The sequence below is a fragment of the Crotalus tigris genome, unplaced genomic scaffold (assembly GCF_016545835.1).
Source record: "Crotalus tigris isolate CLP2741 ecotype Arizona unplaced genomic scaffold, ASM1654583v1 scf7180000017800.2534000, whole genome shotgun sequence".
Classification (NCBI taxonomy): domain Eukaryota; kingdom Metazoa; phylum Chordata; class Lepidosauria; order Squamata; family Viperidae; genus Crotalus; species Crotalus tigris.
The window spans coordinates 560,787-704,965 of record NW_024096645.1 but is presented as its reverse complement, the minus strand read 5'-3'; the positions used below and the strand labels follow the sequence as shown (position 1 = coordinate 704,965).

The 144,179-nt window shown below is 38.2% G+C and overlaps 3 protein-coding genes and 1 long non-coding RNA gene across 11 annotated transcripts; 2 read left to right on the top strand and 2 right to left on the bottom strand.

Moving 5' to 3' along the window:
* The first annotated feature begins 48,745 nt into the window (after positions 1–48,745).
* Positions 48,746–58,817, top strand: LOC120307648. The gene is made up of 4 exons (XR_005556594.1): positions 48,746–48,787; positions 54,942–55,070; positions 55,861–56,000; positions 56,897–58,817. It is a non-coding gene; the product is annotated as an uncharacterized LOC120307648 (long non-coding RNA).
* A 136-nt stretch (positions 58,818–58,953) lies between these two features.
* On the bottom strand, positions 58,954–92,852 carry GLYCTK (glycerate kinase). 7 transcript variants are annotated; one of them, XM_039342594.1, is made up of 6 exons: positions 92,567–92,639; positions 84,346–84,449; positions 75,103–75,516; positions 74,572–74,723; positions 65,016–65,191; positions 58,954–60,998 (listed from the first exon to the last, which is right to left on the bottom strand). In XM_039342594.1, exons 3-6 carry the CDS (start codon positions 75,477–75,479, stop codon positions 60,093–60,095), a joined length of 1,611 nt encoding a protein of 536 aa, XP_039198528.1. In that variant the 5' UTR covers positions 75,480–75,516; positions 84,346–84,449; positions 92,567–92,639; the 3' UTR covers positions 58,954–60,092. The 7 variants fall into 7 exon arrangements, with proteins under 7 accessions (XP_039198528.1, XP_039198527.1, XP_039198529.1 ...); XM_039342593.1 differs by having other exon boundaries at positions 92,563–92,579; XM_039342595.1 differs by lacking the exon at positions 92,567–92,639 and adding an exon at positions 86,595–86,911.
* On the top strand, positions 92,769–116,892 carry WDR82 (WD repeat domain 82). Its single transcript, XM_039342597.1, has 9 exons — positions 92,769–93,086; positions 99,003–99,100; positions 103,770–103,836; positions 105,849–105,948; positions 106,389–106,505; positions 106,809–106,964; positions 108,756–108,825; positions 109,065–109,207; positions 112,091–116,892. Exons 1-9 carry the CDS (start codon positions 92,926–92,928, stop codon positions 112,118–112,120), a joined length of 942 nt encoding a protein of 313 aa, XP_039198531.1. The 5' UTR covers positions 92,769–92,925; the 3' UTR covers positions 112,121–116,892.
* Positions 116,893–119,195: 2,303 nt separating this feature from the next.
* Positions 119,196–137,834, bottom strand: PPM1M (protein phosphatase, Mg2+/Mn2+ dependent 1M). 2 transcript variants are annotated; one of them, XM_039342588.1, is made up of 10 exons: positions 136,735–137,834; positions 129,975–130,104; positions 128,337–128,591; positions 127,615–127,727; positions 126,871–126,955; positions 126,200–126,318; positions 125,277–125,340; positions 123,006–123,113; positions 121,829–121,977; positions 119,196–119,582 (listed from the first exon to the last, which is right to left on the bottom strand). In XM_039342588.1, exons 1-10 carry the CDS (start codon positions 137,007–137,009, stop codon positions 119,438–119,440), a joined length of 1,443 nt encoding a protein of 480 aa, XP_039198522.1. In that variant the 5' UTR covers positions 137,010–137,834; the 3' UTR covers positions 119,196–119,437. The 2 variants fall into 2 exon arrangements, with proteins under 2 accessions (XP_039198522.1, XP_039198523.1); XM_039342589.1 differs by lacking the exon at positions 136,735–137,834 and adding an exon at positions 135,055–136,672.
* Between the last annotated feature and the right edge of the window lie 6,345 nt (positions 137,835–144,179).

Genomic DNA, 144,179 nt, shown 5'->3' with positions numbered 1-144,179 from the left:
GTCTTCTAGTCCAACCCCCTGCTCAGGCAGGAAACCCTATACCATTTCAGACAAATGTCTGTCCAGTCTCTTCTTAAAGGCTTCCAGTGTTGGAGCATTCACAACTTCTGGAGGCAGGTTGTTCCACTGATTAATTGTTCTAACTGTCAGGAAGTTTCTCCTTAGTTCTAGTTCTCTTTGATTAGTTTCTCATTCCTTTTTTAATATAATTGTTATTAAAACTTTTAAAAGAGAAGGTAAAAGCGAATATAAATTAAAGCTTTTTAAGCTAAATTTAACTTCTACTCCCAGTATGTATATGGAAACTTGCTTCCTGCATTTGTATTATGAAAAGTTCAAATATACTGAAAGTCATAGCCAATTTTAAAATTATATATCAGTGACAATTAAGTACATTCTGGTTATTACAGCAAGTATTTAAAACTGATTGTGCATTTTGTTTTTAATAATTTGATTTTAATTTCATTACAAGTTAATAAAACATCAGGATACACCTGTTTTGATTTTAGTGTGCATGTATATATGTGTTTGTGTAGGAGGGGTATCTCCTTCCTTCCTTCCTTCCTTCCTTCCTTCCTTCCTTCCTTCCTTCCTTCCTTCCTTCCTTCCTTCCTTCCTTCCTTCGAAATATAAAATTGTGACCTTTGAGCAAAAGCTATGGGAAGGGAAATTAAGGAACATGAGTTGGATGCTCATGATAACTTACTTACATCATTAGAAACCATACAGCATCTTTGACAAGCAGTATCTTTATGCCTCAGTCTCATGGTCTATGTAGGCATCTTTCTTTTTTCCTTACAACACTGCCAGTATTTGTGGCAAGATTATGTTTCTCTAACATCTTTTATCTGGAACAAATAATAGCAAATTGCGTATTCCTATTGATAATTATTTTTGTAGAGAAAAAAATAAAGTACTTTTTTTCTAATTTATCTCACTCTGTATTAAAAAAAAAAAAAAATCTTGATCCTCCAACCTTGGTTTAAGCAGAAAGAGTACCTCATTCCTCAGGCCAGCTTGCTCGCAATATGGTCCATGCATAATGAACAGATTATTATAAATCCTGTTGCTCCTGTATTTTATAGCTTTGATGTGGGGTTTTTTAACTATGTTCTGTGAAATTTCAACATTTCCGGTGTTCCAAATAAGAGTTTGTTCAATAAAAGAACAAAGTTAAGTATAAATTTCAAATTGAAAAAAATCAGAGTAAACTATATTATCTTTCTTTGTTTATAATGTAAATATACATTTTTATCAGCCTCATTATTTCTGGCATGGAGAACTTGAATTTCAACACCTTCAGTTATATCTGTATTTTATGCCTTGTTTCAAATCTAATCTCTGAAACATCTCAAAGCCCTCCAACTTCCTTAACAGTCTTGTTCTCTTTCATTCTCCTTAGACTGCATACATTTCTTCCAATAAATAAGAATATTATATTTATGTATTTATTCATCTGATTTTTATCCCTTTATTATTGTTTGTAAGTAACCCAAGGCGTGGTGATACCTCACTATATAGTGATTGATTAATTAATTCATTACAGCTGCACATAAACCAATGTACATAAATTTTTCCAAAACCTGGCAATTTAGTAGTGTGCTTTATAGATCCTGGCATGCTATCTAGCCAAAATAATTGGCTGAAGGAGAGCAGAAGCATTCTGACTTGGAGAGACAAGAGGTTCTGGAGGGCCCAGATAAAAAGGTTTCAGATGCCCCTAATCATTTTCCTTTTCTTCTTCTTTACCACCTACCATTTTCACACTCATATTGAGACAGAACAGCAGCTCTGGGCTAGTCCCCTTTTGCGTATCAGCCTAATTGATGGTGTTCAGCCCTTGCTTTTTCTCCAATTCAATAGAAATGCCACTGACACTGGCATTAAAAGATAGACCCCTGGCCACACAAGATGTAGCACGAATTTTGCTGTCTGGCATCCTCTTTTACCTCTGTTGAATAGAAACAGAGTGTTGTCTTATTAATAGGTTTTCTGATTAAGGTGATTATGAATTAAATCTGTGCAATAGTGGCTAGATGAAAGATAGAAATTATCCTTTCCTATTCCTAAATCATTAGAACTTCAGTCATCCATGATCTTGGATGAATCTGGGAAAGATTGATCAGGCTAAAAATTCAATTCTGTTTACAACAGTAAGAAGCCAGAATCCATATAGAAAGTAGCCCGCTGACATCCAGGATTCAAACATTTCTGAAAATTAAGAATCCATTGGGTTGCAATGACCAATACTATAGCAACTGACAGATCTTGCTAATTCCTCTTTAAAGGTCAACATAACATTCTGTGGCAATAAAATACTTACATTAAATTTGAAGATGTATAAAAATTGCCAACAAAATTCTATGTACATTCACTGTGTTTAACTGACCGTATTCATTACTGAATATATTTATAATTGCAGACTTTGTCTGCCCTCTGTTTTTAACAATAATTTTATAAAGCTTTATCCTTCTTTCATTGTCAGTTCTTCAAGTTTCTCAAATAGATCTTGAACAAAAACTGATCCGGTCTCTGATTACATCAGTTGCCCTTTCCTGCACTTATCTCTTTTGTATGGAAGATTTAGCAATTACAGCTTTTGTCATATGTTACATTGTACTGTACAGTATAGATGCTATGCTACCAATAGCATTACTTTCCATTTCTTTTTCAATAATTTCCAAAATGGAAATTATACTAAATTTGCTTTATACTAAATTTGTTTTTCTTTGTAAACTGCTCGCTTCCCTCAAGTCTTTTTTTCCCCTAAACAGTCTAAGCCAATTCAGCTCCCCTCATCAATTATGTAAAATTGTAATTTGTTTTGCTCAACAGGCAAACCGTACTGAATTTAATTTTCAGTTTGTTGTCCACTCAGCCTTCACAGTCTGCCTTGGATGTCTCACCTAAGTGCTTCATAAACTTCCTATTTTACTGTTTATGCCTGAATCCAGATAATTGAAAGCTCTTTCCAGATACTGTACTTCCCTAGACGGCACTAAATTGTTTCCATTCTTTAATCTGTTACCAGAAAAAGAGATTGGTCTTTATTCCAAGACAGCTGTTTATTTAGGCTTTTCTGATGATAGGTTTTTGTTAAAAAAACTTTGACAAGTCCAAGTCTGAAATTTTAACAATTTTACTTAATTTATAAAGCTTCAACACAGTTTTTGCGGATGGACAAGATGTTGGAATGGAAGGTTGATAATTTTTTGATTCTTGCACTGAGATTGCATTGGGGGAGAGGAAAATAATACAATAGCTATTTTATAAAAATGTTGGTTTCAGAAACTGGAGATGTATGATCAACAAAATCATATGGGAGCTCTGGGTCTATTATTGCTAAGTTGAAATTTCTTTGTTTAGTTTTGTTGCAATCTGCTTTTTTTTCAGTAATCCTATCACATTTTTCTATCTTCCCCTATTTCTCTGTGGTTATTATGATGGATACCATTTGAAGGAAAGTAGCTGGAGAAATTGGTAGAGAAAATTCAAAATAAAAGGAAAGAATAGGGCAAAGACCATCTCCTTTGGAATTTTCTCTTAATTCAAGATATGCTTCTACAAATCATATTGTGTCAGGCAATGATAGCTTCCTATGCCAATTGTATCTCCCTAAACCCAGTCCTATGCCCATGAATACAGATCTCGGAGGAATGATTCTAATTATGCTATGAATATCACCCAACACTTGAGAAGGTTTGACTTTCCTAATGGACTATCTAGTTCTACTCCTTGTCCCACATTTTGGGAACTTTCCATGTTGGCATGGAATTGTCATTGGATTGGATTTTCTGACAAATTTTTCATAATGAATCTGATAACCGAGTGGTTTTGCTTCTGGGAAAGTCAACCTTGAATTAAATAAAATATTTCTTGCTGGTAAAGTTTTGTTGTGACCTAGAGCTTGGACCCATTCCTTATGCCTCGGAAAAGGGTTTGAGGGTAGGACATACCCTCCTTCAGGGACATACTTATCCCCCAAGAATATGCAAATATTAGAAATGTGCAAAACGTTTCTCTTGTAATTGTTTCAAATGTAAACTTTTGCAAAAAAAAAAAAACCCACCCTTGTTTGCATGCAAAACATTGCCTCAAGTTCAAAATCAGTTGTTCTGAACTCAGATTGCTTTATTGTTCATTGCCCATTGACTGGAGAAGTTTACAATTATTTTAAATAAGTAAATCTTACATGTCCCTAGCTCATATTGTCACTGTCTTCTCTATGAGGAGAGAACATAGAGCTAAGTAGCCTCTCATGTTGCAGCCTACCTAGCCCCCAACTAATTTCAAACTGTTGCAGGAGTAATATCCTAGTCCACTTTTATAATTGTGTTTCAAAAAAGGAAAAAGTGGAAGTAACAGGCATGAAAGGAACCAAGGCAAGAACTTGTCAACAGAGATGGCAAAATCAAGGAAAATAATGACTGACAACAAAGCTAACTAATGACTAAAGGGGGAGGCAATATGCCCATATCTCTCAACCCTCCCAAAATACATGCTAATCACAACCCTGTAAGAGCATCTCTTTAGATCCTTACAAGATCGTGGGTGACAAAATGTTAACATATTTTACATACTTTGAAGCATCATCTTAAGGGGGCTACAATACTATTTCACTTAATGAAAACTTAAGGCCATTTCACACCTGGTCTGAGGATGAGAACAAGGAAATGTTGTGCATCCAAAGGAGGAAGACTTGGATTGTCAGAGGAAACTGCAAACGGGAACAAGATCTGCCTTCTGCTTGTTTCCACCTCCACCACCCCCCCAACTTTATCTAAAGGTGTCCATGGTCATTTGCAGTCGCATGGACCTTTGTCCCATTTTCTTAGCCTCCATGCTGACTTCTTGATTGTTCCATAATTAGCTGGTCTAAGGCACAGTCATGTCTCTCATATATAATAAAATTGAGTCTTTATTGAGACCTGAGTATAAATCTATGCAATCAGTATGGGAGTAATTGAAGTCACCCAAGATTATAACATTTCTTCTTTGGCTAGCTGCCTGCCTTCCTGATTATGTTTTTCCTGCCTGCATTTCTCCCCCCCCCCCCTCTTTTTTGGCTGAGGAGAAATGCAGGCAGAAAAGAGAGAACGCTACTCTGTTCCCTGGTCACTTCTAAACCAATTCTCTCTCACTTCTTTCATTAATCTTCCTTTCTCTGAAAAGAGCTGTAAGCAAAAAGCCTACTCCATGTATCTAATAAAGTGCACTATGATCCATGGAAGCTTATACAATAATAAATGTCGGTATTTAAATTGCCGCAAGATTCTCAGCTATTTTTGTTGCAAAACATTAACGTGAAAATGCTTCTAGTGAATTAATATACAGTGAGCCTTCAACTGAGCAGAACTTCATGCAACAGACTTGCAGGGAAAAAAACAATTTTCTGCATTGATTCATATCATTTGTGTAACGATATCATTAAATAAATCACATACATATATGTGTCATCATGATGCAAATTATCACAGATGTTAATTTGTTAACAATGGGACCCTCTCCTCCCAATTACCCCATGAAAATAAGCTTTTACTGCATTAGTAGATTAATTTGGGGGACCACTATTCTGATAACAAATATAGTTTATTCCTCTCATTTATTGGCCTCATTTAATTATATAAAGGGACATCTAGTCCTTATTTTCCCATGTTTTCGGTAAATTATTCATACTGTCATTGTTATTAACTGTTCTGACACTGTAACTGTATCTTGCTTTGGCATTAAATATTTCCGTTCCCTACATCTGAAGCATATATATTGTTTTATACCAGGGATGTTCAGCCTTAGCATTTTTAAGACTTGTGGACTTCAACTCCCAGAATTCCCCAGCCAGCATGAAGTCCGCAAGTCTTAAAGTTGCCAAGATTTATTTATACCCTGCATTTGAGGCTGAAAGGGTATAGCTGGCACTCCATCCTCTAATTTCCCCCCATTCACTAGCCTGTGAGGCAGGTTAGGCTGAGTATTCTTGGGCCATGGTTTCTCAGTGACCTGCCCCAGCCCCAGTCTAATACTTTAAGCATAGACCACACAATATTTGTCTCTGAGGTTCCTTTGGAGGAGGACTTTTCCTATTTTTGCTTTCATTTTTAAAAAATGAGTTTCTATATTTTTGTAATGATTATTTTATATATTTGGATTTTTACTGACTGTTTTACACCATTCAGAGTCACTTCTTGTGAGATGGAGACTATATAAATGTGATTAATAAATAAATAAGAGCCCATGGGCAGATTTTATTTTATTTTCCTCAGTCAGAGGCTCAGGAATATTTATACAATTTTATTTATACATATAATTTCCATTTCTAAGTCAGCCCACTCACCAACAAATCTGGGCATCTTCGAGAATATTAAAAAAAAAGTTAATAGCAAACAAATAATCAGTTTCATCTTAAATAGCAGATTCACATATTGTCCTCACCCCATGCCTGGGGGAAAATGCTGCCTTCATTGTTAAAATGTCATAACCCATTGCTGAAAATACTTAATTACACAGCCCATCATTACATGCATAGGAATCATTACCATTGCTCTACATTTATTTATAGAACTTTTAACCAAGATAAAGCTGATGAAACTTCAGTATTTAATGACAGATCACTGTTTCAGCAACAGATACGTAGAGCTATTAGAAGAGAAGGAGGAACAACCACACTAGCAACAACACGCAAGCCATCTATTACCTATTCTAACCAGGAGGGGGCAGGTTTTAAAGCCTTATTTAAATAGTATCAGGGTGGGGGCTGTAGACGTTTTAGGGGGAACAGTCTTCCAGAGGGCCTCTGCCATGACAGAGAAATCCTAGTTTTATATGGCAAGAAGGGGCAGCCTGCATTCTTGATATACTGTACATCACCTGAAATACAACTTTGAAATACAACTTGGCAAACTGAAAAGAAAATCTCAGTTCTCTCATATATGTGACATATTTTTACTATGTATTTATTCATTATATATTCTGTTTTTTTAACAGGAGCTCAAAGTAGCTCCCATGGGAGTCTCTCTTCATTTTATTCTCAACCCTGTGAAGGTGTTGAGCTAACTGTGCTGCAGCTGCCAAAAAAGCCAACACAGTGTTAGGCTGCACTAATAGAGGGATAGAGTCAAGATCACGTGAAGTATTAATACCACTTTACAATGCCTTGGTAAGGCCACACTTGGAATACTGCATCCAGTTTTGGTCACCACAATGCAAAAAAGATGTTGAGACTCTAGAAAGAATACAGAGAAGAGCAACAAAGATGATTAGGGGACTGGAGGCTAAAATATATAAGGAACGGTTGCTGGAATTGGGTATGTCTAGTTTAACAAAGAGAAAGACGAGGAGGGACATGATAGCAGTGTTCCAATATCTCAGGGGGTGCCACAAAGAAGAGGGAGTCAAGCTATTTTCCAAGGCGCATGAAGGCAGGACAAGAAGCAACGGGTGGAAACTAATCAAAGAGAGAAGCAACCTAGAACTAAGGAGAAACTTCCTGACAGTTAGAACATTTAATCAGTGGAACAACCTGCCTCCAGAAGCAGCGAATGCTCCAACACTGGAAGTTCTTAAGAAGAGACTGGACAGCCATTTGTCTGTAATGTATAGGGTTTCTTGCCTGTGCAGGGGGTTGGACTAGATGACCTCCAAAGTCCCTTCCAACTTTATTATTATTAGTAGTAGTAGTAGTAGTAGTGGTGGTAGTAGTAGTAGTAATAGTAGTAGTAGTGAGTGACTGGCTCAGAATTGCTCCATGAGCTTCTGTGGCCACAGGTTAACCTGACCTGGGGTGTCCCCACTCCTAGTCTAAACCCTGGGTTGCTGAGCCATTGCCATGGCCACCTCTGCCTACTGCAGCCCCCAGTCAGTCTCAGTCAGGTTTTGATGCACAGGCTTAACAGTGCAAATATTGTCCAATCACAATTTTTGATGTTGGATTTACCTACACTTCAGTCAATTTCCCTATTTAGAAATGAAACGAGGAGCAGAACCATATTGATGTTAGTCTCTCATTAGCATGTCCTCAAGCTCTGTGGGTTTTTGTCACCAGGATTCTTCTTCTGCTTCCTGAGAAAATGGCACCACACTTCAGTGTGTGTTTTCCTAACAGTTTGTCACCACTTTGGAAAAGGAATCCTGCAGTCAGCAACATTTGTCTTGTTTTTGCTCCAGATTTCAGAACCGACCACAAATATAAACAAAACAAGCACAGGTGGCAAATTAATCTTGGGTTTGAAAGTGCAGGTCTCTGATTTTGAAAAATGATCTCAATTTTACAACGCAGACATAAAGGGCTGGCCAATTTTGTTAATATCAATTCAGCCTGCAGCTCTTGATATGGTCTGTCCGCTGGTTCTCCTCCCTATAAAAATATTGAATGTTTTTGCAAGAGTAAAGAAAAGAAAATGCTCAAGAATATAGAAAGGAACAGAAGAAGAAAAAAAAATAGCTTTGGTATACTGTGAAAGTGTTACTGGGTAGCAGCACTTAGCCAAACTATCAAGGATTGATTATGTGCCATTAAATCATTGTTGACTCTTAGTGACCACATAAATAAAAGTTTCTCCATGTGGCTAAACTTGGTTAATACTGAAAAATTAAGCAAGGAACTAGTTGATGGGGGGAGCATGAAGATACAAGTGGTGAACCATCATGAATTTGGGGACTGGAGATTAGCTGGAAAGATAAAAAAGCATCATGAAAGAAGACAACACTTTGTTGCCAACAGGATTACTTGGTTGTGTTTACATATAATGATTGCAAATCAATCTTGATTTGATGGAAAATTTACCTTTTTTACTGTGAAAATCCAAACATCCTCAAATGCTGAGTTTTGTGCTTAATACTAACTTTGTGCATGCATGTGAAATGGCAGAATCATCTGTATTCTCTAACATGATTGAATAGTGAAATCTTATTCTGGACCTGCAAGTGAAGAAAAAAAAATTAGAAATATTTTTATTTAAAGAGTTCTTGCTAATACTCATCAAAATAAAAATGTTCAGGTGGACTAAACTGGTGATGGGGAAAGGTATTTTCAGAAAAGACAAATTCTAGTTCTTTCATACAGCCTCACTTTTCTTTTCCCTTCCTTTCAGTTCAGTTCTCCACTTTCCATATCTATTCACGAGTTCCAGGCCCTTTCCCCAATTACTGATCAGAACATTTGAATGCAGCATCTACTACTATTTTTTTTTTAAAAAAAATGCTCATTTGTGTTAATTTTAGGTTGGCTGTAAAAAGCAGATTTGCTCTCATTGTTGCAACGTCTTGTTGAAAAAATTAGAATTCATGTTTGGGGGGGGAATCTGATTCATATTCTTGATGGGGAGGCAGTGTATGCTTTGCCAAATAACAGAGAAGGACAGGTTTAATTAGGGGCTTCTGTGGCTCTCAAACACTTTTCATGCTTAGATGGTTTGTTAGACCCTAGACACTAAACATGATTAACTTTTTTCTAATTAATTTTCTTAATTACTACTTTTTATTCCAAAAGCCAGGAAAAAGAGCCAATTTGCATCTTATTGGCTTGGAAGTCATAGCAGGGCAAAGAAACAAAGAAAGGGAACAGCTTGGTAGGAAGAACTGGAAATCATCATGACTCATTTTTTTTTAGAATACCTTTTTTTAACTGCAGAATCACACAGAGGTGGTACACAACCATGATGAATTCTTCTGTAATTGCCAATAGCATATTGCAATGACACCTGATGGCCTTGTTGAGAAAGGAACTTTGCTTCCTCACATGGACAATTCTTTTTTCAGAAAACTTGAAATATAAAACTTGAAATATTGATGAATTAAGGATCTTTTTTCTCAGGTAGAGAAACTGTTTATATTACTTTCATTAAATTTAGTCTCTGATCTCACATTGCACAAATTTACATCATCTATATGACTTTGAGGCATCTTGCCTTCTTATGCTTGTTGAACACCAAGAATTTGACTCAAAACTGATTACTACTACTATTATACAGTGTATTCAGCCCTGTGTTTACATGTTGTGAACTAGCCATTTTTGTTTTAGATGCTATGATTTATGGTTTATTGTAACTGAATCTAGCCAATAGTATCTTATTTAAATATACATGGCTGAACAAACCATAGCTTAGAAAAATATTTTAATCTCATTATTTGTTTTTTGCGACAACTTGCAGTTTGCTTTAAATAAATTCCTCAGTGATTACTTATGAACTGTTTGACTTTCTGGAATAAGCTGCACAGCATTTTAATAATGAATTAACAAAGGATCTCAATTCATACATCATTATATTAATTTTTAAAGTAGTTTGCATACAGAAATTATAATATTCTGGGAAATATGTACATATTAAAACCTTGTCCCAAAGAATAAGCCTTAAAGATCTCCATCTATCAAGATCTTAAAGAGAACTCCATATACATTTTATTCATATCTTAAATGGCATTCTGTGAAATATAATATGAGGTAATAACTCCAAGGTTTGTCACATTACTTAAGTCAATTAGATGAAGTCCTGAACTCTGAGCAACTAACAAGAATTTCCTTCATCTATATAACAACTCTTCAGTTATTTGAGCTATGCTATCAGCCTCTTTTCAATCTTCTGTTCTTTAGGCTAGGCACATAGATTTGCTTCCATTTCTCCTCCAAGAACTATTTATTTAATAGTTTTGGTTAGTTGTTGCTTTTGTTGGCATCACAGAAAGCAGATTCTCCATGTGTAGTATTAATTGCAAAAATTAATAAAACATAACACAATAAAGTCTAATGTACAAATCTTGTTTGAAATCTGAAACCCAGTTTATAAACTTGCACAACAGTTAACAAACAAGCCACAGGTGCTAAAACCATAGAAACAATTAACAGTAGCACTAAAACTATCAGTGGCAGGACTAAACTTTTATGACATAAATATTCACTTAGTAAATATTAAAACACTTAACTTGACATTACAGAAATGATTTCTTTAAAACCTTAACCTGTTGCCAAACTGACAATATGGTATCAAGAAGCCTTTCTAGAAGGCTTTATTTATTTATTTGTTCAATCAATTAATATCCAGTCTTTGTATTTTTCTAGCATTTAATGTTGCTAACTAGAATTTGTAAAATATGAAGACACAAGATTACATTAAGATAGTTAAGACTACAGTTGCTGAAATGCTTAATATGCTATTACTGGGATGAAGAGTGACTTCTCAAAAGAAATGTATCATCACCTTAAAGACACCCTCCACAATTGAAGAAATACACAGAGAAGTCAAAGAGAAGTATCTGTAAACTTAATTTTAACACATATGAGAAGAGGTACTGAAATCTTACTCCTCATGGAATTTTACTGGTGCAAAACAGCACCTTTAATTGGCTGTGAAAATAAATTAGTAGCTCGTGACAGTGACAGACGGCCTATTACATATGGTTCCAGTTTCGATATTCAAAGGCAACCCACATACAACAGATTATATTCAGGTAAGGCCTTCTGTTCAATTGACCACTTATATTAATCTCATTACAAGATAATAATAGCAGGCACATACAGAAAGAAGCCTTATATCCTGGCAATCCCATAGCTATAAACTTTAGATGCTTCAGTCAAAGATGCCTGTTGTGTCACAGACCCAGACAGGACAGCATTAAAGAATACTGGTCATTAGGACTCAGGTTGTGGGTTCCCGCTGTTATGATGAAAACTAATGATGTTTATTTAGAAATAGTCCCTGGATTCTGAAGAGCTAGCTTGAAAAGGTATTGTCCTAGCAACCTGCATAAGATTTAGTGATGAATGCCTTTGTTTGCCATCAGTAATCTGAAGATGAGAAAGGAGATGTGGGAATGATCTGCCATAGCAGAGCTGTTGTGAACATTTGTCAGATGCTTTCACAAAGGCCATTCAACTCTGCACAGGTGTCCTGGATGAATGCTTACTTCAACCAGCTCTGATTTCATTAAGAAAGGTGTCTTGTTGCCAGCATATCTCAGTTTTTTGGCAGTCAAAACTGTATTTCAGAAACAAACTCACCTTAATTAAAGAATGTAGGAGCTTTCTTCTTGTATCAAGAAGATGCAGCCCTACTTATGTTGTCTCCAGAGGAAAGTAGGAAAGGCGGGATGTAAGGGGGAGCTTTATGTAAACTACCGTACTGAAGTCTGAAGTTGGAAGGATGGTTCTTTTTGCTACAATTCCCTACTTTAAATATCACATTCTAATTAATTAATTTCACCGTCACTGAAAAATCCCTTCACAAAAAAGGGAGATAAAACCTATCCAAGAGCGTTGGGCTATCACTGATCACAAAAAACACCAGAACTATTTTGGATAAGAATTTCATTAAAACTCCTTCATTGAAACATTGTCAGGTTGCTTATTGCACAATTAAAATTAAGGAAATGATATATTATCTTCAGAAAGATTTATTTCTGAAGCTTTATTTATTTATCAATTTTGTATAGCCACCCTTCTTGCATAGTGACTGTACACAATAAAATGGAATATACAAAAACATTAAAAACCACAATTTAAAATAAAAACAATATAAAAACTTTTCCATGGGATAGCTCCATTAGGGAGCATCCATCCATCCATCTTGCTATTCCTAGTTGCGCAGAAAAGGTTATGCAAAGTGCAGAAAAGGACTAAATCTTAACAAGAAATTAAAGACATTAAATAAGAAAAAGAAAAGGTAATATAGCTAAATCTTTGTACTGTGCAATTCAGTGTATCTGTCTTTGCAAAGCATCCTTACCTCCTTCGTAGCTGTGCAACATTTCATGCATTGCATTTTGTTTTTTAAATATTCTCATCTTCCTCTTTTTGTGGATCTCATCAACGTATCCAACCACAACTTTCTTACTGTATCATAACTGTGAGAGGGATCTTGGAGTCCTAGAGGACAATCATTTAAATATGAGCCAGCAATGTGCTGCAGCTGCCAAAAAAGCCAACACAGTGCTAGGCTGCATTAACAGAGGGATAGAATCAAGATCACGTGAAGTGTTAATACCACTTTACAATGCCTTGGTAAGGCCACACTTGGAATACTGCATCCAGTTTGGTCACCACGATGTAAAAAAAAATGTTGAGACTCTAGAACAGTGGTTCTCAACCTTTTTAATGCCGCGACCCCCAACCGGTTGTAAGTCAAGGACTACTCAACCGGTCGTAAATCGAGGACTACTCAACTGGTGCAGCACCGTTTGCAGAATGGGACTTTTGGCGGGCTCAGCAGGGCAGAGACAGTCTGGACAATTCCTATTGGCTTTTGAAAGCCAATAGAATTAGACTCTATTCAAGAGAGTCTATTCTATTGGCTTCCAAAAGCCAATAGAATAAAAGGAAGTAGCACAGCTAAGGAAAAGGGGGAAAAATGGTGGACTGCATTGTTTGGCGACCCCCGTGAAATGGTCATTCGACCCCAAATGGGGTCCCGACCCACAGGTTGAGAGCCACTGCTCTAGAAAGATTACAGAGAAGAGCAACAAAGATGATTAGGGCACTGGAGGCTAAAACATATAAGGAACGGTTGCTGGAATTGGATATGTCTAGTTTAATGAAGAGAAGGACAAGGGAGGACATGATAGCAGTGTTCCAATATCTCAGGGGTTGCCACAAAGAAGAGGGAGTCAAGCTATTTTCCAAAGCGCTTGAAGGCAGGACAAGAAGCAACGGAGGGAAACTAATCAAGGAAAGAAGCAACCCAGAACTAAGGAGAAACTTCCTGACAGTGAGAACAATTAATCAGTGGAATTATTATTATTATTATTATTATTATTATTATTATTATTATTATTATATAATATGTCTATATTTGTATGAGTATTAGGCACAGATGCATTCTTCATACATGTTAATTCAAACACATCTGTATTTAAATATTTCTTATCACATCATCTACACTTGCTGCCATATTATTTCTCAATGTTGAGACAATTATGACTTCCATCTTATCTTTTTATCTTTCAACATTAACATTTATTTCATTTTATTTCAATTCAATTACCTTATTCAACATATCTATACATATCATTCCTATACAAATCATAAATACGCCTTCCAGCATTCTTCTAGCTCTATGTAATCCCAAATCATTATTTTTATTTTTAATTCCACTCATCTGCTTGATGCCTTTTCAGTCACTTCCAAAATACTTTTTTTTAATTTATAACAAAAAATTTTTACATTTTGTTTGCCTTTTTGAACTTTAATTATGTTCTTAATTATATTATTTGCAATTATTTTTTTCTCTAGTCACACATCATTTTTCAATCAGTCTTATTGTTTGCAGAAATAATTCTTTTATGCTCATTTTATTCCTATCCATAGTCTCTTTCAATGCATCATTCCATCAAGCATCCTTGTTCAAAAATAAACATACTGTACAGACATTTTCTAAAAACACCCCCAAGACCATCACCCCTCCTCAAGAGCTCTCTAGAAATTGTTAGGCACATCCCAGCTTAATAACTTAAGTGCAAAATGGAAGCTCTTCGGATGCAAAATCTATTTCTAATTCAAATTATATTAGAACAACAACTATTTTGATGCTCAAATTTAGAAGATTGGTAAGAAAGCAGTGCAAATTCAAAAATTAAGAGACACACAATGGTTGATAAATAGTTATCACATCAGAAAATTTAGCAAATAATAAGGCATGAATCCATCATATAACTCCAAATCTATAGCGGCTACTGCATGATAAGATAAGGGCAGATAGAAAGAGAAAATGGAAGCTGGTATCAGGGCTGCAGAGAGAACCCAGGGCAAAACATCCTCCAATGTTGTCAATAAATTTGATATATTTCAGAATATCAGAATTCAGTTTCATCAATGGATTATATAGAGGACCAGTCAAGATAAATGGCTTCCAAGTTCCCTCATTCAGTCTTAAGACAAAGAAGCAATATACTGCTCCTACTTCCACACAAATATGGAACAGAGCTGGAATGATTATACCAAGCCCAAGAATTTTACACAGAATGAACCAATCATTCCATTGCAGCAAGATTCATGGCAAAATTTCAGATGTACTTTGCTCTTGCTTGCTTCTTCCTAGGCCTGAGAGAAAATGGCCTGCCCAAAGTTTACCCAGTGGTCTTGTGCCAAAGGTGGGACAAGATTTCACAGTCTCCTGGTTTCTGGCCTAGTGCCTTAATCACAAATCGGCTCTTTTCCCATGCATAGCTCTCCCGTATTTACCTACCAATTCTTGACAGAGATCACACAACACTCTAGCCCTAAATTCGGGTTAAGAAAACAAAACTGTGGTGTTCGTCCAATGGCTGACTTTGTCCAATGTGCTGAAACCCCACCATTCCACTCTATTTTAGTTCAATCTAGCAAAGTTGGCCTTTGTCTTTTTTCTTATCAAATATATGTTAAGCAGCAAAAGGTGGAATTGCTCCCAAGTGAGTTTTGATTCATAACACTACAAGCTTTCCCTGTCTGAACATGTCCATCTCCCTCTCCCTCCCTCCCTCCCTCCCTCCCCCCTCCTCTCTCTGCAACCACTGCCAATTCCTACAGTTGCAGACCTAGGATTTACAATATCTATTCTACAGTATAACCAGGCAGAAAAAGACTTTCACACAGACCAACTTGGGCCATTTGCATTTCTCTTCTCTACATTCCAATCAGCTCAGAAAAAGAAAGGAAGTGCAATAGGTGGGGATTGCCTAAGGCCCCAAATCACCTATGACAATGAATTGCCTGATTGGTAGCTAGGATGAACAGAGAGGCTGCACTTGTGATGGGGATGCTCAAGGCAAAACAATCCCCACGGGGAGAGATGGATCTGAACTACATTAATTGGAGCTAGGATTTTGCTGGGCTGCATTAAATCATTAGTTGTTTACCTAAGAGCAGTGGACAAACGATGGGAAAGTAGACTCTATCTAAAGCAACTACTTTTGTCAGTTATAGGATGTGTCTTCCTCATGTTCCCTACTCCCTTTGTGTAATCCACACAATTTCTGCCCTTCATTTTTTACCCAAACATTGGTTCCCAAAAGCTGGAAAACTTTCTGGGAAAGGGATGACTAGACTACAGGTGAAAGGTGGAATTGTTTGGTTTCCAAGCATTGACTGCAATGAGGATCATATCTAAGAAAAGTGCAGATTATATAGTGTGCATGTATGTTTTCTTTCTTGTGGTTAGGTTATTATGTGCAGGCAACTCAAAACGGGCAAGATGTGAATTGCACCTTTCCACTCCCATCCCCACATACATGCATAAATGTTATAGCATAGCAACTGCCAACTAACCTGTTTGACACACATACACACACCCTGTGTGCATAGTTAATTCTAACTCTTTAATATGCCATTATTGACCACATTTGAGAGAAAGAAACCTGAGTTAGGTACAGTGTTTTTGGACCACCACAGACAAAAATTGCAGTTTTCATACAAAATATTACAAAACTGTCTTGGTGTGCATTTCATTAACCAAAGGCTGGAGGTCATGATATTACAGCATCAGGGAGAGGAACAGAGTCTGTGCTTTTTGTCTGGGGTGGGTATATTTAAATCATAATAAGCCTCCCACTTTTTCCCCATTGGAGCCTGGTGGTGCAGTGGTTAGAATACAACTCTGCTCATAGCCTGGAGTTTGATCCTAATGGGGTTCAAGGTTGACTCAGCCTTCCATATTTCTAAGGTTGGTAAAATGAAGACCCAGATTGTTGGGGACAAATATGGTGACATTGTAAACCACTCAGAGAGTGCTGTAAAGCAATATCGGGCAGTATACATAAGTCTATTGCTATTGTTAAAGCGGCATAAAAATACTAATCAACTTCAACAAGATTGTGGTTTGTTCTGAGCACCAAACAAACCCAGGTGTTCACTTCCCTGTTGCCATTTTTTGAATATAGATATTCCCAGAATGGTCCTCGTGCAAATACTGGAAAGATTCCAGCAACCTCAATAATGAAGAGGGAAAGAAACAGATTTTGCCAACTACACACTGCAGATTCCTGTAGTGCCTCCCATGGTATTCTGTTCGCCCATGCCCTAATCCTCCAAAACAGATTGGGGGGAGTGCAGAAAAAAAAAACAGAATATTTCCATCCACCCCAATTAACAGAGGCATACTATATGTGAAACTTCACCATATTGTGAAATTGTATTTTTTTTATACAACCATCTGTTCTATGGATACAACACAGTTTGATAAGAGAACTTGCCTTGTCTAACTATTGATGAAGAAAACTGTAAGCTTTGAAATGATTTTCCTGTTAATTAGTGTGTGTTAATCATTCTGTGGTTTATTTACCAATAAAAATTGACCAAATCAACATTCCATTTGCTGAGACCACCAAAGTAACAGCCAATCAATAGTAATGCTGCATGAGAATCTATCTCCTAAAGTAGGGACAGAAATTGTCAGAAATATTGCAGTGATAGCTGGATGCTATCACTTTTTAGAATTTATGTCTCCATCAGTTGTCTTAAACTTCTGAGATAAAGAATAAAATATGTACTTGTAACTCAAACTGCTCCCCTTATTTTTCATCATTCCATGAAGATTCTTCCACAGATTGTAATTTGGGCTTTCTTAAATTAGTCATTAGGGGACGTTAGGGGATAATTTCTGATATCTTATTGATTATATGTCTTTAAATATGTGAAAGATGAGGAATTTCCAAAATGTCAAAAATGTCCTTTTACCCTAGAGTCAATTAGCTATTGCTATATTTTGTATGAATACAGAAGAGATATCGAAGAACTAAGCGGAAAAGGATTAGTTGCAACCAGGGAGTACAGTATAGATAGTGAATTTAAGAAACGAGAATAGAAATTCATAAAGCCTGAGGGGCATTACTAGAGATACAGAAACAGATATAATTCTGTGAAGTATGTATCTGAATAATAAGAAAAAATGTTTCAACTGTTGAAAATGGATTAATTCCATGAAAATATGTGGGCAGAAAATATGTGGGAATTATAGAGAATATATTTTATGAAACTCAATAAAAATATATTCAGCCATCATTTTAATTCTAATATTTTTCCAGATTTCACAATCTGAAACTGAAAGAAAATATACAAGTCAGACAAAGTTAGATTCACACATTTAATCTACTTAATCTGTGGTAAAATTCAAGAGCCACAGATAATGCCACGTTCTGCTAATTTACCATAGCTGGAAACTATAGCTTCATACATGGCATTAGAAGAAACTGAATAAACTTAAGTAGCCTCATTTATGCTTTACTCATATAAATACTTTGCAAATCAACAGAGTAATCATTTTTCCTCCTGGAGTGTACTAGATGTGGTTTAAAGCAGGCTGCTTGTGACTGCCTTCATCCGTGATATCCAAGGGGCTTCTGAATTGATTGTGACACCAGTCCATATATCAATATTAACTATATGTGCTAAAGAAGGCAGAACACCACTGAATGACACTGGAGTTCTTTAAAGGCTATGTCTGCGGATGAAGGATGATTTTACTTATTTTGCAAGCTGCTCTCCATGTCTAAAAGATGTACCAAGCAGATTTGAAAAACCTCACAAGTGTTCTAAATAGTGTGGCATAGTTTTAAAAAACTGAGCTTTATGTACAGAATGTTGCTGATAATTGGGAATTAATTGAAGTCTATTGAAAGGATATGCTATGAACCCTCTTTCTTAGCCTAAAGTCCTGCTGATTATTACAATTAGAGAAGAAACAATAGGAAATCTTTGATATTGGGCTTCCCCTGGTTGACGTCCAGCTGCACAAAACAATAAAACAAAAATATTGTACAGCATTTGCATAGTTGTAGTTTCTTACCTAGGTGAAAGGAGGAAATCCTATTAATTATTTATTAGTTTTCAGTAGCCATTCCCCATCACGCTGAAATCATTTGAAGTTGGTTGATATTTGGGAGCTATCTTGAATCAACAAAAAGTTTTTATTTTTAGGTCTCTAGTCCTTGAAATCCTGAGCCACTTATTCACATCCTTCCTTCAGTCCTCAATTAATCCACCAGATTTTCCAGGTTTTAACATAAATCAAGCCTCTAAAAGGCCAGCAAATAGAGGAAGATATTTGATGGTAATCCTGTCATTCCCAAGGGCTAGTCTTCTGCTATTACAAGTTATTAAAAATAAAATCCAAGCAGGAAAAAATCCCACAGTAATACTAAGAATGATTTAAGATCCTCAGTTTTCACTTGGCACAGGAACTCCCCAGATGGACCTGGCTAGGTGAATTAAAATAGAAAAACTTTTCATAAAGTTAAGAGATTTTTGCTTGGCCATATGTATGTACTGAATATCAAAGAATTCAAACCATGAAAATCCATGTCCTATGAGATGAAAAAAAGGTGGGTTTGGGAATGTTATTTTTACTTAAGGTTCTTAAGTTGGCATGTTAGATATTGGCCTTAACCTACATATAAATCTTTATTTCTCATGCAGATGTATTAAGAGACACAAAAGAAATTACGTATAGAATCTTATAAATAAATTATAAATAAGTTAATTGGTTGAGGAAAATGCCTTTTAGGGTTCTTTTTTAAAAAAAATAGTTTTGAACTCTGTACTTCCCTTTTATATCAACTTTAAACATGTCAAAGAGTGGGGGCTACTGTGATGCATATTCAAAAACCTGAGAACAAAGTCACTTACAGGATGCCCTATCTTGAAAAATGTACTCTTTGGGAACCTGGATATGTATTTATTGGACTTATATGTCAGGGAAGTTGATTTCACTGATCCAAGGCCTTCTGAAAATGAGCATTGTAAATTCACTGGATCGTAGTAATCCCAGTTGATCTTTTTTTTAACAAAATTTTATTAAGTTTATATAAATGGGGAAAAATAGGAACAATACAGGTGTAGTAAAGGGAGGGGTAGAAGGAAAGGGGAAGGGGAAGGGAATAAGGAATTAGGGTAAAATAAGGATAGGTACAGTCACATATTTCAACAAACAAGCTACCGTCCAGATCATAATAATGAGTAAATAATGAGTAAATATCAACCATTTTCACCAAAGCTTAGACTATAACATATTGAAAACAATTAGTAAACAAATACATTGATCTATTAAGTAAACACTAGTGATAAAATCTCAAAAAATCCTAACAATCAAAAGTAACAAATGAAAATCAGTAAATCAGGAAAATTAATCATATCATCAAAATGTTAATTAGAACTCGGTTAAAAATCAGTCATCTGTTCTAAAATATTGAATCCTTCAAGTTCTAACGTGTCTCTAACCATTGATAAAAATTTTCCCAAGTTGTAAAATAAATTGAATCATCTTTTTCTTTCATTTCTAATGTTAGTCTATCCATTTCTGCACACTCTAAAATTTTAGCAATTATAATCTGGTCAGATGGTAAATTCTCATTTTTCCAAAATTGGACAAATACTATCCTTGCAGCAGTTAAAACATGCACTATCAAGTAGTCATTTTCTTTACCATAATCAGGTCTTAATATTCCTAACAAAAAAAATTTCTGGTTTAAATTCTATCTGTAGTTTCATCATCTTTTCCAACCATCTATGGATCTTAGACCAATATTTCTTAGCGATAGGGCATATCCACCAGGCATGGTAATAAGTGCCTGGCTGTTGTTTACATTTCCAGCAGATATCCGAGAGATTTTTAAACATTTTCACTAAGTGAACAATCCCAGTTGATCTTAATAGACTGAATTTCCCTCACTTGATTCAATTTAATTTATACAGAAGTCAGTTTAATTTGGTACTTCTCAGGATTAGTTAGAGAGGACACACAGATTTTCATGATCAGAGAAATAACCGTTGAAAAGGTCATAATAATAGTTTTTAAAGGATTGGATTTATATTGTATGGTAGATTTAGAAAGTAACAGGCAGGTGTAGCTACATTGATGTCAACTTTGGAAAAAGTACTGAAAAGGCTGTTGGGAACACCAGACACTTCCTGGCTTCCAGCATGGAGTTACAGCTCAAAACAGACATTTGCTTCTGTATTCATAACAGCTGCCTGCTTTTAATTTACATGTTGCAAAAATCGACTTAACAAGAATCCACAGTGCAGATGTCTTGCTCTATTGTAGAAAAGGTAACTTTTCCTGACTGGTCAATAGAAATGGTTGCATCCACAAAAAAAATTCAAAATGTCTTCATCCAATACTTTTAGTCCCTATATTGCTATAATATGAATGCAATCAAATTTACTCTGAGAATAATTTTAGATTTTGCCTAGGACTGTTTTAGTTACTTGTCATTTATCCTGCTATCCTGGCTACTGTATTTGTTCCCAAAGAATTCTCTTTCACTGCAGTACAAAACAGAAAATCTACTAAAATTAGTAAGCAAAATAAATTAAAAATAGCTAGGATCGGGGCTTTTTTTCTCATAGAACGCCCAGAACGGAGTTCTGGCACCTTTTTTGGATGGAACCTTGTAGGGTAGGCAAGGCAGGTTGTATGACGTGTGAGTTCCGGCACCTTTTTTTTTTTTTTTTTCAAAAAAAGCACTGGCTAGGATGCTATCATTGTGTAAGGTGGGGGTGAATGCTCCACATTGATTTTATTACCTTTGAAGAGTTCTGTTTCTTGGATTATTTTTGAAAATAGGTAATTACTAGTATTGGTATTTTTGAAAAAGAACTGGAAAGCAAGCTAATGGAGGCTTTCATCCATTTGAAAAAGAATCAATGCTAAGCATTTCTACAGCCCTAGTAAACATCACAGATAATTATGCTTTAGTTCTTTAGAAAAATTGATTTTAAATCAATTTGAATCAATAAAAAAACTGTAAGGAAAACTCGGTTGACCAAGAAAAGATTTTAAAGTGTGATCGCCTCCTCTGCAGAGCAAAGATTGATGATGCCAACAAGAAGGGATAGTTAATACCAGACTAATTTTTTTAGCATTTAAATGTATGCCATACCGTTTACTTGCAGATATGGAACAATTTGGCTGATTTGCAGTTGTTAATTTTGTCGGAAATCAGGAGGTGCTGCTTCAGTTCTATTATATTCTCTAAAAAGCTTGCAAGTATCTTCCTTAAGGGGTACAGTATAAATCCAATTACTCCCAAATGACTGGCTGTCAGAGAATAGAGAATAAATCCTATTAATGTCTCCAAAGATTGTGCACGGATTCCCATGAGACAGGCAGCAACTATCCTACCATAACTTTGGTTTAGTGAGAGTGTTTATACAGTGTGTATATCCCATTATTTATAGAGACAGTATAGACTTAACAGCAAAATCGAAGACATAAATTCCAGCCCCAAAGGATTGAGCTTCTGTAAGGTGCAGTAAATGACTATTACAAATTTGTTTCTGAGCCTGATTTTTGGATTTTGTAAAATATTCCTCAGCAGACTACAAATATAATTGAATGGAGTTACTTTTTAAAACATAATTCGGAAACCTTTACCCATTTACCATTTTTTCTGAAATACATTTCAAGACAATATATTTTATTACAGAGAAGGGACACGATTTTTTTTTTAATTAACACATACATCTACAAAACACAGTCCATATGGTCATGCTTTACCAGTGTTTGATTTGGCTATTTGCAACTCTTGTCCAGGATCAGAAGCAATTATTTCATGCATGGATGTCACTAAATCAGTGTTTGTGATCTAGGATTTGAAAATGTAAAATGAAAAGGAGGGGTGAACATCAAGTAACTACATGAGAAAGCTGGCAGAATAACAGAGTTAGAAGAGACATTGGAGGCCTTCTAGTTTCCTGCTCAAGCAGGAGATCCTATGTTGTTTCAGATAAATCTGTTGTCCAACCTCGTTTTAAAAACCTCCAGTGATTGAGGACCAACAACTTCTGGAGACAAGCTATTCCACTGATGAATTGTTCTCACTGTCAGGAAATTCCTTGTTAATTCTAGGTTGGTTCTCCCACTAATTAGTTTCCATCCATTGTTTCTTGTCCTGCCTTCAGCTGCTTTGGAGAATAAGTTGACTCCCTCTTTTTTGTGGTAACTCCTGAGATATTGGAACACAGCTATCATGTCACCCTAGTACTTTTTTTCATTAAACTGGACATACCCAATTCCTGTAACTATTCTTCATATATCTTAGCCTTCAGTCCCCTAATCATCTTTGTTGCTCTTCTCTGCACTCTTTCTAGAGCCTCAACATCTTTTTTACATCATGGAGACCAAACTGCATGTAATATTCCAGGTGTGGTCTTACCAAGGCTTTATAAAATGGTACTAAGAGTCCACGTGATCTTGATTCTATCCCTCTGTTAATGCAGCCCAGGACTACATTAGCTTTTTTGGTGGTTGCAGCATGTTGCTGGCCTTTATTTATTTAAGTCCTCTAGGATTCCAAGATCCTCCACACAGTTACTGCTATTGAGCCAGATACAACCTATTTTGTACCTTTGCATTTGTGTTTCTTGCCTAAGTGTTGAACTCTAATTTTTTCACCACTGAATTTCATTTTGTTAGTTAGGGCCCAGTGTTCAAGACTGTCAAGATCCTTCTGCATCTTGAGCTTATCTTCTGGAGTTTTGGCTAGCCAATTTAGTGTTGTCTGCAAATCTGATGCATTCTCCTTCTATTTCCTCATCTAAATTGTTTATGAATATAATGAAAAGTACTGGGTCTAAGACAAACCCTTTAGGTTTCCCACTATATACGTCCCTCCATGTAGATGCAGCTCCATTAAGAATTACATGTTTAGTGTGGTTGGTCAGCCAGTTAATAAATCATCTGGTGGTGATACTATCTAATCCACATTTTTCTATCTTAAAGTAAACCTAGTCTACTTTCATTTTCCTGCTAAGTAATACAAATGTGTATGATTTTTGTGTACTTATAAGCATGGGGTTAAAATGTGTAATTGTGTTACATTTCTCTAGATTTATGTATGTGTTATCATTAGGCATTCATTTTAAAAATGTCTCAGGTAAGTCCATCTTGTTTTCTGGGCTTCCTGCTTGCCATCAAAAACTGTGCCTGGTCTGTAACCTCTTCATGAACTGTTTTCTCAGATTTACTTTGAACGGGCTGTGATAGAAAATAGGAAAGCTGTAATTTATATTGTATAGATATGGTTCCCTGAGCATTGATAAGACAGAACTTCTATGTGATTTCTAAAGATGTCCTGTGTAGCATTTCTGCTTATATCCTGGGGCTTTTAGATGGACCATATATCATCAACAAATGATCCCTTAGCCCTCTTAGAGCCTGAAAACAGGAGGAGTATAGTTGTTCATCCATCAGTGAAGACCTCAGTAGCATCAATCATTTAAAATTAAATTTGGTGTGTCTGAAGATGAGATCAGTTTGGGCATAGAATGTCCTGGCACATGTTGGGGAAATGTGTAGGTATTGCAGTTGTTGCACTGATAGCTCTAGAGTTGTGCAGCTTGTGCTTAAATGTTACTAGACTTGCATAATATAAATTGTGTGAATCTAGAAAACTTTTTCAAACTTTTCCAATTGTATTTAAAAGCACAAGCTTTCATAACTACAGCTCACTTCATCACTTGTGATATTTGGTTGCTGTTTTCTCTTAACAATGTCTAGTACTTTCATTATTGATGCCTAGTGGCTATAAAACAAAATAATAAACATGATCTGGAATTTCTTGAAGCATCTTTCCATTTTTTCCTCTTTTTTCCTAGTACATTTTCAAAGTTACAATTTAAATGTAATTTTGGGGGTTCTCTCTCCATTTTTTTAGTTGTAATTAAGTTATTGAACCAATATTTTCTCCTCAAAATAGTCATCTATGAGGAGTTAATCTTTTTTTGGACTTTATTGCAGAATACATTTGATGTATTTCTTTGGAAGAATCCAGGGCACCTGCTTCAAAGTCCTCTTTTACATCTTTAATAATGCCTAGAATCAGCTTTCATTGCTGCATCAGAACCAATAGGCCGTAACTACAGGATGTTAATTCAGTCATTACTCATTGTACTCTTCTTCCACCATAATTGCGATCACTGTCGCCCTGCTAAAACTGAAGTAAACAGGTAGTCAAAAGGAAATGACTGAGTGCTTTTTAAAACCTAGCACTGAAACTTCAGCATACAGAGTACAGTATTCCTTTGAACTAAGTTTTGAATCTCTTTGTTGAGGAGTAACTTGAAGTGAGTTGCCTATGTGGGTGTGTTCATGTGATCATTAGTATCAATAAGGGTTTTTCACAGCTTGGTGTTTTGCATTTGTAGAGAAAAAGCACTTAGGCACTAGGTGGACATATTTTTAAATGCATGCAGTTTTATAGCAGAAAAACCTCATTTGCATTTTTCAAAGAACCACTTTCTGAAGAAGCAAGATCAATTAAGATGTTGGTTTCTTTAATGGTCGAAGTGATCCACTGATATATAGGAATGCAGCAGCTGAATTATTAAACCGCGGTAGAAAAGATTAATGACTTTCTTCACAAAACAGTTTCAGGATGAACAACTGTTTGAGTATAGACATTCAGAGATTGGGCAGGATTATTAAAATTACAGTTTCGTAGCCATCAATCTCATTGCTCTTTCCTCTTACATCATCTAAATTTGGGAAGGGTCATTTTTCAACATTTGGGGATATTCCCCATGCAGTCCACCTGCATCATATTTCTCATTTTGATGATAACAACTATTCATTGCAAGGTTTTACACACCATCCCAGCTGGCTCATGGTTTAGCGCCATTGTAACTTAGGGGGGGAGGGCTTTGTGTGTGTATGTCTGTGCATGTGTTTGTTTATTTTCAGGAAATAGCAGCTATTCTTACTCTGCAATACTATCATTTACTCTGAATTCTGTTTCCATATTTGATGGCTTGATTACATCACTTTTCCCCAGAAATGGGGAAAATAAAAAATGTGACTTTGAAGCTCTACCCAGCAGGGAACAGGCAATAGAAACAAACTGTCATAAAAAAAGATACAGTTTAGAAAAGGAAATTGGACACTCTAGAAGTTTCTTTTTTTGCACCAGAAATATTTGCTGAAGAACATTAAATTTAATCTGAGTGATAAACAATATGACAAAAATTGTGGGTAAATGACAAACAAAACTATACATTGCAGAAAAGAGCCTTAGGCAAAATAGGTATGCCTCTATGTGCCAAAATAATCCTTTCTGTATTATCAAAACCTGACAGAGCCCATTTCTTCCATTTTTTCCCCCAAATCCACAGGACATGGCTTTACATCTTAAATGTGTCAATAGCGAAAGGAAAATATTAATTTTATTCTCAATGTCTCCTTTTGTCTTCCTTTGTTGTGATGATTAATAATTCTACTTGCAACCTGAGGTGTGTCTGATTGCATGTAAATATTAGTATGGTAATCCCTTTGCCTAACCCTGAGTAGCAGAACATTTTCCAAGTGCCATTCACTAAATCTCTGACAACAGAGAGCAAAGGTGGGATGTAAGGTGGGATTTTTGTGCGTGAAGACCCTGTAGCGTTAAGCTAGGAGTTTTTAAATTATTCAGTATAAACAATACTGAAATTGCTTTATAGCCTTATATTTTCTTATTCAGTATTGCATTTTTTTCTCAGATTCCTCCCTCTTCTTTTTATTTAATAAAATCTTTTAAAATAGGATTTTACTGTCAGCTGCCTTCCGTATGCATCCAAAAAAGTAATCTTCCCTGCTAAATTGCTTGATGTATATAGTGTATGCATCAATCCAGGACAAAATAAAGGAAAATAGGCTGAAGCTTAGCCAGAAGCTTTGTTGTTGGCAGCCCCCTCCCCTTCATTTCCATGTTATAATCCATAGGCTGTGAGGTTTCCTGAACCTTATGTCCAAAGAGGAATGGGTAAGGCTGCGGCAGCAGACTGGGTAAAAATGGAATTGCCTGTGACAGAGAAAATTAGATCTAATAGCTGAAGGGAATTAAGCTACCAGCCCTAGGCTAATTCATTGGGTGTTTTGTTTTTTCTTTTTGCATCTGCCTTTGGCATAAATTATTTGTATTTGTCTTGGTCTAGATCAATGGCAGCAATGGGTTCGCTATGAAAATCTAAGTTTCTGATAAGTAAGGGTACATGGATGACCCTGAGTGGGATGATTGATGTGATTATGCTCCTTACTAATCAGGAGCTGGGTCATATTTGAATGAGAAATTACCAGCTCAGAAGACCCTCAGAGTATTAGAGAAGCACATACTTCAAACCCACATTTGTATTAGCTAAGAATGTTTATGGAAACAGTAAGTGTCCTTGGAAGCATTTTTGTGTTTTTATATATAAGTCTGATGCTGAAGTCTAGTGCTTTGCCATACAGTATGCCAACTTCCCATTTAATTATTTTTAAATTAAGAACCAAGCCAAATGAAGTCAGATGGTGCAAGGAAACTGTCGGAAAGTACAATTGGCTGCAAAAATGTCGATGGCCATAAAATCATGCCTTCTTGACAGGGTTTTTTTATAGTTTTTCATAGTATAATGGATTTGGCCTTTCTGTTCACTCTAGTTTTCTTTTTCATGCAGGCTGTGCTTCTTTTTGTGAATCCATCTGTCAGATTCTTTGGAACTCCATGATCTACCTCAATTGCTCAATTGCTCCTCTCATTTACCCTCAGTTACAGCTCTGCAGGTCATAAAGTAAGAGATCCCATCTGCTTTGATTCATGTGGGCCAAGATGATGCTGATCATTTAGAAATATATGAAATTATATGTGTGTGTGTGTGTGTGTGTGTGTGTGTGTGTGTGTGTACATGTGTGTGTGTGTATGTGTATATATGTGTGTGTGTGTGTGTGTGTGTTGTCTGAGGTTTTTGCGGGTGTTTGTATGTAGGTCTTTGGTTATTCGGGTTTTCTCCCGCGTAAAATTGGAAGTGTCTTGGCGACGTTTCGACGAAGTCCCATTCGTCATCTTCAGGCTGGTGTTTTCAGCTTCGTGCTCCTAGAAGCACGAAGCCAAAAACACCAGCCTGAAGATGACGAATGGGACTTCGTCGAAACGTCGCCAAGACACTTCCAATTTTACGCGGGAGAAAACCCGAATAACCAAAGACCTACATATATATAGCCTCACCCTGAGCCTCACTCTGAAGATGCTGGCAGAGGACCAGCAAAAGCTAAATTGTTTTTTAACTTTGTATATAACTGTTTTTATTGTTTTAAGTATTGTTTTAACAATAAACAACTAGTTTATACTTTTCCCGGAGATCGAGGACTGCATTATTGAACAAATATGCCCGGGATTCGCATTTTTGCAACCATTAAGGATAGATAGATAGATAGATAGATAGATAGATAGATAGATAGATAGATAGATAGATAGATAGATAGATATAGAGATAGAGATAGAGATAGATATATATATACATATACATACATACATACATACATACATACATACATACATACATACATACATATAAATTTAACAGCTCAAGTAGAAAGCAAAGGTGTCCATCATTTCCAAATGTTGCATGAAGATGTCATTTCATAAATTATGCAAATCATGTCACTTGCATCATTTTACATAACTTGCATGATGGTGTTATTATGCAATTGATGTAAATTGCTTTGGTTCACTACATGTGCAGTTTATTGTACTTACTGAGCAGTGGTGGGATTCAGCTGGTTCGCACCACTTCGGCAGAACCGATAGCTAATTTTTTGTTGCCCAGGCCCAGAATGGACTTCCAGAGGTGGCATCCACACAGAGAACCGGTTGCTCACATATCTGAATCCCACCACTGTTATTGAGACCCAGTAAATGAAGATTTATTAGGAAATAATTTTCTTATGCTAGATCTCAAGTGCCAAAGTGATGGAATTATGTTCAAACATTGTTTTAATCACATGGGAGAGTATCCTACCCTGTGTTTTCTCCATCCTGTGATATACTGTACAGATTCTTGCCCTGGTCATTCCATCTCTTAGAAGCCTTAGCATACTGTTTCTCAACCTTGGAAATTTGAAGCTCAATTCCCAGAATTCCCCAACCAGCATGTTCTACACATCTTCTAGTTGCCAAGATTTGAGAAACATTGCCTTGTCATCTAGCAAGAGACAAATGTGTTGGAAATTCCATCCCTTAAAAGAACAAGACTTGGATTGTAATGCGACATTACTTATTTCATCATTGTAGTTAAGAAATTTATGAGAATTTACTTAGAGAAGTAAATATTTGTGATTGTCTAAAGGAGAGCAGTCCTAAACCACTGTATTCTGGTACCATTAAAAAAAAATCACCTCTCATTCACATGTATTCTGATGTGTTTCCATGTAGTTGTAAAGTCACTATACAAATTGTGCTCTCAGAAAACCAAAACCACAGGAAACAGTTTGAAAATGTAGAGCAAATGTCATACCAGCCTCTTAAATCTGCAATAGTACAATTATAGCTAGTATATACTTTTGTACTTTATCCTGATTAATAACACTAATCATACATTTCTGTAATACTTTTCATTGAGCACAATCACAACATGGTTTTTTCCCTAAAAGGTCATTGACTTTTTTCCCAAACCACGTCCCATTGCATGCAAAGGTAGCTTTTCACAGATCAATGCAACAGCATCACACAGTAATTGTGTTTTGGTTTTAAAAGATCTAATCTGCCTTTCTTATTCCAACCTATATTTTTCTTTAATTGACTCCCCATTCTTTTGCAGCAGCCAGACTTGCTATGTTATTCTCTCTTGATATTTCAGTCTGAAAATTATTAATGCAATAATTATACTTAATGGGTTATATAATTATCAAGCATGGCTATTAAAAATGGTGCAAAATTGAAGTGTGCAGTATAAAGGAAATGGGTATCTGTTTTAATAAAGGAATTATTCAGCGGCTTTCTGGGTTCAACCAAAACTTTAAAACAATGGCAAAAATCACATCAATTACTTTACCATCTAATCCAATAGACTCAGTTATCCATACCTGCTCCAATGAAATTTCAGTCTAAGTATTTAAAGAGATTTCACATGTACTTGGATGAATCTTTTAAGAAATATAAAAGATTAGTAACCACTGCAGGATGAACTTCCCCCTTTGTGACTTGATAACTATATTGGTAAGTGGGAAAGAGATTTCATAAAAATGATGGTGTAGGAGAAAACAGTTAAACTGTGTGATATTGCTATTTCCCAATAGCTCTAGGACAATAAGTAGTTAATTCAAATCCAGTTTTCCCACTGACATTTGACGATTTGTGAACTCAGTAACCACCCCTCCCACACCGTTTCCTCTTATATGAGTTATGATGCTTTGATCATGTACAATATCAGAATGAATAGTTACTATTTTTATTATGGCATCATGAGTAAAATAAATCTTATGCCAATTCAAGAATTTGAGAATTAAATCATGTTTTGTCTCTTTGTCTTTTCACATATTAGACTCTTCTTCTGAAGATGTTTACCATGTTTTTTCCCTAAGAATTGACCCACCATTGTATTCATTCATTGATTAAATTAATATTTAAATTGTGACTGAAATCTCCCCCGGTGTCATCTTTGTTATAATACTTCTTATTGCCTTAGTGCCTGTATAATAAGTGACTCTCCTAAAGAACATATCCTAAATAATATGGGGTTTTGTGCCATTTCCTTAACCTTCTGTAATCTGTTATGTAATGTAATCACCTGTTATGTAATCACCAGTCTTAACCTGAAGATGTTCTGAGAACTATAGAATATTCTATATTTCAGATCCTAGAGAAGGGATTTTGGAGCAGGCTCAATTACTCTTTATTTCCACATTCCACAACATGACAAGGAGTTTGAAAGACCGTCACTAGGCTAATCTACCCAAACATTCAAGAATCCTTGAATTCTGTAAATCCAGTGGCAGACTATCAGTTTTTAGGAAGGATCTGTCACTGCCATTTAAAACTTTATGAGGAATTGTTCTATCCACAATAAAGATATAATTAAAACTCCAAGGTCCAAACAGGGACTGTAGACCATTATTTCTACCTAATTACAAAAAACAACTGTTCAAGATATGATATATTGATTGATATAATGAACTCAAAGAACTCCATGGTTATTATAATGACCATAAAATCCTGAACCATGGACACTGAAGTCTCTCGAGGGTACTAGACTATGGTTCCCAACGCCATATCTGAGATCATTTCAGCCAGTTTCACCATGGAGATTGCAGTTGCCATATATGTTATGCCATTATAATCCCTGTCCTATCATCTGGACCATCACCAAGTCCAAACCCTCAAACTTGGGGCTGATTGTTTTGGCATTTTAGTATTCAAGTATTCTGGTAAAAGTCTTGTGCATTACAATGTGCATCTTCTTCCTTGTTTCCTTTGCCATGTTGAAGACCAGCCATTGCCAAATGGGAAACATTTTCTACATGAAATCATGACAGTGTAGACATTTTACAGTATTGGATGGATTCTTTGTTTCTTCTAACTTGCCTATGAATGTTTTCCAGTTTCACCCTTATAATTCTTATTGTCTTCAGGGTCCAAACTTGAGTGTCTAAATCCATAAGGTTACTTCATGAACTTGGTTTCAATTAAATGCACATTTACTTTGGAATAAATTAATCAGGACTTGATTAGGTGCTCTTCAAACTGAGCTCATTTCCCAATAATTGGGCAAATGTTTACATCTTGTCTTGTCTTTAGTAATACCTTGTAATTCTTACAAGGATATTTTAGTAATCTTTGATTCCACCCCTCCACCTTTTCTATTCTCTTTTCCCTTTATATGCTCCCCTCAACCTTGCCAAGCATATTTTTTCTCATTCAACATCCACCCATATTGTATGATTAAAGTATGTGAGTTTCTGCTCGTTGTCTCAACAGAACAGCAAACTTTATCTGATCCAAAACTGAATCACAGATTCTTTTAGCAGTCCATGATACCCTTAGTAACATCTCCATATTCATTACTCAAAGCATCTATATCTTTTTTGTTGTTTCAATCCAACAATGCATTTATTTCTTTATATTACTTTTATACTCCTTCAGTCCAACAGGGATGCATTTGTTTAGTTAATAAGGTTTAACTAGTCTGATAGTCGTTGTTACTAAATGTCTTTAGCCATCATAGTCTTATTTACATTTGTCATAAACTTACTCCATGAGATTAGTAACTTCATCAAAATAATGGCCACCCTTGTTCTTGAACCCAAGAAAAGTAAACTATCTTATATTTCTTCTCCATTTAGATCTCCTGAGTTAATTGTGTTGCAATGTGATACTTGTTCCTTTGTATCTGAGCTTTGGGGATCAGGTATAAAAGTTTTAAACTCTGTTCCAAGATTTGTTCAGATTGTTTGCCTTCGTGACATGTGAAAACAGATGAAACCTTGTTCTGACTGTAGCTTTCATTTATTCTGAGGAGGAACTGGCCTCACTAGATGGATTGACTTTCCCTCTTCTATTTTAAAGTTTAAATCTTATGCCTTCAGTAAAATATTGACAATATGATTCCCAAACTGCATCTGGAAAAGATTTGTTGCATTTTATCATTTCCTTATAGATACGGATTTTTTAAAAAAGATGAACCCTATTCCCTCAAAGCGCTAGAAATCTGTGTGGAAAATGGTGCTTCTGTTTGATCAATCTGTAAATGTAGCAGCATTTAAGAAAGGAATGTTTGTGTCATAAGGGTATATATATATGCATGCTCATTGCCATGTTTTTTTTGCCTAGTAGGCAGATGTGCAATTATGTTTAGCTATTAATACCTTTGCCTGATGCATCATAACATTCCCAGAACTAATGTCAAATATGTATGAAAACTGAATGTTGAACAGACTACAGTGTCAGTGTTCGTCTCCACGCTTTTATAAATGCTAGCAATGTGACTGCTTTTTGAGGAAGCATCTTTTTCCTACGATATTAATCAGCACAAAGAAAATAAAATAGAGGGAGGAGCAGCTTAGCAAATAATAATGCCTTCATTCTGAGATTGGAACGGTTTAATAACATATATAAGTATGTTCCCTTACTGTTGAATTTCATGTATTGGCTTTAAAAATCTGCAGTAACGTAAGATATGGAGCAAAATGATTCAACTATAAAGAATATGATTGTGTTAGGAGGTATTCACCAATGTGTATCCCTTTTCAGCTGCATTCCTCACCCAGCATAGAGGAAGAATATGGAACATGTCCCATATTTTATTCATATATATTTCAGATGTATAAAGAGAGAAAACAATGCTAGAAATAGGATTAATCTTTGGGGCTGCCAAATTTGGTGATATATAGTTCTTGTCAATTTTCCATAGTTAAAGATTTAGATATCTGGCTTCTGCTTATACCTGAAGCTGTTGGCCTTTGATGTGTCTTTGACAAGGAGGCTGCCTCTCCTTTTACAATCTCTGTTTTATTGCTCTGCACAGAAAAGTAGGGTTACTGGGGGGGGGGGGGATTTCTTAGTCTCCAAACTTTTCCCTCTCTCTCTGTGCCACTCTCCTTCCATCTCCCCTCTCACCTCACACACATGGAGGAACTGAGTCCAGAATAGGATGTCCAGAGCAATCAATGGATCTGGGGCGTGCCTGGCTTTTAGCAAATCTGAAGAGTTTATGTATCTTCAACTTCTCAGAAAACAATTTTGCATTTGCTTTGAATGCAGTTGAAGTCAGACAAACCCTATGGAAGAATTATAGTTTTCAACCTGCAAGATCTGCTGCTCATAACTGTCAGGGTCATAACTGCTATTTGTCAGCAGCTAACTTTATGGTCTCTCTGGTTACATAAGTATAGTGGATTTGACAAGTATGTGTGGTTTGTGAAGCACTGATGAACATTTGTTCTATGTCTTGTGACCAAATCTGAAAAGAACTAATGCAATAGGGCAGTTTAAATGCCTGAGTTGCATAGTAGAAAGTTTCTCTTTTTTTATTGTCACCACCTTCGTGTGCTTACTAAGTCACCAAAGACAAGCTACCACTCTCTTTTCTCCTTTTTCACAATCCCCACCATCTGTAAAGTGGAAAATAATTACTGACTTAAGCTATTGTTGTAAGATGGCCTTTTTCATCCGGACATCCTCCAGACACAAGGAATTCAGTATGCAGAAATCCTTAGTAGCAAGGTCATTTTAAAAATTATGGGAACTGAATATTCGAAGAAGTCCCTTTTTAGCTCTGAGGATAACATAACTTGCTGGATCAGAGTGGTATAAATATTCACATTTATTCACACAGACAGGAACCCATCTCACATACATACACACACAATTTTCTCTCTTCCTCCCACACATTCTCTTCTCTGTCCTTTATTCGGGGATCAGCCTGGCGTCATTTTGTTAATGGTAACTGATAACTAGTAGTCCAATTTCTGCAATTCTAAGTTCTGCCCTTGAGGGTGAAAGCTGCATAGAATTCCAAACTGCAGATTGACCTGTGAATTTTGTAAGAAGAACAAGCACAACAGACAGTATCTGCCAAATAAATAATGTCTTCCGATGCTTTTAAGTACTGTTGCAGGTATAATTTCCATTTATGTTTAAGACACATGAATAAATCTGAAAATTAAAATAAATTAAATTATCCCCATTTAAAGTGATTACCTCCGTTAAAATATGGGTGGGATACAGATTGCATAACTTTTAGTGAGCAGCCAAGTATTTTGTAGATTGGTTTTAATACCTTAAGATGGGGGTTCTGCTAAGCAAATACATTTGGTGAAAATAGAGAGTGTAATCCATCCCAAAAGGTTTGTTAAAACACTCCTAGAAATTTCCCAATGATTCCCAAGGTGCACAGTCTACATTTTTTTATAGGTATACACTATAATGATGGAGGGGATATAGTATATTCTGAGGATATTCTACCTACATTGCTAGAGGTCATAAATAACTAGGAAACGAAAAATGCAGGCAGGTGAACTAAAATATGCTTTGCACACAGACTGAAATATTTTGTTGATGTTTACCAAAAGAACAGATGCAATTGAAAACACTTACGCCTTGTGGATGCAGTTACTTCGGTAAATTTTTTATATTGGATCCTTGAAATTATACTCTTGTTATTTAAGTACTATAAAAAGACTTGATTATCTCAACTTTCTTTTCTTGAATGCTATAAGCACATATCTTCTTAACATTAATAATAGGGCAAATTTCCCAGGGTCATAACAGCAGAAGTGACAGAACTTATTTTCACCTTTTCATTGTTTTCCTGCTCCTGAGTCACTCACAGAAGAGATTAAAGCCAGGTCTATACAAGCAATTGAATGGGGGAAGAAAGCTGATGCAGCAGACTGTATTTGGCGATGTCATTTTTCAGTGCTTCCTGTGTAATGTGTAGTATGGTTGATGTAATGCATACATGTGTTCTGTGCAAGAACAAATTAGTACAAATTACACAATTTTTACTCATCTCAGTGACTGTACCAAAAAGATATGGATGATCACGGTCCTAAAGTTCTGGGGGAGATCATTTCCTTTTTTGAATCTGTGGCATCTGAGAGTACTTTTGAAGGACTCCTTCATGTCCTCAATATCTTCTTTTCTTGGCAACTAGCTCACCTTTATGGACATTTGCAGCATCCCACAGTCATATGAACTTGATTCATGATGGTTTTTGTCAGTTTCCATGGTTTACTTCTAGTTTCTGGCAAAAAAACACCTATTAGGGAAAAATGGACTCATTGAACAACCATAGAACTTGCTTAATGGCTATTGTGTTCACTTAATAACTGTCATAAAATGGACATGATTTCAAGTTCCAGGGTCCCAGGTCCAATGACTTAGGACCATAATTCCAGGCTCAGTTACAACCCTAAATCAAAGGCTACCTATAATCTTTAGAGATGCCACTGTCTACACGAGGAAACTATTCCATTCCAACAAACATTTTAAATGTATTTATGATGGGCCAGAGTGAAAGAATGATGCATTATTTGCCTTATTCCCCAGAGACACCCTTGGGAGCTCAGAAATGGTATTGGAAAACTCCCGACTAGTGCTCTTGGGAACAGCTCTGAACTTTGTGATCCTCAAGATAACCATAGGGCTCATAACTGTCAGACTGATGCATAAGGAAAATCATATTTAGGACCTTAGGACAAAAACATTTTATTAATTTTCTAATTTTACAATCATGAGTACTTAATAAGCAGCGTGTTGTCTGGGTCCATTAGTAATTCAGTGGTACATATTAACTTTCTCAATCTAGTTCCAATACTACACCATCCAGTGCTTTCTTGGTCTTCTCTTTTTCCGGTGGTATGCATTTTTCTACACTAGGCAAATACAATTCTTGTTACTGTTAATAAATATACAATTAAATATAGACATCTTCATCATATTTTTCTGGAATTATATATAATATCGATAGTGTCAGTTTATAATATCTTTTCTAGCCAGAACACATCTCAATTGCATTTGCACTTAAAATCTATTTGTTCAATCAATATTCTGTTTTTCCCGCTTTTTAAAAATTTTAATTTCCCACCAATGTTCAAAATATCTCTATCGCTTATAATTTTCTCATAATAAATTATATTTGGGTAACCAAAAGCTTCTCTTATTCAAACCCTTTTAGAATTTTCATATTTCTCTTCTCATAACAAAGTATGATATTCTAGTTACAAATCCTATCCTTCTAATTATAATAATACTTTTATTTCTAACAATTATCTATTTTCTCAACCATATTCAGACATCTGTTTAATAATATAATATCCCATCTAATAGGTCAAAACCTCTATTTTCTTCAGTCTTACTCTAGCTTTCTTTCTTTGCCAAATAATTTTCCAAGTCTGTGCATTTGAATCATCAAGTAATTCTTCCTATGTTTTTGTATATATTATTTGGAATGAGGAAGAGGATTTGATTGCAGTATTTTTGGAAGAATGCTCAACAAGTTTATATTGATTAAACAGCCTCCTTCCCTCTCCTTCAGTTTTTCTTTTCACGTTTGTCAATATTTAACATTTCTCCTAACAGTTTTATCACCCGTTCAATCAGCTCTTCTTCCTTATCCTTATCCTCAAATGTGTTCTGAGATCTTGACAAGTAAGATATCTTTTCCATTTCCAGTGTTATCACTGCATCTTCTAATTTTCCATTTGTCTGTATCTAGGACAGAAACATTTTCTACCTTAGTTCTCCTTCTCTCTCTCTCTCTCTCTCTCTCTCTCTCTCTCTCTCCCTCCCTCCCTCCCTCCCTCCATGTTTGTGTGTGTGTGTGTGAGAGAGAGAGAGGGGGGGGAGAGAGAGAGAGAGAGGGAGGGAGAACACTAAGAGAAATTGTTTCTGTGATAGAGCTTCTGTGACTCCTTTATCATGGACAGTCCATTTCCTAATAAGATTTAGAATGGGGGTGGCAGAATTTCCCTATAGGGTAAATGACCTATTACAATGGTCTGTCCTGGAGACATATAAGATCCAAAGGTTCTTAAAAGGTTGGAAGGTTTCCAGAATGACAGGGGTGTTGTTCTTCTTGAGCCTTGTCACCCTATTGAATGATGAGATGGAAAGGCAATTGGAAAGGCTATCCATGGATCCCATGCAGGTGAAGCCAGAATGCCCCCTTGGTTTTTGGAGCATCTTATGATGCTGAAATAGTCTGTCAAGTGGCATATTTTAAAGATGAAGGCCACCGAGCTTAAGTGAGAACACGAGCTGTGCCTATTATGGAGCTGTGAAAGAGGCAAAATAATTTATTTTATCTTTTTTATTGCATTCTTGAGATCTATCCATCAGAATCATTTTAATTGGTTAAGGGACTCCTGGGCAGTGAGCCAGTAATGATAGCTCCTGAACATTTAGATGTTCATCGTTTTTAACATGTTAAGTGCTTTGGATGAAACCAGGCGTGTCTGCGGGGAAGATTTTTAAAAAGTCAAGATAGTGATTGCAACTGCTAAATCAAAGCCCCACCTTTTTTTACATGCATGCAAAATGTGCCATTCATATTAAAAAGGGGCAGTTTAAACCCAACTGCCTACACCCCCCTGGGTGAAGCTGCTCATTTGTAAGTGGAACTTCACATCACAATTGCAACAATATCTGGGCAGATCATTCTTTGGGATTTATTTTTAGTTTCCATGGCTTCAGATAGTTGCATCTCTTTGGTCTTCAACTGTAATATTAATCCTAGCCTGCTTGGAAGTTAACATATAGCTAATCCTTATTTAGTGACTCCAGTTGGGACTGGCAACTTGAACATTTTGCAAAGCTGTCATTAAGTGAAACCCTGACTGTGCTCATGATCTTCCTTCAGCTTTACGTTACTTTGCAAATCTGCAAAGGTCATAAATTTGAGGATTGGTTGCAAAGTTACTTTTTCACCAACGTTGTAACTGAATTATTGCTAAATGAGGCAGACGCTAAATTAGAACTGCCAGTATAATAGGAGAAAGTGATAGACTAGAAACAGGGAATTGTTGATGGCTTATTAAATCAATACGCTCTGCTTTTGCACCACTTAGTAAAGAGGACATCCCTGGAAAACAGTTTCTCTGTTGTAAAGAACACCTTTGGGGGCACAGTACTTAAAAGGCTTCTAATTTATCAGCTTTATGTGTTTTAAGAAATTACATATTATATGTGTCTTCCATTTGGATTTCAAGTCTGGTTGCTTAACAGTTCTCTTGTCTTTCCCCGAAGGCAGCTCAATACACTCCTGTTGATCTTCCTAAATCTCTCAACAACTGTTGATAATGCAAACCTGCTTTATGAACTCTCTGTTACGGGAAAAGGAGGCAATGTTCTTCTCCCTCAACACCAGAGAATGGGTTTAAGTATTTTTTGTTAGTCTCTGGCCTGCTAGGCAGTGGGTTCCCACAAAGGCCCATTCTGTTTCCCTTGGTCTTTAACCTCTATTTGAAGCCACTGAGTTACGGACAGTACATGGGGTGGGAGAATCCAGCCAGCATGCTGATTAAATTAAGCTATATATTTCTTGTCCCTCGTATCAGATGAGTCAGTACAGGGATTCAATCAGAGTTTGAATGCTGTAAAGAGCTGAGGGTGATTGACAACTCATAGGTCCAGAAATTAATCCTGAAAAAATTGAGGACCGGGTGGGCCTAAGTGACCTGAAAAGCATTCAGCCAACTATCCCTGATGCACCAGCTGCAATTCTTATTGGTTAAGGATGGCCAGGTGACAGTATCTGTACTGTGGTAAAATCCCAATTGAGTTAATGTAGTACATACTATGTAGTCTGCCCATGAATATGACCAAGAAGAGTCTATCATCATTATCAGCATATTAGTAATTTCATTGGAAGTTAGGATCATATTAGACATTATAATTGAAGTGGCAGATGCTGGTATGAAACCACATATTCTGAAAAAGTTTGTATGAAGGCTTTGAAAGATATGTGTAAATATAGGGGCCCTTTGCATTTTATTAATTGATTTGTTACAGAAAACAGTGGAATATCCTCACAGGGCAACTTGCTTCCCTACCACTGAATGGTGGGTAAGAATGGGGAGACGTGGTAAAAGAGAAGGAAAGACAATCCACGCTTGTCAGCATTTGCACTCAGGCAGATAGGGAGAGATGAGCATTAGCCTGCACAAATCAAGCTGGGTAAATTTGCAAAATGAGCAAAAGCACACTTACGAACAGCTCAGCTCGCTTTACAAAGAGGCCAGCACAAAAGCTATGAATGCCTAGGAAAGAAAAGACCAACTCGTGATGTTTCTGCTGAGAAAAGAAGGTCCATCGCATGTTTTCAGGCTGCATGGGACTACTTGCCCTTGGGCATGTATTGCATGGATTTCTGCATGACACATCCATGCTTTTACGTAAGCTTCTCCTTCTCAAAATAAGCAGTCCTGTAAGTAATCATCAAACAAAGGCTAACAGAGCAATAGACCCTGTATTTCATTCCTCCCACACTCCTTCTTAACAGAATATCTCTGTTTGCTCTGTTGTCTGGCTTCCTGTCAAGATATCCTGCAGTCAGCCTAGAGCATCCTCTAATGGGCTGCCAAGGGATTTAGTCTGTTAGGCATGTAGACCAGGTGCTGACAGCTTGCTGGAACAGTTCGCTCTACTTGCCTGATTGGAAATTGGTCTCTCATTTTCACCCTGTCATAGTGGTAGAGAGCAGACGGAAGGAAGGGATGCTCTCTTTCTGCAGTCTTTCACTGCTGCAAGAGGTGGGGCACCCACCGCTTCTTCTGCCTGAAGATGCCCGGCTGGAGCCAGTTTTGACACCACCTTCTCTCTTGTCATAATGGCCAGGCTCTGGTTAGCGTTATCAGCATGCGCCACATGAAGTGATGTTCCCTTTGGCAGCAGATCCACCTGCAGATGCTATTCCCCCCTCCCAATCCATTGTCTGTCCTTGTCATTAAAAAACAAAGGAGGGGGGGGGGGAGTTCCTTTGTATGCACAAGTGTGATTTCCACATTTCTGGATATGAAGAAGAGCAGCAGGAGAAGGACTGTGAAATGAAAACATAGCTGAGAAGTATTTGCATCGGCTTCTAATGGTCAACAGAAGAATAAAATTGACAGAAACTTTTTGACCCAGACCAGTGTATTGTTTTATTTTGTTAGCCTATTTTAATATATTTATTGCATTTCTATATTTTTCAATAGAGCAGAGCTGTTCTCTGGATGGTTTACAATTTAAAATGTTAGCATAATAAAAAAATAAATCCTAAAAGTGACGTAGAATAAAATTTAAAACTATCTATCTATCAATCAGTCAGAACAGAGCTGGAAGTGACCTTGGGGGTCATCTAGTCCAACCCCCTGCTCAAGCAATCTAAAAATATAGCTATTTTTTTTTAACTTGGAAGGACTTTTTTAAAAAGTCTGTCAGAGGGAAAAAAATGTTTCACCAGCCTCCGAAGACTAATTGATATGAGGCACTTTTTCCATGGAGGGCATTCTATGACTGCTGGACAAACTTTCCTCTCTTTTTTTGTAATATTTTATTTATTTTCTAATTTTACATTTAAGTATTTAAAAAGCAACGTGGCAGCTGGGTTAGTCAATAATTCAATAACATACAAAAATCTTTAGTACAAATCTCAAACTGCCACACTGAATATTTCCTCTCCTTTTCCCTTAATATCTACTGTCTCATATTTAAACTAATACAATTCTTATTCTATCCATTAAGTAAAGATAGCATTGTTACATTTATCAATAAATTTTAGCTTATCCATATCCTAGTTACATTACCATTCAATCTTTATAAACAATCAATGTCCTGTAGTTAGTTTTTCCCAATTTTTAGTTTCCCATCAATATTTAAATTTAACATTTGATATTTATAATTTCAAAATTTTGGGTATCCAAAGTTTCCTTTATCACAATTCTTAACAAAGTCCAATATTCAAGATACACATCTTATCTATTTGAGTATATTCTATTTCCCACCATCTTACATCATCTAATTAATAATACAATATAACATTTCTTATTTTCAACTAGTTTCCAAATGTCTTAAATTTAATGACCAAAATTCCCCCTATTTCAACATCAAATATTTCCTCTCTTTTTCTCTTGATATCTACTATCTCATATTTAAGCTAATGGAGTTCTTATTATCTCAATTAAATAAAAACATATTTGTTACATTTGTCAATAAAATTTTAGCTTATTACATATCTTAATTACTTTTATATTCAATCTTTATAAACAATCAATATCCTATTTATTTGTTTTCCCCAATTTTTAATTTCCCATCAATATTCAAATTCAACTTTTAGTATTTATACTTCCAAGTTTTAAATGATGAAAGTTTTTTTATCTCAATTCCTAACAAAATCTGGTATTCAAAGTACACATCTTGTCTATTTAAGTATCTTCTATTTTAATTAGTAATATAAAATCCTCGCCAATAAATCAAAACCCCAATCTTCTTCAGCCTTATTCTAGCTTTCTTTCTTTGCCATCTCGCCCTCCATGTCAGTGCTTTTAGGTCATCTCTCTGTATTATTATATATATTATTTGAAATAAAAGAGACCATCCAGTCGCCATTTTTTGGAAGGGCTAGTATATCGTCTCTCTATTATTCCAGATCCCCATAATTGTCCTGGGGCTACGCTTGAAGAGCATTTGGAGGCTGCAGTTGGTTCAGAATGCAGCCGCAAGAGCGATTGTGGGTGCACCAAGGTACACCCACGTGTCACCTATCCTCCGTGAGCTGCACTGGCTTCCTGTGGGTCTCTGGACGCAATTCAAGGTGTTGGTTATCACCTTTAAAGCCCTTCATGGCTTAGAACCAGGTTACTTACAGGACCGCATACTGCCGCATAGTTCCCAGAGACCGGTGAGGTCCCACAGATTGGGCCTCCTTCAGGTCCCATCGGCCAGATAATGTCAGCTGGTGGGCCCTCAGGGAAGGGCCTTTTCAGTGGTGGCTCTGACCTGGTGGAATCAACTTCCCCCTGAGATTCGAACTACTCCCACCTTGCCGGCCTTTAAGAAAGCCATTAAAACTCTCCTGTTCTGGCAGGCCTGGGGTTGATGTCCCCGGGGGGGGGGCGGGATATGATTGGACATGCTGTATGAATGTACTTATTTATTGTTTTATTGTTATATTGTTTTAATTTTGTACACCGCCCTGAGTCCCTAGGGATAGGGCGGCATATAAATTTTATTAATAAAATAAATAAATAAATAAATAAATGTTTGTCTTCCCTTCAGTCTGTTCTTCTTCTTGCTCCTCAAGTTTCTTCTGGTTTATATAGAAAGTCTTTTCCATTTTCAGTGTTGTCAGTCCCTTTTCTGGATTTTCCATTGACTATATTTGTTGGTCAGTTGAATCCTCCATTGTAGTATTTAATTGTTCCACTTCTTCTATTATAGTTTGTGTGGTTGATTCTTTAGTTGTAGTCAAAATTTGAGTTTGTATATCTAGGCTGACATCTTGTTCTTTTTTTATTTCATCGCAAGCTAAAAGAATGATTTTATGTATTGCTTTTAACATAAGAAGAATCTGTTCCTGGTCTTCATCCATATTCTCTTAGTAGTGTGTTAAATTAAGAGCTTTAAAGTCAGAGAATGAAAATAATTCTATAACTGAGTATAGAGCACAGCTGAGCTTCTCACAGCTGATAATTGTCAAAGTTGAAAAAGTCTTATCTGTAGTCTGGGCTTCCAGCCAAGTCTCCTTTAAACAATAACAAGTTGTAATATCAAACATAGCCACAAGATGTCACCAATGCCATTTAAGTTTTTTTAAGTCCAAAATTTTTATAATCTTTTTTCCAATGTTATTTCTTTTTTGTAAATAAAAACCAAGGTCTTCAATAAGGATAAGAAATCTTTTGATCCCCAAATTTTAGAAGCATATAAATCCAGTTAGATTAAGGTTATTCTTTCAGTGTTTTAAGTCCCCTAGATAGTCAGTCGCCGCTATTCTTAGAGGGTGGGATAAAAGTTCCCTTCCCTTTCTCCTCACAGGGGGGAAGATACTTTGGGCAGCTTTTGCAGGAGAAAAAAAGTACTTGGGATTAAAGAGAGGTTCAGATCTCACCCAATCTCATCCGCACTGCTTTGGAGTGCCTGGTGGTAGGTTTGACTTCGGCTGTCTGCAGCCTAGTGATGAGCCATATTTCTATGGCCGGTCTTTCATCCGCCAATTTGGAGGGCTACCCCGGATTGAGATTGAGCAATCAAGCGGGGATCCCCTCCTTGCTAGTCACCCCTACAGGGCGATTTTCGACCCTTTCCAGGGTCCCCCAGCGGTGCGAAACTGAACATGGAAGACGGAGCTTGCCTTCCAGCGTCTGTGGTGTCTGCGATGGCAAACCGGAAGTCCTGGACAAACTTTCCCCTTAATAGCCTCTTGCTCCAACTCATTTTGGCCAGTGCACTCAAGGGACACTCTTGAAAGATGATCTTCAAATTCAGGCAGGCCAATATAATATACAGAATCCTTCAGACAATCTCACCCCAACCTCTTGAGGGTTTTAAAGTTTCATACTATTTCTTTTATTTGGGTCTTGAAAAGCAATGCAGATTACAAAGGAGCAACATTATAAGGTTTATTGACATATCACTGTTACCAATCTTGCAGCTCTGTTTTTTAAAAAAATTAAGGTCCTGAAACAATTTGAAGGCTGCCCCACACTCAACATAAGCAATTAATTATTCAAACAACAGGCTATCAAACGTGTATAACTGTAACTTTCTGCCTCTATGCAGAAAGGACACTAACTGTAACAGATTAATTGATAAGAACTTCTCCATATCTCAGAGATCCCTCATCTGCTCAGTTCCAGTGCTTCATTTAAGAGCAAACCTGGAATATAAACTTGATTCTTAGAATATGATCTTCTCCTAAACTGATTGAACCTGTATCTCAGCTGAGTTTCCATCTTTGTTCCTCAGTGCATTGCATCCACTGCCTTGTCTTTGTTTAATGAAAAGAAGAGAAAGAATTAAATGCATTTGACCTTTTTAAGATAGCTGATCTGGCCTATGGATATCAACAGTATGATTGCCAAGAGCAAAGCAGTTGTACTATAGCACCACCTTCTGGTATCAAACACCCAACCAGAACTGGATTTGTACAATACAGTCCTTCAATACCCAATCCAGATGGCAAAAAGAGGTTTGTAGGGTACAAAGAGGAAGCATTCTGCGGTCCAGAAGAAGAGCCTTCTTTGCTGTGGCTTCTGCCCTTTGGAACATCATGCCCCCCCTCCCCAGAGGGAGATCTACTCCCATCATCCTAACTTTCTTGTAAGGGCTCTGCCAGTTGGCTTGGGGCCCCAATGGGGGAGTGCCACACTGGAAGTGGTTGATGGACTAATAGCAGATCCTACCTCAACCCTGCACACCATGTTCTCTTCATCTTTTTATCGTAACTTATAATATTATATATATATATATATGTTTTCTGAGGTTTTCGCAGGTGTTTTATGTAGGTCTTTGGTTATTCGGGTTTTCTCCCGTGTAAAATTGGAAGTGTCTTGGTGACATTTCGATGAAGATGACGAATGGGACTTCGTCGAAACGTCGCCAAGATACTTCCAATTTTACGCGGAGAAAACCCGAATAACCAAAGACCTATATATATCTTGTAGATTTTCATGGGTACAGGTATGCAGGTCTTGGCGTTCGGGTCTTTTCCCGTGTAAGATTGAGAATATTGTCGAAAGGTCACCAAGATAATCTCAATCTTACATGGGAAAAGACTCGAATACGCCAAGACTTGCATACATATATATATATATATATATATATATATATATATATATATATATATATATATATATATATATATATAAAATTATATTATTCTACTATTAATCTTCTAAGCCACCCAGAGTCTCCTTATGGTGAGATGGGCAGCAAATACATTTAATAAATTGATAAAAATAAATAAAATAAATAAATCATAGTTAAAATCACAAATGGTTCCAAGAGAATCAATAGGATCGTGACCATTCAATGCATGCTTGTAAAGAGTCCTCCTATGGCTAGCTGTGTCAATTTGCAGCCTCACAACATATTGTGAAGGATAGACCCAAAATGCTTTTTTTTAAAAAATTAGAGGCTCGAGGTTCAAAGAGTGAAATGGGTTTCTGAAGTCAGACCCATACTTAAGGCATATCTTTCATTTCTTAAACCCATTTAATTTCAAATCGGTCCAAATAATATAATACAGAGTTTCCTGCTTGAGTAGGGGGTTGAACTAGAAGACCTCCAAGGTCCCTTCCAACTCTATTGTTCTGTTAATCCCTTATGTGGTGTCATCATCATCAATCATGTCCCTGCTGCTCAGATGCAAAATATCAACTGCTGATCTAGCTTATTGCCTTGTACCTGTATTTTCTTTCTCAGCAAGACATTTTCAACCTCTAGTATCCAGCAAGACTCCTTCTCCATATTAGCTATAATACACCATGTAGCACAAACATCATAGATGGACTACAAGTTGTCCTAAATTTGCAATCATTTGTTTAGTGACCGTTCGAAGTTACAGCGACACTGAAAAAGTGACTTATGACCATTTTTCATACTTGGTTGCCATGTGGTCAAAATTTGGATGCTTGTCAACAGACTCATATTAATGACGGTTGCTGTGTCCTGGGGTCATGTGATCACCTTTTGCAACTTTGACAAGCAAAGTGAATAGGGAAGCCTGATTCACTTAACAACTGTGTTATTAACTTAAAAACTGTAATGATTCACTGACAGTTAGAACAATTGGCAATTACTGACAATTAGAACAATTAATCAGTGGAACAACTTGCCTCCAGAAGTTGTGAATGTGCCAACACTGGAAGTTTTTAAGAAGAGACTGGACAGCCATTTGTCTGAAATGGTAAAGGGTTTCCTGCCTGAGCAGGGGGTTGGACTAGATGATCTCTAAGGTCCCTTCCAACTTTTTTTATTTTTATTATTATGATGATGATGATCATCATCATTATCATCATCATCATCACACAGTCAGCCAGATGTTCAGACTGGATTTGGCATTTTGTCTACCTATTGAGTTGTATTACAGATATTGTCGCAGGATGGAAGCAGTTCCTAGTAAGGCCGCCTTTTGCAATTGACTAATGGCAAATTTGTCAATGCCAATGGTGTTTAAGTGGTGCTCCAGTTGTTTTGGAATTGCACCCAAGATCCCTATACTATCGGTACTACCCTTGCTTGCTTTTGCCACAGTCTTTCTATTTCTATTTGTAGGTCTTTATATTTTGTTATTTTCTCCAGTTCTTTCTCATCTATTCTGCTGTCTCCAGGCACTGCCACGTCTACTATCCAGACTTTTTTGTCTTTTTTATTGACAATTGTTAAGTCTGGGATGTTATGTTGCAGGTGCTTGTCTGTTTGAATTCTGAAGTCCCAGTTTAATTTTATCATTTTCTATGACTTTCTCTATTTTATGATCCCACCAGTTTTTGCTTACAGGCAAAATAATAATAATAACAATTATTATTATTATTATTATTTAAAAAAGGTCTTTAAAAGGGTCAAAATTTACTTAACCACTGTCTTGCTTAACAAAAATTTCAGGCTCAATTGTGGTCATATGGCGACAACTAACTGTACTAAATTATTCCTTGTTGAAGCCTGCATCCTTAAGACTTTAACAGTCAAAAGTTGTCTAATAAGACTAGAGTCATCCCTGTTTTTCCTATTACTGCTCATAGATTTATGAATTGGTTTATATGATTTATAGAGCCACCCAATTCACACAAGTGACTTTTGGCAGATTATAAAGATTAAAACGCAGAAAAACACACAATACATAACTCCAAGCACCCAAGGACAAACCATAACCCTACTCACAGGGGGGGAAAAACACATCCATAAGAGCAGAATGTATCTAATGGTTTGATCCAAGTGCCTGTGGAAACAATCAGACTTTCAATACCTGTCAGCCCTATCAGGTAGACAAGACATAGAAACAGACACCATACAGACCTAAAGCTACTTTTATTAGTACAGATATAGAAACAGCTTCTTGCAAGTCTGAATGTGTTACATAGCAGATCTTCCCTCTACCCTTCAAGGCCATCTTGTTTATTTATTACATTGGGACCATCCAAATCTTGGGTGAGGTGGTAAATCCTGTTCTATAGGGCAGGCGATGCCACTGAGATTTGGGGATCCGACAGGATGACATTGTTTAAGAGAAATCACCTTGACCTGGTGGGATAAACAGAAACAATCTGCACTCACTCTGCGGCCCAAATCACATGGTGACAATATATTTAAACCATTTCACAAATTTCTTACAGCCATCTACGAAGCCATTTGTTGTTGTTTTAAATCATCTCTTTCTTTAGTTCAGATTGCAGCACACCTAGACTGCTAGAAATTGAGAAAATGGAATAACAATGAAAAGTAAAGCTCTTTCTGCTGGCATCATGATTAAAGAGCTTAATGATTAATTGAAACAGACCAGTTTTGATTCAATTTTTTCACCAGTGTCTTCCCTCTCTCTCCATTGCCCCAGGCTCAGGTATATTTTAAAAAGCTGCCTGAATTCTCTTTCAGAGAAACAGGTTTTTGAGTGTGATAATATTAACTGTCTGAGTCTTTCAGCATTCAAAATTGTTTATTTACATTCAGTTAGTATCCACTGATCAATTCATACCAAACCATAGTTATTCACAAACAGTCATCTAAGGATCTACTCAGCAGGAACAACAACCACAAAAAACAAAATAGTTCTATAAATTCATTTTTCTACAATGCAAATATATCACATATTGCTCACATATACTGGAAATGAGATAACAAAGTATGTGCGCGCGTACACACAAACACACACAAACTGTTGACCTTTCGTAAAACTGAAGCCAAAATTATGCCCTTTTTAATTCTCAATAATTCTGAATAAAAGGGTGGGCTAGATGATAGACAAAGCTGATGAATTCCATATTCCGGGAATTCAAATATTTTCAGGATGGGAACGTCCTGCAAAAATGAATACGCATGTGTTTGCTTTAATGTCTTCTGGTATATCCCCGAAGGACACACAAATATTATTTGATTTTAAAACATCTTTGCTGTGTTTTTCTCTCTAATTATATTTCGCATTAAGTGTTGTTATTTCAGACTGCTGTCAATGCAAGTTGTTATAATTAAGTTTAAAGATGGCTCAAATAAAACGGCATAAATTTACACACCAGTATATGCTATATGAGTGAGAGTGAGAAATAATGGATTAAGATTTTATAAATAATTGGGTTTTTGTTGCCATACTAGTGCTTGTTCAATTTTTTATTTAAAAAATAAGAAACTATCTGCACCTTGTAATAGAGAAGAAAGCCATATTTTTTATCAGATAATAAGGTCTTGCTTTCATTTGGCAAGCCAATTTATATTGAACGATTAGTTCTTTTCAGATGATAGAGATTTGGAATTACAATTCTGAGATGGTCTGTGGCATATGTGTTTCTTATCAGGTCTTGCTGGGGTGTTTACTCACCAAACCACTTTTATTTTTATATTTCTGCAATTTCTCACAGCTCATTACTGCGAACAGACTCTGGAGGATAACCAACAGTGATGCAACAGACAGGTGAGCATTTTAAAATGATTTTTTTTGCCAACTTGTCCTTTCCGAAAGGGTTAGTTAGACTATATTTTGTATAATTCCCAACTAGTGGTTTTTGTATAATTCCCAACTAGTATCAACTTGATTGTAGCCCCATCGAGGCAACGCTGTAATGCATAATGTGCTAATATGTAGCAGATTAAGGGAAGGAAGCATTGGCTTTTGCAAAGGCTTCCACTTGACTGGGAACATAGCATGATTTGGGTTCTCAACTCCATTAGTATTCGACTCATACTCTAGACCAGGGCTTTTCAACCTTTTCACCCATTGTACCACTTTTAGGATATGTCAGTATCCGAGTACCACCAGTCGCCTGACCAAAAAAAAAAAAAAGTGATGAAGTACTGGTAGTTCTCGACTTACAACAATTCGCTTAGTGACTGTTCGAAGTTACAATGGCACTGAAAAAAGTGCCCCTTCAAGCCACAGCCAAGCAAGACACCTGCTTGCCCACCCGATGGCGCTCTTCCTCCTGTCCAAGGTTTCCATTGTTGTGAGCATTTCTGTTGAGGATTGGCAGCAGGGGTGGGGTGGGGTAGTGTTTGGTTTTTAAATGCCTCGAGAAGTAATAATAATAATAATGATAAAGTTGGAAGGGACCTTGGAGGTCATTTAGTCCAACCCCCTGCTCAGGCAGGAAACCCTATTTGACAATGGCTGTCCAGTTTCTTCTTTAAAACTTCCAGTGTTGGAGTATTCACCGTTTCTGGAGGCAGGTTGTTCCACTGGTTAATTGTTCTGTCAGGAAGTTTCTCCTTGGTTCTAGGTTGCTTCTCTCTTTGGTTAGTTTCCATCCATTGCTTCTTGTCCTGCCTTCAGGTGCTTTGGAAAATAGCTTTACTCCCTCTTTTTTGTGGCAGCCCCTGAGATATTGGAACACAACTATCATGTCCCTCCTCGTCTTTCTTTGTTAAACTAGACATACCCAATTCCAGCAACCGTTCCTTATATGTTTTAGCCTCCAGCCCCCTAATCATCTTTGTTGCTCTTCTCTGTACTCTTTCTAGAGTCTCAACATCTTTTTTACATTGTGGTGACCAAAACTGGATGCAGTATTCCACGTGTGGCCTTACCAAGGCATTGAAGAGTGGTATTAATACTTCACGTGATCTTGATTCTATCCCTCTGTTAATGCAACCTAGCACTGTGTTGTCTTTTTTGGCAGCTGCAGCACACTGCTGGCTCATATTTAAATGATTGTCCACTAGGACTCTGAGATCCCTCTCACAGTTACTACTGTTGAGCAAGGTACCCTCTATACTATACCTGTGCATTTGGTTTTTCTTGCCTAAATGTAGAACCTTACTTTTTTCACCATTGAATTTCATTTTGTTAGATAGCGCCCAGTGTTCAAGTCTGTCCAGATCCTCCTGTATCCTAAGCCTGTTTTCTGGAGTGTTGGCTATTCCTGCCAGCTTGGTGTCGTCTGCAAATTTGATGAGTTCCCCATCTATCCCCTCGTCCAGATTGTTGATGAAGATGTTGAAGAGTACTGGGCCCAGAACAGAGCCCTGGGACACCCCACTATACACTTTCCTCCATGTAGGTGCGGTTCCATTGAGGATCACACATTGAGTATGGCCGGTCAGCCAGCTACGGATCCATCTGGTGGTGGTGCTGTCTAGCTTGCATTTTTCTATCTTATCAAGTAGTAGGTTGTGATCTACCTTGTCAAATGCCTTACTGAAGTTTAACTAAATTATATCCACAGCATTCCTCTGGTCTACTAATTTTGTCACTTGGTCAAAGAATGCAATAAGATTTGTCTGGCATGATCTGTTTTTGACAAACCCGTGTTGGCTTCTAGTAATGACTTTGTTTGTTTGGTGAATGCTCCAACACTGGAAGTTTTTAAGAAGAGACTGGACAGCATAATAATTATTATTATTATTATGGATCATCGCACAGTCAGCTAGATGTTCAGACTGGATTTGGCATTTTGTCTACCTATCGAGTCCTTACCCAGGACCTGGGATAGGCAGATGTGGATGTTTGATGGTATTACAGATATCGTCGCAGGATGGAAGCAGTTGTTGTTGTTGTTGTTGTTGTTGTTGTTGTTATTATTATTATTATATCAAAATCCACAATTATTTGGTTTTAAAGGTCTGCACCTACCTACTATAATTTCATAAGATTGCACAAGCTATTCCAAGGTCCATGAAAACACTGCCTGGTTTATATTTTGAAAGAACGCTTTTTCCCAAAGACGATTGTATAATCTCCAAAAGAATGACCAAAGAATAATGAAAATATCAACTTTAATGGCATAAATAAATATCCATAGTCTACTGTCAGGAATAAAAATGTAGAAACAAGATTGTTTCCATTTTCATGTCTTATTTACTTCTTTTCCATTTTTTTTTTATCCAAGCCCAACATAACACATTTCCTTCCTTGTCTTTCTCTTCTTTCACACAACTCAGGACTAATCCTGGGATACTTGATGACTTCGGTTTAGCCTAAAACCTAGTTTGTTTTTTGAATGCTGAACAATGAAGGCTGCGGCATTAAAATGTATTTGGGGGGAAAAAAAAGAGTAGAAAGAGGCAGTGCTGAAGAATTTACAACAAATTTGCTAAGCAGGATAATGGATACACCATTATCCCATTGTCTTCTATGGCTTTTTATTCCTATGTGATTATATTACTAATTTCATATAGGGATTGAAGCCATGCAATACATTGGGGGCTTGCAACAGAGAATATTCATCTTTAAATGCCTCGCTCAGTGGAGAGAACTCGGTTCTTCATAAACAGGGGGGAAAATTGTCTCCATTAATCTTTATCAAGCGTGGTTGCTATATCCTACTTTTAACTGCTCAACTATATCAGTGACCATTTTTCCTTCTTTCCCTATAGTAAGCAAAGCCTCCTGCTAAACAAGGAAACTAGCAGGATGTTTGTTTTTTTTGCAGTTTGACTTGTTCATGTAACGTGCAGAATTGACTGGATATCATTGCATACGGCTGGCTTCTTTTCTGTTGTGGGATTATGCTGAAGCCATGCACCACAGAGTAAACGTATGAGAGCACTGAACTTTTCTAAAACCACAGTACAACTTCTTTTAAGGGGTTCTTGCCCTTATCAGGCTGTTCGGGCTCAGGCAAAGGGAGCCTAGGTGGCAGGGAGTGGGGAAAGCCAAGTACATTGGCTGCTCCTATGGAAAGATGGGAAGGAAGTACTGGGGAACCTTGGGGCTGAACATGTCAATTTGGAGGTGATGCACAGACAGGCTGGCTTCTCCTGTTGGGGACACTGTAGCAAGTGGCTACAGCTGAACAGAGGAAGGGAAAGGGAAGGGCTTAAGGAAGGGCTGGCTCTCTTCCTTCCAGATTTTGTTTCTGCGTCTGATTGAAATGCTTCAGCTGAAGTGCAGAAATACAAGAGTTTTTACTGACTTCAAAGGAAAAAAAAGATTTTGTGCTCACCTCTACCATTTAAAGATATATGATGATAATATAAGAATGTCATTCATCTGAATTGAGCTTTTACTATGTCCGTCAGAGAAACAGTTGAGGTGTCAGTGTTTTCTGTTGCAACAGTTTAAAAATTAAACAAAAAACTGGTAATGGTGAAAATCTTTTTCAAATTGAGAAGAGCTCTGTAAAAATACATGGATGTGAGAATTATTTCTGACTCTCACTAAATTACCTGGCGTGTTGTTTTAAAACCAAGAAGAAATCAGATGCCACTAATAATTATCCAGTTCTGATGGTACATTGAACTGTACCATTTTCCTGTGTTAGCCCTTCCTTCCCTTCCCTTCCTTCCTTCCTTCCTTCCTTCCTTCCTTCCTTCCTTCCTTCCTTCCTCAAATCCTATTTTATCCAGAATCTCTCAAGTGAAATCATCTACACAAAGGTACTTTACTGGTACGTAGTTCTTCATCCTTAACTACAGGAAACATGCCTAGAGCAGTATTTTCAAGCACCTGCATCTAAGCAGTTTTCTGAAGTGGTTCTCCACCATCATTTGAAGAGAAGCACAAACAATGGCAGAAATACGTTCAAGAGACAGTGTTTTATTTATTTATATGTATGCATTTATACTTGTTTAAAATGTGCATGCCACTTCCTATTTTAAAATATCTCAGAGCTCATATCTGGAGTAGAATGGTTATGCTTTTACACTCCACCCTTTAGCGTCTGTGTTCAACAGTGAGCTAAGCTGCTTTTTCTCTGAAAAGCTGAGGCCAAAGGCGGATCTTCTGAAGGGGAACTCTTCTCTTTAGCACGGGGTGAAGTCACGTCCTGCCACTGAGCCTGCCTGATAAAGAAGCAACAGACAAATATTTTTTTATCTGCAGCCAAGAAGTATCATTGGCTTTTTATGAGTTGGGGAAGTGGAAAGCTGAAATACGATGCTGTGGCAGAATTATTACTGCAGTTATATAATCTTTCCAAAACTTTCTGAGGCATCATCAGGGGCTTTTATAAAGAACGTGTTAAATCTGTCACATTAGTGAAAATGGCAAAATTAGTTTGTGAAAGAGATTATTGGAGAACCCCTTCTGCTCACCTCATAAAGCACCCATTAACACCTTGTGAAACATTAACCATTAATCAGAATCTGGGCAGAATAAACTACCCATACATATCATTATCTGATCCTTAATGAAGTGATAATAAGAATGCTGAGGAGAAGGGATATTAATGTCTCCTAAGAGTCCAGAACAGTGGAAAGGCTAGAAGCCAAGGTTTTTAATTTAGTGCCAAAAGCTTCCACTGTTAATAAGGTAGTTACTTATCCTCAGCCATTAGCACTGTTTGGCCACAAGTGTTCCACTTACATAAATGAGCTCAGCCCCGAGAAAGTGCCAGCTGTTGGGCTGTTGATCCTCTTCCCATCTGGCTCTATTCTGCCTGGTGGAATTGGTGTCTATTTCATTCTACCCAACTGACAGTGTCATTCAAGCCACTGCTTTGTTTTCTTGTTTGGTCTTGATGGCAGCACAGGATCTATCCTTCCGCAGAGAGAATACTTCGAGAACATAAACTGTCAGCCTCTGTGCCACACTTGACTGACCTGTCTCACCTAACACTATCAAAGTCTAGCAAAATCTTTGAACCATTTTTCTGTAGAAAAAAAAAAACCATTCCATATTTTGAAAGGATAAAATCAACTTTAGAAAGGGTATTCTTCTTCCTGGGGCTTCTTTACAGTGTGAAGACTTTGGTTAAAGATTGAAGGACTGCAAGCAATAGAAGGGAATAATGCAATTGTTCTCCAGTCAAAACATTTTTGCAGATTTTGGAACTTCTACAAAAAAACAGCCTGAATGACATATATAGTAAACTTACATATAAAAGACTTCTTAAAATGGACTCCAAATCCTGGAAATTCTATCAATATACTGTATCTATGGAACACAGTTGGCAGCAACAGAGACACAACTGACAAATCTTTCTTCCTAAACATTTTCTCAGCTTTACATTCTTGCTTTGGGCATTTCTGCCAAAGACTAAGCAGGTGCCACTCTGCTTTGGGATCTGCCAGTGACAGGTGAACACAGATCCATCAAAGTGATTCTCAGCCTGAGGTTCTCCAGATGCACCAGATTACAATTAATAGAATCCCCATCTGGGTTTAGGAAGGATGCTATATCACAGTGATGGTGAACCTTTTAGAGACCGAGTGCCCAAACTGCAACCCAAAACTCACCTATGCATCGTCGAGTGCTGGGCGGATGTGGCCCACTGGCTGGGTGTGGCCCATTGGGTGGGCATGGCTGCAGTGGTAACAGACTGGGTGGGACTAAAAAGTTCAATCAATCAATTCCAATTTTGCAAGATCTTTTTTTTTTCTCGCAAGAAGTTAAAATTGACTGATTGAACCTTTTTTTTTTTTTTGCACATGGCGGCGGAAGCCTAAAGTGAAAAGGTTTTATAAAACCCAGCTGAAGGCCTAGGACTGGGGCGATGGCGCTCGTGCCCAAGAGAGGGCTCTGAGTGCCGCCTCTGGCACCCGTGCCATAGGTTCGCCACCACTGCTATATCATATTGTTCTCATTCTGGAAAAAAAATGGGGAAATGTTACAAGAATATTTTAGAATGCTAAGAACCACGTAAGATCTGCCACTCTATTGTGATTTCCCTTTTCTTTTCCTTTCCTTGTAGGGGTAGTGTAGAAACTGTCCATAGAGACTTTTCCCTGCCTTAGCTATTTTGGAATAAGGTAGATCTATTTATGGACGTATATCCTATCTAGATGAAGAAATGCTCATATGATCATTGACACAAAAAAAGGTACGTAAGTACTATAATCTTCTGGTACTCTATTTTTCTTACTCTGATACTTGCCTTCTTACTATTTTTCTAAGTCACTATTACTGCAGATGGTAAATGTGCTAACACTTTACTATTGGATTAGTATTTATACAGTTCTTGCAGTGCTGGCAGAACCGGTTTCTAGCAAAACCATTAGTATGAAATGAAAGGAAATTACGAATTCACAGGTCTTCTTCTTATCATGTAGAGCAAAATCACCAGATGCCAATGCGTATTCTGGTGGATATGACAATGACTTATATGCCTTCAGTACAATAATTAAACCAATGACTTCCCATGACTCCACTCCCAGCCAGAAACTACTGAATAATGATATATGATGTTGTAGATTAAAAAAAAAATATGGAACTTGGCATGGGTGTTAGCAGATCAGACTTTTACTTTCATTGTGCAAATGTCCTAGTAGTTCATAAAATGCATTTGTAAGCCTCCCCCTTTGGTCACTTCTATTTGCAAAGGAACCCGTAGAAGATATGATAGAAAGATTACATGGAGATTCTTAATCAGCAGGGTCAGAAGAATGGAAGGAATTAGTGGTGGAGTCTAGCTTTATCCCCCTGCCATCCCTCTTATACACAGCCCTTCCTAGGACTGTTCTACTATGGAAGCAAGAGAAGACCCAAATTTACTTACATCCTGAGTGTTTTTCTTTCTTTATCTCCAATGACAGTAAGAGTTGCAAAACATCACATTTCAAAAATGCGTTCTTATAGTTTTGTTGTCCTTGACTAACTTTCCCCATTTCTAGTTTCACCTCATTAAAGGAAAGGAGAGTGGGAAATAAAGATATTCACAGAGAAGAAAAGTCAAGAGAACACTGATGTGAAGTATGCTTCAAGCAACAACGTTCTTTCATCTGTTTTCATCAGCGTTTCCTTTTTGAAAAAGGTATTTAGTTTAATAATCAGTGAAATGTTCATTTTAAACACACACACACACACACACACAACTTTAAGAGCAATGGGATTACCCTGAAGAAGTAGCTGTTGCCAAGGCTTTGAGAATGAGCCTGAGATCACGCATGAACAGCATCTCCAAGGATTAATGAAGAACTCTGCTGATATAAAGAAACTGTTTTGGGTTTGTTTGTTTTTAAACTCTCCTGAAGCTGTTGCTGTGGGGGGAATATAGAAAACACAACGAAGACACAAAATTGGTTCAAACCTGTGCAGGAAGGCAGATATAAGTAGGCTTTCATCCTTGAGTGATTTTAGCAATACAATCCTTAATTCCTGGTCCTCTAGCACAAAGGTTCTTCACTTAAACTTTGGCAAAAAAAAAAAAAAAAATCATCTCGTTTGCCATTAACTCCTCGTATGCCATTAAGGGCTCAAAGTGTGATATATTCACTGGAAGCTAAATGGAGTACAGTAAAATGAAAAAAACAAAAACAAAGATAGACTGCTTCTACTACAGAAATATTCCAAACGTAGTAATTACCTGCTAGGAACACTCTGTGTTATATTAGGTAACCTGATGGGAGAACAAGTGACAAATATTTAGCACCCCCTATACCCCAATTGAAATAGGTTTGCTTGATTATATATCCTAACTTTCTGTTAATAATGATGTGGTTTTTACATTGCTATTTTGTAAATAACAAGTTAGAAGTCAATGCTTTAATCTTACATCTCTTGATCAAAATGCAAGAATGTAATGTTTAGAGAAGATACACAATTTAACTCTCAAACTATTTCTAGACTGCCTCTAAAGACCAAAATGTCCAAAGGAATATGTTTCATTTTTAATATGTTTTCTACATTTTGTTGGATTTTAAATTACAGAATTTAACTGTGGAGGGCGATTTTCTCTGAAGAATGAGAGGGATCATCTTTCAAATGTTGCCAACTAGATGGAAGATATTTATTCATGAACGGCCCTGAAATATTTGGGAAATGATTTTAGCGACAAACGCTTTTGAAGAAAGCCTGATTACATGGATCTGTTTCCCACCTGGCTGTTTTCTAAGCTAAGAAGCCTCTAGCCTAGTCTTAGATGCATGGGATCCATGTAGATAAATGATCAGCTAAAGGACATCTGAGTCATGCAATAATCTCTATTTATTTACTACAGTTTTTTAAAAATTTGGTCATAGGTGTTTCAACAGGAAAGAGCAAACAAATATTTGCAGAATTATTTTTATTTTGACTGGGGTCCATGCAGAGAGCCTTCTCTGCTTTGGAACATTCTGGTCCCCCCTCCCCCCCATTTCTGGCTTTCTGGAAATGTCTGAAGATCTGGCTCTGACAAATTGTTTGATGCCCAAAGGAGCATGCAACCATGGGGCTGCTTAGTGCCTTGAAGGCCCTCCTCACTTTTAAATTTAATTTTGAATTTTAATTACTCTGTTATTGTTTAACTGTCTGTTATAATATTTATATATAGCTTTTAGGTTTTTATGTCTCATTTTTACATTGGCCAGGGTCACTCTGTGAGGGAGATGGGTGATTTCTAAATGTGATACATAAATATAGAAATGCTGAAGGAGAAAAGCTTAGTTTTTTTTTCTAAGCATTTCACATTGTGCACTCTATTTCAGTGAAATAAAAAGATGTGCTGGCAGATTTCCAAACACTAATATACCAGCAAAAAGTTCTGCATCCAGCTGGATGGAACAACTCTTGGGCTTGTCTAAATGTTATTGATTGAAATCTAATGGAAACCCAGGAAAACTTAGGATCCAGCAAATCTTTGAGTATTTTCCAAGTCTGGGGATTTTGATTCAGGAAGATACCAATATAGAAGTCAATGGGAGGATAGAATCAAATATAAATTTCCTTCTTTTTATTTAAGTGGCAAGTTTGATCTAGTCTATGATTCCCAAGGACCTTAAGATTGTTCTCTGAGTATGTGTGTTTAAAAAAAGGGAGGTTACCAGAGAGGCACCATTTTAGTTTGTTGCAAAACATGGATAGAATATTGTAGTAACAAAAACTAAGTTGTGGTTAACTTATGGAATATTCAATTTACTGTTGTCATTAAAGTACCACAAGCCTAATTTAAAAATGGATTGGTATTCTAATTCATCCTTTCTGCTGAAAAGAAACAGCAAGAGTTAGCTTAGATGAATCATAACGGGTGACTTTTGTGAAAGTCAATATGTTACCTGTATGATCAAAAATCGGTATTTTGTTCAGCTTATCCAAGTGACCAGATGAATTAGGTGATGTTGCTCCAATAGTGGACTGCTTTGTGCAATGCAGCAATTTGGCAACAGTTGCCTGTGTGGGGCTTTCCTGTCTTTGTTCTCTAGGATTAGAGGAGTTAATCAAAACGACAGTGACTTCTGGCTTGATATAGTTAGAAAGGTCACAAACCTGAGGCTCAATTGTTTTCCAGTCAATGGTAAACTGGTACATAAAATGCTTGCAGCTTCCATTCTGCACAATGCATTCCGCCATGAAATTATCAATCAGCAAGAAAAAGCCATTACAAAAGGTGAACAAGGTCAAGGTTACATTAGTTTCAGCACATCTAGCCCATTTTTCAAACTCTTCTTCCAATAACAGGTAGTAATGCTGAAAGGGAGCAGGTGTTAAAAAAATGCATATCCTGCCTGAATTTGATGGAAATTAGATTCTCAGTTCCAGCCTCATTCAATGTGGACTCTAGAGCTGAACAAAGGAAATTTGGAGCTCTCAGTTTCCACTAGGATGAGTTAACATACAATGACAAGCTGATTTTTCATGTTGGGAAACCAGAAGTATAGAGCTAATGCAAACCTGGAATCACTGATTTGAAGCTTTTTCTCTTATTAGTTTTCAGATCTGACAGGGAAATTGTCTCGTATATGAATTTAGGGTAGATGTTCCGACGTCCCGTGGCAGAGTGTAATAAACAATTCTTGAAGAAAATGCTTTATTTTGCAACGATACACAAAAAGTTAAGCTATACTGTATTAGCTTCAAAAACTACAGCAAATCCAGAGAGAAAAGAGTTACAAGGTTAGCGCAGTATTGCTTCCATATGAAACCATTCCTCCCAATGTCATCTCTCTTACTACTGTGTCTCTGTGTACATCAAATCTGAAAGGCAGGAAACTGTCCCATGTGAATGTCAAGCTAAAAAGATGCCTTGCTTTAGGGAGGGAGAAGGTTTGGAGTGCACAGGTGGTTGTTATCAGTGTGAAAGCTGAGGTCATCGAAGAGATGTTTGGGCAATAGAGGTTTTCTTCTCATAACAAACATTTGAAGACTTAATTGGACAATGTGACCTGAATTGTCAGAGAGGGGAGGGCAGGTTTTACTCTTTTAATTACTTTTTCCCGCCATATTGTCAGAGCTGGTATTCCTTCTATCGTGCTGGTATGCTTTGCCTAATAAAGTATTACATTAGAGATCGTAATGTCTCTGGTATGTTTACTTTGTTGGGCTTTTCAGCCAGAACCGTGACTGTGAATCCCAAGGGAGCAAGCACCTAGTGACCAAGTACCTTTGCCTATCCCAGTTCCTGCTTGCATGGCTGAACAACTACACAAACTCTCCCCACTACCTACAGACAGGCACCATGTACTTCTATATGACTAAAAGAAAATATCATTGCATGCATGAAAGCTGGGGTGTGGGTGGCGGAAGCCAGCCCCGTGTGAGACAAACATGTTTAACACCTGAAACGGATACAGTTTCAAAATATTGTGGGTCAATCTTAGATGACAGAAGATTACAAAATTAAGGTGCCCTCTTCATGGCATCCTCAAAATAAATAGAGTTTTGTTAGCTCCTCGTTTTCAGCCTAGCCCGCTCAAACTGACCAGAAGAAATTTCTTCGTCACAGTACTGAAAAAATTTGTTATAAAAATGTAATTGTGATAGTTTCAAGTAGCTGTTCTAGGATTTAATTGAAACAACAAAGTGACCCTTATTTGTCTTATCAGTAACCGTCCATTTAGGTCCTTGTTATCAACAGCCTGGAGAGAGACATTCCATTCGGGTTGCCTACAGATTCCTTCTGAATCAAAACAGCTAAATGTCTGTTGCATCACTAAGTTCTCCGGGTTCTGATTAAAACAGCGTGAATGTCCATGACATTTGTACCTGTCAGTCCTGTCACCAAAAGGCGATGTCCATTTTGGAACTTGGTGAAAAATGTGTAAGAATCATTATTGCTCAACGTGCTTTCCACGTCAAAGCCTGCCTGCTCGGCCTCCTCTACCAGATCCTGGCTGCAGAAGGCCCCAGCAGCCTCTGTTGGCCCATCTTGTCCATCAGTTCCACCACTCAAAAACATGACTTCGTATTTGTTAAGACAACTTCCCTCCATGGTGGATTTAGCTCTGTGCAGTTCCAAGGCCACTCGCAGAGCCAGTTCCTGGTTCCTTCCACCCTTCCCACTTCCTTGAACCTGCACGGTGGTCTCTCCACCTGCCAGAAGACAAATGGGGTTTTCCACATGGGGTTCTTTCATTGTTGTTAGAGGGTCTATCAGGCTCAAGACTGGAATCTCCAGCTGTCCTGCAATGGTTGTGAGCATTTCTTTCACAGAGTCCCTTAAAGGTCTACTTCCAGCATCTTTTATAATGCTCAAGCACACGAACTGAATCAATAGGCTGTAGAAACGGGCAACTGTGCTGACCTCCCCACACACAGCATCACTCAAAAGGATAGTCAGGTAACCCAACTGTTCTGCCTGGTATTTGGCTCCCTCCAAAGCTAGCCTGTTGGATCCAATCACAACATTGTAGACATGGGAATAATCTTGCTGGGTGCTATGCTTTGTGACAGAGCTAGAGAGGACTGTCAACACAGACTTTGGCAAGGTATTCAATACATCATACTTGGCCAGTATCTGAAAACAGTCCTGCCTGCTGTGAGAACTGGCAACAGTCGGGCCACTTGCTATAATGTCCAATGGATCTCCAATGACATCAGAAAGAATGAGGCTCAAAACCTGAAAAAATAAGCAAATATTGTTCATGTTGTATTGGAATTTGGTTTTATTTTTAGCTATGCCTCTACCCTGATTTTTTGAAAATATATATTTGAATTTTAATATGCCGATAATATTTGAAATAAGTTGTTTTCAGGTATAACTTGTATAACAAATGACATTTCACCGTTCCTTATAAAACAACATTTCTCTACTTTGGACTGTAACAGAATGGATTTTAATCAGATACTTTTCAAAGACTACATCCCCTCTTTTCACCTATATCCTTTGAAATATTACCCAAATAAATCCATTGTTTAGCAAAGACTAAGCTGCCTGCTATAAGCCACCATAAAAAGTAGATTTTTTGCTTTGCAATTTCTTATTCTGGCCATCGAAAATGCATAGCAATCTTAGCTTTGGGTAGAATTGAATCTTTGAATTTCAGCTACTACTGAGCACAAGTTCACCTTCACAGTTATTCTCTTTTGTGTCTGAAGATCAGATGAAGCCAAAAGTCAAATACTATGTGGAATATTTTATGTTCTCTAATACTAACTTGAGAGCCAATTTTATGGAAGAGTTAAGGCATCACACTAGAAGTCAGGAGATGGTGAGTTCTAATCCCACCTTAGGCAGGAAGGGTGATCTTGGGCCAGTCATTTTCTCTCAGCCCAAGAAAGGAGGCAATGGCAAACCACTTCCTAAAAACCTTGCCAAGAAAACTGCAGGGACTTGTTCAGGCAGTTGCCAGGAATTAAAAATGGTGAGAGATGGTGCCCACGGAGGGGGAGAGGTTGTGATGGACTACAGTGAGTGGCAATTTCCCAGAAAGGACCAAGTTACAGAACGGGGGGGGGCACAAAAGGTAGCACAGCCCAGAGCTGTATAGGAGACAGAGGAAGAGGAAAGAATAGTCACTTCCTAGGGCACAAGTCGGCAACCTGCGGCTCCGGAGCCACATGCGGCTCTTTGAGCCTTCCCCTGTGGCTCCCAGCCTCCTCTGCCTTTGCAGAGAGAGACAGAGACAGAGAGAGGCAATTGCACGTCCCTGCTTCTCTCTCTCTCTCTCTCTCTCTCTGTGTGTGTGTGTGTCTGGGTGTGTGTTTTGTGTGTGTGTGTGTGTGTGTGTATGTGTAAAAGAGAGTGCACTCACAGTGTTCTCCGAGGAGCTGAAAAGCTTTCTGGGCGGAGCTCCTCCCTTTGCTGGTCTCTGAAGGAAGCAGGAAGCAGGAAGGGCAGGAGAGAGCTAGCTAGCCCAGCTAGGCTGACTCAGGAATTCTGGGAGTTGAAGTCCATGAGTCATAAAAGAGACGAGGTTGCCCACTCCTGAGCTTGTTGGACAACAGCTTGAAGCTTGCCAGGTGAGCAGCAGATAGGAAGGGGGGAGAAAGAGAGGGAGAGAAAGAGAGAGTGGGAGGGAGGGAGAGAGAGACAGAGAGAGACAGAGAGAGAAAGAGAGAGGGGGGGGGAAGAGAGAGAGAAAGAGAGTGGGAGAAGAGGAGTGGCAGACCAAGGGCAGATAGAGAGGGAGGGAGGGAGAGAGAGAGAGACCCTTTTGACATCTAAAATGAAGATAACACTGCATATATCCTTTTTTTACCTGTGTGTGTATGTAATTTTATTCTCTTAAAGCATTCTCTTGGTGATCATTGTTTTAATAGTATGAATATTCCCAAGAGTCATATTTTTACTTTTATTTTTAATGTGTATATATGTGTGTATGTATGTATACACACACACACACACACACACACACACACCTATAATAAAAGTAAAAAAGGATATATGCAGTGTTATCTTCATTTTAGATATCAAAAGGGTTTTGCGGCTCCCAGTGTTTTGTTTTTGGTGGGAAACGGGTCCAAGTGGCTCTTTGAGTGTTTTGGGTTGCCTACCCGTCCTAGGGTGTCAGCAATAAGAGTTTAGTCTGGGAAGTTTCTGTCTATTGCAGGGGTCCCTAACCCCTGGTCCGGGGACCGGCAACGGTCTGCGGCATACCAGCAATTGGGCCACACAAACAAGTTGAAGCCCCTTCTGCTGGATGCAGGCAGCACACAAAACCATGCCTCCTCTGGGCCGTGGAAAAACCTCTCTCCAAGGAACTGGTCCCTGGTGCCCAAAAGATTGGGAGCTGCTGGTCTATTGTGTACAGGCAAATAAAGAACTGAACTCTGGCTGAATTGCTCTTCATTATTCTCTGACAAAAACTGACTTGAAGGCACCAAAAAAAAAAAAAAAAACAACCCACCAAAAAACTCTGCCTAGAAACTATGGGTTCCAATTGGAGACATTTTAGAAGCTCAGTTATAAACCTAAGCCAATTTAATCACAAGACTGATAGGCTAAAATAAAATAATTACATTAATATTGTAAGAGACTTTAGTTGGTTAATTGCGCTACTTGGAATCATGCCCTAAATAAGGCATACATTTGAATCTGCACTAAAAGGGATTTGGAGAAATCCTATATCTCTGAAATGAAGTTCAGCCAAGAGTCCTAGGACAGGAAAGACAGCCACCTTCACATTTCCTGCCTGCTGAAAAACTGGGAATGAACGATGTAGCTAATCTATGTCTTCATATACTATATGATTCCTGCTGTAAAAAAAAAACAAAAACATCTCAGTGTGTTACTAATAGAAGGAGCTGTGTTCGACATATAAAGTATGAATCATTCTTCAATTTCTTTCCTATTGCTCTGACTTTTTGTCCTTTGCTTTTATGAAAAATAGGTTATATTTCACAGTTTACATGGGTAGTCCTTGACTTACAATCAAAATTGGGACCAGAATTTCTTGTCATAGGTTTTTGCAGTTATTGGATTCAATTTTATGATTATTTTTAAATCACTGTAGACATTAAGCTATTCCACAATTGTTAAGTGAAGGCTGCAGTTGTTAAGTGTGAATCCATTCTTCCCAATGGGCAGTTTTTTGCTGGAAACTGGCGAAAAAAGTTACAAATCATGATCATGTGACCACGTGATTGCAATCACATTGCAATCACACGACCATGGTGGTGGTGTAACAGTTGTAAGTGAGAGCATTGGTCATAAGTATGAGGACCAAGCTTTTTTTCAACACCATTGTAACTTCAAACATTGGTTAAACCATTTCTGAAATGTACATGCAAAGTATGCAAAACAGAAAAGTGTTTTAAAAGTTAAATCCCTCAAACCCAAATGATTTACAAATTGTGTAAAAGAAAAATTAAGCAATAAGGCATCGTTTTTACTTAATTCACATTATTCATTACGGCTGAAAAATCAGAATTTTTGATGGAAAGCTTTGGCATTTTTAGCACAGAACTTTAGGTCCCCTGCTCAAATATTCTATTTGCCTCAAAGGCTAGAATTTGTCAAATGTAATTTTTGAAAAAAAAAAAAACTCTGAGCCCTTATGATCATGCAAAGGAAATAAAATTATGCAAGGACTTCTGGAAAGGCTTTAGATGAAAGTTGGTGCACTAAAACTGAGATCTATCAGATTTGTACCAAATTAGCCTGTGCTGCCATGATTTTTATAAACAAATCACTGTTGTTGCAAAATTTATTCTGTGGGTATTAATTTATATTTACTGCATTATTCTGTATGCACGTTCCTTAGTTCAATCTAAAGCTAAAAGATTTCAAGAACACTAAAAATACGTTAAGAACCAATCACAACTATTTCCCTACATTCTTTAGAGCAGTGGTTCTCAACCTTTTCATCATGGACCCCCTTTAAATACCTTTTGTGGCCACAGACCATGGCCACTGACCACCAAGACTTAACTCAAGATTTATATCATAACATTTCTTCAAGCCTGTGATGACATTGTGGACCCCAGAGAACCACAATGTTTCTGATTGCTCAAAAAGTTTAAACATCAGAGCTGACTGAGATAATGTCCCTGATATTGATGAGGATTGAAATTATCCTGATCTTCGGCACCAAAATTTATCCCTCTCTCAACCACACTGAGCTTAGAGAACTACAACTGCCATTCCTTTTGTAACTAAGAGTTATTGGGTCAAGACAGCATTTAATACACTTACCTGGGCAGGATGAGCTATCTGGGCCAGCCCTCCACCTTTTGATAAAGAGAGAGCCTTTCGACTGGTATTCAGCTCTTGAATGGTGGCTCCTTTTGAAGCGAGTAACCTGGTGATCGCAGTCTTGTCTTCGAGGGTGACAGGAGGGATAGGTGCAGGTAAAAGGGCAGACCCACCTCCTGAAAGGCAGAAAAGTATGCGTTTAGGTAACAAGGCTCCTTTCTTGCGAAGGTTAGCCCTTATCAGAAGACAATAGTCTCCACTATCAAGGCAGCATTTTTCTCTTTGCCTCTTTCCACCCTTTGGAACGGAAGCAATTTTTCTCCTCCCGCTTTTCAGTTGATTATTTTACAGAATGACAACTGGAGATACTTTTCTATCAAGTGATTAAAACAGAGGTTCACATATTAAACTCCTTCTAAAGGCAATTTTCCTCCCATGCATATTAAAAGTAGAGAGCCAATTTGCTGCAGTGGTTAAGACATCAGACTAGAAACCTGAGACTGTGAGTTCTAATCCTGACTTAGGCATGTAGACATCGGAGTGACCTTGGGCCAGTCATTCTCAGCCCTAGAAAGGAGTAAAGGGCAAGCCACTTCTAAAATACATTGACAAGAAAATTGCAAGTAGGCTGCGTTAATATCTCACAAAATTCATCTTTGCAAGTGCTGGATAGAAAACTTGGAAATGATGGTGTGGTGGCAGCAGTATGGGCAAAGGAAAGCTAACTACGGATTGTTGAGTGTGACGGATTGTGTTTATGAAGGGGGAGATGGACTACAGTGATGGGCAGATTCTCAGAAAGAAGAGAGAATATCCCAAGGAGGGGAACAAGACAAGAGGCAGCACAGCCCAAATCTGGATCAGAAAAAAAAGTTAGGATAGCCACTCCCTAGAATCTAGTAAGGGTGAGAGTAGTATAGGTTTAGTCTGGCAAGATTCTGCCTAAATGATGGAGCAAATAAATAACTGAATTTTGGCTGTATTGTTTTATCTCATTCTTGAGCTGGACCTGACAATGAGATATAATAGGGATCATTCACTTCCTGATCTAAACACTCTTCCCCTCCCCAAATCTATAAGATTCAGAAGTGCCTCTGAACTCAGATGATTGCAACCTATCTCTGCTAGTCACTAAAGCTCCCCACTTTTTTGTGTAAGTCTGAAAAAAAGATGATTATAGTTTAAGGAATCCACAGATTTAATTTAACATGTCTCTTCAAACAGTGGCATTTTTTTTCATATAAAGACGGGTGAATGTTGCTGAGAAGTATTGAGCTCACAAAAAATCCAACACCCTTCTTAAGAATTATTTTCAGAGCGCACCATTCTCAGAATTAGACTCCTGATAATCTAGTGAATTTGAAAGTTTCATCCTAAAATCCATTCGGGTTTACTTATCTAAAGAAAGCCACAGACTAACAAGGCTTTCTGCACATCACATGTACAGATGAGAACCCCTTTTTACAGTGTTTGTTATTTCTGCATAAAAACAGTTCTAAACATAGTGCCAGTTTAAGCAAAAGAGAGAAGTGAAATGAACTGCAACCGAACACTTCAGCCAGGTGTCAGGGATAGATGGATTATAGGGAGACAATCCATTAAAGCAGGGGTTCTCAACCTTGGCAACTTTAAGACTTGTGGACTTCAACTCCCAGAACACTATCTTCTCCACCCAAGAATCAAGAACAATTCATATGTCAGAATCAGATCCTACTATGTCTGCTTGTGTTCTGATGTTACAGAAGGGCTTCCATTCATAGAGGAGATATTAACAAGTTCTTTAGTAGATTAAGACAAATTACACATACCCTTGACCTTGTCTTTTCTATCTAAGGCAACCATGGAAGATCCAGTCAACTTGATGGCCAATACTTTACTTTACTGAACATCCAGCCTTTTTTGGGAGGGGGCTAATAAACTTCTAATAAAAAAAAATTCTTTAAGTCCTTTCTAACAATCCATCCTGTTAGATAATTTCCAATTTGCTATTCTTGGACAAGGTGGCTAATCATATGGCACCTGAGATTCAGAAAATCCTGAATAAAACAGGTTGCTTAGACTCATTGGGAATGAGGCTGAAAATTTTTGGGGGTTGCCTTGGTAAATAATCCACAGTGAAATCAAGACAAGGAGACTTCTGCTGGACCTCTCAGTGGCATGTAGCTCCGCTTCTTTTTTTAGGTATGGTGTTGGTTCTAACTTGAGTTCTAGTGGGGTACCACAAGGCTCCGTCTTCAATATCTTCATCAATGACTTAGAATAGATGAGGGAATAGAAGGGGAACTCATCAAATTTGCAGATGACACTAAATTGGCAGGAGTAGCCAACACCTCAGAAGACAAGCTCAGGATTCAAAAAGATCTTGACAAACTTGAACAATGGGCCCTATCCAACAAAATGAATTTTAATGTAGAGAAGAGCAAAGTTTTACATTTAGACTGGAAAAACCAAAGGTATAAGTACAGATTAGGTGAGACCTGGCTCAAAAACAGTAACTGTGAGAGGGACCTTGGAGTCCTAGTGGACTTGACTACGAGCCAGCAGTGTGCAGCAGCCGCCAAAAAAGCTAATACAATCCTGGGTTGTAGAAACAGAGGCATAGAATCAAGATCACGCAAAGTATTAGTACCGCTTTATAAAACCCCAGTGAGACCACACCTGGCATACTACAACCAATTTTGGTCACCATAGTACAAAAAAGATGTTGAGATCTTGGAACAGGTTCAGAGAAGAGCAGTTAAGATAATTAAAGCCTGGAGACTAAAACATATGAAGAACGGCTGCAGGACTTGGGTTTGGCTAGTCTAAAGAAAAGAAGAAATAGGGGAGACATGATAGCAGTATTCCAGTATTTGAGAGGCTGCCACAAAGAAGAGTGGAATTATTCTCCAAAGCACTAGAGGGCAGGACAAGAAACAATGGCTGGAAACTGACCAAAGAGAGAAGCAACTTGGAATTAAGGAGAAAGTTCCTAACAAGTGCTGACAATTAACCAGTGGAACAGCTTGCCTTCAGAAATCGTGGGCGCTCCATCACTGGAGGTTTTTAAGAAGAGACTGGACAGCCACTTCTCTGAGATGGTGTAGGTTCTCCTGCTTGAGCAGGGAGCTGGACTAGATGACCTCCAAGATCCCTTCCAGCTCTATTCTATTATGTTCTGTTCTGTTCTATTCTATTTGCAATAGGTTAGGTAAATGGGTTAGATGTCTGCAGGCATTGCTATACCCCAGTACTGTACCTCTTTGTTTTGAGGCACAATTCAAAGTGCTGAGAGTAATTTTGAAAGCATTAAAGGCTTAGGGTCCAAAATATCTCAGGGTTTGCCTTCTCAATGGTAGCCCTCAAACTATGGAACCCTCTTTTTAGGAGTCTAGACTGCTACTCTATTGGATAATGTTTTGCAAATGGGTAAAACCTTTCTATTTTAGGAAGGCATTCAATATCCGGTTCGGTTTTAGAAGACATGTTTATTTCTATTAGATGTCTTTGTACATTTTTGGAGCTCTGCCAACATTTAAATCTTGCATTTATTTCAAGTGTTTTAAATTGCCCCGAGTGATGCATATGCATTAAAGGGCAGGAACACAATGTGCATATACATATAAAAATAAAATCAGTATCCATACTGATTAATTTCTGCCTCTCTAATCTGGAATTCCTTCTGCACGCAACCTATGTTCTTATATTTATAGAATGTAAATTTTACACATATAAAATGCAAAACCTCAAAAAGGTTGATTGTGGCCAGTGGTGGAGGATGAGTGAGGAGAAAGCGTGAATGTATTTTTAAAAGATCTGCCTGAAAGTTCCCACATAGCCGATACTGCCACTGAATAAAGAACATGCTACTCAAGCTTGCAGAATTGTGCCAATTTAAGCGGAAAGGCATTGTGAGTGAAACACAAGCAGGCTGACCCCTGTTCCAGACTTCTTTTGTCTCAGCTTCATCCCTGATCCAACCGTGTCCATACCATGAATCAGGTTTGTATGACAGTTATCTTACAACCGGGTAAATAGCAATGCTTCCAGAAATGACGCCTGGGCCCCAACAGCATCCTAGACTTTTGTGTCCTACAGTGACACAAACTGTAGGTTGAGATGCCCAATAATCCATGCATGTTTTAATATTCTTATTGCTTTAATATGCAAAAAAGAGACAAAAATAGGTGAAATAAAAAAACATTCAGAGAAAAAAAGGAAACAAAATATATCACGGTACATATCAAACCAATATTTAAACTCATCTTTACACCTTGACCACACAGACTAATATTGACCAGTCTTTCCATTACATCAAGAGAGATCCAGTTCATAAACAGAAAGGAAAGACATATTGGTAATCTCTAAATTATTAATCTGGGATCACACCATCTTTCCACCATTAAAGAATAATCTTCATACAGAGATTAGATCCAATTTGAGGGATGGTGGTGGTGGTCTGTAATTCAAAAGTACATTCACATATTTAAATTGTATTAAAGTTTGTTACACCAAACTAATACTTTTATGAGTATAAAACCATAACTAGGTAATATGGATCAAGTCCATATCATACAAGTAAATATTCCTTCACTTATTTTATATATGCAACATGTTACTAACATCCAAACATTTTAAAATATTATTTGGGGTGCTTAGCACATGTTAAAAAAATCTTTTATTGAATTAATGTCATATTAAAATAAGAAATATACCAGTGATGGCGAACCTGAGTGCCCAAACTGCAACCCAAAACCCACTTATGCATTGTCGAGTGCCGGGTGGGTGTGGTCCATTGGATGGGTGTGGCCCATTGGGTGGGCGTGGCTGCGGTGGTAATGGCAGACTGGGTGGGAATAAAAAGTTCAATCAATTCCAACTTTGCAAGATCTTTTTTTTTTCCACGAGAAGTTGAAATTGACTGATTGAACCTTTTTTTTTTTTTTTGAACATGACAGCAGAGGCCTAAAGCAAAAAGGTTTTATAAAACCCAGCTGAAGGCCTAGGACTGGGGCGACGGCACGCATGCCCACAGAGAGGGCTCTGAGTGTCGCCTCTGGCACCCATGCCATAGGTTCGCCACCACTGAAATATACTATTCTTTAAAACCCTTAACCATTCATTTTAATGAGATATTTCAATTCTTTGTTCAATTCTTTTTTTATATAATATTTTATTGGTTTTCTCATTTTACAACTGGATATTTAAAAAGCAACGTGGTGACTGGGTTAATCAATAGTTCAGTGGTATACATAAATCTTTAGTATAAATCTCATGTTACTACATCAAATATTTCCTCTCTTTTTCCATTAATATCTGTTATCTTATATTGGGCTAGTACAATTCTTGTTATCAACTAAATAAAAACATCTTTGTTACATTTATCAATAATTTTTAGCTTATACATATCTTAATTACATTTGCACTTAATCTTTGTATACAATCAATGTCCTGTTATTGGCTTTTTTCAGGCTTTAATTTCCCATCAATATTCAAAGTAATGCTATTATTTATAATTTCCAAGTATTTTATGTTTAGGTGACCAAAAGTTTCCCTTATATCAACTTCTCCCTTTTTCCTTTTTCATACCAAAGTCTAATATTCTGGTTACACATCTTATCTATTTGATTATAATATTGCTCTATTTTCTAAAAGTTATCTATTTTCCACCATATTCAACCATCATTATACGTGTTGTTTGGGTTAACCAATAATCCAGTAATATACCTAAATTTTCAGTAATATACCTAAATTTTCTAATATTAGAACATTAAATATTTCCTTTCTCTTTCTAATAATATCTGTTATCTCATATTGGGCAAACACAATTCTTATTTTTATCAACTAAGTAGAAACATCTTTGTTACATTTATCGGTAATTTTTAAGCGATATATATCTTAATTGCATTTGCACTTAATATCCTTGTATGAACAATGTCCTGTTATTGCTTTTTCCCCCAAACTTTAATTTCCCATCAATATTCAAGAAAACACTATTATCTATGATTTCCAAGTACATTATGTTTAGGTGACCAAAAACTTCCATTATATCAACTTCTCTGTTTTTTCCTTTTCATACCAAAATCTAATATTCTAATTACATATATTATCTATTTAATTATATTATTACTCTATTTTCTAAAAAGTATCTATTTTCCACCATAAGCAACCATCTAATTAGTAATATAATGTCCCCGATGCTTTGTTCAATTCTTCTTGCAAATAACTAATGTCCACCTTAGTGGAACTCTTTAATTGTTTATTTAGGAAAAAAAGTAGAATTGAATCATCCCCAACCAGTGATTTTTGGCAAGTATTTTGAAAATCTAGAGAAACTGACAATGCATTTTACATTGTTATTTTGCAATTTTTCAATCCAAATTCTTCTTGCAATAATTCAAATGGTTTAAACATTTGATTGGCAACAGCCTGAATTCAAGCAATTATCAAACTGGGATTTACAGAGTTTATGTTTACCATCAGAATAAAGGTACAAATTAGCTTTCCATTCCAATATTTTCCAAATTTACTTTGCAAACATAAACTTGGAAATACAATGGAGCTATGTTAAAATCAAGCCCTTGTGTCAGGATCTTGATCCTTGCATTCTTCTATTTTTATTCTTTCATGTCTTTTTAAATTACTTGCATCTGATCTTTACAACTGCAAATGAAGAAAGTTTCCTACTTTCTAACTATTCCTAAATATTAACAATTATTGAATAATAATAAATAAGTTAAATAATAATATGTAATTCATTATTATATAAATATTATAATACCGTAATTGCTACTTATTAAATAAATCTTTAAAAGCATTCAAACAGCAGAAACTTCAATGATTACCAATTTCCATTTAAATATTAGTTCCTATAGGAAATAAATCAAACTTATGTCACTTATCCAAACAACCTTATAAAAGACCAAACTGTTGCATATCAATAAAAATGTATATATAAAATACACATTTATTCATAAGATATATCACTGATACATAATAACAATTTGTATTCAGTGTCGTCCACTGTTATAGACCAAATATTCTCCATTTTCTAACAAACCTTAAAATCAAATAAAAATAAATAAGAGGTAAACTTTACAAGTTTCATGAGAACATTGACAAAGGAGGCCATAATTCCCTTTGAAATAATCATTCGCCAATAACTAGAATATCACATATTAATACAATTAAATTTAAAAAAGCATATTTAGGCGGAATCTAAATTTTCAAAATTTTCCATTGCATCATGTCAAAGGCTTTTTCCACCTTCAACAAAACCATTAATGCCGATTAGTGACTGAACAACAACAAATTACTGTTAACATTTTTGCCTCTATCTTAAAAAGGGAAATCAGAGGATCAATTGCAGAGTTTCAGTTAATGAAGGTGGGGAGAGAAAAGGCATTGTTACACTTCCAATGAGAGAAAGGAAAGAGCTGGAGAGATCTTATACCATCCAATGGAATATCCATTCAGACTGGAAACTTCCTTCCTTACATAGAATTAGAGGGTTATCTGTTATTTCTTAGATAAAGGCAGCTTGACCATGAGTAATCTTTAGAAGAACTATATTATGAAAGAAAATTCTTAATTTCTTTTTCAGTTATATTTGGCTTAGCATTAAAAATTGAAACCAAACATTTTTAAATTGCTTCAGTTATTCAGAAGGATTATTTATATATTTTACCCTGGGCATCTTTAGTAACAGAGATAGTACCATACTGTGCAATTATTAGCTGGTTGAGTATAATTCAATGAATATTCTCTTTCAAGTTCATAAAGGGAATTAGGTTTCTGTTTAAGAACTTTATAACATTCTGAGGTAGACTGTTCAAGAGTTTCTTAAATTTATTAAAGTATTATTTGTTTGTTTATTTGTGTATTCATTTAATTTCTATAGCCACCAATCTCAGTCAATGACAAAGAAAAAATAGCTAATGGTAAGGAAAATAATGGAATGAACAATCTGTACAATAACTGCTCCAGCATAACTAATACCAAGACGATCAAAATGAAACAATGCTATGACGTATACTTCCGAAACATGACTACTCAGAATTTCCTATTCAGTTCTTCCTAGCCCCTTCAGGCCAACCCAATTTGCCAACTCTTTGGTACGTTAGGCTCCTTCCATGAATAATAGGGTTAACCCAGTGATGGCGAACCTTTTAGAGACCGAGTGCCCCAAAACCATCCCCCACCTGTCCCTGCTCCGCCATGCCCACTGGCCCACCCACCACCTGCACGGCCCGCCACAGATCATCCAGACAGTCCAGCAGTGCCATGGTGGCCACATCCTCCACCCGTGCCCTGCAGCATTATCTGCGTGCAATGGGGTGCAAGGGCGGAGTCTTGTCCCCGCTGCCCAGCTACCATGTCCTTGGCTGCACAGCATTGCATGGGCCGTGCCTGGGGGCAACTCTCCTCCGGAGGGCTGCTGGTAAGGAGGGGGCTATGGGAGGAGGCAGGGCTGGGGCGACGGTGCGTGTGCCCATAGAGAGGGCTCCGAGTGCTGCCTCTGGCATGCGTGCCATAGGTTCTCCACCACTGGGTTAACCTATTCTCCAAAGCAATTGAGGGCAGGACAAGGAGTAATGTGTGAAAGATTATTAAAGACAGATAAAACCTATTATATTTCCTGACAATGAGAATAATTAATTAATGAAACAGCTTGCCTTCAGAAGCTGTGTGTGCTCCAACACTGGAGGCTTTCAAGAAGAGATTGAACAACATTTTTTCTGAAATGTTGTAGGGTCTCCTGCTCAAGACCTCCAAGGTCCCTTCCAACTCTTGTTATTTTATGTTCTATATTCTATACTCATGCTCCTTTCCAACTTACTGTATTTTTCAATATTACATGCCATATTCTGATTCTGGACTGCCATCTGCTGGTCAAAAACAGCCTAGCAGTTTTGAAATTTGTAGGCAAGAATAACTAGAGCACTGCTTTAGACTGGAAAGCTCAATAGAAGAACAGAACCTATTTTAAAGATTAATTACAAAAATGAGAGCCAGAGCATACACACTTTTAATTTTTCAGTAAAACTGAGTCAGAGGGAGAAAAAGAAAAAATGTACATCAGAGAGACACAGAACCCATCTGTGTGACTCACAGAGACTGAGAACTGACTGATTTGAAATGACCACATTTATTTCAGCAAGCTACAAAAAACATTTATGCAGAACTGTTACTACTGCATTTCCTTCCATTGCAGAAGATCCTACCTTCCCCATGGCAGAACATCAGCAAAAGCTAAGGGCAGGTTACGGAGAAGACTACCAGGGCCAGCAGGGATATCGTTTCCAAAGCCAGCTGACAAGAAGAAAGCACAAGGGTGCTTCAAGGGCCAGTCAGCATCACCCAGGGCGAAGTCACACTGAAAACGACCCTGAGCCACCTCCCCATGCCATCTGTTTTTTTTTTTTTCTTTAAACATCAAAACACTCAGCCTAATTTGCCAAGTGTGCTTGCAGAATGGACCAAAATATAATAAGGTTAGAAAATGGGAAACAAACATGAAAAAGAGCATCTGGAGATGACAAAAGTCTCTCTGTCCTTTTGGGCTCTCAAGCATTACCTGAAATTAATACCAGGAGAAGGTCATCTGCTGTGAGACTCTTGGCTAATTCCAAGATGGCCCTGGCCGCCTCCAAAGCGTCTTTATCAGGAAGGTTCTCCCTCGCTCCTTCCAGGACTTGGATTCGGCTACATGGCTTCAGCAACATTTCCCTGCAGCGTTTTTTTTTTTCAAAAAAGAGTCACTTATTAGCTGAGCTTTGTACTGCTGAAACCCATGATGTTTAAAACTTCTTAAACAGACGGCCAGCCAGGATAATTAAAGTGATAATGAAAGGTAAACCAAAGAATATCGATCACCTAAAATTCTGCCTAAGGAGCAACTCAAACAACAAGTTGGTTTCTGTTTTTCCCACAGGTTAAGTAAAAATAGGAAGTATCTCCATAAACTTGTTCAAGTAGCTAGTACCTGAAGTAGGAAAGCATGCCACAACTGAGATTAAAGATACACCAAGCCATGAAGGACTCAAGAAAGAATTCTTGAAGCCGGCTCATATCTCTCATCTCCATAAAATGCAGCCTTCTTCCTTACCTCATTCCTGCATGTCGCAGAGTTTCTTGAATGCCTTGAGGAATACTGATTATTCCCTGAGTGAGGTAGCCTCCAAGGATGTCCTCAGCCACTGCTGCCATGCCCAGAACAGCCTTTCCAAAGCCAACCAGGTACAGATTTGTCTTCAGTTCAAAAGGACGGCCCTGTAGCAACAGTCTGGGGCATCCACCCGGTTCTAGCACCAAGGACCTTTTCAGAATCGGCCCCGGGAGGACCGCACCCACAGCACTGCGGAAAAAATGTAGCCCATGGTCCTTGAGAGTCATTTTCAGAGAGGACATCTCACTGGTGAAACTAAAATTGGGCAACCAACAGATTTTGCCAGGGATTGACAAGCTTTTGAAGACAGAAACCATGCCCCGAATCCACCAGGAATAAGCGATGATTAATGTCCTGAAAAAAAGTGGATAAGTGATTAAGGATATCTGACTAGTTGCTTTTCACTCCCAGAATATATGCCTTACAGAAACTTTGCTTGCTATGAGCTTTGTTTTTTTTTCCTCACCGCCATCTCCTGTCTTTCTGTTCTCCTGGGAAGATCCAGAGGTCTTTTTATACATCCAATTTGATAGATCAAATAGGAAGGTTAATAATTTGCCAGTAAGAATTGCTTGAAAACAATCTATCTGGCATTTAGGGAATAGAAAAAACTAGGGTTAGTTAAACAACATAATCTTGAAAAAGAAATATACACCACATATATTCTCCTCCCTCCCTAAAAATGTAGAATACAAACTAAATTACTGATTACAAAACAATAAAACTTCAAATATGGATATTTTATGAAGCCAGGGTTACAAAATAAGAAGCTGCAAAAAATTACTTAAAAGTTCCTGGGAAAAAGCATGCTGGTTTGGGGGGGAAAGGGGGAGGAGGAGAGGGGAGGGAGAGGAAGAGAGAGAGAGAGAGAGAGAGAGAGAGAGAGAGAGAGAGAGAGAGAGAGAGAGAGAGAGAGAGAGAGAGAGAGAGAGAGAGAGAGAGAGACGTGTCTAGAAACCAGGAGACTGTGAATTCTAGTCGTCTTGCACAGGAAACGCAGCTGGGTGACTTTGGGCAGTCACTTTTTTCTCAGCCTAACCCACCTCACAGGGTTGTATTGTGTGTGAGGTATTTATAAAAATAACAAATGGGGGAATATAAATAAATAAGAGAATGAATTTTATTTCCATCTGTGAAATTACCTCACTAGTAAGGATTTTCTATGGAGTCATGCAATGAACATCAGATAGCGAGAAAGGTCTTAACCTAAGAGTGAGAAATATTGATGGTGATGAAACCATGAATGTACTAATTTCTCCTTACACACTAAACAGGAAAGAAAAATCTCCAGCTCTTAATAATCAACCTAATGATCAAGAAAGAAATTCAGCCTCATGACTCATTATCTGATCACTGACTCTCAGAAGTAATGTTTGGGGAAGGCCCCCACATACCGATCCCACCTGGTCCCTGGGAGAATCCTGCCCTCAGCTCATCAGTTCTACCATCTGTTGGCATCTTAGAACATTGGAGATGTATATGGAATCCAAATTTCTAAACTGTCCTTCAAATGAGTTTTGAGTTTAAGACATCCTGAATTCTGTGATATTTGGATCCATCTTATTGGCTTCCCAGGCCCCCGATAAGACTCCCAGCAGTCTTTTCAAACCGTATCTTTCTGGTTCTTTCAACCACACATATATGTGCATTTGCATGCGTGCACACACATACACAGAGATTTTGTTATACAGCAGTGATTTTATGTTCAAAGATGCCAACAGATGGCAGAACTGATGAGCTACAAGCTCTGACATGTTCTTTAGCATTTGTTCTTTCAATTCAGTTGATAGCAAGTTGCTTTGAGAAAATATTGTGTTTCTATTATTGGTGAAATGTTAAGCTTGCAATGAATACTCATCAATGCACACCAAGACTCGGAAAGGGTGCAGAGAAAAACAACTAAGACAGGAGTGTCAAACTGGCAGCCCGCGGGCCGGATGCATCATGAGCAGGTCAAGTCCACCTCGGCTTCACAAAGGCAAAAATTGTCATGATACGTCACATGAACTAAGATAATTAGGGGGCTGGAGCTAAAACATATGAAGAATGGTTGCAGGAACTGGGTATGTTTACTCTAGTGAAAAGGAGTAGGGGAGATAGTATGATAACACTGTTATCATAACAATGTTCCAGTATTTGAGGGGCTGCCACAAAGATGAGGGGGGCAATCTATTTTCTAAAGCACCAGAAGCCAAAATGGAAACTAATCAAGGACAGAAGCAAGCTAGAACCAAGGAGAAATTTCCTAACAATAAGAACAATCAACCAGTGGAATGGCTTGCCTTCATTTGCGAGTGCCCCATCACTGGAGGCTTTCAAGAAGAAATTGGACAGCCTTTTGTCTAAAATGGTATAGACTTTCTGCTCAAGCAGGGGGTTGGACTAGATGACCTCTAAGATCCCTTCCAACTCTGGTATTGTTAATTGATTATTCAATTATTCTATTCTCACATTAAGCCAAGAGACCCTTCAACCGAAATTTTATAGACTTCTGACCTTAGGATTAGATTTCTTGTTTTATATAACAATTTTATTAAATATTCTGTTAATCAGAATTCTGATAACTGGTTTGAGAATTGGTCTGATGATGTAGATTCTTATGTTGAAATGACAGAAATAAAAGGCAGGCTTCTGCAGGCCTCCAGGCTCATGAAGACCTTGTGAAAACATCATGAAAACCTTTTTAAACAAACCACAGAGCTTGAGGGTGAGCGCATCAGATGTGTGAACTTCTTGACATATCTACTATGAGCTGTGCTTCCTGCTTATGCAACCAAATAAAACTAAGAAATCTATATAAACGTGCATTTGAGGTTCATCCGGCCTTATGGGAGGATCCGCCTTTGAAACCAACTTTATATTCCCTCCTTTTACTTTTATCTTGATCTTTAATCCCTTCAAATGCTGTCCTAAAACTTAATTTGTTTCCTTTTTTTTGTCCCTTCTTACAAAATCTTTTTCTTTTTTTTTCTTTGTCCCTTCTTACAAAATCCTTCAAATTTAAGAAAATTGTTTTGTAAATCCAATATAGGAAAGTTATCCAGGTCACTCTTTTGATTTGTTATCTGTATATCCCTTTTAATTATTAAGACACCAGCTGGTTTCATTTGTATATCCAGTATATCATATTTTTCCATATCATTCTGTTGCAAAGGTTGCCAACAGCTAAAAAGTAATTAAGAAGCAATTTCTGAAAGTGATTAAGAAATTACTCTCAGCAACCTTCTGTCCATATAGGCTGCATTACAGCAATCAGTTTGATCAAAATCCCTCGAATCCAGCCATTCAACTCATGAACTGAGTACCAAAATCTCAATTCCTACAGTCTTCTCACAAAGAGCAGCTACCCAGAGTAGAAGTGAGCAAATCTCATGATTTCTCCTTTTTCTGGAGAGAGACTACCTACACTGGCCAGAATTCACATCTCTATCCAATACTGTTCCTGTCCTACAGGGATGTCTAGTTTGCCATAAATCTTCATCAGAACTCCCATTTTAGGACTAGATTTTATTCACTGTGGGTAAGCTGCATTTGAGCTTGTTCGGTTTGGTTTAGCAAGTTGTGTGAAACAAGCCATTCTAGTCTGTAAATCATCTGAACCTTACCAAATGTGGTTTACTCAACAAACAAGGATTTAATAAATGATCACCTACCAATTTCATGAAGCAGATGTACAGTATTTCTCTTTCTCTGAAAATAATTCTGCTTCAAATGTGAACATTTTTAGATAACCTGTTTTTGAACAAGCGATGTGCAAAGATATGGTAAATAGCTCTTATGGAAAAAGCTACTGATAAAACTTGAATAGTGACTTCTCAGATGGATGAACAACATTTTTATTAGAACTGGGAAAATCTGATGCTAACAGTCATAATTCTTCTTTTAAATTTATTGGTATAAGGAAAGTATGGTGGGATTTTGAGATACATTGTTCTGTGCTGCTTTCCTGCATTTTTGTTTCTTGACTTACCAAGTATTGAGAGTGAAAAATAAAAATAAAATCCTAAAATTACTTAATTTCTACATAATGTCTTCTCATAAGTGTGGCTAATCTGGGGTAATAAATCTCCCTTTTTACTCTTTCCTGCTATTAAGAACAGTGTACTGATCAGTGTACTGAGTGTACTGAGGTTCAGCAGTGTGCTGCAGCTGCCAAAAAAGCCAACACAGTGCTAGGCTGCATTAACAGAGGGATAGAATCAAGTTCATGTGAAATATTAATACCACTTTATAATGCCTTGGTAAGGTCACACTTAGAATACTGCATCCAGTTTTGGTCACCATGATGTAAAAAAAGATGCTGAGACTCTAAAAAGAGTACAGAGAAGAGCAACAAAGATGATTAGGGAACTGGAGGCTAAAGCATATAAGGAATGGTTGCTGGCATTGGGTATGTCTAGTTTAATGAAGAGAAGGACGAGGGGGGACATGATAGCAGTGTTCCAATATCTCAGGGGCTGCCACAAAGAGAGAGTCAAGCTATTCTCCAAAGCACCTGAAGGCAGGACAAAAAGCAATGGATGGAAACTCACCAAGGAGAGAAGCAACCTAGAACTAAGGAGAAACTTCCTGACAGAATAATTAACCAGTGGAACAACCTGCCTCCAGAAGCGGTGAATGCTCCAACACTGGAGGTTTTTAAGAAGAAATTGGACAGCCAGTATAGGGTTACTTACCTGAGCAGGGGGTTGGACTTGATGACCTCCAAGGTCCCTTCCAACTTTTTTATATTATTATTAATATTAATATTATCTTTAAAAGTGCTGGAGATAGTAATATAATAATCAAATGCCATCTTGCTATATATGTAGCTTAAGAAAATAAATCCTCCAAAGTTTTCTCTGTGTTCTTGAACTGTTTTGTCTACTTTAATCTGCTGTGTGTGATGCATTTTGGCCAAGAGCCTGATGTTTTCATCCCCACTGACATGCAAGGTCACAAGCGTATCAGGGGTGGCACTAACACCTCTGAGCCACAACAGCTTCCCTGCCGTCTTTCACTTCTGAACAACAGAGCAGACCAAAAGGGGAACAATTTATTCTCTGCACTGAAATGAGGACTTTGAGGCAAGAGTTACGGCGAGCCAGATCGAAATGAAATTTCTTCTTGTTCTTTTTTAACTTGATCGTAGCAGCTGCTCAGAAAGTGATCCAGAAGCCTTCATTAATCTTGGCAGATCAGCTGAGAATTGCATCTTCTATGACAGCATTGCTCTGGGACTGTGAAGAGCTTAGATTAATCTCTTTTAAATGAAAACTTCATAAGCTGCCATTAATGAAAACTGGTCCTAATATGCATATTAATTTGAATAAATCATGCCAACATGTTCCTATGATGGTTCCTTGCGACTCTTGTGTAGTTTCACTATATAAAAAATGGAAGTAACTTTTAATTTCTTATGTAATTCCACAGAGTGGCATACAGCAAGCATTCTAAAATAAATAACTGAATCAGAGAATAAACACTAACATATATGTGAAACAGATATAACATTAAAAGAAGAAATTAAAAAAAAATTGAATTAATCAAGGCGGTCTACAAAATCACTGGATAACGACATCATTTAACACCTACCTAGAATAATTATCTGAAATCAGACAGCTGTGGCTGTAACCCAAATAACAATGGGATGAGCCAAAAATAAACCTTTGACAACACACTCCAGCAACCTAGGAAACGTTATATTCTTTTAAACATTTTATATCCTTTTGGGCAGTCACGTGTGACCTTCTGGTTGTAGTAAATAATACACTGGAATTAGAAAACAAAAAACTGAGCACCTATTGTTATGTATATCCCTAATCATTTGCCTCCTAATATTTTTTCACAACAACCGCACTGTGGCTTTATATGCCCCTCAAATTCAGGAACTGAAGCTGGACTTCTTTGTTTCTCTTCCCATCACATTCTGCTACAGGGCTGGACACCCATACGTGAGCTACGTGACCCTCTGCTGCAAATCCTGGATCTGGTCCTGAGCCCCAACTATGTCCTAAAACCTGGTGGGGATCATGCAGGTCAGATCAGGGTAGCCAGTCTCAAAGCTCCTGCTCCTACAAATCCATCATTTCTCCCTAGTTAGAGGGAGGCACTCAATGGGAGAGCAAGTAATTGGATATAGTTTGTCCTGATGTTACCTAGTTTGGGTAATGAAGCGTCTGCAAGAAAACAATCAAGCTCAGAGAGCACCAAGGACTCCTCACAGTTTGTCCTGTTGGAAATCATCACCTTCACGCACATACGTTCACTACATGCAGTTCCTGACACTCAACTTATCAAGCAGTGAAGGGGGAGGGGGAAGGGAAAGGAGAAAGGCTGGGAACTACTACTCTGAAATGGAGCTTCCTGAAGAAGGAGCAACCACTTCCCCCTATGGAGAGGGATTGCTCTGGCTTTGGAAGGGTAAGGGTAAACACACAGGTAGTGCAATTGTGTGTGTAAAATTTAAATTGTGGGTTTACAAATAACAGTGGAGCTCTCCCCCTCATCTTCTGTTGCCCTATAGCCCTCAACAAGCGAGCCTCGAGCTAACTAATGCACCCAGATACTCTTCTTTGTCCTTGCATCAACTCAGATATCAGCTGCTGCCATTTGGGGGCAAACCACAATTAAGCACAGATTCCTCAGCTTCCATTGACAATTTGTCTATTAATAATCAGAATATGAAATATGCCACTAACGGCACTGAATTGTGTTGTTTTTTTCCCCATTAACAAAATAATATTATACAGTCCTAAAATCACCGTAGTTCCACAGTTAGCTGTTATAATGTATTCTGTAAGACAAAACATGAGGCGCATTGTGCAGACTTCTGAGTACATTTCTTGCTCAGGGACTCTAAAGTGCAGCTGTAATTTGACTTCACTGAGAAATAATTTAGGTGAAATGCATTGGTGTATGTGACCTAACACAACTGTAACCTGATTAATTTATTCTTGGAATTTGTAACAACACATAATTCCAGTGTTTACAACTAAGATCAAGATCAAGGCAATTTTGGCAAGTTCCTGTCAGTAAGAATTGTTCTTCTGTTCTTCTGTTAACTTACCACACTAAAAAAAATTCTCACAATGTTCCAGCTGTCAGAATTAGGTATGAAATACTCATTCAACAGGTCATAGAAAGGAGATTTTGCAAATGACATATAATAGAAAATAGAAAAATGAGTTTAAGTTCAAAAATGGAAGAACTGAGACCTTTCCTGGGGTTTGTTCACTTGTCTGTAACCTTCCCAAACTATTATTTAAAGTGGTAAAGAGAGGTAATATTTTCCTGGCTGTGTCTCATTTGATTATATTCTCAAATAATTTTCCCATCCATTTTGGTGCTTTTTAATAAAGACAGGGTAAGAGAAAAGAGCTTAGAGGGATGGAAACAATACAAAGAACCAGAATGGAGCAGGAAAAAGACTAAACATCTTTTCTATCAATTTAGAATTTGGAATCAGCTTGTAGGGATGAGGGGCAGCATAGAAATGAAACAAACAAACAAATTTATGCCAACATTTCTCTGGTTCCCCAAATGCCTTCCCACTCCCTGAAAGCTCATGGCAGTTTCCTATTATTCTGTAAAATATAAGTGTTACATAAACCTTAGAATAAGCATGATTTAAGTCATACTTGACTCTTGCTGGCTACAAACCTGTGGCAGCAATATAGAAGTGATTTGCCACTTGCCTGGGATTTCTTTTTTACTTTTTAGTCTAGCCAACAGCCCTAGTATTCTCTAGAGGTCTGCCATCTAAGCAGTAATTCAGGCCAAATATTTTCTTTTCTGAGATCAAGCAGGATTGACAAAGTGCTGCCGTCTGCTGCAGGCACCAAATAAGCACATAAAAAAAAAAAACCACCGCCACACAAAGACAGAGGAAAGAAGAAAAAGAGATTCAGCCACATTGCAGCTCTTAGCCCATTTAAAAGTGCAGCTGCTGTAAGTTACCAAACATGTGCTCTCCCCCTCCCTGTTATACACCAGTCTTTCCAAGTCTGCTCTGCTCTGCTCTGCTCTGACTAGTAGTGAGGTCTTCAACTCCGATATTTCCCTCTCAGCATCCCTATTATGGAGATTGATGGTGGATAAAGGAAGGCAGGCAAGACAGTGGAAAGAAGAGGGCAATGGGCCAGTTGGAAATACAACACTGGGACTTATTCTAGTTTAGAAGCCTTTCAAACAGTAAAAAAAGAAATCTGCAAAGGTTAAATTACCACAAATTACAGGTAGTCCTTGACCTACAACAGTTCATTTGGTGACTGTTCAAAGTTACAATGGCACTGAAAAAGGTGACTTACGACTGTTTTTCATACTTATGACCCCATGTTACATGATCAAAATTTGGATGCTTGGGATCTGATTCATATTTATGACGGTTGCAGTGTCCCGGGGTCATGTGATCACTTTTTGTGACCTTCTGACGAGCAAAGTCAATGGGGAAGCCAGATTCACTTTACAACTGGGTTGCTAACTTAACTGTAGCGATTCATTTAACAACTATGACAAGAAAGTTCGTAAAATGGGGACAACTCACGTAACAACTGTCTCACTTAGCAACAGAAATTTTGGGTTCAATTGTGATCATAAATCAAGGATTACCTGTATTAGCCACCATATCTAAAAGAAAACTTTTAGAGGCAAATTGCCACTGAATGGCATTGTTGAGGAGGGGTCACAGTCAAAAAAGGCTTCTGCAATTATGTTCCGCTTTCCAGCAATACAGTATTTGCTTACTTACTATGAAAGCTAGCACCCACTATTGTTACAGCTGTAGCAACTGGACTTGTGAGTGGAAGATAAAAGTTTTTGTGACATCAACCTTCCATCCTTCCAAGGTCGGTAGAACGAGGACCCAGATTGCTGGGGGCAATATGCTGCCTCTGTAAACCACTTAGAGAGGGCTGTAAAGCACTATGAAGCAGTATATAAGTCTAAGTACTATTGTTATTGATGTTGTATCAGTGCATGTAGAATACTGCTTCTATGAAACTGTATTTTTGAAATTGTCAAAAGATAAAATAAATTCTTCAGAAGGCTATATATGCATTCTCTTCCACACAAATTTCAAGCTAAGACACATTATAATTTATTCATGCACATTAAAAAATACTGATTGTTTCCAGTATGATTACTTGTATCTATATTTATCTTTATTTGTATATAAATTGTATATGTATCTATATTTATACTTACCATAAACCACGGCAGGTTTTTAGTTCTGATCACATAAGGGATCCTTTTTTAATCCCAATATGGTGAGAGATGGGCAACAAGCCATACTCACAGGCCTTTCGGAGCTGCAACAGGTAATAGTTGACTTCAGTGTAGTAAAGTTGCTGTAGAACTTTTCATAAAGTCCTCTAGTATTGCATTGTTTACCATTGATTATTTGTGTGGAATTTTTCACTCTCAGATTACATTGTTTGCAATGTTTCCATCTTGTAAAAAGGCGAATTCATCAAATGGTTATTATGTACATGTAATGTGCTTCTACGTAATTCTCATATATTCTACAATGAAAACTAGCAGCAGTCTCAAGCCTCTCCTTTAGGAGATAGATAATATAATTTGAAGTATTTTAATTCAGGAAAAAACATATCATGGGGAATTCCATAGAAGAGTCATTTGACCATTATGGGGTATGTTTCATAAATAAATAAAATATAGTCAGATACAACATTTCCTCTTCTAATACTAGAATCTGTGATCATCCAAGGAGGCTTAGAGAAAAGAACCAAGATTTTTATTGCCTATGAAAGATGGGTCTAAGGAGACTCAACTGAGGCATTCCCATACCCCTTACTCTAGACCAGTGGTTCTCAACCTTCCTAATGCTGCGACCCTTTAATACAGTTCCTCATGTTGTGGTGACCCCCAACCATAAAATTATTTTCGTTGCTACTTCATAACAGTAATTTTGCTACTGTTATGAATCGTAATGTAAATATCTGATAATCGTAATGTAAATATCCCTTAATAATGGACCAGTTTGATTCAGTTGTGTGCTGGAGATTGGCGGTGGCTATGGTGGGGGTTAAGGGGGAATTAAATGTATGTTTGGTAAGTGGGTGTGAGAGAATGAATGTCACTCCACTCCGAATATTTAGTCCGTGCATCTGAGCACGGAAAGATGGTCTTGCAATATTTGGGGGGGGGTCGTCTCTTTGGCCCTGATAAAAAATCCTCGCTCCCAACTTTCAGGGCCAACTCTGGGGGCCGTTCAAAGCTGCGAACTGAAGCACTTTTGCTAGGAGAAGACTCAAACCTGCAGGCTGACTCTGGGATCTGCAGGCAAAAGAATGTTGCCCGGATCCACAAAGTCCGGATGCCTCCCCCCAAAATACCCCATCTTGCTCCGGAGGGTTTCCAGCTGGGGAGAAGGACAATTGGATGGGGGGGCCCTTGAAGACTGGAGGGGCTCAAAGCCTCATCCACTCCGACTTTTATTCCCTCTCCAGGATCTGCTTCTCCAAGCACCCGATCCAGCTGGTGGTCAGGATCCCGGAGGGTCGCTCCCCTCCCGCCAGCGGATACCCTGCAGGGTTTACTCACAAGTAAGGGTGAGAGTCAGTCCTGGCTCAGCCCTTTACCCCACTAAGGCTGCACATTGATTAACAGGATCCCCGGATTTGTTTTTTTTTCCCCCCAACCCTTCTCCCTCGCCTTCTCTTGCGCCGCCAAAGACCCTTTTTAGGATGGGGAAAGTTAGATTATCTAGAAAGCGAACTTCTTCAGGAGGGAGCCTTTAAGGACAGCGGCGGCGAGAAGGAGCCTCTGGGATGCTTACTCGCAAGTAAACCCGACTGCTTCCTTCTCCATCCTCCCCCCTCCTTCCCCAAAGTGGATTACGCATTTGTCGAGGGAGCTTGTTTTGTGGCTCATGCGCACGCAGCTCCCCTTCCCCCCCCCCGTGAGCTAAGAGGAGCCAAATTATTTGAGGAAGGGAGGGTGGGGTGGCAAACTTTCGAAGCATCCCCTCCTTCCCTCTGCATCGCCCCCCCCAGAAAACGACGTCCTCTGCCTGTGAGGAGGCTGTGAAAGGAGAACAAGAAGGGGTTGGGTGGGTGGGATGCTTAATGCTTTTTCATGGAAGTTTCCCAAAACAGAAGGATACGACTTTACAGCTGTCCCAGATTCCAGCTATTTCATTCTCTCCTTCTAACATTTTCACCTTCCACTGAGCGTACTTGATTGTCAGCTAAATGTTTTCTGACAAGTCCCTCTCTCAATGCATTTCCTTTTTCCTAACAATTTCTGGCAGTGGAGTATACACTTCCCCAATTGGAGCCTTGCCTTTGGATCCTGACTAGGCGGGAGGCAGAATAAAAGGAAGCCGTTTAAAGGCGGGAGGAGGGAAAATCCCTAGGTTGGCTTGCTCCCAATTCACGATGAAAAAGGCAAAGGGAAGCTCGCAATTCGGGATGGCTTGCTGACTTTCTCACCTGTGCAAACTCCCTTCTCTTCGCTTGCAGCCGGGCGATTCCAAGTTTAAGCGCAGCTCCTAGCAACCCCGAGGAAAATCCCACGAATGGGGGTGAGGAGACTCAATTAAGGTGCTCCACGCAAGGGCAGAGACCAACCCCACGAATGGCCACCCTGGATCATGCCCACACAAAGCAGCAACTCCGATCTAGACCGGGGGGGGGTCAACAGAAAGGAGGCGAGCAAGTGAGCAACACCTTGGATGCACCAACCTGTCTTCTGCTGCCCACAGCAGCCCCCCCTCCCTCGCAAGCCATTATTCATTTTTAGCACCTGCGGATCCGATTTTGCCAACCAAAAATAAAAATACCTGGGGATTGGGGGGGGGGGAGAGAGAGAGAGAGAGAGAGAGAGAGAGAGAGAGAGAGGTACTAAGTCTGTGCCTTGCTCTAAGAATGCGCTTTCCAGTTTTTTTTAAAAAAAAACTAAGATTTTTAAAAAATACAATCCAAAAGCGCTATTTAAAAAAGAAATTGCACTGAATGCATCAAGGCGAGCTGGCGGAAAGAAAAGATGATCGCCGGCGCTTTCATTCACAGACACCAGATTTTTTTTCCCCCCAGATCATAAAATGTCCATTCCTGCCTCCAAAAGGGAGGGAATCAAAATATAAAGGGAACCCACCCCCGTGGCAAAGCCCTCCGGCGTGCTGATTCTACAGCTAACAACCCTTCCTTCCCTCCCTCCCTCCCTCCCTCCTCCTCCTCCTGCCTCACCCCCCCCTCAACTCCCCGCCAGCCCATCTCCCCTCTTCCAACAAGGCACAAGCAACTGCACACAAGCATGATCTAGAGCAGCTCCGTAGGCTTCACAGATTCCCCAGGAAGATACGTCACGGACGCCAATGTCCGGGCTGCAGCTTCTGATTGGTGAAAAGCCTGGGAGAAGGCGGGCTGAGTCACTGGATCTTGCTAGCTCTACCTGAGAGGTGGGGAGTTGCTCCTTTGATGCTTTAAGTCTTACCATTCTCTGTGTTGTTTTTATCCGCCTGGAGATAGATAGAGGAGCGGTGTCTCGGTTCCTAAGACTATCAGAAATATGTGTTTTCCGATGGTCTTAGGCGACCCCTGTGAAAGGGTCGTTCGACCCCCAAAGGGGTCGCAACCCACAGGTTGAGAACTGCTGCTCTAGACGGTAAGAGCTACTGTTTATTTGACCCTTATAAAATTGTTGTATGCATAGGTTTTGCTTAACTGTGTTTGATATTGACTATTTACTGTTACAGTAGAGGTGTAGAGGTGACAAATAGATTTAAGGAACTGGATCTGATAGACAGAGTGCCTGAAGAACTATGGATGGAAGTTCGCAACATTGTACAAGAGGTAACAACTAAAACCATCCCAAAGAAAAAGAAATGCAAGAAAGCAAAATGGCTGTCTGAGGAAGCTTTGCAAATAGCTGAGGAAAGAAGGGAAGCAAAAGGCAAAGGAGAAAGAAAAGATACACCCAATTGAATGCAGAATTCCAGAGAGTAGCTAGAAGAGATAAGAATGCCTTCTTAAATGAACAGTGCAAAGAAATAGAAGAAAACAACAGAATAGGGAGGACCAGAGATCTCTTCAAGAAAATTGGAGATATGAAGGGAACGTTTCATGCAAAGATGGGCATGATAAAGGACCAAAATGGCAGAGACCTAACAGAGGCAGAAGAGATTAAGAAGAGATGGCAAAACTACACAGAAGAACTATACAAGAATGAGCTTAATATCCCAGATAACCACAATGAGATGGTCATTGACCTCGAACCAGACATCCTAGAATGTGAAATGAAATGGGCCTTAGAAAATCTGAGCAACAACAAAGGTAGTGGAGGTGACAGTATTCCAGCTGAGCTATTCAAAATCTTAAAAGACGATGCAGTAAAAGTGCTACATTCAATTTGCCAGCAAATTTGGAAAACTCAACAGTGGCCACAGGATTGGAAAAGGCCAGTTTACATTCCAATTCCAAAGAAAGGCAATGCCAAAGAATGTTCAAACTATCGCACCATTGCACTCATTTCACATGCTAGTAAAGTTATGCTTAAAATCCTACAAGCTAGACTCCAGCAGTATGTGGATCGAGAACTACCAGAAGTACAGGCAGGATTTCGAAGAGGCAGAGGAACTAGAGATCAAATTGCCAACATACGCTGGATCATGGAGAAAGCTAGGGAGTTCCAGAAAAACATCTACTTCTGCTTCATTGACTATGCAAAAGCCTTTGATTGTGTGGATCACAACAAATTGTGGCAAGTCCTTAAAGAGATGGGAGTACCAGACCATCTCATTTGTCTCTTGAGAAACCTATATGGGGTCAAGAAGCAACAGTGAGAACCGAACACGGAACCACTGATTGGTTCAAAATTGGAAAAGGAGTCCGGCAAGGCTGTATACTGTCGCCCTGCCTATTTAACTTATATGCAGAGCACATCATGAGAAAGGCAGGGCTAGATGAATCAAAAGTTGGAATTAAGATTGCCGGGAGAAATATCAACAACCTAAGATATGCAGATGATACCACTCTAATGGCAGAAAGTGAAGAGGAACTAAAGAGCCTCTTGATGCGGGTGAAGAAGGAGAGTGCAAAAGTTGGCTTGAAACTCAACATTAAGAAAACCAAAATCATGGCATCCGGCCCTCTCAATTCCTGGCAAATAGATGGGGAAGAAATGGAGGTAGTGACAGATTTTATTTTTCTGGGCTCCAAGATCACCTCAGATGGGGACTGCAGCCAAGAAATTAAAAGACGCTTGCTCCTGGGGAGGAAAGCTATGGCAAATCTAGGCAGCATTCTAAAAAGCAGAGACATCACCCTGCCAACAAAAGTGCGTATAGTCCAGGCCATGGTTTTCCCAGTTGCAATGTATGGCTGTGAAAGTTGGACCATAAGAAAGGCTGAGCACAAAAGAATTGAGGCCTTTGAACTATGGTGCTGGAGAAGACTCCTGCGAGTCCCTTGGACTGCAAGGCGTTCAAACCGGTCAGTCCTAGAAGAGATCAACCCCGACTGCTCTTTAGAAGGCCAGATCCTGAAGTTGAAACTCAAGTACTTTGGCCACCTAATGAGAAGGAAGGATTCACTGGAGAAGAGCCTAATGCTGGGAAAGATTGAGGGCAATAGAAGAAGGGGACGACAGAGAATGAGATGGCTGGATGGAGTCACTGAAGCAGTAGGTGTGAATTTAAATGGACTCCAGAAGATGGTAGAGGACAGGAAGACCTGGAGGAATGTTGTCCACGGGGTCACGATGGGTCGGACACGACTTCGCAATTAACAACAACAACAACAACATTTACTGTTACAAGTTTTCTTAACAAGCAATTTCACATAACCTACCATTCACTGACCAGAGGCTTAATACTGGGGATTTAAGTTTTTTTTTTTTTTAAAAAAGGCACAAAGTATACAAAACTTTTATACTTTTTAATGTTAACACTTATATAATAGTTTTCGGTAATCATTTATATTTATTTCAGTGGATTTCTGTACATTGCCCAGAGTCATTGTCCATGAGATGGGTGTTCATACAAATTTGATAAACTGATTTTTTTAATACAGCCCAATCCAATGTTCAATGTACAAAAAGTCAGAATCTTCTCTCCATATAGTGCTTTGAAAGGCATGCCTTCTCTCCTTTTAGTGCAGTGGTTCTCAACCTGTGGGTCGGGATCCCATTTGGGGTCGAACGACCATTTCACGGGGGTTGCCAAACAACGCAATCCGCCATTTTCCCCCCCCTTTTCCTTAGCTGTGCTATTCCCTTTTATTCTATTGGCTTTTGAAAGCCAATAGAATAGACTCTCTTGAATAGAGTCTAATTCTATTGGCTTTCAAAAGCCAATAGGAATTGTCCAGGCTGTCTCTGCCCTAATGAGCCCACCAAAAGTCCCATTCTGCAAACGGTACTGCACCAGTCCTCGACTTACGACCGGTTGAGTAGTCCTCGACTTACGACCGGTGGGGGGTCACGGCATTAAAAAGGTTGAGAACCACTGTTCTAGTGTTTCTTAAATTTGACAACTTTCTTGATGAGGGTAAAAGAGGAGAGTGCAAAAGTTGGCTTGAAACTCAACATTAAAAAACTAAGATCATGGCACACAGTCCCATCACTTCCTGCCGAATAGAAGGGGAAGAAATGGAAACATTGAGATTTTATTTTCTTGGCCTTCAAAATCTCTGATGGCAACTGCAGCCATGAAATTAAAACACAGCAAACTTTAAACTTTACTTTACAGTAAAAAGCAGAAACATCTTGCCAATAAATGTCTATAGAGTCAAAACTATGGTTTTCCTAGAAGTAATGTATGGCTGTGAGAATTGGAACATAAGGAACGCTAAGCACCAAAGTACTTAATGTTTTCAAAATGAAGTGGAATAAAGTGGAATAAAGTAGAGCAACATAGAATAAAATGAAGAATAAAGTAAAATAATAATGATGATGATGAAAAATCATTATTCAAGTAAAATGATGTGTCTGCATAATTCCTGGAAGAAAGCTGTGTTAGCAAAAGCTATGTTAACAATACGAGACTGACCTAATGCACATTGAGAAACATTGTATAAAGTAAAACTCTCTTCATTGTATGCCTGTGAGAAACTGACCGAATGATATACAATGCAGATTCCATGTGAGCTTCTTTGTTCCTGAGAAAGGGAGAGGTATAAAACTGCAGTTTGAACCCACCCACCCTTGTTCAGAATTTGCTGTTGTTAACCGGCTTCTGAACCTTGTGCAAATAAACCTGTTACACCCTTTGGAATTCGTAAAAGTCCTTTCGTTTTCCACAAGAAAATTGTGGTGCAGAAGGCTCCCCAAGCCCCTTCGACTAAAAGGAGATCAAATCAGTCCATCCTAAAGGAAACCAACCCTGATTGTCTTTTGGAAGGATAGATACTTAAGTTTAAGCTCAAATATTTTGGCCACCAAATAAGAGAGGACTCATTGGAAAAAGACCCTGATGTTGGGAAAGATTGAAAGCAAAAGGAGGACAGCAGAGAATGAGATGCCTAGCTAGTGTCATCAACTCAATGAACATGAATTTGGGGAAACCCTGAGAGACAGTGGGGGGGAGCAACAGCGCCTGTCTGGTCCACAACTTAGCCACTGAACAACAAGATGCGTGGACTTTGTCAAAAGTAAGTCTTCATCCTGGTTAAATCCAAGCCGGGAATAAATAAGCAACATGGCGACTGCTTTGGGAAGAAAGTTACAGTTTATTGAAGAAGCAGGAAGATGGTCCTTGCAAGAAAGAGCAGAGGAGAGGAAAAGAAGAGTTGAGCACATGGGCACTAGGTTTTTATACCCTCTAACCTTGCTTGGAATAGTTTCCTGTTCCTGTGGCATGAACCTTGAGGCTATTTCTGAGTGTTTGTCTAGGCCTTGATATCTGTGGTTTAATCCTATTATCATATCCTGCTTCCCAGGTGATGGGGCTAATGACTCTTAAGAGTTTAGGTGGGACATGCAGATTTTCTCTTTGTCTTCTTGATTGCTCTGGCTTCAATTCTCTGATGGTTTTATATCTACATTTGTATGGGGCTAGCTCTTGCTTGGGGCAGAGAGATAGATTTGGGGCCAGGTTTGGTTTTAAAAAGTCCTTTTGAGGAAAAATATATTTTTCTGCCTTTTTAATATTTCCTTCTCTGGGCTAACTTCCCTCAATTTCAACAGTCAGAATCCCCTGGCCAGTTTTTGAAATCCAAACATGTTAAAATTGCCAAATTTGAGAAACACTGCACTGTATAGCAGGCCCTGCAGCGACTCGAACCTCTCCAAAAGAGAAGGTCGGGACGGGAGATTTTCAACTCTAGGCATGGACTGGCTGCTCGGTATGAGAGAATAGTCATACAACAACAGTACTCCCGCCTAGTACTGTATCTTTTGATCCCACAATCCATTGCCCGCGTTTTCAGTCTCTTTCCCCGCGCTAAACCACTACTCGCTTACTCACGTATCCCGGCATGCACCAGACCGGTAGCGTCGCCGTTGCGGCTCCTTTTCGTCACTTCTATTTCCTCCGAAGGCCCCATAATTCCACCCGTGCCGACACCTCCACCCCTCTCCCCGCCGCCCTAAAGCCGCAAAATGGCGGACACAATGAGCCGGAGTTGCCGCCGCCTTCTTCCCGCAGCTTGAGCGGAATCCGCCTGAGGGCAAAGTCGCTTCGGTCCTTCGCCTGCTCCGGCATTCTTCTCCCGCCATTCCCGTCCCTCCCCGCAGAGGTTAAGCCCCGCCCGACTCCGCTTTCCCCTCACCGTGGCCGGCGCCCAGGCCCCGCCGGCTGCTTTTCCCCGCGACGGCGGAGGCGGCATGAAGCTGACGGACAACGTGCTGCGGAGCTTCCGCGTGGCCAAGGTGTTCCGCGAGAACTCGGACAAGATCAACTGCTTCGATTTCAGCCCTAATGGCGAAACCGTCATCTCCAGCAGCGACGACGACTCCATCGTCCTCTACGACTGCCAGGAGGGAAAGTGAGTGCCCGGGAAAGGATGGGTGGGTGCGAGGAGCTCTTCGCGGGAAAAGAGGCCCGGGAGGGGGGACCCGAAACAGATAAAGCGGCTTTTGTTTTCATCGAAAGCCGAACCCACATAGCTGTTTTTTGTTTTTTTTTAAGAGCGGCTCTCGTGAACTTGTAAACGGTGGGATGGGAAGGGGGAGACGTTGCTTTAGGCGGATGCTCAGATGCATCTCTTGAGTTCGGCGGAGGCTTTGCGTTTCAGGGACAACAGCTGAAAAGTAGAAGAAACTACTAGGGACATTTAGTCCCTAATTGGACAAAGATGTGCGGTGAGCCTAAGTTAAACATAGGCTTTTTAAGTTGTTCACGTTTGTATTCCACTAAACTGTGATTTTAGTAATTCTAACCTAAAATGTATATTTTTAAATATATGAAAGGCCACCTCCGTTTAAAAACTATTATCCTTGTGGGTGCTGACGCTCTCCTTTCAGTTTGTATTGGCTTTTATTAAATCTTTCAGTTGTGCTCAACTTGTATATTGCCACAAATCTTGGTCAGTACTGTACTCTCAATTTCTCACCGTTTCAAGAAGTATTGTTTATTTTGTATTCACTTAGTAAAATGGGCAGTGTACACATTTGATAATCAAAAGTACACATTTGATAATCAAAAGTGTGTGATAGTATTATACTGGTGGGAAACCTAGGTAAGTATATTTATAGATTTAGTTTGAATAGTTTGAGGAACTATTCAAAAATGGGTTTGCCTTCAGATTAATATGAAATGGGCTTAACTATGAGGGGTACTTGGTGCTCTCTGAGCTTGGTTGTTTTCTTGCAGACATTTCATTACCCAAACTAGATAACATCATCAGTGCTACTAGTAAGGAATGGGGTTTGCTCTCAGTTTATATTCTAGTGCAGTGTTTCTCAACCTTGACAATTTTAAGGCATGTGGACTTCAACTCCCAGAATTCCACAGCCAGCAATGCTGGCTGTGGAATTCTGGGAGTTGTCGAAGTCCACATGCCTTAAAATTGTCAAGGTTGAGAAACACTGTTCTAGTGGTTTGCCCTGTCAGTGTTGGGGTAGGCAGCCTTGGCTCTTTTATGACTCGTGGACTTCAACTGGCTCAGGAATTCTGGGAGTTGAAGTCCACGAGTCATAAAAGAGCCGAGGTTGCCTACCCCGTCTTGGTGATTCTTTGGTTGGGCTGTTTATTGTTACCTTATTTGACAGTTTCTTGATTGGGATATTGTTTACTTCTTGAATGCAGATCTGATGTTAATCTATTCTCATCTGGATGTTGCTTACTAGTGAGGTTGTATTCTGGTCTTTATGTTTCAGTTTTTGCCTTGTCTCTTGAATGATATGTAGATGTTGTCTTTCTGTGTGCCTGTGATGGCCAGTTTTTCAGAGATCCAGGCTTCCAGAAATTCTCTAGCATTTCTGGACTTGTCTTGGTCTAGGATGGTCACAGTTTCCCAGTTGAAACTGTGGTTAAGTCTGTTCATAGGTTGTGTTTTTGGTGTTCATGGATGCATTTTGCTAGTCTTTTGCTATCCCAGTTTGGGTAAGGAAATGTCTGCCAGAAAACAGCTAAGCTCAGAAGGCACCAAGGACCTCTCATTTCAACCCTGAGCTACAAATATTCTCCTTTATGAGCTTAGCTAATTTAGTAATTACACCAGGCAATTATTTATTTGCTAAGTGACCATATTTTCACTACTGTAAACCAATGGAAATGAAATTGTGGCTGTAATTTCCTCAAGAACTGTCCTATATTTATTTTTCTGTATATCTGGGAACTCAATGATTTGGGGATCATTATTGCAAATGCAGTTTCATATTAGCAGATTTTAATGAAGTGGCTAGTGAAGTTGGAGATAGATATCATCTGTTTCTTATAATTAGACATACAGTTTACATTTGCTATAAACTATGTGTTATCTTGTCCCAAATCCAAAACTTTATCTGGCAGTAAAGTATTCGACTTTCACGCTTGCCAGGCATTCTTCAATTTTTGAGTTTGAGACTGACTTCTGAGTTTCTTAAGTAAGAATAAACAAATTTGTTAAATCTTCAAACTTGTAATGAACTGCTAATTCTTATTTAGATAGTTACTGTATCCTCTCAAGTAAATGTTATTGTTAATTAGTTTGAATGCATTTTAACATATATAATGAAAAGCAGACCAGTTGAATATTGGGGAAAATATCCAGAAATCTTTTATAGGTTAACTTTCAAGATTTCATTACCTTTTTATTAATTTAGATGGCTTAAAATCTAGAATAATGGGAGTGGTGGGATTTGGTAATTGTTTTATCTGCACCAGTTTATACTCTTAAATGGGGTTTTGGATAGCTTGCAGAGAAAAAGATATGTTTTTCACCTTTCAGCCAAGAAAAATAGCTTCACTTCAGCTACTTTTCTGGTAACAGGAACAAATATTTCTTGCCAGGCACTAAGATCCATACAGTTCCTATCACTTTGACCTTCGAAAAAGCTTTAAAAAACTGGCTTTTCTCCCAAGCATTGTGATGAGGTAAGGCTGGAGCCCTGGGATTCTGACTGTTTGTGTATTAGGGAGTACTGCTTAGGGCGCCAAAGAGCTGTTTTGTGGATGCTGGTTTTCATTGCTTCTTTTATCTTTTTATTGCTGTTGGAATGAACTGCCCATAGTTATTGCTCTTAGGACAAGCAGGCATATGCTTCATAAATAAATACATAAATACCATCTTAGAACTGAAACCTTGTGCAAACATACTATCAATACTAACCACATTGTTATCCCTCTTCATTATCGCTGTTGTTACTGTTCTTAGATTTTAATAATCTTTATTTAACCTCTGTTAATTCTGCATGGATATTTTGGAAGCCTCTTTGATGATTATTTAACTTATATTTTGAATAAATTGAGTCTAGTTGAAAAAGTATGTTTTAGATTCTCAAATGTTTGCACTTTTCTAGTATTGTATTTTAAAAAAGAATATATAGTGGAATCTCAACTGGTTTGTGTTTCCAGAGTAATTCTCTTTTCCTTCAGTTCTGTGCTTATTCATACTTTTTTGCCAGATATGTTTGTTTTTCTTTTTAAAAAATCAGCACCTCAATTGTTTCAGTATTCCTCATTACAGATTTTCTTTTTTTTTTTAATCAATTTATAGGAAACATTTTCAGATTATTCTTAAATAAATTATAAAAAGTGATATAAGCTTAAGTGAAATAGCAAAGGAAAAAACCCTTGTGAACTTATTAAATTAGCTTTTTATAAAACAGACTTTACATAATTATCAGGATCCTATTGGATCCCCTATTGATTGTTTTGGGTGGAGGCATAATTTCCAAGAGAGCAAACGGATCTTTTATTTTTGCTTTCTATGTATAGTGATGATAACACATCCTTATATTTCATTATAGTATAGTGTTTCTCCCTAAGTGTAGCACAAGAGATTTCATTAATTCGTTTTAGTTAAAATTGCATCCTGATTTATTTATTTATATTTCATATTTCTAAACTGCTCCTCTCCCTCAAAGCGGGGCAACAGAGATTATAATTCAATAATAACATTACCAGTATGGTTAGAAATAAAATACAATTAGTCCTGGATTTTATTTCATATTTAAATGTTTCATGAAATGTTATCATTAAAGTGACCAGCATTTTCCAAGTTAGACTATATCAAAGACCCTGATATAGTTCCCTAAATATTTAGGTTAAAAAGAGGGGTGCTTCCAGTTCTTCTGCTATTTGCTGAAAGCTAATAATAAAAAACAACATAATTCTTTCATTTGTGTCTGTAGCACCCCCATGCCTTGCAAAGTATTACATCTAGACTTGGAGTTTTTGACATGAAAGGACTAAATTTAAATTTTCCCTTAATTGTGATGCTCATAATTTTTTGGCTAACTGATGAACTTGATTTAATGGTTAAAAATCTCTAACAGTCATCTTGCAAAATTACAACACTGCTATTAACTGAAATAATAAGAAGAGGAGGAGGAGGTTGGAAGGGACCTTGGAGGTCTTCTAGTCAACGCCTTGCTCAGGCAGGAAACCCTATTCCATTTCAGACAAATGGTTGTCCGATCTCTTAAAAACTTCCAGTGTTGGAGCATTCACAAATTCTGGAGGCAGGTTGTTCCACTGATTAATTGTTCTGACTATCAGGAAATTTCTCCTTAGTTCTAGGTTGCTTCTCTCTTTGGTTAGTTTCCATCAGTTGCTTCTTGTCCTGCTTCAGGTGCTTTGAAGAATAGCTTGACCCCTCTTCTTTGTGGCAACCCCTGGGATATTGGAACATGCTATCATGTCACCCCTAGTCCTTCTCTTCATTAAACTAGACATACCCAATTCCAGCAACCGCTCAGTCCCCTAATCATCTTTGTTGCTCTTCTCTGTATTCTTTCTAAAGTCTCAAAATCTTTTTTACATCGTGGTGACCAAAAGTGGATGCAGTATCCAAGTGTGGCATTACCAGGGTGTTATAAAGTGATATTAACAATTCACATGATCTTGATTCTATCCCTTTGTTAATGCAGCCTAGCAATGTGTTGGCTTTTGTGACAGCTGCAGCACACTGCTGACTCATATTTAAGTGATTGTTCACTAGACTCCGAGATCCCTCTCACAGTTACTACTAATGAGCAAGGTAGCACCTATACTAGAGGTCCCCAACCTTTTGAGCATCAGGGACTGTGCTATCAAGATCCTCCCGTATCTTGAGCCTATCTTCTGGAGTCTTGTTCAGGCTGACTAAAGAGTTCACATATATTTATATACATGCTAATGTCTGATTTGACTTGGTCATCTAATGTTTTAATAGTTTTCTTTTTTTTATGTTAACCCAAAAGTAGTTTTGCTGAGGAAACTCCAAATCACTAAATGTAAACATATCTTAGTTGCACACAGTAGCAATATAATGAAAATGTCAACACTATCAACATTGGATGTTTTTACTTTGACAATAGTTAGAGATGCAATCATAAGAATTGGCCGGGCTGGAGAACTGGAGGGAGAGCCTGCATTTCAAACTAATTGGAGAATGTGATTTATGACTGTTAATTGGAGGAGGGAATTGTGCTTTGATACTATGTGCTCAGGGGAGGAGAATCCAGTTTTTGGCTTGGGCTGTGTTCGTGCTGAAGCTATGCTTCTCAAATTAAGATTCTTTAAGGTAAACAATGCCTCAAAGTTGTTTGAAGAGTTTCATCTGTCAGAACCATGACATTCAGGTTGTCAACAGCAGCAGTGCTGTTCTAACTACTAAGATACACCTTGGGTATCTTTTGAATTTTGATGCAGTACCAGTTATTTGCTCTTTACAATGTAAGGCACTTTTGAATGAAATGAAAAAAAAAGTAATTCTAATAAAGGGGATTGGATACTATGAATAACAGAGTTGGAAATGATATATAATATATAATATATATGCTTATAGTTATTCTGTCTTATGAGTTAACATTGTGTACAGCTAGTCCTTGACTTACAATCATTTGCTTAGTGATCGACCATTTGAAGTTACAACAGCACTGAAAAAAGTGACTTGTTGACCATATTTCACACTTATAAATATCGCAGCATCCCCCCTATCACATGATCAAAATTCAAATGCTTGGCATCTGGCATGTATTTACGACGGTTGCACTGTCCTGGGATCATGTGATCACTATTTGTAACCTTCTCAGCCAGCTTCTGAGAACACAGTCAGTGGGGGGAAGTCAGATTTGTTTACTGACCGCATGCTTCACTTCAAAACTGCACTGACAAAAAAGGCCATAAATGGGGCAAAACTCAGTTAACAACTGTCTTGATTAGCAGTGGAAATTTGGGGCTCAGTTGTAGCCATTAAGTCGAGGACTACCTGTATGGCAAAATGGAATTTCTCTATTCTGAATATAATAATTATTTTTTTCTCCCCCTTTGGCAGGCCCAAGAGAACACTTTATAGTAAAAAATATGGAGTTGATCTCATCAGATACACTCATGCGGCCAACACGGTTGTGTACAGTTCCAATAAAATAGATGGTGAGTGAGCCATTCTTCCTGATAGTTGTCTATGCATATTGGATGTTTAACACTTTAATAAGTATTGAAGACTTGAGAAGACTGATTTTGACTGAGGTTAAGAGTGTAATTCATTGAAGCCGTTAATTGATAATGTAATGTTTCTTAATTTTAAATCCTAATTCTAAAGTATGGCTTTTAAGGTAGTTTCCTGATCAGTTTTTGAATCAGAAGTAAATCAGAATGAAATGCAAGCATATACTAGCAATTTAATATCAGTTAAAAAGAAAGTGTTTTATTTGAACAATTAACAAAGTATTTGTCAAGGAATAAACCAGGCTTTTATTACTTTAACTTGCAAACAAGAGGAACAGACTTTCCTGCTTCCCCCTGATCGTTAGATGACAATAAATTATATATTAATTGGAACAGTGCATACCAGCAAAAAACACAAATCATTGTCCTTTATCAAATCAATAAAAGACCCGTGGACCCTCTTATCATTTAAGCAGTAATTTTGGCCCTTTCAAAGTTTCCCTCGAAAATCTTTGGGTTTCTGCAAGTTCTTTTGCCTAATTCAGCAATTTCTTCATTTACTCTGGAGACATTGCATGCCTTTCTTAGCAACCATAGACAACACATAAATGTCATTAAGGCTTAAAATCTTTTACATGTTCCTGTGAAGTCTGAAATCTCACCAAGTTAAAATTTTAACTTGAAAATCTCTGCATTTTTAAAGTTTACATCTAGCTGGCATGTCTTTTTCTTTCAGGACCTCCTTTTCATATGTTTCCTCCTGATTCTTTGATAACAATTACCGTATATGCCGGCGTACAAGGCGACCCGGCGTATAAGACGACCCCCATCTTTGTCGCCGAGTCGCATTCCTAAAATGTTGTCTTATATGCCGGAAACTACCAGTATTTCCGGTGTATAAGACAACTCGGCGTATAAGACGACCCCCGTCTTTGGCGCCAATTTTAATGCTTGCGGAAGTCGCCTTATACGCTGGCATATACGGTAGTTTTCCATGTCTTTTGCTTTTTCTAACTCCTTCACAGACAGTTTTTACATTTGGTTCAATGCAACCCTCAACTAATAGTTTAGGATTATTATTGAACAAATTTGTATTCTGCTAAAATCACAAAAGCGAGTGGCTTACCAAATACAGGGAGTTAAAATAAACATACGCCAATTAAACTCAGACCTAATTCATAACTTCAGGACCCAAAGGCCCTCTGGAAAAAAAATTTTCAGCTTTTTTCAGAAAGTGAACAGTGTTGGAGATGGAAAAATCTCCATTTGGAGGTCATTCCAGAAGGCCGGTCCCATCATGGAAAAACAATGCCTCTGGGCTTCTCCCCCCAACTTCCCCCAAATAGGAGACAAACAGCTGCTTCCAGCATGATTCGAAGTGCTGAGACCAACTCTAATGTGGAGATGCAGTCCAGGTGTCAATGCATAAAGGGCTTTATAGGTTAAAACTGGCACTTTAAATTGTTCCTGGAAGCTAATAGGAAACCAATTAGAGACCTAAAAAAACAAGTATAATTGGTTCACTCCTATAGGCACTTTATATTGCATCAGTTGAAGCTTCCAGATTGTCACCAAAGGCAGCCCTGTGTAGGGCACATTGCAGCAGTCTAATCAGGTGGTAATGAGGTCATGAGCTGTTGTAATCAGGTCTTTCTGTCTCATGTAAGGTCACAACTGCTGCACCAGCCAAAGATGGGCAAAGATCCTCCTGGCTGCAGCTTCCACCTGCAGATTAAACAAGAGAAACAAATCCAGGAGGATTCTCAAGTCACAGACTTCTTCCTGGGGCAATGCAACTCCATCCAGAGATAAAGAGAGTGTGGTGGAACCCCAGAATATAAACCGTATTGTAGCTCCATCTTGCTAGTATTTATTTAAGGTCTCTCGTACAGACCTACACTACTTCCAGGCACTGGGACAGAACTTTAACAATGTCTCTAGCCTATATCAAGACTGTGATGTACAATTAAATGTCATTGGTGTATTCTTGTCTCTTGTCAGAAATGCAGGAGCTAGAAAAGGGGTCATTATTAATTTAATATCTTTTTAAAAATAAAAACTTTAATAAAATATAGATTTATATAGTTCTAGCCCAGTAAATGGGCAATGTTAATGATAGAGAAATTTCTGACCAGCAAGTCAGTCCCAGAGGACACTGTAAAAGGTGGGTAATTGTTTGAACAGTACCACATTAGCAATGAATGTGTATTGATGCAGCCATATGGGTATTGGATGGAGCATTTTAATGCATCTTTATATGTAACTCATTATTGTGCTTAATCTACCTTATTTACTCTATGTTACTATTACTTTCCTGTTTGTATCACAAACTTGTGAGACTTAGAATCAGGGTCCAATCTGGGTTGATCACTGGGACCAGAGGTTTTGTCTTCCAAGAAGCTTCCTGAAGATGGACTGGTCCAGCACGAGTCCAAAAGCTTGGAAGACAAAACCTCTGAGGTCCCGGTGACCGACCCAGATTGGATCCTGCAACATTATCCTGGGACACGTCTGTTCACTGAGAATCAATTTCATATGCTGCAACGTGATGCAGGTGGAATAATCCCAATCAAATTCTTTGCTTTCTAAATGCTTGATGTTTAAAAAAAATATTTGAGAAGAGCATGTGTTGTGTTGTGTAATGTTATGTTTTATATTAATCACAGTGTTTAATACATAGTAATGGAAATATACATTCTTTTTTCCAGCTAAAAATTAGTGTGTCTGAATTATATCTTGAACCAGGTCTATTCATACCATCCTTTATGAAGAATTTTTGATTTTTTAGCTTTTCTTCTGCTTACTGCACAGTGCCTGGTTCCAGGCTGAGGTAGTAGTTTGTACAGTTTGAGGGTCTATGATACCACCCGGTACAGGAGATAACTGTACAGGCCACTGCCTTGCCTGGGGCAGAGCTTTACGACTCAAAGAAGAAATTTTCTGCCCATGTTTGTTTGGTGCCAGTGGAAAGCAAAAAATTGTCTCAAATGCTTGTATATGTTACAGATTTCCTTTGTAGCTCCTTTGTTTAGTGGAAGGCGGGCTCTTCAGACTTTTAGGTCTAATCTTGTTCATTCATGTTTCTCTGTAAAACTATTAGAATAAATGCTTGATGATTCATCAGAAAATTCTGGGGCAGATATACAAAAATTGCAGAAATATGAGCTTGCAGGCATAAATTGATATTTAGTTTATCTTTGAAGAAAGGAAAATTGACTTATTATCCTGTGGGGAAAGTATACTTAATCTGTTGTACCAGCTGACTTACATATACTTTGAGACTTAGTCACCTCCAGATAATGTTTTTTTAAGAAAGTCCTATTATTTAGCAGCCTTCCAATGCATTCATCCTTTATTTAACAGTCATCTGTATTTAAATTAGTTAAGAAATGCTGCAATAAAATATTACACATTATTCTTGATTTTATGTTCATGGTTTATATATATGCTATTAAATTCTTTCCTTTTACATTGTTTATCTGCTTTGAAATATAAGGTATAATCAGTGTTTCATATACAAACTTTTTATAGCAATTACTGAGCTAGAGATGAATTCTGGTTCTAGTAACTGAGAGGGACCTCGGAGTCCTAGAGGACAATCACTTAAATATGAGCCAGCAGTGTGCTGCACCTGGCAAAAAGGCCAACACAGTGCTGGGCTGCATTAACAGAGGGATAGAAGCAAGATCACGTGAAGTGTTAATACCACTTTACAATGCCTTGGTAGGGCCACACTTGGAATACTGCATCCAGTTTTGGTTACCACGATGTAAAAAAGATGTTGAGACTCTAGAAAGGTACAGAGAAGAGCAGGAAAGATGATTAGGGGATAGGAGGCTAAAACATATAAGGAACGGTTGCTGGAATTGGGTATGTCTAGTTTAACGAAGAGAAGGACAAAGGGGGACATGATAGCAGTGTTCCAATATCTCAGGGGCTGCCATAAAGAAGAGGGAATTAAGCTATTTTCCAAAGCACCTGAAGGCAAGACAAGAAGCAATGGATGGAAACTAACCAAAGAGAGAAGCAACCTAGAACTAAGGAAAAACTTCCTGACAGTTAGAACAATTAACCAGTGGAACAACCTGCCTCCAGAAGTGGTGAATGCTCCAACACTGGAAGTTTTTAAGAAGAGACTGGACAGCCATTTGTCTGAAATGGTATAGGGTTTCCTGCCTGAGCAGAGGGTTGGACTAGATGACCTCTAAGGTCCCTTCCAACTTTATTACTACTACTACTACCACTACTATCATCTGTGGATATAGAAATACTGTATGTATCTTTTTGAGCCAGATTCTTAACAGAAGGTTACACTTCGTGACTGTATTGTTTACACCCACAATAGCTGATTGAATTTACATATTCTATTTAGCCATGGTTTGTTTTTACTGATTTTATATCTGTTTAGTTCATATGAAATACCAAATCATATATATGAATTCATACAAAGTACTAAATCATTTTTTGTGTGTGTGTGAATTAAGAACTATGGTTCATGGCTGTGTGTGAACTTGGACACCATACTTAATTCCATTATTAAAATATGAGATGTGCAAACCTACTCAGCTAATATTAATAAAGTCTTACCCTAATAAGTAAGCTTCATTGGAGAGTCCTTTTGTATAATGTTTACCTTGTTGATGTTTCCATACAGATACTATCAGATACCTTTCTCTTCATGACAATAAATACATTAGATACTTTCCAGGACATAGCAAGAGGTAAGATGAGTAGAGTATAGCTTACAACAGTGGTTCTTAACCTTCCTAATGCCGCGACCCTTTAATACAGTTCCTCATGTTGTGGTGACCTCAACCATAAAATTATTTTCGTTGCTACTTCATAACTGTAATTTTGCTACTGTTATGAATTGTAATGTAAATATCTGATATGCAAGGTGTATTTTCATTGTTACGAACTGAACATAATTAAAACATAGTGATTAATCACAAAAACAATATAGCAATGCTCGCTGGAGAAGCTTACTCTTCCTTGCTCAAAAATGTTGGGAGGGAGGGAAGGGGAAGGAAGGAAGGAAGATTGTAGGGGAAAGGAAGGAGATGGAGAAGGAAGGAGATTGAAGGGGAAAGGAAGGAAGGAGAAAGAGATTGAAGGGGAAGGGATGGAGAATGGAGATGGAAGGAAAGAAGGAAGATTGAAGGGCAAAGGAAAGAGATGGACATGGAAGGAAGGAAGGAAGATTGAAGGGGAAAGGAAGGAGACTGAAGGGGAGAGGAAGGAAGGAAGATTGAAGGGGAAAGGAAGGAGATGGAGAAGGAAGGAGATTGAAGGGGAAGAGATGGAGAGAGATTGAAGGGGAAGAGATGGAGATGGAAGGAAGGAAGGAAGATTGAAGGGGAAAGGAAGGAGATAGAGAAGGAAGGACATTGAAGAGGGAAGGAAGGAGAGATTGAAGGGAAAGGGATGGAGATGGAAGGAAGGAAGATTGAAGGGGAAAGGAAGGAGATTGAGGGGGAAAGGAAGGAGAGATTGAAGGGGAAGGGAAGGAGATGGATAGATGGAAGGAAGAAAGGATTGATCTTTGGAGAGTCATGTTTTTCCAGATGAACTGCAACTCCCAGCATTCCCCACTCTTCCACAGTGCTTTTTAGGGCTGCTGGGGATGGTAGTCCAGTAAGATCTGGAGACACACACACATGCCCTTCGACGGTGAGGGAGGCGGGGCAGCCGGGCAACCAGGAGGCTTGGGGACCAGCTCAGTGCCTCAGCTCAGACAGCAGCAGCATGCAGCAGCAGTAGCGCGTTGCTAGAGCAGGGCGGGAAGAGAGGGGGCGGTGGTAAGTCATGAAAGCAGTGTCCACACGTTCAGGGTGCAAACGCCTTGGACGGTTTGGCTCCCCCACCCCTTTATTTACTGATCTGCCACAAGCTCGTGCAAACAAGCCCTGAGGAGTTCTGAAAGAGCGGTCGTTTAAAAAAAAAAAAAGCTTTAAGCAACGAGGCAGAAAGGGGAACTCGCTCACGGCTCTTTTTTTCCCCGGCTCTTTTTTTTCCCCTTTCTCGGCAACTGGGAAGGCAGCAGCCAGAGACGCCACTGCACAAAGGGAGGCGGAGAGAGGGGCGAGGGGGAAAACCTCACTCAACTTTCACCCTTATCAAACCCGGTTCCCTTCTGGTCGACACCCACCCGCCCCCTTCACCTCCCGCTACAGATCGACGCTACCCCTCGGGAGTATTTCACCAGCCTTTTTTTTTTTTTTACCTTGGCCCTGCGCTTCTCCTAGACAGAAGCCAGGCAAGAGGACCTGAAAGATGCCAAGCAGGAGGTTCATAGCTGTGGCGACGCAACAGTAGCTACTCTGTGATGGGTAGCGCAGCCCCGCCATGCTGCTGAGGCGGCTGCTTTCCTATCTGCCTGAGCTGGCTGGCAGAGCTAGCCTTGAGCAGAAATTCTCATTAGTGTCTCGGTTCCTAAGGCCATCGGAAATATGTGTTTTCCTATGGTCTTAGGCGACCCCTGTGAAAGCGTTTGACCCCCCCCCAAAAGGGTCGCGACCCACAGGTTGAGAACAGCTGGCTAACAATTTTATATTGCTATGACTATAGGAAGAAGTAAACATAAATAAGAGTAGTTATAACTAATCCACAATAGATTTTGTTCTGTTTTTACTTATGTTGCCTAAATTTTCAACTTTTTTCAAAGTATAAAATATTAGATATGGCATATGATGCAGACTGCTTTGGCTATATTATTTTTTTCTCTTCATTTCAGAGTTGTTGCTTTATCAATGTCTCCAGTAGATGATACCTTTATATCTGGCTCACTTGATAAGACTATCAGACTTTGGGATCTTCGGTCACCAAATTGCCAGGTAAACTTTTAAAGTCCACATGAAGTATGTTAATGCATGTCAAGTGTTGTGTAGATTTTGGATTACAGACTTTATTTCCTGTGCAGTGTAGTAGTACATATGAACAAAGTATACACCTCTTTATATAAAACCAACATATACCTGAAGCCTGGCAATGTTAAAATGTGCACTTTGTCTTAGGCGATTTTTGAAGAAAAACAGAAACAGTTTTGAATAATAGTTCAACAACAATTAAAAGGATTCAAATCAAAATGAGTCATAATGTCCAAAGTAAAGTATAACAAGTAGAAATTAATGACTGGAAGAAAAGGAGGAGGAGCTATCAAAATATAGATCAATCTGTCTCACTTGTTTGTGTATGTGTGTATCTTACCTATTTACCACATAACTGCTTATCTTATATTGAACTCTGAATGTCTCTGTGTGTATTCAAAATCTAGGGTCTGATGCATCCACAAGGAAAACCTGTATGCTCATTTGATCCAGAGGGGCTGATTTTTGCAGCTGGGGTCAATTCCGAAATGGTGAAACTTTATGATCTTCGGTCCTTTGATAAGGTAAGTAGTATGTAACGTTAAGGTGTAACCTCCTCATAAGATTTCTAAATATGGCATCTTTTTTGAGATGAGATTCCTGGGATCATAGATTTATATTCAGACATATAAAAGTAAAACACCGAACTTGGGATTTCTAGGAATTGAAGCTTAAATAACTTTATATGTATCCTTGGCAAGTTCTGTAGAAAATGAAAATTCCTTCCCACGTCAGACAGTCTGCCTAGTGCAGTATTTTTTTGCAAAATGATCTGAACATCTGGAATAGTTTTGCTGCATGCCAACATCTGTCTTTCTTTTTTGAAGGGTCCATTTGCTACCTTTAAGATGCAATATGATCGAACCTGTGAGTGGACTGGCCTGAAGTTCAGCAATGATGGAAAGCTTGTTCTTATTTCAACTAATGGAGGGATCATACGACTCATTGATGCCTTTAAAGGAGCAGTTCTTCACACATTTACAGTGAGGGATATTTCTATATATTCATACATGCTCTTCGTTTTGGATGTTCTTTAGAATTAAGACAAGATTTATGGAATATTGAGTTAGCAATTCAGTAGAAGACACTTTTATAGCTGAAAATAAGGGTACTGTATCCCTTATGTCAGTGATGGCGAACCTATGCACTTCGAGCCCTCTCTGTGGGCAGAGGCAGCACTTAGAGCCCTCTCTATGGGCACATGCGCTGTCGCCCCAGTCCTAGGCCTTCAGCTGGGTTTTATAAAACTTTTTCACTTTAGGCCTCCATCGCCATGTGCAAAAAAAAAAAAGTTCAATCAGTCAATTTCAACTTCTCATGGGAAAAAAAAAAGATTTTTGCAAAGTTGGAATTGATTGATTGAACTTTTTAGTCCCACCCAGTCTGCCGTTACCACAGCAGCCACGCCCACCCAATGGGCCACACCCACCCAGCACTTGACAATGCATAAGTGGGTTTTGTGTTGCAGTTTGGGCACTCAGTCTCTAAAAGGTTCACCATCACTGCCTTATGCAAAACTTAAGCCATTAAATTGGGATACCTGAGAGTAACTTTTTAATTGAAAGAAATCTACTGGAATAAATAGATGAAAAGATAATTGATAACGTGAAAAGCACTTTATGAAACTGTGCTTTAGATTGTGTTTTAGCACCCTCCCTTCCTCTTACACTCTTTTCAACCCATGGAGTTAAGAAATAAATTATTCTAAATTTCACAACCATTCATAGCTACAAGTATACATTCTCATTAGTCATGACAAGAAGAAAAGCTCCTGTCCTGTCCATTCTGGATTTTTAAATAGTCCAGAGTTGGTAACAATTTTTCTACTCTTCGATTTTTAAATTTTCCTAGGGGAAATTATAGATGGTGTCCTTGTAATGTTATTCGGAATTTCTTTTCCCCAGTTAAGGCCTAATTTGAGCACTAGAAACCAATAGAGTATGAGTTCTAAATCTCTCTTAGACATGAAAGCCAGCTGGATGACTGTGGGCCAGTCACTGTCTCTCTTATCCAGCTCACCTCACAAAACTCTTGTTGTAGGAAAAATAGGAGGCAACACTGTTACGAATGTTTGCTGCCCTCAATTGATCAATATAGAGAAGTGGGCAGTAGAAATTGCTGTCCTCAATTGATCAATATAGAGAAATGGGCAGTATGGTGATGATGATCTTCTGAGTGATGCCTCTTTCATTCTGTTATCAGCCATAACATCTTAGTTCCAGGTCTTTCCAAGACTAACCCTAAACTTAGATTAATGGGATAGCAATTGGTTTTACTAAATGTCTTTGATATTGTACACCACCTTTGTAAGGGAGATGGATGGTTAAGAAATATGTATAAATAAGTAATTTATTGCTTGAAATATCCTTAATGCATATGTAATTTACCTAATTTGCCATGGTTATTCCCATGTCTTAGAAGCACTATTTTGTGCTAAGGCTGTTGAAGAATTAAATCTTCTAGAATACAAGTGATAATGTGATAAACCTTTTTAAAAGCTTTCAGAAGACTTCTTCTCTGAAATGAAAGGACAATGCTTTGAAGGGGCTTCTTGGGCACCCTAGCGTTGCAAACCAATTTTTTGTTTGAGTTAAACTTTAACTTTTCTGTTAGATTTTATGCTGATAATCTTACTCTTTTTGTTATTGTTATTCAGTCGCTAAATGGCGTCTGACTCTTTGCAACCCCATGGACCATAGCATGCCATCTCCTTCTGTCCTCTACTGTCTTCCAGCGTTTGCTCAAATTCATGTTCATCTTACTCTTTTTTACAGGGATATAATAATAGCAAAGCTGTCACACTGGAAGCTTCATTCACCCCAGATTCTCAGTTTATAATGATTGGTAAGAGAATTATATTTCCTCTGTATATATTGATGCAGCGCCAATTATATAAAATAATTTCAGGGTCACTTCCATAAAGGTTCCAAGTGATTTGTACCTTTTGGGGAGGGTGTTTTTTTTTTAACTTGATGCTTCATTTTTGCTACAGTGTTTTATCTTATTGCTGTTTACTTGAGTTGCATATGAATCAATCTTGGATGAATCAATCCAGATTCTGTTGATTCTGGTTGACACTGCAGGATCAGAGGATGGGAAGATTCATGTCTGGAATGGAGAGACTGGAATGAAGGTAGCAGTGCTTGATGGGAAACACACAGGACCCATTACCTGTTTGCAATTCAACCCCAAGTTTATGACATTTGCCAGTGCGTGCTCCAATATGGTAAGCAAACCTAAGTTGATTCAAAATTTTAAGCAAATCAAGTCCTCCAGGATTGAGGGGTCCTTGGTGCTCTCTGAGCTTGGTTGTTTTCTTGCAGATGTTTCCTGACTCAACATCTGCAAGAAAACAACCAGGCTCAGAGAGCAACAAGGAACCCTCATTTCAACACTGTCTTACAAATATTCTCCTTTATTTGATACTTTCTGGATTGATTATACTTCAGTTAAAAAGATCAAGATATTATCAATAATATGTCACTACCATTTGTAATTCTTCTTAATTCTCTACATTATCTTGAAATTTTGAGAGCATATTATTAATGATCTCACAAAATGGCTACCATGGGGAGCTTGCCTATTTGTAAAAATGCTTCCAAATTAAAAACAATGCAGCAAAAACTTCCAGAGCAGGTACAATTACTCCCAAAATGTCTTTTTACCGGGAAGCAGTCAGGTGCATTTGTTTTCCACTAGTCTGTATACTCTTTGGCACGAGGCATCCAATATCTGGAGGCAAAATAGTAACCATCAAATACCTGAAATAATATTGAAGAAGGAATGGGCTTATTCTATATTGTCCCAGATGGAAAGACCAGAACAGGTTAAAACTAAAAGAAGGTAGTGTAGGTAAGCTAAATGACAGGAAGGACTTTCTGATTACACAGATTGTTAGCCGGTGGAACAGGTGGACACATGATATGGTAATTTTCCTTTCTGGAAGTTTTCTGTATAACTGTCAAAGAACCATTCTAGCAGATCTGCACTGGACAAGGGTTCAAATTGATGACCTCTAATGTCATGTACAACCTTATAATTCCATGGGTTATAACTATATGGATAACTCTAAGACAGTAGCAGAAAAGTGTAGAAAACTATCTAGTCAGCATCCATTTTTGGCAGCCCAAATATACTGCCTATATTCCACTTAATATTCCTAATCTTTTTTCTAGGCAGATAGAAACATTTTCAAACAAAGCCACTAGGCTGCAGTCATTTTTATTTTCTGAAAATTCCTTTTAGGCATATCTGCTAGTTGAATTTATTACTGCAACTAGAACATGGTGTGGATCTGGAGAAGTGGTCAAGTGGTGCTCATGGGATATCATCCTGCTACCTTGATTTACATACATTACTAAAATGCTGTTTCTCGAATATTTAAAAATGAAGCAAAATATAATTCCATTTTTCACACTGTCATAAATGTGTTATTTCTGTAAGGAAGCTGGAAGCTACTCCTCACCCCCCACCACAAGTCATATACAGGTTAAACAATAGACAATTATTTCCGTATACTTGGATAGATGGGTAGGCAGAACAATATTTATTTTTCTATTTAAATATTTAAAGAGTGGTAAAAAATACTCCCGATGATGACTATTCTGAGGCAAAACCTTCCTTTAGTATTATGTAAAAGCCCTGGTATATGGAAGGGTATCATTTTAATGGCCTAAGAATGGCCAGTCTAGTAATGTGGATTGAAATAGTTGAAATAGAAAATGTTTGGCACTCAGATTGATTTAAATAAACACCATTTATTTTTGTCCTATTTATATGCATTCTGTTTTCTGTATTATACTAAAATGATATACTGAATTTGATTTTGTGGTTGATCTTCTCCCAACATTCCTATTTAATAAAAACCAAAATAATTTATTTTAACATATATTTGGGTTGTATTAATGGATCACTTACATTCAGAATGTAATAGTGGTGTTAATGATAAAGATACTGTTCCATATATACATAATAATCTTCTAGCCTGTTTTTCTTCTGCCAAAAAGTTGCTTACAAATACACATTTACGAATACCCTCGTGCACTTCCACTTAGAGAATTCTACTGACACAATAAAACATAAGTAAATTAAAATGGTCTTTTCTCTCAATCTGAACTGTGTTATGTCACTTTGTGACAGATGAAGCTAAGCTGTTCACGAAGCTATTCCCCCTGCTTTACTGAACTAGTAGTGGCTGGAAAAAAATGTGTAGGTGCATTGTTTGAATCTTGTAGTATCGCATCAATCAGTCACATTGTAGTATCAGAAAAGTCAAGAGTGTTAAAGATAGTGCTACCTGAGAATATGTGAAGATTCTGACAAAGTAAAAACTGTGTATCGGGCATGTTTTTCAGTTCACTGATCTCTTGTCAAAACGCAAGATGTGTTACCTCTAAACTTCGCAGAGCTGAATTTCTAAAGGGCCATGAATGCTGGTTGTCCACCGCTGTAATATCCTACAGCAGTGATGGCGAACCTTTTAGAGACGGAGTGCCCAAAAACTGCCGCCGTCCCACCCCTCCCCCACCTGCCCGCAGGGCCACTCACCATCTCCATGGCCCGCCATATCGCCCAGGCAGCCCAGCAACGCCAAGGTGGCCATGCCCTCCACCCACACCCCGCAGCATCATCTGCACATGATGGGGTGCGAGGGCGGAGTCTAGTTCCCGCTGCCCAGCTGCCATGTCCTTGGCTGCGCTGCTCTGCGCGGGCCACGCTTGGGGATGACTCCTCTGGAGGGCCGCTGATGAGGGGGCCACTGGGGGAGGCAGGGCTTGGGCAACGGCATGCGTGCCCACAGAGAGGGCTCTGAGTGCCGCCTCTGGCATTCGTGCCATAGGTTTGCCACCACTGTCCTACAGCCTTGCCTGCAGGAAGTGCTAGCAACTTGGGTTACCTCTCTGATGCTGCTTCCCTATTAGTGATAGAGTACTAAAAATATTGTCTCTGCACAACTGCTGCATAAACATTTGGACAGCTGTTAAATAAAGGGCATAGGTGGCCATCACAACATAGCCAGGATTGCCTGCTGATGCTGTATGTTAGTTTTTGGCATTGTTTCAAGACAAACCTCCTTGAACATTAACATTATCCTCTCTTCTTTATTCAGGCCTTTTGGTTGCCAACTATAGATGACTAGTCTGAATTAACCACTTCCAATGGACAGTTTCCATACTGTATTGAAAGCAATGCAGTATTTATAAAGACAACTGCGAAAGTATTGGAATTATGTCACTTGGAGATGAATATTCCCACCTAGTACATTCTGCATATGTCTCCTTTTGTCAAGCTCTTTGCTGCATCTCCTACAAAGGATTTCTTCATGTGGCTATACAGTTCCTGTTCTGAAAATCTGAATATTTCTTCAGACATCAAATTGAAGCAGAACTATTACAGCTGAAATCAACTAGCAGCTTTGCTTTGGAGTACATTTGGAAAGAATTTTGCCAGTCCTTTGTCTTTGTGGCTGACTTTTAAACTCCCGGGATTTTGGACTTTGTTAAAAGTACAATTTCTAACATATTCTGTCCTGTTTGAAATATCAACAGTATCCATGCTATGTACTCTTGTGCTATGAAAAGATACTTTTGTGCCATACATACATACACACATACATGTATATAGAGATAGACAGAGAGATCAATATCAATTGCTACAGGAACATTGTTAAAGATGTTTACCCTTAAGTGCTCCAACAGGTTCTGAATCTGTAGGAAACTATTCTGATCCTCTTTGCCATGGGCAGCTTCTGAAACGAACAGATACTTGGTGTGTTTGGGTAGAATGCCGAGCGATATAGAAGTCTCAGATGGGCTGGATAGAAATGCACTTCCTGTATCTCTTCCTTCAGTGTATCTTTGCAGATTTTATAAATATAGGGAAGGGGAGAATGTGGAAGGGTCACTATTGTTTTTTACTAGCAGGTATTAAAAAGTAGTAATATTGGACCAACACAGTATTCTGGAATGAGTGTTAGTGTACTTGTCTTTCTCAGAGTATTCCAAGTTTCTGTTCTTCCAAGTATAAAACGTCATTCTACTGTTCACAATGCAAATAGTGCAGCTCCTCCCTCTGCCTACACAGGAGATCTCCATTCATTAAGCACTGGGATATTCGGTACATGGAAGTCGGCCTTTTTCATTAGCGGGTTGGATGAAATTGTACAATTACCAGCTGATCTCGTTTTTATTTCTGCTGTCACTGCAGTAGAATGAAGGGCCCTGCTTTAACTTTGTCTAAGCATCCTTTCCAAGAGAGCAGAAAACTTAAACTCACGTTCTTTTAACTTCCTAAGATTTTAATTTTATAATATTGATGCTGCATTTCCTATGTCAACGGTGTTGCCTCCGCTACCATAATCCGTCAGGACTTGGTAACAATCTGTACGCTTAAAAATGCATTTCAAAGAAGCATAATTTCAATGCTTCACGCTCTAGTTTTCTTAATATTAAAATGCTGCTGTATTTCCATCCATCAGAACATTTGGATAATATCAGCACCCTTCTTTACTACACTTGGTTTTGCTTGGAAGTGTTCAGATTCTATGGAAATGTTTGCATTATTGGTATTGAACTACAACCTCCATGGAGTTGTGATGCATAAGTCAGCCTGAGCAATATAATAAGGGAAGTTTGTTTGGGTGAATAAAAGAATGGGAGAGGGAATCTTCTAGCTGACATTAAGCTGACTGTTGGATTTGTATTTAAACTGGGTTTTGTGTTTATATCCCACAGTACGTTCCTGAGTCAGCGAACATCTAATAATATAGATAACTCGAGCTTAGGGAATGACTGTAGATATATCAATGTTCTACCTCTTGGCTTATTTGTGAAAGATTTTGCAGGCCAGTGAGCGGCAAATTTGGGACACAGGGAAGGATTGTTGTTCACAGTGCCCTTTGTGACAATTCATTACACAATACACTATATGTTCTTTTTTATGGCCAGTTCATCTAGTAAAATATAAATACCATTTAATCATCTTTAGACTTGTTTGTAATTTTAGCATCATTTCTTCACTGACACAAATCAATAGAAACATCTTTTTAAATCTTGAATACACTGCCTTTGACCTAGAACTGCTTTTCATTAAAATTAAATTGAGTAAAAGTTAATTTTTTACTGGGAGTTGATTGTGGGATCATTTTTTTTCCTTTAGAAATGTTATCATTTGCAATGTAGTCTGATTTCTTACATTATGCATTTTAATAACATACTGCTTTTTTACATCTGTATTTGCAGCTTGAATATTTTTTATAAATATTTCCAGTCAAGAATAAATTACAGTATTAGGTATAAGAGAGGATTGCTGTCCTGTATAAATTGATTTTTATTCCTTTTTATTTCATCTCTTAAGCATATCCTTGTGACAAAATACATTGGTTGGCTATTTTATTACTATTTTAAAAGCATAAATAAAATCTGAAGCAGCTCAAGATAGTAACATAAATATGCAATTGCATCCAGCCCATTTTCATAATTGTAACCCATTTGGATGTTGAAAATGCAGTGTTATATTTTGACTAGCTTGTGTATTTCCTTCTGTCTTAAATGTTTTTGGACAAAATACCATTTTTTAAAAAAAAATTGTCAATTTAGTATTAAGTGATTTCGCTAAATATACTGCCTAATTCCTCAAATGTTTTCTAAAGTACGTCTAGTGTAATTCTGCAGATTGCTCTAGTGATCCTCTCCTTCCTCTACTATTTTGGTGGCTGCCATTGTAATATTGTAATCCAAAAATGAAAGTGTCTCCATTGCAAGGGAGAAAGTAAAAGGAAAGTTACTTTTTTCAATTTTATTTTCCAGTGCCCTTTCCAATTTGTTCAAAAGCATTTTCACAAAATAATCAAATAACATCTCTTTTAAATTTTCTTAACATTAGTTCAATCTTATGCTTTTTTATCAAATGTTTTTAAATTTTAAATTTTCCTTTTGTAATCCACAAACGTTGATTCACCAAGTTGAATTCTCTTACCCTGCTGCTCCAAAAATCTCTATAGCTGTAAATTAATTACATCCAAGTTTTTAAGAAATTATTGCATCGCGGTTATGAGCTTGATTGAAATCCCTCAATTCCCAGCCACTTACTCATGGCCCAACAACCACCTTAGTTTCTGCAATCTATTCACAAGGAGTAGTAATCCAGAGTACAAGTGGGCGATCTCACAATTTCTTCTTTATCCAGAAAGCCTGTTGGGAAGTATTTATCTGACCGCCAATCTATGCTTCAGTGCCATCCCAGCGCCTTCAAGGATATTTAGTCCATCATGAATTTCTCATAACAAGATGTCAATGCTGCTAACATTCCAAAAGAAGCTCTTCACAAGAAGCATCAAGTTACACTATACAATGTGCAAATGACCAAATTAAGGGAATTAACAGCAGGTAAACATTATTGAATGTATTTTTCAATGACACGACTATAATTTCCAATGCAAAAGAACTTCAAGAATGTGTCAGTCTTCAGCTTAACAGTTAATTTCAAAAAATCCACAATAATTGGCATTTATACACTCCATAAACAAAAATATTTCTTATACCTCAGATCTTCCCCTTCAAATTTAGGCAACTGGGAATTAGCATATTAAATAATTAAAGCTACTCCATAATGATCATAGCCCTGCTTGGAATTTTTAAAAATATGATTTATGTAAACATTTTGAATGGTATAGCAGCAGCAAAGGTGTGCTTCCATAATTGATTTCAAACCCTCTCAAAAAATAAATGTTGACAAAATTCTAATTGGCAGAAACAAGTTTAATTTTGTTTTAAATCAACATATACCATAAAAAGAAACATGCCACAAAAAAAAGGGCATCTCTTAAAAATATAGTAAACAGTTGACTGGCATGAACCATGCCTTGAATTCTACCAAACAAAGGTCTGAAATATAAAATGCTCAGTGCTGGAATAAGTATCTCTTTTCTCCCCAATAGTTCGAATTAAGAATTTCAATAACTACCCAATTTGGAGGATGACGGTTTCAGAATTTATTCTACATATTTCAGTTCTAACTCTGTTGAGAGTTAAGGCACCAGGCTAGAAGGAATGAGACCGTGAATTCAAATCTCACCTCATAGGGTTGCTGTTGTGGGGAAAATGGAAAGAAGATGTGCTGGATAAGTTCGCTGCCTTGACTTATTTGTAAAAATAATGAAGATGGACTAGAAAAAACATACTTGAAATATATGATGGCAATATACGATGGACTAAAAGAAACTCAACTTAAGAGCGAGAGGAACAATTGGGTTTTATTTAGAAATAAAGATTAAATATTAAATTAAAATTAAAGGTATTTGCCAATCTCTATTGCGCATCAAGGATTTTTTATCAGTATTCATAAAGAAATTATATCTTAAAACTTTTACATCAGTGGCATCAAGCTCCTATATGTCTTCTCAACATTTAGTGAGATGCTGGTGAAGCTGACAGTCAAAGGGAACATTCTTCCATCTTTGGTGAGAATGCAATAAAGTACTGGAATTTTGGAAGAATGTGTTTAAAGAAATATATAACTAAACAAAAGATTCAATTGCTATGCATATTTGATGGCTAGATTAAGAAATCACAGAATAAAAAACATTAAATTTTTACCTATTGCAGCTCAATTGATTAGTTAAGCAATTTGGAATACCTGGAAAATAGTTCAATGGAGAGATGGAAAGATAACATCTGGTTATACCTTTATCTGAAAAAGTATCTGATAAAATCATTTCTGTGACAAGCCAAAGGAATGAAACTTTATAATGAATCGTGAAATGTCACTACTTACGTAAGACAATCATCCTGGAAATAGCTTATTTCAAAGACTGGGTATATTAAAATGTACCAGTACTATGTAATTTTTTAAAAATGCATTTAAAGCTAATAAATAAAAATGAAATGACCTTGCTATTGCAGACAAATGAGACCAATTGTGTTGTTGTGTATTTTATTGAAAATAAAATTATTTTATGATATTAAACACATTCTTTGCTATTAAGCCCATGCTTATACGATTACAATTTAATATGCACATGTTTTATATATAAATAAATAAAATCACACACATAAAATGCAAAGATAACCTGACCTACAGTAAAATCTTTCTCAAAAGCCCAAATCAGCATGTTGACTTGACAGATTCAGCCTGAAGTCATACAATGAAGGTAGTAACATTTTAATACTTCTTAATTTCTTGTACTTCTAATTTGTAAGCAACTTTAAGACCGATATTTTCTAATTGCTTTGTATTGCAATATGTTTTTCTTCCATTTTATGATATGTTTTGTATTGCTGAGGAAACTCTGGCTATTGCATAAAAGTTTAGGCCACAATACAAAAATTATCTCTTATGAAATAGATGTAAATTCCTATTAAATTCTTCATCTTAACAAAAGCATTGTATGGTATTACTAAGCATATGCTAATCCTTCCATATTTAGGTAACAAATAGACAAAACTAAAACTTTTTTTCTTAAATACTAAATTTGTGGTAAGTTATCAACTTGTAAAACCAAGCAAAACATGAGATTAGTGTGAAACAAAATCAATGTCCTTTTCGGATTTAGACAGCATCACTACCAGATGGATGCATAACTGTTCGACCAACCATCACCACCAGATGGATGCATAACTGTTTGACCAACCACACCCTCAATGGAACTGCATCTACAGGGTGGGAAGTAAAGCAGTGGGGTACCCCCCAAGGCTCTGTCTTAGGTTCAGTACTCTTCAACATTATCAATGATTTAGATGAGGGAATAGAAGGGGCACTCATCATATTTACAGATTACACCAAGCTGGCAGGAACAGCTAGAAGATGAGCTCAAGATACAGAAAGATCTCGGCATACTTGACGACTGGGCCCTATCTAACAAAACGAAATTCAATGGTAAGGAAATGTCTATGGAGATTCTCAGTCATCCAGGTCATAGTTGTCCCAAAGGTGCTTTTTCAGGAGGCAACTGGACTTTCCTGTTTTTCTATAGGGAAAAAAAAGGAAGTCCAGTTGCTTCCTGAAAAAAAAGCACCTTTGGGACAATGGTGAGGAAAGTTCTACATTTAGACAAGAAAAGCCAAATGAATATGCACAGAATAGATGGTACCTGGCTTAATAGTAGTAACTGAGAGGGATCATGAAGTCCTAGTGGACAATCACTTAAATATGAACCAGCAGTGTACTGCAGCTGCCAAAAAGACCAATGCAATCCTAGGTTGCATTAACACAGTGGTTCTCAACCCGTGGGTCAGGACCCCATTTGGGGTCGAATGACCATTTCACGGGGGTCGCCAAACAAGGCTGTCCGCCATTTTTTCCCCCTTTTCTTTGGCCACGCCCCTGGCACCCGGTGATGTATAAGTGGTTGGGGGTCACCACAACATGGGGAACTGTATTATGGGGTCGCGGCATTAGAAAGGTTGAGAACCACTGCATTAACAGAAGGATAGAATCAAGATCACATGGAGTGCTAGTACCACTTTATAATGCCTTGGTAAGACCACATTTGGAATATTGCATCCAGTTTTGATTGACACAGTATAAAGAAGATGTTGAGACTCTAGAACAGTGGTTCTCAATCTGTGGGTCGGGACCCCATTTGGGGTCGGACGACCATTTCACGGGGGTCGCCAAACAACGCAGTCCGCCATTTTCTTTTCCCCTTTTCCTTAGCTGTGCTACTCCCTTTTATTCTATTGGCTTTTGAAAGCCAATAGAATAGACTCTCTTGAATAGAGTCTAATTCTATTGGCTTTCAAAAGCCAATAGGAATTGTCCAGGCTGTCTCTGCCCTGCTGAGCCCGCCAAAAGTCCCATTCTGCAAACGGTGCTGCACCAGTTGAGTAGTCCTCGACTTACGACCTGTTGAGTAGTCCTCGATTTACGACCGGTTGGGGGTTGCGGCATTAAAAAGGTTGAGAACCACTGCTCTAGAAAGAGTGCAGAGAAGAGCAACAAAGATGATTAGGACTGGAAGCAAAAATATATGAAGAACAGTTGCAGGAATTGAGTATGTTTAGTTTAACGAAGAGAAGGACATGGGGGGACATGATAGCAGTGTTCCAATATCTCAGAGGTTTCCACAAAGAAGAGGGAGTCAAGCTATTCTCCAAAGCACCTGAAGGCAAGACAAGAAGCAACAGATGGAAACTAATCAAGGAGAGAAGCAACCTAGAACTAAGGAGAAATTTCATGACAGTTAGAACAATTTATCAGTGAAACAACTTGTCTGCATAAGTTATGAATGCTCCAACACTGGAAGTTTTTAAGACGAGATTGGACAACTATTTGTCTGGAATGATGTAGGGCTTCCTGTTTGAGCTGGAGGTTGGACTAGAAGACCTCCAAGGTCTCTTCAAATTCTGTAATTCTGCTTTCAAAGCCCGAATTTGCAGTTTTCAGCAACTGTATGTTTTGATACAGTTCCATTACCATCTGAAGACAAGTTGTGCCTCCTTTAACAGCAGCAGATTGTTTAATATTCATTCTTGTTATACAATGGAATTGCAAATACAGAAATGTCATCATAAGAAGCAGGCTCTTTACTCTCCTTGATCCAGTAATAACCATCTTCCTTCCCTTTTGCTTTTTGCACAAGCAATTTGGCCAATTCTGAAAACCTGTGAAAATAATATTGGATTTTATGCAGTGCTATTATAAACAATCCTAAAGAAACAGCTAAAAAAGAAATGGCATAAACTCCATGAATGGTTGGGAAATACAATATATTCTATGTACTAACCATTTTGACTGAAATTCAGAAAACTAATTTATATCAGGCTTGAGACAAAAAAAAATATTCTAAATGCTGTGACTGGGCTTGTCTTAAAATACAGACATTCTATTTCTCTTGGAACAGACAGGGCAAGGAGGAAAGTGAAACTAGAACTATTTCCAAGTGCCTTAAGCTTAGAGCAACCATTTCTGTCTTTCCCAAAGACAGGGCAGCAGACTGTGTGAATTATCCAAGTGTTCCAGAAATGTTTTTGAAGCTCTACTGTATATTTAGATACAAAAATTGTGTTGATTATTTGAACTTTAATGTAGATTCTTTCTGCATGTGCTTGCTGATAAATTTTCAGGTTGCCTTACAAATGGAAAAAATACATAGTTTGCTAAACACTGCTGCCTGACAGGCTGCCAATACAAAAATATGCATTGTACTTATGCATTGTGACTGCTTAACCCAAAAGCCTTAAAATACAGTTTTGCTATTATATTATTGATGAGCTGTGCTGTGTGGTTCTTTACCAACAAAGACTGAAATTAATGTGTAACGATTTTTTTATATTTTGCTGTGAACATTTTTAATGGCATAATTCCCATGCCTAACTTTTTATTCTAGAATGGGAAATAGATAGCAGTCATCATAGACTGTCACCTTTATTTCATTTATGAACCTAGATTTAAACATGAATTGGCAGAGTATTCTGAGTCCCTCTTTCCCATTTGTGGCTCTTCTATTGTCACTTACAGATATCTGAAAAACATTCCAAGTGGGGCAATTGTATCCCAATCTTCACATTTTATTTGTCATTTCATGCATATCCCATTATGAGAAAAGTTACCTTCAAGCCAGTTTATTGTAGCAGCAAATAAGGGCAAAATATTGTTTAAACTTGAACAAGTTACAATAACAAAGAAAAACCAGAACTTTTGCTAATTGCTTTTCCTCATCTTTATAAAAAGTAGTTTAGAAATGAAAAAAAAATAGCAAATCTGTTTATTAAGAGATGGATTAAATTCTATCTCTCAATATCCTAACCAATTTAGGGCGATATTTTGCCAGCTGTAAAGAATCATGAAGAAGAAAAAATAAAAAATCCTATACCATACTGGGATAGAAAATACAGTTATCTACAAGTTAAAGAAGTAAATTAAAAAGCAAAGACCAAATTTAACCCAGAATAAATGTTCACCCTACCACATATAAAAGATTCGTCCAAATTTAGTTCAGGTGGGGTTTTTGACCCCTATAAGTCTCAGGCAAAATGAATGCTATGCCCTCTTCCAATACAAAAATGTTTTAGTTGCCTGGTATTCTAATACTCTATAACAGGGGTCTCCAACCCCTGGTTTGTGAAACGGCATCGGTCCGCAGCATGCCAGCAAGCAGGCCGTACATCCTCGGGATGCAGGCAGTATTCAAAACCACACCCCCTCTGGTCCACGGAAAAATCTTTCTCCATGGCACCAGTCCCTGGCGCCCAAAAGGTTGGTGACCTCTCTTCCATAAGCAAAGGATACTGATAAACAATCAGAATTTATTTCCTACAATAAGCTGTATAATGCAGCTGTATAGCTGTATTATAATTGTACAGATTGACTAACATGTTTCACTTCCTACATTTTTAAAACCAGTATTTCTGCCAACTATTTTCATTGCCATGGATTATTTAAGGATTCCTTCAAAATTTGTACTGTTAATGTTAAAAAAATGTGAATCCTAAAGTTGAATACAGTTCACAAATACACATTATAATTAACTATCAGTCAACTGTTACAGAAAATGGACTTTATTAATTATTGCTACAGCTCTGTTCTATAAAGCTCCATAGAGAGATCTATTCTGGTATTCCCAGAATTTTTGCAACCTGATTAGACTGATTGGTTGTTACAGAAATGGCTAGTTTATACTACTACAGAAATTTTAAAAGTTGAGGTCTGATGCTAATGCCTTATGCTAATGCAACAGAGGGAATTGGAAGTCAACGCTTTTATTTTATTTTCCCTCCTCTATTCCACACTTCTCTTTTTCCCTTCCCCTTTTCTTTGTTCCCTACTATTTGCTTTTGTATTTTTGTATTTGATATTATAAGCTAATAAAATATTCACAAATGAGAATTTTTGCAACCTCTAATTGTACCTGTATGGATCAGTTGTATTGTTCTGAAGAAAATTTGTGACAATTTGGGCTACCTCTTCATTGGACAAAACATCCCAAAGGCCATCTGTTGCCATGATGAGGACATCATTTTCATTAACATTTTCTGATATTAAGTCAAATACTTCCACCTAGTCAGAAATAATGAAATGAGAAAAACTTTTTCAGTTGGGATTCCTAAATGTCTAGATGCTGAAATTTTATAAACCCACACACTGAAAAGCTGTACCCTATTTACAACCACTCAGTGTTTTTGTGTTTTAGAAGCCCTAAAGATTGCCCTACCAAAATACAACAGTAAATCAAATTTTGAAGGTGTAATTTGTAATCAATTTTTGAAGAAAAAAAAAATCTAAATATTGTATAGATTTGCAATTATGCGATACTACAACGCAAAAACCTGGCAGTACTTAGCCACAGTGGCATCTGCTCACTGAAAAAAATCTGAATTAAAAAATGCATTCTCTGGGACCAAGAAATTGTCTCCCCAGTAAGATCCTGGTTCTGTGTTCAAGAAGACACATCCACAGTTACATTAATTACTTTGCTTAATTAGTTGAATTCCCAGTTTCAAGATTCCTCCTGCAGGATACATGGGTTGGGTATGTACAATACTTTATTTAAAACATGGTTATCGCTTGAGTGAGTAAATCATACACTTACAGCTTTAGGAGTGTAACCATCTCTATGAAGGCATTTGAGTTGATTAAAATATAAGAATACTTGTAAGGAAGTGAGATGCACACATCAACAGTCTTGCCCCCAATATCTTACGTATGCCACTTCATTTCTCAAGTCTTCATGTTAAGGTGAAAAATATGCAAGTGAATTCTACTTGAAAATCAGAAGAACCCTTCCTGTGATTTGGGACCTGATTATCCTAAGGCTTCTCATATTTAATTTAACCAATGCGAAAGATTATTGCAGACTTCCCTACAGTATTCATTCCAGGAAGATCTTGGCAATGCTATCTATTTTCTTATATAAACACCCACACATATTTACATACGCAGCCTATCCAAACATAACACTTCTTAACACTGTTGCAGTTTTTTGAAATAGAGTCACTGTTCTAAAATAATGAATAGGCTAAATACAGAGAAGAGGAAGTATCTAAACTACAGGCTGTTACTATCCATGTAGCATAGTACTTTCTTACCTTAGGGATGCAGGAGAGAAAAGGCTTAATTTCAATATTTGTTTCAATTACTTTCAACTGATGATCTCCCAGGCCTCGAGATACAGCCAGGGTGCCTAGTAAACGAGCCTGAAAGAGATGAGAACAGGTCCAGGTTAAAGATGTAGTATCTTAAGGCACATGAGACAATGTCACCCAAGAGTAAAGTAAGCAGTAATGCATAGTAATTTACAGTGTATTTGTATCCAAATATTTATTTTGCAGTTTGCCATATCAGCACAATCAACAGTATAATTATCATGAAAAAAGTAGCATTTTCCCACAGCATAGGAAGCATACCGGTAAAGGACAACATTGTTTTTACCTAGCATTTTAAAATCAAAATGGAGATGGAACAGCAGAGGGCAGAGTTTTAATATCTTAGCAACTGTGCTTTTAGCCAACTGTTCTACTTTAGAAACAAAGAGATCCCAAGGTCAGCTGTCCAATAAGGGGATCAATAAACTGGCTGCTTTCATTCTTCTAAATATCCAGAAGACTAAACCAGTCTTCTCCCATCTGGTATCCATTGGATTACGTTGAAATTGTAACTGCCAACCCACACAGCGAACAACTCTTTAGGCTAGTAATTCTAAACTTAACATAACCAGGGAACATCTGATTATTGAAGGTTATTTAGGTTTTAACACACAGATTACACATTCACAATTAAGTTCCTCTAAATTACTTCCCTGAATTAATTTGCTTACTCCCAAGTACATGATCATAAAAAATAGTGAAAATGTTGAAACATGCCTCCACATAGCAGCCAGAAAAGCTTCTGCTTTTGGCCTAACCTGTTCTGGAGAGCACATGTGACCAACATGTCCATTAGCTTTCCAAGTGGCAAGGATTCCCTTAATATAGCTTTATAACTTTTTTTCTTCTACACTTTGTGTAGAAGAAAAATAGTGTACTGTAATTATTAGAATTAGAGGATTCATGGCCAACAAAACCACAGACAGTAGCTTCCTGTCTGTGGTCACGTCAGAGGATTTCTCTGACTGTTGCAGCCAAATAAGAAGGCTGTCCCTCAACAGTGCTGTTGCCATGAACACCATACTGAGAAATGTCATCAACACTTCAAAGCCATCAGCCGTCTCTGATGAATTGGACAGCTGGGTTAGCAGAGAGAAATTGGCAGGGCTATATGTCCCATCTCCTCACTTCTTTTCACCTAAGGATTTGTAATATCCACAAAGCCCCTGCCATTCCACTCATCAGAGCTCCCTGGGTGACGAAGGGATCCTCATCGGTCCTATCGTCAAACCAACCCTCTCCACTGACTATGCCCCATGAGAAAAGAGAAGCAAAGGGAGGGATAGGAAAGTGGTGCCAATTCCTTCATCCTCCTCTTCCTCAGAGGTTTCCTGTCTAGCTCCCAATGAGACAGTGAAAACTAGGATGACACCCCATTGAAGAGATAGGCCACCAAGTTCCCTGTTATGCAGCATAGATGCTTCCCTTGTCAGATAGAAAGTAATAGGGAGTTGTCCCTAGACGAGAAAAAGGAACAACAGTCAGGTCTCAAATCTACCAGGTTTTTCTGGGAAATAAAATAAAATTTCCACAATCAGAAGTTCCTAGGCCTGAAAAAAATGTCGCCTATTCTCTTGGACAGAGGTATTTCCCTCTGTAACTAATTGCAGGTTTCCTGTTTCACAAGATAATAATTATATTCAATTGTGTGTGTAAGGCTCAGGATAGTGAAAGTGTCCTTGATTGTCATACATCTTTCCTCAGCCAGTGTTAGATCCTCTCAAGAACTCTCTCCACAGTATGCATTTTGTGGTACTCTTGCATTGAACTCTTTGTTAACATAGGAAGAAACTTCAATAATCCAGAGAATGGGCAGGAGGAAATTTTATAACCCTGGGCTACAGCCAGATCTGCCTCATAAATGCTAGCCTAGATGGCTTTCTGTTCTCAAGTAAAAGGACAGAAGCCAACATGGCCACTTAAAGGCAAGGTCAAAATCCAAATCTGTCCCTCATGCTGAGCACATTTAAGGGTGGCAAACTATTTGGAAAAGCCCTGAGATTAAGGAAGGAAGGAAGGGGGGAGAGAGACTCTTGAAAAAATGGAAAAAGAAGGTACATGATAGTGAATTTGATTTTCTACTAGGATCCACAAAGTAATCTGCTCTTATCCCAAAATGCATCTAGAGAAGAATTGGTCATCAAGTTCTACAAGAACAAAAGAGGATAGAGTTTCAGTACAATCCAAACTATGAAGGCCTGAGGGACATCATACCTGTTTCCCATTTCCATGAATCAGAGGGTATTTGAGATCATCTTTCATTACTGTTTTGTATCCCCTGAAACAAACCAGACAAGTGAGTCTTCATTTATTTGTCCTTTCACTACACTGTGTCTACAAATTAACATGGATACTTAAACCATCTGATCTTAATGGACACTTAATTCTGTGTTGAAATCTAAGGCCTTATCTCATAGAGATTTACAGCAACATTGTATTCATTTCTCTAAATGATTGAGAAACTCTATTTGCAAAGAGGTCAACATTTACATGACACCACACATGAATACATTATATGAAATGTAATAGGAGCAGCAGTTCTAAAGCAATTTCAGTCTTCAGGCTATAGAAGGCCACTTCACCAAATGTCAAATTATTTTTTTATTAGCAAACCTATTTCCCATCCCTCCCCCATCATTTACTGTTCACCACTGTTGACACTAAATATAAGAAATCTGGCCCAGAGGAGTCCTGATTTCATTTCCACTTTTAAGCAAAGAAAATAAAAATTAAAGACCATTGAAACTCTGAATGGCATATTTATCAGTGTGTAGAAAGGAGCAAAAAAAATTCTCTTTTGTGTTTTGCAAACATCCCCTCATTCTGCAACCAGTATCCATTCTAGTTTCAATATTATTAATATGCAAGAAGAACAATATGGTTGTAGATAAACTGGTCACTGCACTGTTTCTTGGGATTTTCTTAACCTAAATGGTCTAATTTAGAACAAGGATTACAAACACGAGGAAAGAGTAAAAGTAGGTAGGGCAAATAAATGGATGTAAACCATAACTAAGACAGGTTGTTAAAAAGCAACCTAAGGCAAAAAGGAAGGGAAGGACTACTTATCCAAAACAGAAAGACTCAGAAGATTATTCATATAAAATATCTAAATCTAGGCAATTCAAGAAACTCACCAGCCTTCCATTGAGTAATCTCGATAGAGGACCTTCTGGCCTAAATCATCTCCTTTCAATCTCCTTGGAAACTCAAACCGTGTGAACTCATCTGCTAAGAGCTTTGGGTAGATGAAAGCCTAGGGGAAGGAATGAAAACAGGGAAAGATTCAAAATACTGTTTTCAGACTACAAAGGTGAGCCTTGGGAAGTAGAAGCTGAAGAATTGGCCCTTGTATTTACAGTGTGATTTTAAGGAAGTCATTCAATCTTCCCCATAAGGATGTTTTTTTACACATACTTTTCCTCATAGAAAAAGATAAAAGGTGTGAATTTCATCCCTGGGCAAACAATTTGTTGTTCCAAATGATAAGAATATCAGCCTAATGTACTCTTTGTCTAGTTATATATAATTTCATTTTCCGGAATTCTGCAGCCAGCATGGCAGTTGGGCTAAAAATGTAGAGAACTGAAATGATCTGGGCAGTATCAAACTGGGGAAGCTTGTACTAAACACGGCTCAATGTAACACTCAAAATAATACAGAATAGATACAATCTGCAATGTTTAGAAAAATCATAACATTTCTTTACTCTGGACCCTTCTAAGAACAAGAATCTTGAGTTTACCACACAAGTAAAATGTTTTGGTTATTTTTTTTTTTAAAAAAAATAGAAAATGACTACACTTACCAGGTGCTGGATTCTCTTCCTGTCTGTCTCAGGGGTAAATTCAGAACTCAAGGGAATGATGCTCCGTTTTCGAACAAGAAGTGCCCTGAAAATCAATATTTTTTCTTTTCAAAAAGAGGAGTTTTGCCACTTTTAATGGTTGTCTCCCATTTCATGTTTAAGATGGAAGAGTAATTACATGCTAAGGGAAGGTTCTTTTTTGGTCACTCCAAGACCTCAGCTGCTTAAATTTAAGGCTATTTTCTTTTGTGTAAGGCATCTTACTCTGTAGTTCACAATTAAAAGGCCCACTTTCCCAGTAGCTGGGAATGGGATTTTTGAGAGGAAACCAACACGGGTAGGATTAAAATAAAGCCATCTTTCTTGTAATCCAACCTGGAAAGAGATCTTCTGGTAGGGTTTTGGAAGATTGTACCTGTTCTACATGCCACATTTCTACACCAAATCCGGGTCATATGAAGCTGCATTGTTTTTAAAAACGCCCACTTTAACTACCCTTTTTTTAAAAAAAGCATGCTTATGCTTTAATTCTATTAGAAGGAAACAACTCTGGCATGGTAATTTTTTAAATGCGTGGGTTTTGTTATTCTTTGAAAATACTCAATTTTAGGCTTAATAAAATATAGGTATTTAGATAACTGTAGAAAATGTATTTGGCTAAAATAAAGTGCTAAATGTCTTCCGTACCCATATTAAAGGAACATGCTAGAACTTATCCAATGATCTTCTGGGTTTTGAACTCACCTGCTATCACCTGCATTTGCCACATAGAGCCTTCCCTGCAGATAAAGAGCAACTAGTGCAGTGCAGCCTGCTGATTGGTTGCTTGCTTTCATCTCTTGGCCTATCATTTTATCCTGTTGGTTAAAAACAGTATTTAATGATGTAAGGCAGATATCAGATTTCCCAGCACTGAAGCCTAATTTCATCACCATTGTTCCCCACTGGTGGTTGATGAAAACAAGTAATTGCCAGTTAATGTTTCAAGTATGCTAAATTGTAAACTGCAAGTACAGAAGTTTAGTATATCATTGTGCACAGGACATATCCTTATTGGTATAAGAATTGATAGCACAATATAGAACAAACAGAAAAGATGTAGGCCAAAGATAAGACAACCAAAAAGTATTCACAATTCCTTACCATCAGCCATACTGACTTGATGGTTGGGAACTGAAAAACAGGTCACCAGGAAAACATGGTTTGTTTTATCCTGATCTAGCAGCCAGGCTGCCAAAATCAGAAACAGTAAAATTAACTCCATCAGCCATCTATAAAATATGGCTGATACAAACTGCAATGACACATAGTGTAAACTGCACTCTCTCATAGCTATGTCCTAAAGTCGGTTGCAAATATGTTCATGTTACGACATCATTTGCATTCCATGATTTGTTCCTTCCCCATAGTATACAATGTAATTCAATTCTTGGGACAATAATAAAAAAGAAAATAGGATAACTCACACATTCCTGGAAGGCACTCTCCAAAGCTCCAATGACCACATTTTCCTGCTGAATTTTCTTCTCTTCCACAAACAGTGGATCATTCTGGCAAATGCATTGACCACTGAGGTGCATTGGAGGATTATCTTCAGCGATGCCTTCGATCACATCCTCTAGTTTCTGCTTGATGCAACAATGCAGGTAATTGGAGGCCAGAATTGAAGCTTCTGAACCACCATGGCCATCAAACAGTGCCCAGTAATAGCCTGTCAGATACTGAAAGCCAAACCATTGTGAGAATCATCATATGGGACATTCCTTCCTGTTACCGCAAGGACATTTGTGAAACCCAGATTAAATTATCTGCTTGGGTATGAATCTCAATGAGAAGTCTTGACAAGTCAACAATATTTCAGCTTTATCTTCATCATAGTAAGAGATGAGTAGAAGGCTTAGGAAAGTATGGATGTCTGCAAGCTAGTTATTAGAAGTGGGTACATGCCTGCACATTGTACTCCTACTTCACAGAACTGACAAACCATCTCACATGAGTATTCTTTACATACAAGATGCATAATGTAGATCTGGCAAATCAAGTTTATGAAAACAAAGCAGCTTCTGTGCAAGAGATCCTCCCTCCCCTCGAGTTTTATTCTTCACAAAAATACCTGAATAAAATTAAAGATAAAATGGGTGATAACCACAACTTTGAGGGAAAGCAGTTGTTTCTTTGAGCTGGCATATGGAAGAGCTCACACATGCTTCTTAGGCATTTCAAGCATTATTCACACCATGAGGAATGGCAATCTCTTGTTTACTGTAAGCCAGTGGTTCTCAACCTTTCTAATGCCGTGACCCCATAATACAGTTCCCCATGTTGTGGTGACCCCCCAACCACTTATACATCACCGGGTGCCAGGGGCGTGGCCAAAGAAAAGGGGGAAAAATGGCGGACAGCCTTGTTTGGCGACCCCCGTGAAATGGTCATTCGACCCCAAATGGGGTCCCGACCCACAGGTTGAGAACCACTGCTGTAAGCTGTCAAAATAATCAAGAGGAAGCCAGAGAAACTAAAGCAGGGATTTGGTTTGCTTCATAAGGACCTCGGCTACCCACCTCATAAAATATAAAGATCCCTCTGCATCAAACTTTATTCTGGAGATAATTATTTTTATTTAATTATAAAAATGTAAAGCTTGTTAATTCAAAGCTCATGCCTTTGGGGAGATGTTCATAATGGTTTACTAACACATTTAAGAACAAACAAGTCATTCATAATTGCCAGCATGAAGCTGCTATTCAAATACTCTAATAGTTTGTGGAACAATGCAGTCTATATTAGCTAGGAAACATGATTACCAAGCTGAAACAAACAGCCCATTGAAAAGAAATCTGGCACTGAAAAACAGTCCCACAAGATAAATATTGAAAGGTTCTTAAAGAAAATCTTGGAGCCTATCATGGCAGTTGGTAATTGCAATTCTATCTAGTTCTTTCCTCTGTCCTTAAAGAAGTTCAAATTCTTGCAGCTCCATGGGATGAATGGAATGAAACATACCGAGTTGGGTAACATTATCATTCAGTTCCTTCCTCCTTATCCTAAAATAGTGGAATATCTTAATGAAAAGAAGCATGTTTGATTTTGATCTCTGAACTCACCTCATTAGAACACAAAATTAGCCATTCCTGGTCTTCCTCTCTGCCATGCCCAAATTGTCTCTTCCTGATAGAAATTTGACAACATGTTGCTTGGTCTTCATTAAATTCTGATTTTTCTGCATTAACAGTTCTGATGAAACAAACATATAGTTCAAAACAAGATAGCTGAAGCATGCCTCAGGTAAAAACAAGCCCGATTAATTTGTGTAAAGCAGGGGTGTCAAACTGCTGGCCCGTGGGCCAGACGCGTCATCCAGAAGCCACACCCACCCCATTGCCGGCAATGACAAAACTGTCCCGATATGTCACGTGATGTTGCTAGTTTGACGTATCTGGTGTAAAGGAAGCCTGATCCATCATTAGGATATCTTTTACACTGTAGCCCTATACATATTTACTTAAAAGTCACGTCTAATGAATTTGGTGGGATTTGCTTTAGACAGAGATGCTAATAATTACTATTTAAAGTGACATATATGGGGGAAAAAACACAACATAATCTTGGTCTGTCATTAAAAACAAAAATCAGTGGAACTGGGGTCCTGAATATTTCTGCTTACTATTCACACTGTCTTCCTGGGCTTCACACAGGAGATGATTCTTGTTTCATTTTTCTTCTTCCTTTATTCATTATCAGATTCTCCGAGCCTCATAAGAACAGTGTGAAAATCATCTTCAGTGGTTTATCCCACTAGGATTTTAAACATCTCTTTGCAGTTCTGCAAGAATCCTACACCTTTCCTAACTCATCATTTCTCTTTTGGACATGGTCATTTCTGCCTAAAATACTGCTCCTATCTTTGAACAATTGCAGAGTCACTAGGCTAGGGCCTTCCTCAAGTTTTAGCTATCTGCCATCTGTTTTTAACTGGACAACAATGGCAGATTCCTAGCAATGGGTTCTAGATTTACTATATGCAACAAGAAATAACAGGAGATGTAGGAAACTATCAGACAAGCCATGAGGATTATCAACTTGTAATCAGTCTTTTTTTGGTCCCTTAATTTATGCCTCTTTATATAATTAGCCATTCACTTCCTTAACACAATCTAATTCATGCAAGTCACCTGCCTAGTTTAAAACCTGAAGGACCTCTATCTCTATAGAGTAGGGGTGTCAAAACTCTCAATGTCACGTGATGTGTTGTGACGTATCGCAACACGGGCTGGCAGTTTGATACCCCTGCTATAGAGGATATGAAACAATTTTCTGATCTCACAGCTTCTCTAGTTGCTGTAAGCTTAAGTGCTTTGATGGTACAAGTTTTTGTAGGCTAAATAAGGCTAAAATAAAATAAGCTGATTAGGTCAAATAACATGAATCCTAGTTCTACAAGAAATCCCTCAGTTCAACTAATACATCATCAAGTTTCAGACAATGTCAATGCATTAAGCAATCATATATCTTAACAGGGAAATACAATCACAATTGTTCAGGCCCCAAATCTGGTAAGTAGGGAGAGCACATTTAAATCTCTACAACTTGGCATGAACTTAAGTCCAATTTACAGATTCTCATAACTTGTGATTATATTATCAATGACATGGAAATAGTCTGCCTCTGCCTATATCAGTGGTTCTCAACCTGTGGGTCGGGACCCCATTTGGGGTCGAATGACCATTTCACGGGGGTCGCCAAACAAGGCTGTCTGCCATTTTTTCCCCCTTTTCTTTGGCCACGCCCCTGGCACCCGGTGATGTATAAGTGGTTGGGGGTCACCACAACATGGGGAACTGTATTATGGGGTCGCGGCATTAGAAAGGTTGAGAACCACTGGCCTATATGCAATAATACCAAAGTATAGTACAATACTGTACCAGCAACAAAACAAGGTAATGGAGACTTCTCAGGAATAATCAAAGCATGAACAAATTGGTTTCCAACATACAAGTAGGGAAGAAATCTTTCAACTGGCAATATTTCATGGTACTAATGTAATACCTTTCAGATGCATTCAAACTATAAGGCCAGAACATCCACTTCCAGCTTTAGCTATACTGACAATTCTGGGAGGTGGGGTACGGAGGGTAGAATTAGGCTGAACAAAGCTGTTTGACTTCTTGTCTATGTGTGTGCCTTCAAATCAGTGTGAGTCCTGATGGCTATCTGTATAAATCACTGCTGATTTCTTAGCAAAATTCCAAAGTGGTTTGCCTTCTTCCTAGGGCTGAGACTTACTGGCCCAAGGTCCCCTGTCTGGGTTTGTACCTAACATGGCACTAGAACCCGGGGCTTAGCTATTACCCCAATCTGATTGTACTCCTTAGAGCTCTTCATTTATCTGTGAATTCCATTTGAGAGATGAGCCCCTCTCGTCTTCCTCTGTGTCCCTTTAAATCAATGGTTCTCAACCTTCCTAATGCCGCGACCATTTAATACAGTTCCTCATGTTGTGGTAACCCCCAACCCCCCCATCCAGCTGGCCGGGGGGGGGGGTATCAAAAACTTGACTAAAAAAAAAAAGGAAAAAATGGGAAAGTATAGGTAGTCCTCGACTTACAACAATTCGCTTAGTGACTGTTTGAAGTTACAACAGCACTGAAAAAGCGAATTATGATCATTTTTCACACTTATGATTGTTGCAGCATCCCCAGGGTCATGTGATTTACATTCGGATGCTTGACAACTGATTCATACTTATGACGTTCACAGTGTCCCAGGGTCACGTGATCAATGGCTAGGGGTCATGACCAGCTGATCACTCAGGTTGCAGAGTGCCTGTGAGAGGGAATTTGTGGATCTCTGGGATGGGACTGGGGTGGGTGCCTGCCTTCCTTCCCTCCCTTCTTTCCCTCCCTTCTCTCCCATTGTCCCTTCCTTCCTTCTTTTCTTCCTTCACCTCCCTCTTAGTCTCTTCCTCCTTCCCTCCCTCTCCCATTGTCCCTTCCTTCCTTCTTTCCTTCCTTTCCTTCACCTCCTTCTTAGTCTCTTCCTCCTTCCCTCCCTCTCTCCCATTGTCCCTTCCTTCTTTCCTTCCTTTCCTTCACCTCCTTCTTAGTCTCTTCCTCCTTCCCACCCTCTCCTATTGTCCCTTCCTTCTTTCCTTCCTTTCCTTCACCTCCTTTTTAGTCTCTTCTTCCCTCCCACCCTCCCCCATTGTCCCTTCCTTCCTTCCCTCCCTTAGTCTCTTCCTCCTTCCCTCCCTCTCTCCCATTGTCCCTTCCTTCTTTCCTTCCTTCCTTCCCTTCACCTCCTGCTTAGTCTCTGAGGGAAGAAAAGGACACCTGCCTAGTCAGCCAGAGTAGCCAAATCAACCCTGGGAATCAACGGGGTGACAGATGTTGCAGTCAGATCGCCCTCACATCCATCCAACTTCCTTTAAATCAGTTTCACAGTGCTAAAGTTCATAAACACAGGAAATAGCTGACATGCAAAATGTTCTTCTTAATCAGCATGTACACACAGTGTACTCTATTTCAAAAGACAGAATTTTTGATTCAATATTTATGTCATAACAAAACTGATGATGTGAATCCTTTGTCATACAAAGGGAGCAACTCTAGCAAGAGTGGAAGCTAGTCACACAGGAAAGTAATATAAAAGCACAGACATGAAGGCTGAACAATACAACATCTTAAGAAATCTCTCTATCCCAGTAGCACACATGATGTGATGGATTAGGTGATTGATTTTCAAATACAAACAGAAAGGACCTAGTGTTGTTTCTTTCTTTCAAAGTTATCAACCAAGATGAATCTTAAATCAACTTTGTCCAAGTAAGAATATTTTATATTCAGTATTTTAGATAGTTAGGTTCTATCTGATATCGCTCAACTAAGTAACTATATGGCCAAGTGGTCTCCCTCTTCACCTGACTGCAGCAACAATCTACAACTCTTCTTGGGATCCCAAAGGTGCTTTTTTCTAAAAGGCAACTGGACTTTCTTGGTTTTTTTCTTTGAAAACATTTTGCTTCTCATCCAAGAAGCGTCTTCAATTCTTCAGCTTCTTGGATAAGAAGCAAATCATTTTCAAAGAAAAGATCAAGAAAGTCTAGTTGTCTTTTGGAAAAAAAAACACTTTTGAGACAACCATGACCTGGATGATTGAGATTCTCCATAGAACTCTTCTTGGAATATCCCTGATTCATCAATTCACCTTATCAATTATTTTCCCTTCCACTTCTTTCAACCAATTGCTTGCTAATTGTCCCCTCAAAGGAACAGTCCTTTTCTTTCTATAATTTGCCATAATTTGAAGGCATCATGTTTTTCTTGCTCTTTTTTAGCATTCAACTTTCACAGCCATATGGATTTGTGAAAATTATGAACTTTTTGTATTTCTTTGTCACTGAGTATTGACACTGTGAAGAGCAGGTTGCTTAGAAAAAATGCAGGTATCTGTTCTGCCTCTCTCACTTCCTTCCCCACTGAGCCTTTACTCCAACCTCACGACCCAGCATCAGCAGAGTTACCAATAAAGCTGCAATCTTGAAACAGGTGTCAGAGGAGCTACAGGTATGAGTTTTGGAACCTCTGGAGCCACCAACAAACCAAAAAAAAGCAGTTGAATAAAAGGGAATGGGTGGCCCAAAGGAAGGGAAAAAAGGCAAAACAAAGCATCATGTGGAAAGCTGCAAATACTCTATATGCTAGCCCATTAATAGAGAAGGGGAAAAATGGAATAAATTCCAAAGAGAGGAATTAAAGCAGAAAGGAGAACAAGATACAATAAAGATACATCATGGCAATAAGCCACAGAATCCTGCTTGAACAATATTTAAAGATATTCAAGATAATTTTATGAATCCTCTATTATAAAAGGTAATGGAAATTTATTCAATCATATAGAAATACAGCATATTTGTTTCACTATGGATTGCTGCACTCTGGATGATAGTCACTCGCTTGTTAGAACAGAGAAAAATCTGTCTCATTGAAGCAATGTGTTATTTTTTTCCCCTTTAAAATGTAGTTTTCAAACTAAGCATTTAATTTATTGCAGTATACTTGACAATTAATGTTTTAAAGGCATGAACAACCTAAAGACACTCATCCACTTCTTCACTACTTTATTCTTTGTAAGAATTGTTTGCTGTCCTCTGAATGATGAAGTTGCTGAAGCAAAAAATGTCCTTACCTTTGAAAACCCTTCCTCATCACTTGCCCTGGGAAAGAGTGTATTATTTTCAATCCCTGATCCTAAGTGACCGTCAGATTTATATTGGATCCAGCAGCTTTACAAACAATGAATATAGCAGTGTGACTTCCAACCCCACTGAACTATTGGATAGAAGCAATTAGCTAGTTGCAATTTTCAACCCATCTTCAAGAGTAGCTCCATGGAGAATAGGGCTCTATCTGCAATAATGCTGCAAGTGTTGCATTAACAGAAAAACAATATAAATTTAGCTGGAATCAAATATGTTCGAATCATCCCACTGAGAAATTTTAAAGGCAGAGATACTGAGGTTATACTGGTTCAAAGAAGGTAGCAGATGGCACACCAGGAAAAGCTGACCATAATATTGCCTCTAAAACCCCACAAAGAGGTTTAAATTATGGTCTAAGTATCAAGTTTCAAATGCAAATAATGAAGTCATTAACAATATAAATGGGGAAGTCCAAACTCCCCTTTTTTTCTTCTCTCTCCTAACAGTGCTCCTAAAACATCCTTGCAGAAAAGGAATTCGCAACAAACCTAGGCTAATGCCATTAAATTAACAACTGACAGCTGTGTAATAAAGCAGTTATAGTTCCAGGGAAGCCATTTCTCTGCCCTGCAGCTATTAGAAGCCCACATTTCTTTAGGCAAACGCAATGATAGGAATCTTCACTAGTATAAATACAACTGGTGAAGTTATGTGTTAACTTCATGAAGGTATTACAAAACTCTCATACAAGTAGAAATTCTCCTTATGCTAATTTTCTGCACATAAGACCCCAGATATTATATTACACTATGGCACAATACCATTGGCAATAACTATCATAATGTTTTGCCATGAAACACTTTACAATACCCAAACAATTTCTACCTGATTATTGTATAAAAGATGCTATCATAATGAAGTTTTGGTTTTTGAACTTGGCAGCAGTTATTAAATAGATATTAATATGATCCTAGGCACTGTAGTGCTTTCTGTCCCTAGTTTAATATTAATATCTTTTAGAAATTCCAAGGTAATGGGTGACCTCATAATAATGTCTAAGTTCTAAAGTTGTGATAAACTAAGGCTGAGAAAGTCTATGTTAGCCAAAGCCTGTCAGCCCATCCTAATGTAAACTAACTTTGATAATTTTCCAGACTCATGATTAGGAAAAACAATGGGACACATTTTCCTTTCAATACCCTGGCACTATTCATATTTGGATGTCTAGCCCTCTGTTCATAACCCAAAATCAACATTTGTTGTTCTTGCCTTATTCTTGTCTTACTTTTATTTGTTCTTATACTCAACGCAGTTGCTGAAATGTACAAAAACTTGCTAAACATGTCACCGGTATAGACCGGAATAACAGACTTATTAAACTGAAATACTTTATAGTAGTTTCTACCACCTTAATAAGCCTGTTTTTCAGCAGAACAGTAGCAGGGGCACGTTTCAAAGTGCTTGCAAGATGCATGACTGTTGTAGCTTGCTTACAGACACAACATTTAGTTCGTCCCTGAAGCGAGTGTGCAGCCTTCCCCTGATTAACTAAAGAAAACCCGAGAGAAGCCACCAAGCCCGGAGGCAGCAAGAGTCAGGTTTCTCACGGGAGCGTCTCCTCATCCCGTCCTGTTTTTGGCAAGTAGTCTTCTGCCTAGAATACTCACTCGGCATAGCCCGTGTTCCACTGGAGAGGCCTGTCCCGGGAGGGGCAGCAGATGGGTCGCTTCCCAGGCAACTTCTCCGCGCAAACAGCTCCACGCAGGAATTTGGGCCGCCTGTATTGCAAAGGAGCTGGCGGCGGCTTCGGCTGTTGCGAGCCTCCCTCCTCGGTTCGTGGCTGCTGTTTATCAGCAGCGCCTTTTCTGCGCCTCGTCTCGCCGTTCAAGAAGCACTTCTTAAACCAGTTTGAAGACATTAACTGAGGTGACCGAAGCCCCATCCGATCCCCTTTCTTCTTCTACTTCTTCCTACGAACTGAGCGGACTGCTGAGGCGGAGCCCCACCCCAAGCGAACAGCACCAGGGGCGGAGAAGAGGCGATTTTGCAACCAAATGAATTCACGCGACTAGCCAACCGCGGCTGAAAGTCTGTGGTCCTAGTGGGCGTGGAGCGGCACTGAGGCCTGGCTCTTAACGTCCTTAATTTGTTGCTCTTTGCAACCGTGCAGGGAACTGTCTGGCCTCACTCGACGTGCTAATCCAGTTTACTAATAGGGACTAGTCAAGCTTGCCTTTCTAGGTAACTCAAAGGGGTCTTCTCCCCGCCGTTCCTCGCGAGGGAATTAGTGAAGGAGGGCGCAAACATCCCCCGGGGGCGTCTCCTCTAGGCTGACCGGTCGCTACCTGTTGTCCAGAGTGCTCAGACGGGCTGAGATCTAGGATCCCTTTCATCAGAAATTGCGTCGCTTCTCTTTTCCACCAAACGTTGCTCGGATAAGTCCGTTTCAAGAGAAAGAAAAGTACACCAAGTTAGTCTCCAGCTCTGCAGGGCTAACCAGGTGTTGGTTTTAAAAGATGTGGCTGATCTGCAGTAACTTTACCCCTGTCGATCCACATCAGTAATTGGAATTTTGAGATACTCTCCTTTTCCTCTATGAATTTATCTAACTTTTTAAAGTAAGTAGAGTGTAAATTTTTGTAGTAGTTTTTTTTTCTGACTGCCATTATTTCACATAACTGGCTAAGTCTTAATTACAGTAACATGAGAAAAACAACTATATAATTTATTTTGACCTAACACACCTCAATAATCCCCCCCCCTTTTAAAAAAATAAATAAATTGCTCATAGAATTTGTTCCATTTCTGGATTTTTCCATTTTTCCCTTTGCTAACCTTTTTTCAGGTCAACTGTACAATTTTGTTTTAGAAGTTCTGTGACTTGAAATAAATACTGTATATAGGCAGGTCTCAGTACTAATAATGTGTTGAAAGAAAAATCTTCATAGAGTCCAGGCTGGGAATAAACAAAATGAAGACTGCTTTAGAAAGAAGGTTGTAGTTTATCAAAGAGCAAAGCCAGTCAGAAGTGTGGCTCTGGGAAAGCTGACCACATGGAGCAGGGAGTGCTGGGTTTTTATACCTTCTTGGGCCTTTGTGTTTGGAGTTGTTTCTGTGGCATGAACTTTAACCTGCGGTTCAGTGTGCCTTTCTGGTATTTTGATGGTGTTGGGTTAAACCTATGTCCTAAAAATCATATCCTGCTTCCATGGGGCTGGGGCTGATGGCTATGTCCTGTGTCCGATTTTTTTGAGGTCAGAGGTTGTTCTAGGGATCTTTGTCTTTATCCTATCAGCTCTAAGCTTCCTGGTGCCAGTTTTTCTGAAAGGATTATGATATCTGCATTACTACAGAGCTGGTTTCTGCTTGGGGGAGGGAGACTTGGGGCTATTAAGAAAAACTGGGCATGCTTTCCTGCCTTTTTAAGATCCTTTGAGGAAATATAATATTCTTTTTAATATTTTCTTCTCTGGGGGGGGGGGGCCTGACTTACCACAAATGAATAACACCATATGGTTGGTTCAAATTCTCACTCTACAAAGAGTCTTTTAAAAACAGGGCAAACAGGGCATTTCAACAGAAATAGGCAATGAATTTTTTAAACATCAATGTCTATGTTTATTAATGAAATATAACAGTAAAAGATTAAAAGACTATACCTCCAACTTGAATTTTAACAAAATCACAGATAAATCAAAGGAACAAAAGACATAAACTTACATCAAAAACATCCCTGCTATCTCCTGCATCCTGCTGTAGTTCTTCAAAATAAGCCTTTGGGAGTTTTTAACCTTTCTCAAACAGAACTTTACTTTCCTCCATTTTGCACACCAGTGATTATAATCTAAAACTCCAATGGCAACTGGACCTGTTGCATGCAACAATCTTGCACTAACTGAATTTTGGCTTCCATTAAATATGGCTTGGTATCAATTTATAGTTTGCACTAAATCAAATATTGCATTGTTGAACTTGTAACAAGTATGGCTGCGCTATCCAGATAAAACATCAGTCACTGCATATTTTTGTTCCAGCATGCAGTTGCTTATTGTCCAAAACTTAGATTTTGCCATTTTCATATTTGCTTACATTTTCACTAAGCATTTTTTTCATAGTTCTTACTAGTTCAGATTCATTGCCATATTTATTTTTATATTCCACATTTCTTTTATACAATTCAATGCAGTATTCATAATACTCTTGCTTCCTACTATCCAGACAACAACAATACTGTGAGATGGGTTGGGCTGCCCAGGTGGTTTTCATACCTAAAGGGCAGGGGTGTCAAACTGCCAGCCCACAGGCCAGAAGTGTCACGTGGAAGTCGTGCCTATCCCATTGCCAGCAATGGCAAAACAGTCCCGATATTACGTGACATCATGAGTTTGACATGTCTGCTAAAGGGGGTCTAGAACTCACAATCTTCTAGTTGCAGGTTCAGCATCTTAACTACAGGTAATCCTCATTTAATAACAACTGGTTCCCATGATGATTAAGTGAAATGATTGCTGTGCAAATATCTAACTGAAAGAGAGGCTGTGAAGATTGCTGGTTGCTGTCATCTTGTTCTTACACAGTGTCCTGTATCTGACCCATTTCTTCCCCATTTTTGTCCCCTTTCAGGGTGGAGACATTTACATAGACAAGGTATTCTTTCTGAGCTACTTTTCTCAGTAGCACCAAGCATCTCTAAAAAGTGCTAGTCACAAGTTAACAAAATCAGTTGCGACCTTAGTTGATATGAACCCTTCCTGAACTGCCTGAAACTGACCAGACCATAATCAGTTTCAAACTTAAGCTTTCATAGTTGTAAATGTGCACATTGGTGGGGAAATGTTTTTTTTCAATTACTATTTGTTACCATGCAATTTGTAAAGGGAGGTTATCCAAGGCAAACAAGGACTAACTGTACTACTACAAATTAGTATCTGTATATATATGTGTGTGTGTATGTATGTATGTATGTATGTATGTATGTATGTGTGTATGTGTGTGTGTATATATATATATATATATATATATATATATATATATATAGGTATGTGACAACCTAGCAATTTTGAACTCTGTGTGAAATATTTTATACTTATATGAAAAATCCAATCTGAAAATCCCTTTAGAGATTTTATTTATTTAATTAATTTATAAAGTTGTCCACTCAGCACAACTCAAGCTGACCTATATCAAATTTCATAAAACCACATAAAAACATATACAGTAAACATAAATGAGCATGAAAATATGAACACATGAAATGCTGGGGGGAGAAAACATCTTTTGATACTTCAAGCAGTCCAACTCATTGGCTCACTTGCAGTTTCCTGTTTTGCTGTTTCTGCTCAACATACTTTTAAAAATAGTTTAAATCAGCGGTTCTAACCTGTGGGTCGCGACCCCATTTGGGGTCGAATGACCGTTTCACGGGGGTCACCAAATAATGCAGTCCGCCATTTTTTCCCCTTTTTCCTTAGCTGTGCTACTCCCTTTTATTCTATTGGCTTTTGAAAGCCAATAGAATAGACTCTCTTGAATAGCGTCTAATTCTATTGGCTTTCAAAAGCCAATAGGAATTGTCCAGGCTGTCTCTGCCCTGCTGAGCCCGCAAAAAGCCCCAGTCTGCAAACGGTGCTGCAAGTTATCTGCAGCGAAGGCGAGCTGTCTGGAAGCTTCCACCCCTCCCTGCTGAGCAACTACTAAAAATGTAAGTAAAAGAGGGCCAGAAGTGGGAGGCTGGCGGGCGCAGGGAGGGTTGCTGGCGCGCATGGGGCCCGGCGGGTGCCTTACCTCCCTTGGGCTGGGCCAGCTGGTGGCCCAGCCAGTGGTCGCCCTGCACCATCACTGCCCCTTGCCAGCTATGCCTTGGCCAGCGCAGGGGGCGGCACTACGCATGCGCGCCGCTCCCGGGCAGGGAAAATCCTCAACTTATGACCGGTTGGGTAGTCCTCGACTTACGACCGGTTAGGTAGTCCTCGACTTACGACCAGTTGGGTAGTCCTCGACTTACAACCAGTTGGAGTCGTGGCATTAAAAAGGTTGAGAACCACTGGTTTAAATGGTTTGTTACTGCATCCTTTATAATCTGATTTGCATTTATTTTGCCCAAGTACATGTTTCTTTTTATAGTCTCGTGAGTAGATAGTGCTTCTCTTTTCTGAATAAATGTTCCTTCCTCTTACAGCTTCTTCAACTGAGCTTATTATTCATACTATTTCTCTGCTTGGGTGAGTTCATATCCATGCTGAGTTGCGATAGACATTCCAGATAAGTGTTGATTGCTGTCTTGAATAACTTCCAAAGATTCTAGACAAAATTGGCCCTCTTAGAAAATGTCTGTGAATGTGTGTATGTACGCATCTGTGTGTCCACATCTGATATTTCCTATCAGATCCATAATCCCTACACCTTTGATGACCAAATGGAGTGATGTAAGGCACACATTGCTGCTGAGAGTGGCATACAAGCTTAGTAAATTATTATTTAAACTAGATTTTCTTTTAGAGTCAGGATACCATTCTAAATATACTTTGGCTTGATTCAACAAAATAAGACTTAAAAGTTTAGTTCCTTGTTTTGATTTCCACATCCAGTTCAAAGCACTGGTTTTCACTTTTAACAACATTAATAATGTAGAAAGAGGATTTTCATAGGAAATGATATCTTTGGTTAGTCATGGTCATGCCTCCTCACCATTTGAAGCCTGTAAGTAGTTCTGTGCATGATGGAATCTAATTATAAAATATTTGTTGGTCAATTTGACATCTTAGCACCATTTCCTTGCTGGCAGAAGGGCTGGATTTAGATATAGGGAGGCTCTAATTGATAAATGCTAACAGAGAAGACGGTGTAACCATTGAACTGGGGAAGAATGCCACCAAAATGTCTGACAATGGTCTGATGGGGTGAGGAATGGCCCTTTTTGAACAGAGGGAGTGAAGGCATGTAAAACAGAAGCATATTTTTATTGATGAGGATCATGTGAGCCATATAGGAGGGTTTAATTGATGGAAACATAATTCATATAAGAAATTATAAGAAAACCATAACCAAAAAAAAAAACCACTGGAAGTTTGAAATGCCCCTTCCTTCTGTGAGGTCAGCATACTAAAAAGCAGAGACATCACCCTGCCAACAAAAGTATGTATAGTCAAGGCCATGGTTTTCCCGTTGCAATGTATGGCTGTGAAAGTTGGACCATAAGAAAGGCTGAGCGCAAAAGAATTGAGGCCTTTGAACTATGGTGCTGGAGAAGACTCCGGCGAGTCCCCTGGACTGCAATGCGATCAAACTGGTCAGTCCTAGAGATCAACCCTGACTGATCTTTAGAAGGCCAGATCCTGAAGTTGAAACTCAAGTACTTTGGCCAATGAGAAGGAAGGACTCACTGGAGAAGGGCCTAATGCTGGGAAAGATTGAAGAAGAATGGGACGACAGAGAATGAGGTGGCTGGATGGAATCACTGAAGCAGTAGGTGTGAACTTAAATGGACTCCAGAAGATGGTAGAGGACAGGAAGGCCTGGAGGAACATTGTCCATGGGGTCGCGATGGGTCGGACACGACTTCGCAACTGACAACAACAACAATCTAAATTTGGCTCTGGATGATAATTCAGACAAGTTGAAATGTCCATGTTCTTGAGACCATCTGGGATATTTAGTGCCCCCGATCATCTTATGGGCCGCGTCCTTTGAGTAACATAACTCTGTTTTATTATTTTAAATTACTTGTAAAGCTCTTTGTAGATTCTGTATTATTATTTGGAATAGCACTGTTTCAAATAAATAATTATGCAAATATCGTCAGTGTTACCTAGTTTGAGTAATGAAAAACGTCTGCAAGAAAACAATCCTGCTCAGAACACACCAAGGATTCCTCATCCCAACCCTGAGTTACAAATATTAACCTCTATTGGTAGCCTTTTTTTATATGTCATCTGTTCATGTTTCATAGGCTGAGAATGTTATCAGAGGAGAAAGACAAACTTTTTATCCCCCAGGGCAGGGGTAGGCAACCTTGGCTCTTTTATGACTCGTGGACTTCAACTCCCAGAATTCTTGAGCCAGCCATGCTGGCTCAGGAATTCTGGGAGTTGAAGTCCACGAGTCATAAAAGAGCCAAGGTTGCCTACCCCTGCCCCAGGGCAACATTGTTTGCCTTATCTAGAAATAGCAACTCACAAATAAATATACATGGATCATTATGTGACCACAACAAATCACTACAGGAATTAAGCAACTTGATCATGGCCAGCTATTTGATCTGCAGGAAAAGCAGAAAGGTGTTGATTACCCAGATGAGATAAAACTGAGAGGAAATGTATGTATATGAAACCTATGGGAAGTCCTCAAGTCATGATGGCCTTGGCTGTGCTATGATTTGCAGTCTGTCAACTCCAGGTTTGCCCAAACCTCTTTATTAGGATAACTGACTTCAAAGGCACATTCATATTCGGAAATAAGCTGGTACCAAAACAATAACTCAGATTGAAAATGAAGTAACCGTGGTTTCTTGGAAAACAACAAAAATGAAGATACAATTACTAATAAATAAAGAAGTGAAATCTTGTGATTGGCAAATAAAAGCCGTCCAACGTTCTAATAAAAACAATACACCCACGGAATAAATGAAGTAACCATGATTTCCTAGACAAGTGTAACAAAAATAAAGATAGAATTACTAATTAAGAAGTGAAATCTAATAAAAACAAGGATTAAGTAGCTTAGTTTCTAAAACATTACAGAATAATAGAATGTAAAAAAGAAAAGCAAATGATATAATGTAAAAAAGAAAAGCAAAAAGCAGTAGAAAACTACCAGAATGTTCTAAACAGGAACACTTTCTTCAGAACTTCTCCACTGATACAACTTTATTTTTGATCTACAGCTAATGTTTAGATATATTTCAGTTATCTAAAAATAAGCTGTCTCTCAAATAAAATAGGAAGTGAAAGGGATACCATGCAACAACTAACAATAGTACATGCTATGCTCGCTCGTGAGAATTAAGTGTCCACTTAACTCTGTCCCCAGTGTATGGAGAGCAGAACATCTACCATGTATTGCTAAATGTATCAGTTGCAAACAAATAGACCAGGGGTAGGCAAGCTGGCTCAGG

What these genes read in the sequence shown, in the direction of transcription:
- GLYCTK (XM_039342590.1), bottom strand. Translation starts at nt 92,817, where the DNA reads ATGGCGGGAGAAGAATGCCGGAGCAGGCGAAGGACCGAAGCGACTTTG. An exon ending in CTGCGACATGCAGGAATGAG is followed by an intron (nt 74,724 to 75,102) that starts GTAAGGAAGAAG and finishes AAAACGCTGCAG; the next exon opens with GGAAATGTTGCTGAAGCCAT. An exon ending in TCTCCTGGTATTAATTTCAG is followed by an intron (nt 65,192 to 74,571) that starts GTAATGCTTGAG and finishes TCTGCCTTTCAG; the next exon opens with GAGGTGGGTCTGCCCTTTTA.
- WDR82 (XM_039342597.1), top strand. Translation starts at nt 92,926, where the DNA reads ATGAAGCTGACGGACAACGTGCTGCGGAGCTTCCGCGTGGCCAAGGTG. An exon ending in CAGTTCCAATAAAATAGATG is followed by an intron (nt 99,101 to 103,769) that starts GTGAGTGAGCCA and finishes GTTTCCATACAG; the next exon opens with ATACTATCAGATACCTTTCT. An exon ending in ATCTTCGGTCCTTTGATAAG is followed by an intron (nt 106,506 to 106,808) that starts GTAAGTAGTATG and finishes TCTTTTTTGAAG; the next exon opens with GGTCCATTTGCTACCTTTAA.
- PPM1M (XM_039342588.1), bottom strand. Translation starts at nt 137,009, where the DNA reads ATGGGGCTTCGGTCACCTCAGTTAATGTCTTCAAACTGGTTTAAGAAG. An exon ending in TGGAACACGGGCTATGCCGA is followed by an intron (nt 130,105 to 136,734) that starts GTGAGTATTCTA and finishes TTGTTTCATCAG; the next exon opens with AACTGTTAATGCAGAAAAAT. An exon ending in TAATTTTGTGTTCTAATGAG is followed by an intron (nt 128,592 to 129,974) that starts GTGAGTTCAGAG and finishes TTTGGCTTTCAG; the next exon opens with TATCTGACAGGCTATTACTG.